Source organism: Bombus affinis, chromosome 3 (genome assembly GCF_024516045.1).
Source record: "Bombus affinis isolate iyBomAffi1 chromosome 3, iyBomAffi1.2, whole genome shotgun sequence".
NCBI lineage: Eukaryota > Metazoa > Arthropoda > Insecta > Hymenoptera > Apidae > Bombus > Bombus affinis.
The window spans coordinates 14,542,684-14,686,862 of NC_066346.1; the positions used below are offsets into that span (position 1 = coordinate 14,542,684).

The following is a 144,179-nucleotide window of genomic DNA, read 5'->3' on the forward strand; positions in this document are numbered from 1 at the left end:
CCTCTAAGCGGAGGAAGAAGGAGGAGGGGTTTTTAGTGGGTATGGCAACGACATCCGACCGACTCCCACATAACCCAGTGATGCGGGTCACTGGGCATGCGTAATAGCATTTTCCCCTCCCCACGCAAAAAAAAAGTCATACGAGTAGCATTGAATCGGTGGAAATATCGAATTTCGAAAGTTTGATTCGAGTCCAAGATACGAGATTCCAAAGAGAAAGTTCGCCCTCAGGTCGACGATATCGATTTAATATTACATGCGATTTATTTTCGTTCGCTGAATCAGTGAACTTCTACATTTCACGCGGTTCATCGGGTCGAATGATTTTTCTGCATACAAAGGGCCGGAAAATTTGAAACATACTGTAGCCTAAACCGGTCGCCGGATTAAACTCGACGAAGCTTCGAATCGAGAAAAACGTGCAATCGTAATCTGGCTTTTACGAAAATGGACACAACGACGTTACCGGACAAATAACGAAATTCTTGTCCATTATTGAAATTCTATTGAAATTCTATTAAATCGCCAACTACGTTCTTATTGAAATTTTCATTTATTTCTTTTTAAACGCACGATCGAATTTATCGCACGTGTACTCTTCTGATTATATTCTATCGTTGATATTATTACGACGAACATTGTACATAAAAATTTAGAAAGTTACTATGCACAATATTTGATTTTTCCTCAATTTTACTTTAACGAATTTCGAGTTTTAGTTTACGTTACTTAGAAAGTTCGAATTTTCTCCGTTTATGGCAATACGAAACTATTAGGTCGTCCGAAAAGTTTCTTTCGTTCTATAAGGAAATAATGGATGCACATTTTCCGTTTTATATTATTTTATCGAATTACCTATGATCCGTTTTGTTTTATCAAACTAAAGATCACAATGTTCGACAGATTAGGTTTTATGTTTGTATAAAGATGCGTCGTTGAAAAAGACGTCTCTTTGAAAGAAAGACACTTTCCGGACAACCCAACATACAGGGTGGTTGGTAACTGGTGGTACAAGCGGGAAGGGGGTGATTCTACGCGAAAAAAGAAGTCGAAAATATAGAATAAAAATTTTTCGTTCGAGGTTTTATTTTCGAGCAATTGAAAGAAAAGATTATTGTAGCCTTTCATACTTTAAAACAAACGAATGCGTTAGAAAGTGTTCATAGAAATTTAATTAGAAGAGCAGAAGTATGTGTTGGACAGAATGGGCAACACTTTCGGCAATTTTTGTAATAATAAACTTTATGATTACTTCATGTTATTTCATTATGTATTCCTAATTTTCCGTTACGGCAAAAACAAACTTAAACTGCGATAATATCCATCGAGACAACGATGTACAGTGAGGTCCGTTATAACGAGACGTGATAAAGTGCACGCGTACCGAGCGAAAATTCAAAGTCGATTTTCTCGAAAACGAAGCCTCAAACGAAAAATTTTTATTCTATATTTTCGACTTCTTTTTCGCGTAGAATCACCCCCTTTCCGTTTGTACCACCAGTTACCAACCAACCTGTATAATATTACTGGAAACATTGTACTCGGACACAAGGTTTAATACGATGCTTTAAATAATAGAAGTTTCAGATGGAACGATAATATTGGGTTGGCAACTAAGTGATTGCGGATTTTGTCAGTGCCACCTAATGATAAAATCCGCAACCACTTAGTTGCCAACCCAATATAAAATATTAGGAGGAAAAAGTCCGAAATAGTAAAAGTTCGTGGTCGACTAAGTGCAGACCAGCATTTTCATGGCGATAAATTAAGTTGAAGCACAATATCATTAATTCTCGATGCTGCAGCGCTCGCCAAGTTTTATACCCCAATTTCGTCCTCGTTTCGACAAATGAAAATACTCCTGATGCTTGAAGAAAATTTCGAACTTTTAACGTTCGAAGAAAGAAACTTGCATATAAAGTAACGGTTCTCTCATATTTTCCTCAAACTCGAGAAAGTTTGTTAACGAAAGGAAGATACGACCGAGTGGAAACTGTGGACAGAATGAAAAATATCTAAACACCCAGAATAACAATCAATTACGAAATTACGAAGAAAAAGTCACACAAATATAAGTCGTGTAATAAATAAATTTCGTAAAACATCGATAAACATTGCTTTGTTTGCTGTTAGTTTGTTATCAACTAAACTGTACATGTAAATGATACTATATCGCGTTAATTTGAATCCAAATTTTCAAAGTTTGAAGAGAAATCGTAAGAAATTTCTACGTGCAACATATTTTTCAGTTTTTACTTTTCCACCTTTTTATTTCTTTTTGCAATGCTTTGTTACGTTACGCGAGATTATAAAAGTTGAGAATCGCGCGGAATAAAACGAACAATAGTACATTTTACTTTCTCGTATAATCTCGATGAGAAAAACAAAATTGTAGCGTATATGGAAAACAAATTTTCGTTCTGCGTAAAATCTCGAGAAATTCTTCCTTTCTTCGTCCGTGTCAGATGATAGACGAATGACGCATCAGATGACTCGTGCGATTCCTTAGCATAGAAGAGTGAATTGAAATATTCACGAAGCGCGATGTACTGTTAACCAGTTAACCGTGGAATTTAGTTTTAGAAATCAACGTGAATAAAATGCAAATAAAAATAAACGACGACGAGTATACACGTCGAACACAAAGAAAATGTGTTACGTGTTCCTGTTATAAGTTTTACGACGACGTTAAACCAAAATGACGATGGCTTACATTTTTCTTCGAAAAAATGAATTATTTCCCACATAAAATGTTAAAATTGTAACAAAATAACAAAATTCGTAAACAAGAAAAATGTGAAAAGATAGAAGAAATTCAGTGGATCCTCCCAGTGTGGTATTTCTCGAAACAGAATATCGCACAAAGTGGCACTTGGCAAATCTAACACCAGCAACGTGAAGTGGATTCGATCAATGATATAACTGGTATAAAATTGGGGAAATGTTTTTTGATAGGAAGCGTAGGTTTTACGGTTGAACTCGTAGATGGTGGAGCAACTTTCGAAGCTCGTGTTCGTGGAATTGCATATTCGATAATTTATTCAACACACATTCGACCAAAAAACTGAATCGCATTATATTTTCTGTATTATATTTCGATCGTTATCGGGGAATACCGGACACACGCAGTAAAACATCCACTCAATTTGCAAGCATACAAAATTGCGCAAACAATTCGGGCATAGCCGATATATCGGTGAAAATAATCAACTGAGTTTATAAAAAGGAATACGTTGTACAGGGAATAACCGATATAACAAAGGAACAAATCAAATTTTTCAGTTTTACTGACAAAGCGAACGTATCACTAAATAACATTCTTAGCGCTTCTTACTAAAATTTGGAATTTTTATGGTAAATGGTAATGTTTTATATTATACGACAGATGAAACACACCGAGATTAACATTTTTCTCGACCTGTTTAATTCATGAAACGCGGTTAACTGTTTAAAAACGCTATCGACGATAGCTTTTCGAAAGATGTATAAATAAAACGAGGAGATAGAGCGAAATGAAATAACAACGAGTCGTTCGATTTCTCGTTATGTCGTGTTGTTAAGAAGCAACAGAAATGAAATTTCAATTTTCCATTAGAATCGACGGAAGGATCAAACGACGATACGGTAAGAGAAATCGCATGATTCCACTCAAGTGGCACCGTTTTGTCAACGCAGGCTAACGCGTGACCTTCGTTTCGATCAACATGGTTCAACATGGATCATACCGCCTGTGCTGTCAGATGTTCAGCCAAATGGTGTTTGCATTTGTCGTAGATAAAACGCTTGGAAAACTCGTCGCGCGCTAGTGCGCTTCTCCGTTTTCGCATGAAATCTCCGACTTTTTTCTACTTTCCTAGTTTCCTATTTTTTCTTTTTATCCGTTCTATACGATTCGCCTCTGAAAGGTTATTCTTGCTGTACCGCTACTATTAGGTTGTCCGAAAAGTTTCTCTCGTTTTATGAGGAAACAATAGACGCACGTTCTTTCTTTTATATTATTTTGTCGAATTACGTACGATCCGTTTTGTTCTGTTGAGATAAACACCGCGATATTTCACAGACTTACTTTCACGTTTGTACGAAGGTGCACTGTTGTAAAAAATTCTTTTTGCGAAAGAAAGACACTTTTCGGGCAACTTAATACGTTGTGTTCGTTTTATAAAGAAATAATAGACGCGCGATGTCCTTTCTTTTATATTAGTTTATCGAATTATGCACGAACATAATAATAGAGATATAAGGAAATGGATCGCACCTAATTCGATAAAATGATATAAAACAGAAATTGTTGCTCATCTATTATCATTTTATGAAACGAAAGAAACTTCTCGGACAACCTAGTACATCGAACGACTACCGTTGAATAAATTCTCTAAAAACGAAAATGTTTTTAATCGAATTAAACGATCGAGATGGCTGTAATACTTTTGTAGGATTTTACGAATACTTACCGAGCGTTGAAAGTTCGATGTGCTCAAATACTTATAAGCGATTTTTCTTTCTCGAGACGATTCCCTTTCGTTCGCGAACAACCTAAAAATGGAAAAAATATCGTTAACGGGTGTGTTCGTGGTAATCGTAACAACGTCGTTAACCGATTTATCGATGAATCGTTACGTGTGCTTTACGTTCTTTGCGAGATTCCACGACAAATATCGTTACGCGCGAGTTAATCGAGTAAACGACGTTTAAAACGGTTTAAAGTTATTCCCGATATCGCAACTATAAATAGGGAAATGATACAAAGAACAGTGTTTTAAACCTTTGAGTGCTGTGGGCGCATATAGGTGTCTGGCGAAAGCTATCGGTGTGGACTAAGGACATATATATGCGTTTTCTGTAAGTGCTCGGCATGGACTAAGGACGCATGTATGGGTTTTTCAATTTTTCCGAACACCTATGCAGAAGTAATACTATTACGTTTGCGTGAAATAAATATAAATGCATTCCTTACGGCAGTAAACAAATGCCAATAGTACCTCGTTATTGTTGAAGTGGTCACCACTTGTAAGAAAACTCTACATCTGGTTTTTTTAGTTTTCCCAAGCACTGAATTTTTCACACACAACTAAATTATTAACTCGTGTTATATTTATAAGGTTCAATAATGCGATAATTCAGGGATCGATTCTGAAGTCTGAAAATCGAGTTTTTTTTATTATGAAATGATTTGATAAAATGAAAAAATGAACAACAATTAATATGCGTCTATAACAATCAATAACGACGATTATCTAAACGGGAAATTATAAGTCTTTGGTGCAATGTTTACCTGAACGTCCTGAGCTACCGATCTTTCTTCTTCAGTCTTTAAATCTTAAATCTTCAGTCTTCACAATCTCAAACAACTATTCTATAACCTTGTCTGTCTCTCTAATGTAACTCTCTGTCCACCCGTCTGGGGAACACGTGCTTCTTCAACTGCTCGTCCATGCAATAAAGGAAGATCGGAAGATCTTGTATCTTTGAATCTATCAGATTTGTTTTTACATACAAAAGAAAATTAATAAAAATGTGACTTATTTTTATTCATTCTTTTGTACTGTTCGATCGTTCTCCACTATGATACGGTTTCAACGAAGAAACGTTTTATTTATGTTCAAGTGAGAGTTTTCTAAATCAAGATGAGAAGACAATGGTACAGCCCGAATGTGAATGTGGCAAACTATGGCGAGCCTCAAATCGTCATAGAGGAAAGCACATCGGGCGAAGAGGAAGGGCGAAGGAACGAGTCGCCTCCGCGTTGCATGGATCCCGATTCGACACCCTTAAATCCTCATCTATTGTCTCCCTGGCGAGAGGTCAGGAAACGCTCTCTACCGACTCCGCAATGTACTTCCGGGATAACCGCATCACAGGTACTGTCTGATGGTCATATGTAGAAGAACATACTTGCTTATGGGCCACATCCCCTTTCTTGATAATGTATTTTTAGTGTATCCTGTTAGCTTAACAAAACATAACGTTGTCCAACGTTTGCATAATATATTTAAATATATTCCTATTAGGTCATTTGTTGTCTGTATATTTTATACTCTCTATCTTCTCCCCTTTCGCGTTCTCGGTCATGACGACACGTAGGTTAACTCTCAGCGGCATGACGTGGCGAAAATCGATTTATAAGGTTCAATAATGGGATAATTCAGGGATCGATTCTGAAGTCTGAAAATCGAGTTTTTTTTATTATGAAATGATTTGATAAAATGAAAAAATGAACAACAATTAATATGCGTCTATAACAATCAATAACGATGATTATCTAAACGGGAAATTATAAGTCTTTGGTGCAATGTTTACCTGAACGTCCTGAGCTACCGATCTTTCTTCTTCAGTCTTTAAATCTTAAATCTTCAGTCTTTACAATCTTAAACAACTATTCTATAGCCTGGTCTGTCTCTCTAATGTAACTCTCTGTCCGTCCGTCTGGGGAACATGTACTTCTTCAACTGCTCGTCCGTATCGATCTCTCCGTTAAGCACAGCCTGTCGTGCTACCCGTAAAACAAAAAGAATCCCTATCCTACACGAACTCTAGGGATTTTACATATTTACTAAATTTAGTTTTCTAGTTTATTACCCAAATTCTAGTTAACTGTAAATTTCAATGTTTATAATAAATAATTAAAAATAACTAAAATATAACGCTCTTGAATCATTTAATCTCTTTCATTTTAATCATTTAAACTACTATAACTTATTACGATTTGCGCTTTGAATAGTTAATCAACAGAGTTCAGTCTAACGAAAAAGTATTCCATCCACAGCGATCGTCAGCGCTAGACACGCGCCGTCTTTACGGACGACATAGGCCGTGAGTATTCAGCACTCAAAGGGTTTATCGTCTGTGATAAAGCTTTTAGTTTCGAAAGCTCTGTTAAACTCGTTATGGTAAAATTAATATACACTATAATCTTAACGAATTATCTTTTGTATTCGTAAGAGGCCCGACGATTTCTTTATTATGGGAAAATAATTTCAGCGATATTTTTCGCTTTTAACGCGTTTGCAGCGCGTACGCGTATATCCTTGCCTGTTGCGCGTTATACGTTTTAACGTATGTGCATAATTTTCTATCTACCAAATACGCGCAGCTTTTAACGAAGCAGAGCGAAACGTTTGTAAAATTGAAATGTTAGAACGATGTTTCCGATAAAATTCTTTGTTCCCGGCAGGTTGAACTGCGAGACCGATGCGTTTAAAAGTGCAATTTTCGAGGAATTAAACGCACGAAATTCTGAATATTAGTTCCTTCGTTATGCCTTTGTCATATTCGTTTCTATCTTTATCATTATTCGACAGGTTATTCGCAACTCGTGCAACGAAATAGGAGGATATCCATACGTTGATCCAAATTTCTACTTTCAATCATATAATTGGCTTTCTTTTGCATAAAACGATATAATCGAAACGTTATCATAGATATAATCTGGTTCTGGAAAAAATCGAAGAACGTCGTGTGAAAATCGATTTTAATTTAAATTGTCTTAAATATCCTTTAACGAATACGTCGTATTCTTTCGTTCTATTACGTTTAAATTAACAGTTATCGTCCTTTATGTCGGCCATTTCCTTCGTTTACGTTCTTTTTCACTTTCTGCCGTAATAGATCAGCCACGGATAGTCCATTTCGACGAATAGTTTCTCTCGATCGACGTGGAAACCGTCGAAAAGAAAGATTCAGGATATTGTAGCCGTTCGCCGATAAGGAGCGCCATTTACGCCGAAGGAGATCCGTTCTCTTAGAACGTTCATAGAGCTCTGGGTCTTTTCGTTCTATAAGATTAATATAAATCTAGAAATTGTACAGCCCAACTTTAAGTCTATCGCAGCTTCGTTCGAACGACGTTACTTCGTCCTGTACAAATTTCGATTCCTCCGATGAAACGTGTATTCACAGCAAAGTACTTTTTTCTGTAATCTTATTATGGCTTGCGAAAGTGTTCGAATAATCTTGATCGTTCCGAGGTGACGCGTATCACACGAACAATAGAAAACTCGGAAAATACCGAAAGGTCGGATGATACCGGCGTTCGTACGGTAAAATCGTAAAATTGATTTCGATAACTTAACATCGTACTTGCGTTTCAGTTTAGTTGACTATTTGATCGATTAAAAGTTCAATTAATCTATTTACTTTGTTCGCGCGGTGCCGGCGTTAAAATTTCGAAAAAAAAAACGCGCAGTTAGGAGAAAGCTGGAAACACATCGTATAATACGAGACTCGGATAGCCGAAACTTCACCGAGCTGGCGGAAATTTTGCGTAGGATCGCGTATTATGCCAAACATTTTGAAATCCCGTTAACGCTGTAACGAGACACGACTATCATGATTATGTTCGTTACATCAGTTGCGACTCTGCAATTTTTGTACTTTCGAGTCTGTCCCTATTTTAACGATAATAAAACATATTTGTAACGTTGGGAGAAGATTTTTAATCAAGAAAATTGAAACGAAAATGTGCGATCTTTTTTCATTTTCTTCAAAACGAAGGTATCCTCTAACGTTGTAAGAACGTAATTGGGTCGACCCATACATAACTCGAGCTAAAATGATCGAAAGGGCGTAGCAGGCTTTTTTTTTATTTATTACAAGCGTACAGTTTTGTCAGGTTCAGCCAAATATTAGGTTGCCCCAAAAGTGTCTTTCCTCTACGAATATGTCTTTTACGACAATGCATCTTTATACAAACACGACAGCTAATCTGTCAAATGTCGTGGTCTTTACCTTAATAGAACAAAATGGAACGTACGTAGTTCGATAAAATAAAGGAAACAAGAAACGTCGTGCGTCTATTATTTTCTTATAAAACGAAAGACTCTTTTGTTGTACAACCTGATATTTGAACTGTCGATAATTTTCGAGAAAGGTCCTGTAACTTCCATATACATTTTCCGATCCATTTCAAATTTTTCCAATACAATTGTTGGGAATATGATACATTTACACTGTACATGTGAATGTGTGTGTAAGCATCAGAGGACGTCCGGGTCTTGGTTGAGACAAAAGACAAGAGCCAGTCGTTAGAAGTATCTGGAAGAGTCGGTTGACAGCAAGCGTGCGTGCGAGTAGGTTTTTGAGGTCTTAAGAGTATAAGATATATGTATAACAGTTGTGTGCTAAATAAAGGGAATTATTTGTATTTCCGAATCCATTTTATATCTTTTTAGCATAATATATTTAAAGAAAAAGATTGATCGTACCTTCTGATCTGAAAAAATAGCTCTGTTTATTATACATTGTACATTATACATATGTATGGGAATTAACTAGTGTCTATATAGTTTCACACTGACAAAATAGTTTCGAGTTACTTGAAAATAGTTGCTTGATTCAAGCAACTGTACGCGTTAACAAAATAGTTCCAACTTACTTGAAAATAGTTGCTTGATTCAAGCAACTGTACGCGTTAACAAAATAGCTTCGAGTTATTTGAAAATACTTGCTTCACTCAACTGCACACATTAATAAAATAGTTTCAAGTTACTTGAAAATAGTTGCTTGATTGAGGTAACTTGACCAATCTGAATCATCATAAAAACTTGGAAGGATATTTCAGACAAAATTACAGGTTCACATTGGCAAAATGATTTTAACTTACTTGAAAATAGTTGCTTGATTTAAGCAACTGTACACGTTAACAAAATAGTTTCAAGTAACTTGAAAATAGTTGTTTGATTCAGGTAACTTGACCAGTCTGAATCATCATAAAAACTTGGAAGGATATTTCAAGCAAAATTACAGATTCACATTGGTAAAATAATAGGTTCACATTGACAAAATGGTTTCGAATTACTTGAATTCAAATCGTTTTCATCTTTATCCAAGACTCGCATAGTCGTCAATCGAGCCATTAGGAAATCACATTGACCAACTCCAAAATTGAAAAGTAGAGAAAAGTAATTACAAGTATCGCAAGTGGTGAGACAATATGCGATAAAAGTGAAAAGATAAGCGTGGCGTCAAGCTCTAAGGAACTAGAGGTTTTGTGAGAATCAATCGTGTACTTGGACGATGAAATTGCGAAATTATGAGATTGTCCAAAGATGAAGTTGGTCAATTTGACTTTCGCCAGGCTCGATCGTCACTACGACAGTTCTCGCGTATCGAAACTATCTTGATGTTTGTGTGGATAGGTGAGACGAATGAGCGATCGTGGCGGAGAAGAATCAGGACTGTTACGCCGCGTAACACATCCGCAGTCCATCCCGCGCGGCGTGACAGCCAACGGTCTACGTGCCGTCCTTCGAACCTTCCATAGGCCTAAGGACCCACCATAAAGTGAAATCCTAACTGCATTGTTCGCACACATGGTTTGAGTCAATCTGTCTGCCAGAAAAGACTTTCTAATTCCAGAAGTGTTTTCAGCTGGTTCTTTAGAAGGGTCCTTGGGTTTATTACGTGCTCTTAAGAATTGCGGAGAAAGCAGGTAGTGGCCTAACGAAAAAGGCGGAGATCTCCCTAACGGAAAATCCGAGTCTCCCCATAAACAATGTCGCCTAGGACCCAAGTTAGTAGGAGGCTTTTTCCTCCTATCTTCCTTCCCAACATTGGTCATAACCAATCAGCATCGCGGATCATTGCCCTCACTTGCCTAACTGAATATGTAAGCAACGAATCCGCGTTCTTCGGTCAAAGGGCACACCCATACCGAGCTTTCCTCCGCATTCACATTAGAATAAAACTTTAGAGTTTGATCGTCTCTCACGGTGCCTAGAGTTCCTGCATTTCCTACAACTCTCACCGTTCCTACCTCTCTAAGTGTTTGATCGTCTCTCACGGTGTCTAGAGTTCCCATAATCCCTATAGCTCTCACCGTTCCTATATCTTTCAGAGTTCCTTCATCATTTCTCAAGGTGCCTACACGGCCTAGAGTCTCCTAAGGCTCTCACATTATCCAGAACTCCGACAGTTCCTATAACTCTCAAGGGCCTAGAGCGCCTAAACGGGAATTTACGACTCCCGTTGACGCGTATTCTAACGACCGCTTCTCCCCGCGATAGCTCAAAAATACAAGGACCATCGCCGAGGGAAGCTACTTTCCTGTCCACCCTCTCTCAAACATCGGCTCCTCAGCTAGGTGGCCGAAGACATTCGGTCGTTACGATTGAAAGAGTGTCACCGACTTTGTTTGGCCGTAATCGTCGCGAATCAATCGCCGGTTTTCCTCTTGGAGGCGTGACCAGAATATTGCCGAATCGTCGAGACCCAGAGTCTAGAATGTCCGCACCACCGAGCGGTAGAGGAAGTACGCACAATCTTCGGTTGGACATTATGGACGACATCGCAGACCTAAAAGCGAGGAAGATAAGATGAGTGTAGAGATGAAAAAATTAAGCAGAGATCAAACTTACGCGCTACACTTGATCTTCATTTTCTTTAAATTTTGATCCAGCTGATAAATCAGTAATTAAACCAAGGGAACTAAGTTTGAAATCAAGCGAATCTGAAATACTATCAGACTGTTGCTACGTGAGAACAATAGCCATCTTGTACTTCGTATTTGCTCGATTCCAAACTCTAATCGATATACCAGCAGAATTTACCAGCAAAATAATTATTCAGAGATTCTGTCGATAAAACAATTGAAGTTTAAAATCGAACGAATCCGAATTACTGCGAGATCGTTGGTGGCTATTGTTCTCGTAGCAACAAACTGATGATACTTCAGATTCGTTTGATTTCAAACTACAATTGATTTATCAATAGAGTTGTCGAAGAATTATTTTGTCGATATCGGTGTAGAACAATAGCCAACAACGATCTCGCTGTACTTCATATTTCCTCTATTACAAACGTCGATTCATTTACCAGCAGAGCATCTGAAGAATTATTTCACATGGATCATGTAGAAAAAAAAACGAACACGAAAATGGAACTGTAATAACATTTTTTATTCCTTGTTGAGAGCCGTTCTTAAACATTTTGCAGGAATTTTCCCTTCGCAAGAAGATCGAAAAATAACCACTTTTGACGCTCTGTTTTCATCCCATATGAATTTTATCTTTAATATTACCGATTGATAATAATGTCACTGCGATATTGTCCGCAATGATTGCAAATTATCTTCTCCGCGTTTCACCTATATCGATAATACAGAATATCAAACAACAATTATTTAATTTCACGTTGTTGTTGACTTTATTAATTTTTACGATAAAGTGCATTCTCTGGAAGAAATTTTACGATTTACGATTTTCTTTTTCATTCCTCCTTTCACCTACGATGGCTCTTAAACAAGAAACGATATCGTAACGAGAAATACAACTTACCTGAGCGTCCACTTTGGTTCCACTAGTGTTGTCCCATACGACTTTGTGTTTGACCTCGCTATTAGGGGACTTTTTACCCAACGTTTCCTTCACCGCCCTCACTACCTTCGATTTATCGAACTTGAGACTTAAACTGGCCGTTACTAAATCTTCCGGCTTCTTCGACATCGGTTGGTGTCTCTTCGTGAACCAATTCGACGGTACCATAAAGGTCGAAATAGCGGCTTTCGAGGATCCGCTAAGCTTACTTTTAGCTCCGTGCAATGTCGACACGTCGAAGCTATTGGAACGGAAGCTCTTCGATCGACTTCCTTTCTGTTCGGTCGTTTTTCCGGGCCAGTTTGATTTGCTATCATCCCGCGAACTCGGCGCTTCCTCGCCGCATCGGTTGATTTCCGTCGCAGAAGACGCTAACGAGCTTAGGATCGATATCAGATCCGCATTAGAGCAGACAATGCCCGCAGCACCGGAAACGGATGCACTCGCGGCTCTTGGCAGTTCCGAGACGCGCTTTCGGAGAGAAGACGTCGGCGAAACCGACGGAGTAGGCATTTCAGAGAATCGTTGTTTCGGCTGTTGAGTGTAACGTTGAGCGGAACTGTTACCCTCCAGCGGCTGTATTTCGTACACTTGCTCCGTCGACGTCCTGTACATCCTTAAGCGCACCTGGCAAACGGATTGCTTTTATTCGAAAGACAGTTTCTTTTTTATCATAATTCGTGCGTTATGATACACGTTTCGATGATTGAGCCGTTTAGCGTGACAAAGCGATGGAATTGTTTTGCACAGAAATTCTGGTTCTAAAATTATGTTAGGGATTCTAGGGCGTAATAACATCTTGGAACGCAAAGTTATCGATGTGTCGATGAAAGTTAAGCGAGCTTTATCGAAGCACACGTTCGAGTCTTTGGGCGATTGCTAGGAATACGCGTAATGTTCTTTTCTGTGAGCTGAAAAGTTGAACGACTATAAAAGGCGTTTGTAGAGGATTTCAAAGCGGAAGAAGAAGCGATACAAATGTTTAGAATCAGAAATTATCTGTTTATATAGAGATCTATTTGATGCAAGGTCTAAAATCAATCAAATCGGATTGTACGGACGTATATTTGTAAAGCAACGAATATTTGGTTCTTTCAAATCTTAACTTCGCACGATCGTATAGAAGTTCGTCAACTTTAAACTCGGTTTTTCTTAGTCTGCAAACTAGCGGAGATAGAACGGCTAAAATAAACGAAAGATCCTTACCTTCCTCGCTTTTACGTGCGTGCTTCCTCTACCGCTCGGTGGTGCGGACATTCTAGAGACTCTGGATCTCGACGACTCGGCAATATTCTGGTCACGCCTCCAAGAGGAAAACCGGCGATTGATTCGCGACGATTACGGCCAAACAAAGTCGGTGACACTCTTTCAATCGTAACGACCGAATGTCTTCGGCCACCTATCTGAGGAGCCGATGTTTGAGAGAGAGTGGACAGGAAAGTAGCTTCCCTCGGCGATGGTCCTGATCCTTCTCCGCCACGATCGCTCATTCGTCTCACCTGTCGACACAAACATCAAGATAGTTTCGATACGCGAGAACTGTCGTAGTGACGATCGAGCCTGGCGAAAGTCAAATTGACCAACTTCATCTTTGGACAATCTCATAATTTCGCAATTTCATCGTTCAAGTACACGATTGATTCTCACAAAACCTCTAGTTCCTTAGAGCTTGACGCCAAGCTCATCTTTTCACTTTTATCGCATATTGTCTCACCACTTGCGATACTTGTAATTACTTTTCTCTACTTTTCAATTTTGGAGTTGGTCAATGTGGTTTCCGAATGGCTCGATTGACTATGCGAGTCTTGGATAAAGATGACAATTAAACTATTCAGATTAGTCATGTTTATTATTTTCCTATCCTTATTTTTAATTTACACTATCCTTATTTTTTATAGACTTAAAACAAAAAACAAACAACAAAGAAATCTACAATATCAATCGGCTGATGAACTCCATAGTTAAGTTCGAGCCACCTCTTGTAAAGAAAGAAATAATACAATGCAAAAGGTGCCAAAGGTACGGCCACACGCAGAAATACTGCAATCATAACTTCCGGTGCGTAAAATGTGCAGGTAATGACCCCACTGACCAATGCACTAAATCCCCGGAAACCCCCGCCAAGTGTATCCACTGTCAAGGAGAGCATCCTGTGAACTACAAAGGATGCTCAGCCTACAAAACACTACATAATATAAAGTATCCAAAACTGAGACCCAAGGACATAACCATACAAGAACCTAAACACCAAAAACTCACCACACCAACAGTATCCTATGCGCAGACAACGCAAGGAAACGTAAACAACTCGAAAACACACAGTGTACACACAGAAAATAGAATTCCCACCCCACAAAACACAGACAACTTTACCAGACTCGAAAAACTTATCGAGAAGCAAACTGAGCAAATTAACAACTTGCTGTCACTACTCACACTCTTCATGGACAAATTCATATGCACAGAAGCAAAATAAAACCAATGCGAATAGCTCTGTGGAACGCCAACGGTCTAGCTCAGCACAAATTTGAACTAGAACTATTCTTAAAACAACAGCAAATCGATGTGATGCTCATATCCGAAACCCACTTCACCGACAAAAACTACGTCAAAGTACATGGCTACAACTTCTACCACACACAACACCCCAGCGGAAAGGCCCACGGCGGCACCGGAATCATAATCAAATCAAACATCAAGCACTACGAACTTCCACCATTCCAGAAAGACTACCTCCAAGCAACAAACGTAGCAATAGAAGACTGTCATGGTACAATCATCACTTCAGCTGTATACTGCCCTCCCAGACACTCCATCGCCAAAGAAGACTTCGACAACTTCCTGGACACCCTGGGCAATAGATTCATAGCCGGAGGAGACTACAACGCCAAACACACCCAATGGGGCAGCAGACTGGTTACAGTAAGAGGCAAAAACCTCCTCAACAGCATAATAACCAACAACCTCAACTACCTTACCACATACGAACCCACACACTGGCCCACCGACACAAACAAAATACCCGATCTCCTTGATTTCCTCATAACTATAAATATCTCGTCAAGAAACGTCCAAATCAATTCCTCGGCTGATCTCTCCTCCAACCATTCCCCCGTGATAGTAACAGTCATTTCAACAATCATCGAGAATACACCTAATGGCTCCATTCATAACCAACACACCAACTGGCAGCTCTTTAGAGAAGTCTTTACCCACACAACTTCAGCCTCAACCTCACTAAAAACCAATGAAGAAATCGAAGCAGTCACGGAATACCTAAACACGAGCATAATAAACGCTATCCGCTTCTCCACACCGGCAATAACGTCCATCAGCAATCACGAATACCCCCAGTACATATTAAAAAAAATAGCAGAAAAACGTAGACTAAGAAGGATATGGCAGACCCATAGAACACCGGAGGACAAACGCAAACTAAACAACGCAACTAGAAAACTATCCAAAACCATAAAAAACTACAATAATGACCGTTTTCACAAATATCTCGCCAGCCTGTCCCCCACAGCCGACTCTAACTACTCACTATGGAAAGCCTCCAGGAAACTCACGCGTCCCCCACAAATAATACCTCCAATCCGCCGTCCGCAGGGTGGATGGGCGCGTAGCCCTATAGAAAAAGCCAACCTATTTGCCAAACACTTGACTGAAGTATTTCAATCCCATTCCTCCATAGCTGCAGCGGACGTCACCGAATACCTGCACACTCCCTTCCAAATGTCCCCTCCTATTGAGCCCTTCACTTCTGCAGAGATTATACAAGCAATCAGTCGCCTAAACCCCAAGAAAGCAGCAGATCACGACCTAATAGGAAATAAAGCAATCAAGGAACTTCCCATAAAAGGGATTGCACTCGTCGCATCAATCTTTAACGCTATCCTCCGCCTTCAACACTTTCCCAAGGCTTGGAAAATCTCACTAATCACCCTCATCCCTAAACCCGGTAAACCAATATATGAAACCACCTCCTATCGCCCAATCAGTCTTTTACCTACCCTGTCTAAACTATTCGAGAGAATGCTCACGAATCGTCTCCTCCCACTCCTAGAAGAATTGAAAACACTCCCAGACCACCAATTCGGCTTCCGAAAACAACACTCAACAGTAGAGCAAATCCACCGCATAACCCACATGATCAGCCAAACCCTTGAAAAGAAAAAATACTGTTCAGCGGTATTCCTAGACATCCAACAGGCATTCGACAAAGTATGGCATGAAGGGCTACTCTACAAGATCAAAAAGATCCTACCCCATCCATACTACTCCATCTTAAAATCCTACCTAACCAACAGACAATTCATAGTTAAATGCCTAGGCGCCTCTTCCGCAACATTCCCAATAGAATCCGGCATACCGCAAGGTAGTGTCCTCGGACCCCTACTATTCTCCATCTACACTGCCGACTTACCCATATCAAACGAGGTAACAATAGCAACATTTGCCGACGACACAGCACTATTAGCTACCCACGCAGACCCGGCAATTGCCTCATCCACTCTCCAGCGAAGTCTCGACTCCATGGAAAAGTGGTTCCAAAAATGGGGTTTTAAAATAAACGAAAAAAGATCCTCCCGTGTAACATTCACGCTCCGAAAACAAACCTGCCCCCAGGTCACCATTAACAACGCAATAATCCCAAGCAAGGACTCCGTAAGATACCTGGGCATGACCCTGGACAGGAGGCTAACTTGGAAAAAACATATCTCAGAAAAAACAAAGCAACTAAAGGAAAAACTAAGAAAATTCTATTGGCTCACGGGCCGACGCTCCAAACTAAACATACAGAACAAAATAACCCTCTACAAGGCCGTAATAAAACCTGTCTGGACCTACGGAATCCAACTATGGGGAACAGCAAGTAACTCCAACATTGAAATACTCCAACGCTTCCAATCGAAAACGCTAAGATCCCTATTAAATGCACCCTGGTATGTTACCAACGAAACAATCCACCGTGACCTCAAGATACCTACAGTCAAAGATAAAATACACAAGTCCAGAAGCAGATATAACACAAGAGTCAACAACCATCACATCCCATTAGTGACCCAACTACTGGACACGACGGACCAGATCCGCAGACTAAAAAGAAAATACCCTCTAGATTAAATCCTTAGTTTCTACTAGAACCAACAATATAAAACTATTATAATCCATGTCATTGTATCACGCCAAACTAAGTTACTGAAAATTCTCAACGAGAATTGATTGTAAATATTCTAGTAAATAAAAAAAAACATCTTCTCAATTGCGCTACCAAATACCTACGGACAAAATTGTTCTTATAAATTTATGAATATTATGTGTTTACGTATTTGAATGAAAAGTGTTTTTCTTCACTTCACTTCAATGTAACGAGACGTGTCTATCATGATTACACCGGTAAAAATTGAGACTAATTTGGAAATATATATATGGAAGCTAGAAGATGCTTATTGCAGACGTACACATAGCAAAAAACTAATGTACAATGTAAAGAGTATTTTTAAACATATGATTGATTAGGGGTAAAAATGCTGCTACTAAAAATATTGTGACTTATTTATACAATACATAATTAACTGTCCAAATACCGATGGTAATCAATAAGCATCTTATAATTCCTATTTACATTTATTTCAAAAGTTTCTTTCGTTTCATAAGGAAATAATAGATGCACGACACTTTTTGTTTTATATTATTTTATCGATTTATGTATGATCTATTTTGTAGTAATAGAACAAAACGAAAGAAACTTTTGAGACAGCCTAATGCATCTTGAAATTCATGAAAAACTTCAACAAAATATTCATGGAAAGTTTCTGTAAGCGTCCGAGTACTTTCGTGAGCCGTTATATGTATAATAATTCGTTACAATGTTAGTGATAGCTTGGAAAGTGAACTATTTTTATTATACATCTTTTTACTTTCCATATTACGCTCATAGATACTCTAAAACGCCGCGATACTAACTCTTATCTATCATGTTTACGAATGCCTATAATTTGTGAAACCGCTTCTGATTTTACGGAAATTTTGCAGTTGCTTGATGAATGAAACAGATTTGTTAAGAGAATCACATGTTATAGATACCTGAACTGTGATTTATTTAATATATCTTTTCTGATTTGTTATCCTGCAACATTTCCATGTTTTACGAAGCTTTAAATTAAATTTCACAAGTTTATTTTCCTTAAGCTAAAGACGATGCTGGTGAAATATTTATTTCTGAAGTAAAAAGTAAAAATATAGCTTACATATTGCTTGTATTTAATCATGTATTACGATTAATCCTGTTGCGATACTCGTATATTTCAGTTAGGCTCTGGTTTTAGTAAACAAGAAAGATTTATAATATCTTAAGAGGATGTTTAGCATGAAATCATGCTAATAAGAAGTTTTTCATGTTTTTCTTCAGGCTTAAAATATTTTTTAATGTTGTGAAAAAATTGGGTTGAAAATGAATAAAAGGGTGCAACAGGGTATTTAAACAAACTAATATCTCTTATATGAATAAGTCGAGTGATATGCTGTAAATTATTTTCACAAAAAGACACCCATTTTTATTATTGTTTTCTAAACAAAATTCAATATGATTTGTTATACCTGTAATAGGAAGTTTCTTTAACTAACATTTAGTTATCGATCCTATTTTTATTGAAGTTTAACAATACTGTTCAATGTTAATAATTATTAATTTATAAGTGAAGGGTAATTCCAACGAAGAAAGATATCATTTGCAAACAAATAGTTTCAGATAAAATCAGCATTGGTACTGTAAATTTAAGATATTATAAATCTAATATGTATTGTATCGCAAAGCGGGATTCATGATGAAAAATTAAATATAAAAGTCCATGAAATTTCGCAAATTTAAACATCTCAGTTTGTACAGCTTTAATAAATGTGGACAAAAGTTTAGTCTATCTCTATATTTAAATAACGCATGATATTTAATTCTACAGTATAATTAAACAAAGATTCGAAGCTGAAAATTTCGAAATATAATTGAACAATATATCGTACAATAAATGTTATATGATGTTCTGTAAAGGAGAATTGCATTTTTACGAAGAGGATCAAAGATAAAAGAGATTTTTGTTGAACGATACGACCGTTTCGAAATTCCATTTTGATCTTGTGTATGTATAGTGTATCTCGTACAAAAGATATTACAACAAGCGTCCAGTCATAATGTGAAACATTAATCAAAATTTCTAATCTCGAGTGTTTCAAGCCCCAGAACTCATCTTAATAAATATAAGAAGGACAGATTAAATTCAATCTGATTTTTCTAATTTTCTCGTTAATAATTAAATATGAGCATCAATCAATCAATAGTTCATAATGCACGGTATAATGCGTGTATAACATTCATCTGATTTCAATTAACTTACGTTTAAGCAAAATAATTATTCGAACTAGTTTATCATTCACATTATTACACATTTTAATTGTATATATATCTAGTACAACATAGAAAGGATGTTTTAGGATTATGAGTATTCATTTAATTTTTAAGAAGAACAATAAGATTCAATACATGTACACAATAGTTAAAAATATGAAATCCAGTCGCTTTTGCATTAAGTACCATTTCCTCGTAAATGAACATACAAAAGATAAATGTCAATAACTATAAATGCCTGTTTAATGTTTCTTTTTTGTTACGATTATATATGTAAAATTAGTTCTTGTAATGAATACTGCTTATAGGAATAAGGATTATTTTTCACTTGAAATAAGTTTGCTTTGATATTTTAAATGACTGAATAAAATGCGGACAAAATATTTTAACCATACACGTAAAGATTCAAGTACGTTACATACAATAACTATAAGAATATATTTTTAAAAACGTAAGAATTTGTACTTTAGATAGCAATGCGTTTAAAAGTTATTTTATGAATTCACTTTATTAATTACTGATTTAAAATCTCCAGCATTTTCAGTAAAATGTCCAGAAAGTAGAAGAAAAGTACAACAAAAGTAGAAAACAGTTAATTTTGTAATATAAATTTATAGTCTACCGAATTAATACTCATATTTCTAAAACAGGGTCTATACACTTTCAAAATTTCAATCAAATCATATGCATAGTATTTCTTTTATCTCATATTCTAATTTCACCACATTGAATTTTCTAAAGAAAGATGATCTATTTATTTTATATAACGCAAATCCTTTATTTTAGATATGCAAAGTCAAATATATTTTTGTCAATAAAGACACAAAAAATCTTAGATGTCTAAATGTCAGCTTTAAGAACAGTAGACTTGCCTGCCTTCAAACTTAAATGTCCTTTCCAGTAGTAAAACTTAAATAACATTAACAACGGCAGTAATATTTACGCCTACAGATGGAGGATATTAGACTTCGATTAAAATACAAGTAGCTCAATAAATATGTGTCTAAGTACGATGGTTAAAGAATAACGATTCGTCATTCTTTATTCCAGCGCTTAATGCTATCCTTCTTTCAACAAATACAATCCTAGAACAATGCCGCTGAAGAGAAATGTTATACGTGAATTTATTTGCCTTTGCGGGACGAAGGTTTATTAAATTATTAAATGAAAATATTAAATGAAAATGAATATGTATAATTATGTGTATAAAAATTGATATATGTATGTATGTATAAAATATATATATGTATGTATATATATATATATATATGTCGGGTTGGCGTTAAGATTAGAGTTAGGTTTAAGGGTGTGAAACGAATCCCTATTGGCGCTAGACGTGATCGTTATGCAATAGAGGAGATATTTACTAGTGCAAATATGACTATGATGGAATTGGACAAGTAATCGCGATAATTAGATACTCGAGAAGCAAATGACAATGATCCTAGGCTCAATAACGAATCCGCGGTCAACGGGATGACGAACTTTACCCTTCGTTAGCGTCTAAGTTACACTGTATGTTAGAGCAAGGGGCAATTATTACGTATACGAAAGACAGGTCGATTGCCGATGAGATCGCACTAGAGAGAGTGGCTCTCCGTCGCGGTGACGCTGTCGAAGAAATCTATGATGGGTGTGCCTAAGGGCACGATCATGAGAGTGCCAAGAGATCATCGGATTCGCGGAGAAAAGTCTTCGTTCGAAGGGTGAGGGAAATTGAAGTTGCTGTTAATTGGTCAATTTCCATGTTGGTGGTTAGAGAAAGATATTAGCTGTCCTTGGGAAAAGTTGCTAGCGGGAAGCGTCGTTCGTGGAAGGATAGATTTCTCTTATCTTCCCGTAGTGGGGGCACAGGCTATTTGTCTACTTGAAAGACTTTGTATAATTGAAACTTAATATTCGTAGCCGGTCCTCGCCCAGCTAAACATATACTGTGAAGATGCGTTGGCATCTGGCAATCACCTTACCCGAAGGACAAAGTCTGCGTGTGGCGAGCCACGGGGCAGAAACCATTGAAACGTTTACCGTCGTGCCCTGTCCCAAGTATTTCTTTTAAGAAGAGCTATAGAATTACTTCATGCCTTTGTTAGACAAAACGTTCATCCCTTTGACCGCGGCTACGTTCGGCGACTGATTGTCGCCTCGAGCCCGAGCTCACTATCATAAATCTCAAATAAATACAGTCGGATCGAATGACAACAGTTTCTTAATACGGCTATGGTGAAATCTAAATTTCAATACTAGGGGTCTTCCCAAAGTTCCAAAGGGAAGGTTCCGGTGTTCTTTCATCTCCGACATATATATATTATTATAATGACTTATTTTAATAATGACTTAATTTGTATAGTAAAAACAGCTAAAATCTCATGTAAGATTGTTGGGATGTTACGTGATATTTCTGTTGCATCATTGATTATCGTTATACTTTGAAAAATAATTAAGGAAGCGAACAATGCGTGGACGATTATGGCAGTTTTATTAATAAACGAACGTTTAATAGAGAATATGGATTTACTGGATAAATAAATGTTTCATTAAATGTAACTGTTACGTGCAGAATAATATGTTGTTACATGTATGAACTAAAGTTGATGTAATACTCATATTATATTTATGGTTTCAAAGAATTAATAAAATCTGCTGAGATTCAAACGTATGCTCTCCCTTTTATTCTATGAGAATTAAACATTTGGAAGATTTTATGAAAATGCACTAAACAATCAGAAGCATCTGTTTCTCCTTTTCATTTTCTTTTTTTTTTTTTTTTTTAAATATGTTGATTGCCACGCGATTTTTATACTTATTTTGACTTGGATAGATAGATTAAAGCGTACCATACCAAGACATTTTATTCTTGCAAAATATTCTAGTCTATTTGCGTACCTAAACACCTAAACACTCAACGTGTTGAAGAATTTCTGTACAAAACAATTCCATCGCTTTGTCACGCTTAACGGCTCAATCATCGAAACATGTATCATAACGCACGAATTATGATAAAAAAGAAACTGTCTTTCGAATAAAAGCAATCCGTTTGCCAGGTGCGCTTAAGGATGTACAGGACGTCGACGGAGCAAGTGTACGAAATACAGCCGCTGGAGGGTAACAGTTCCGCTCAACGTTACACTCAACAGCCGAAACAACGATTCTCTGAAATGCCTACTCCGTCGGTTTCGCCGACGTCTTCTCTCCGAAAGCGCGTCTCGGAACTGCCAAGAGCCGCGAGTGCATCCGTTTCCGGTGCTGCGGGCATTGTCTGCTCTAATACGGATCTGATATCGATCGTAAGCTCGTTAGCGTCTTCCGCGATGGAAATCAACCGATGCGGCGAGGAAGCGCCGAGTTCCCGGGACGATAGCAAATCAAACTGGCCCGGAAAAACGACCGAACAGAAAGAAAGTCGATCGAAGAGCTTCCGTTCCAATAGCTTCGACGTGTCGACATTGCACGGAGCTAAAAGTAAGCTTAGCGGATCCTCGAAAGCCGCTATTTCGACCTTTATGGCACCGTCGAATTGGTTCACGAAGAGACACCAACCGATGTCGAAGAAGCCGAAAGATTTAGTAACGGCCAGTTTAAGTCTCAAGTTCGATAAATCGAAGGTAGTGAAGGCGATGAAGGAAACGTTGGGTAAAAAGTCCCCTAATAGCGAGGTCAAACACAAAGTCGTATGGGACAACACTAGTGGAACCAAAGTGGACGCTCAGCTAAGTTGTATTTCTCGTTACGATATCGTTTCTTGTTTAAGAGCCATCGTAGGTGAAAGGAGGAATGCAAGAACGCACATAATACGCAAAAATCTATGGCAGATTCAAAGTACAGTACTCGTTGTGATATTCGGTAAAGATAATAAGTTCTCCTATGGAGATTTCATTTTTCAAATTATTCTCGTAAAAGTACGTATTTGCATAAATAAATAGCACAGGGTCTCTGCGTAAATACCTAGGCCAGTTATAAATATTTCAGTTTGCCAACGATATCCCAACATGTGGGACACTCACATGTGTGCTACTTCGTGAGCGATGATAAAGGTGCTGGTCAAGCCTTCGTCTCGATTTAACGCGCACGATCTCGCGGGATAGCATACTCCTGACACAGGTGCGTAACCGGAAGGACCTCCTATATCTAATCGCGTCAACCATACAGCAACATCGTGATTTACGTCCTTCGAGGACAGCATCTTTCTGTTCCATTTGTTCACGTTCTCGAGAGATCGTCTGGCATCGCCACGGCGGACCTACGACAACGTTTAATATTTTCTTAATAAAAGCTAGCAAATATTACGAATATATTATATTTATTATTACATCATGCATTATATACTATATATAAATATTCGTCAATGATAATAAATATATGTGCAAGTAATCGTGTTGTTGATTGTAATCAAATGTAACTTGTAACGCTATTAGTATTTTAATCTTCCTGAAAAATGTTGAAATGTTGATTCAACAGCAGAGAAGAATAGCAGAAAAAGAAAAGTAAAAGGAATCGCAAGTGTCGTATATCAATGATATTATCATAGGTCTATAACATTAAATTAAGATTCTTAAGAGATGAAAAAGGTTTAATAGTCGATTATACAGATATTTCGGATACACGATAAATGCGAGGTTTGTCAATGATCCGTGAAAATTGTTTGTTTGGAAATTTGTTTTCAAGGGATCGTTCACGGTTGTCCAATTTAACAAAATGGAACTCGTTGCATTTTATCGATCTAGAACGTCATGCGCAGATATTTTGACCTATATAATTTATATACCATACACTGTACAGATAAGTAGAAAATAAAATAATTGACACTCGCATATGCGTATCTCAGATAGTTACTACTTTAGTTAAATGATTTAATTTAATGGAAATCGCTTACCATAACGTCTCGTTTTTCCGCGTATAAAATCATTCGTACGATCACTAGAATCATGTTGGATTCGAGCGATGGGTCCATGTAAATTGCACTGACCTAGGATTAAAATACGTACGAAAATGTAACAGGCGTTAAAACAGTATTACAGCCTTACAAATAAATTATTATTCAAAACTCTCGTAAATACATCGTATCTTATATAATTTTCCTAAAAAATTAATTTTATTCGTTATATTTATCTTAGGAAATGTACGTTATTAATCTCAACAGCATTGGAAAACCAATTACCGAATGGCTGAAATTAATCGATTACAAAATTCCATTACGGATAAATTATTCGCTGAACTTTTTAAAAGATACGTGTAAGCTTTGAACAGTGTAAACAGAAAATACAGAGCTTCCATCCGAATATACGATCGAGATGTTTGAAAGCAAGTAGCGTACCTTGAAAATACAGAGATACGCATAACTCTGCCCTATGTTTCCCGGTTGCTTGCGTACATATGTAGGAGGAGGTATTCTATATCTAAGTATAATAACAGAATTTCGTTTGGTATTACTTACGATGTTTAAAAGAGCCAACATATATTGCTGTACTCGAATTCCATGAAATTCTTCCACGGAGTAATCAGCAGCTATTCCAAGCTCTAGCCATCGTGGCGGCGAATCCTTAGCAGCTGGTCTTTTCTCTATGAAATGACTTATCTTAGAAATCGACTTATCTTCCACGAAATTAGAAAGTCTACTCGACTCGACTTGATAGCTTAAACGCATGATTATTAAAAGCATAAATTAATATCTACGAGCAAGTATTCGTGGAATAATTATTATGATATAAATAATTATTTCAAAAGTATAATTTCAAAAATATCAATTCGGTATCACCGTGAATTTCATCCTGCAAATTTCTTTAAAATTCTTGACAAATTTTGGTAAACGTATTCCTCCAGCAAATTTTTCTATTTTTCTATTTTTTTACATTAAATTAGGCAAGATAGATAAAGATTCGTGCAATGGACAATATACATATGTGTAATAGACAGGGAATAATAAAATAAATTAAAAACAGCGAAATATAGATGAACGTGTAGAAGATCAAGCGAGAGTGGAACGCAATAGGGAGAATACTTGTAAACCGAGTTTCTTTTAAGGCTGAAGATAAGCTATTCTTATATTACATGCTGTTATTATTACTTTTGTACACGATAGATTGGAATATCAGTACAATTTCTTTCTTTCAGTAATATTCGATGATTCGTTAATTTATTAACCGCTATATTGTACGTGGTAAGTAGAAAAGCAACGATTGTACAAGAATGGCATTTGGAAAAATATTTGACTTACTTGATAATCTGTTCCTTTGCCATTTAGGACCAGAGAAGTATCCAATTTCCTCGGGATTTGTTATTTTATATAGGTTGGGGTTGATAATCAATCTCGGATCCACTCGGATTGGTTATCACACCTTTTATTTTATCTCTTATACAAAACACCAAATCACACAGCAAACGTCTAAACTCTCCCAATGCGTCTTAGCAATTAAGGCGTGGTCGACTCCTATGACAAAAGAGCGTCGTTAGGAGTCGTACCAACATAACCCTAGTAACCTTTTAGTAACTAGCGGTCATACCAACTGAGCATTTCTCAACAGGATTTACGTCGATCGATAATTCTTCCACTATTGTATCGTTGTATTCTGTGGAGACATCGTCTTTTTCATCGTACAGAATCAATTTCTCAGCTTCTGGATATTCCACGTCGAAGACGTCACCGGAAAGATTATAAAATCCCTGAACATCGTGGCTTAAGGAATCGCGTTTGCTTCGTTTCGACTTTTTCTTAATTTCTTCAACTTCAAATTTATTCGATTTCCCTGTAACCGAATTTTCAACGTTTTACCACGTTTGCCTGTCTTATCTTCGCTATTCTCGTTACGGATAAAATGAAAAAATAGTTGCAAAATTTCTGAAATTGTAAATACGACCAGACTGGAACGTATCAACGACATATACGGTGTCACAAAATTGTGACAAGTCAATATTCCAGTTGTTAGTTTGTTGAATTTACGCCACCGCTGATTAAACGTATCACGCTTTAATAGAAAATTCAATTTCCCAGCGGGGAAAATGGAATTTTGCGCTAATTAAAGTATTGCGCTTTTGTACAAAATTCCATTGTTTTCTGTTGCCCGTGAAAATGCAATTTTACGACGGACATTTCAGACAAATTTCCATCAGACGGCTTTCCATCCGTAAAAAAGAATGCTATCTATAAAAGTATGATACAGTGCACTTACTTGATTGCAATGATATCTCAACGATTATTAACAGATACCAAGATGTCTCGACAGTTGCAAAAATCTTTTATAAATAAATTACACGTGGCTCGCGAATCTGTTTCAACGTTGCTGGAAACTTTTTGCGTATATGATATACGAAGCATTTCGAAATGATCATTGCAGCACTGTAGCGAGACACGCCTAACTTGATCGTATCGATGAAATTTCAAACGGATTTGGAAGTGTGCGTAGAAGTTATATTTATCAGGGACACGTACTTTCCAAAAATCATCAAACTATTCGAACAGTCAATTATTATTTAGTATGTTAATAAGCCACGATGTAATACTCTTAAAGAGTTAGAAAGAATAAATTTTCGGAAAATGGAACAATTTGACTTTCAAATGGCTCGTACGTGATGTAATCATCTGTTTGATGAACTTTTAATTGCTATCGTAGATAGGATCGTAAAATACTACGAACGTTACAGACATTGTCGTGATTTTCCTATAAAGTAACACACGACGCGTAGTCCGTTTGATGTTCGATTTGCTTGGCTCTTGTAATCCAATTTCAATAAAATTGTACAAAATGCACGTGATATGAAAGAAAATATAAAATATACAAAATACTCTTTACTTCTCTTTTTTTTTTCTTTTCAATCATATCCTCAAAAATATGAATTTGCATCAAAATCTACAGTCTAATTAGAATATTAGAAAGAATATTCAGACAGACGATGTATATAAAGGAGATACAAATTACGACGATGAGAGAACTCGCAAGATATTTGTATCTGTGAAATTGCAACTGTTGCGTCGATAAATATCTACGCCGATTAAATTTTTGATACACTTCGGATTCTCATCAGAAAACCAGTAATAACATATTTCTATTTCGTAATATATTTCTGATATACAGAGGATGCTCTCAAAAATATATACACCCACTTTAATTAAATGGTATCGTGAAATTGCTGCATCGTATTATTACAATTTTTATACAAATCTTCCTTTCCTTCAATTTTGTGTACATTTCGGATGTATTCCTTTCTTTTAATCCTATTAATGGATCGATAGATTTAATTTTATAAAATTGATTTTTTGAATATTTATACATTCCATATCTTTTTAAGCACCACGTCACATGATTCTTTCGGTAGAAATAACTGCGTAAAATTACATTTTCTCTGTACCTGGGAGCTTTTGCGCGGTGAATTTTATACGATCGAAGCCCCTTTTTCGAGTGGCGTGGGTGCTTCGGCATGGGAAAGTGCCTCTCCATTATCGTTTTAGCTGGCTGTTTCCATTTGTATAAAATCGTCGTTATTATCGTCTTTATCACAACGAAACCATCCCATTACATCAGTGTATTTAAGGTTTCCCCACAGTTACCCCATCATTCGAGCAATCCACGTGCTTTACATAATTCTCAATATCACGTTTCCATTTTCTAACATCTGTGACTGTAGCTTTTCCAACGTCACGTACTCTTGATGAATTCTATCGCCGATTCTTACACCACCTCCCACGTTTTTAATTAAATTGTATTTTCTTTCTGTACGACTGGAACGTTGTTAGTTTCATACCAAATTCTTATTTATCGGAATTCTATTCTATTCTATTCGAACAGAGAAAAGAATGTGTAGATTTTTTAAAAAGAAACTGTTTTTTCGAGCTATCGCGGGGAGACGCGGTCGTTAGAATACGCGTCAACGGGAGTCGTAAATTCCCGTTACGATTAGAATGATCGACACCACGAATAGTTCGATCCCCGTATTTCGATTAAGATAATAGGGGTGATTCAGGTATGATAACACTGTGGCTCACAGAGTTAAAATATATATTTCCAACACTTAGTATACACGATTGAATAGATATAAACACTTAATAACTTATCACGCTGCAATAATATAGATATGAAAGTAACACGGTATGAGACTTAATGTTAGAAGTTAGATCTTTGACTGTGGTAGGAAATTCTGAGAGATATAGAAACGGTGAGAGTTATAGGGAATGCAGGAACTCTAGTCACCGTGAGAGACGATGGAAAACTCTGAAGCTTATTCTAATGTAAATACGGAGGAAAGCTTGGTATGGGTGTGCCCTTTGAACGAAGAACGCGGATTCGTTGCTTACATTTTTAGTTAGTAAAGTGAGGGCAACAATCCGCGATGTCGATTGGTTGGGACCAATGTTAGGAAGGAAGAGAGGAGGAAGAAACCTCCTACCAACTTGGGTCCTAGGCGACATTGTTTACAGGGAAACTCAGATTTTTCGTTAGGTATATCTCCGCTTTCTTCGTAATTCTGAAGAGCACGTAATAAACCCAAGGACCTTTCTAAAAACCGGCCGAAAACTCTTCTGGAATTAGAAAGTCTTTTCTGGCAAACAGATGTGCTTAGACCATGTGTGCGAACAATGCAGCTAGAATTGCAACTTTATAGTGGGTCCTTGGGCCTCTGGAGTGTTAGAAGGACGGCAGATAGACCGTTGGTTGGCAAGCCGCGCGGGATGGCGTGCAGATGTGTTGCGCGACAGAACAGAAACTTATCCGTCACTGAGAAATGTTAGGTTCGACTGATAAAACGTACAGACACCAGAGTATTCGTGGGAGCAGTCGAACATCAACGATTCTACGATCTCGGCATATTCCACCTCAAACGCGATTCCGTAAAATTCAAACTAATCGTCCAGCGAGCTGTTCCATGTTTTCCAAACTGAACAGATCGTGAGCATCGGCCAGCGATATGGGAAATGAAGATAATTTCCAATTGTTCGTAACATCTGACGATCATTCGACTTAAAACATAGTTCTCGCGGTCGCGGCAAACAAGTTACGCAGGCAATTTGTCAGCTGTCGAACGAGAGAGCTGGCTGGTTGTACTGCGTTGAAGCAGAGCGATTCGAAGAACGGCAGAGACGCGAAAGGGAAGCGTTCACCGAGAATACGTCCGTTTCGTCTTTCTCGTTAGACGGTGGAAATGAATTGGCGATTTCACCATGAATACTACAAAGGAAGTTAACGCTGTAACTGGCGCGAGTTTCGCGTGAAACGTAGCCTTTGACGAGGTGAAAGCCGGTTTGTTTGCGCGTCTCGCCGAACAAATCCGATAACTAAAATTGTCTGACGAAATTGTTTTACACGAGCCGTGTTCTCGGTAACGCTAGCGGCTATTTAATCAAAATTGTCGGCCGCGTTTCTCGTTGGCCGTTCGATCAACCAACGTGTAATTAAAATGATGATCTTAATAGATCCTCATGGACATAGATAGCGAGGCTGGCAGTTGGCGAAGCGAGCTAAGCAAATAGCGAATTATATCGCGTGTTATAACTGGATCGTGGAAGTTTGCGCATATTTTTACACTGATAAATTAACCCTGCTGCTGATCCTCTAATATTTCTCGTTCGATCTCATCTATTACAAATAACAGATACGTAAGACAACATAGGAAAATATATAAGTAAATAGTATCGCGAATAATTACGAATAATTGCATTCATTTTCGTTAAAGGTAAATTATATTGTATTTACGTGCCAAGGATAGAACTGAAATTGCCGCTGATATTGATTTATTCTTGTTAAATTTCAATGTCAGAATAAAAAAGTTTAGCAGTTAGCGGTTGCGACCTCTTTGAAAAGCGTGTACCTAAAAGTGTGTCGCGAACAGTAAGCGATGGCGAGTATACTCGTCGAACACGGAGTACGGGTGGCTGTTATAATATAGAATTAAGTTGTTACGAAACGACTGTTTTATTTTTCAATTTAGTACTGACGGGGCTCGTCGTAACGTAAAATACTGCCATCTCTTCGTGACGAGTATACTCGTGGAAAACAGCCAATTGGTTAAACCAGGACCAGATCACGATACTGTTTAAAGATGAAATTTGTAGAATGGTTAGAGTTAGAGAATATCGGAACTTTGTATTATTATAACGTTTACCATCGCTGCGCTCTCGATATTAACCCTTAACTGCTGCTCTGGGACTCCCAGACGATATAAACATCCGCGTAACTTCGCTCTCGAGCAACGCGTGATGTCAAGTGTCTTGGTAATTTTCAATTAAGTCGCCCCTTATGACTATAACTTATAACTTCTGATCTTTGTTCCGTATAGGAGTAATTGAGAACGTACAACTTTCCTTTCGCTTTGTTTCGTCTTGTCCATTATGGATGAAAATGCGATTATAGTTACGAAACGAATCATTCTTCGTTGATCGCGATACAATGGAAATGTTTACAGCGAACGTTCCCGAGTGCTTCGAATAAAGAAAGAACGATGCAATACGATACTCTTTGACTTATAAATAACTTTCCTTTGAGACCAATCGGTGGATCAATTTTCTGGCTCCGCAGACGCAATGTTACACGTAATCCTAGGAATCGTGAAGTTTTCAGTCTTTTCTAATATTATTTTTCAACTTGAAATTCAATCTATTGGACGTAGGAATATTTTTACTGTAAACTATTAGAAAAATGTCCATCGTATAATCGACGAGCATCGCGAGAGTAATATCCAGGCTTTAAATTCTAAAGGCTCGTTACCGTACAACTGTAGTAGGCAACGTCGTTGCTCTAAACACGTACGTAATTTTGTTCACATTGTATAACCGATAACTATTTTCTTTTTATTATTTCTTTTTATTCGAATGTCCTTCAGCTTTCGCTTTACCACCGTACATCATCCCTACGTCATGCACCGATACTATTTTTCTTTTACACTGTGACACTTACTTGTCTGCTTGACCATGCGATCCTGATCATCATGCAAATGGTCCAAGACTGTTGTCGTAATACTCTACGGAATAACTAAAATTGTTGTATCGTTCTAACACGTTATAGATTTTATTAAAGAGGAACGTTTACTCGATAGAAGACTCAGATTCATGAAATAAGACACCGGTTTTCCCTGACGCCACTTTACGATATAAATAATTAAACTTTTTCTCCCTCGTATATGGAAAGCTTAAAATACTTTTCCTGTATTATCTATGCCAAATCTCCTGTCAATTTCGTTACTAAAATAAATGTTACAGTTATCAGCAATAATCGCCTGCACTCGACTATACGTTTCTTTAATTAAAAATTTATCAAAGCGAAGTCTTCGATTCTTTAAATTCTGCAAAATTTGATAAAAACGCGCAATGACTCGAAACTTCCGACGAGTAATGTACGCGAAAGACTCTGTATACTCGTTAGGTCGTTCCTCAAACGAGAAACAGATCGAACTGTTCGCGTTCGAGTCAAACGTAAAGGGAAAAGATTAAATTTCCTAACTTTCCGTCGATAGGATCTTCATCGACGTTTATGACGGTTGACTTCTCTTAATTAGCGAAGCTTCAAGCTTTCGATATTTCCAAGTTTCAATAATTCTCATTCTCCGTTCGCCTTTCAATGACCGTTATTAGCGTGAGCGTGTGTCAATAATCAAAGCGAACGATGCTCTTTTGAACCTTCCTTTCCTCTTCCATTCGTCTTCCTTTTCAGAACGGAATAATGGCTAGATCTACTTTACTCGTTGCGCTGATTTAACGAGTGCGTGTTTATTCTCTCTTTATTCTTCGTCTGCTTCTGCCCTCGCGTCTGTTGAACATCGATTCGATTGCTGAACTCGACTGTGTGATTCTCCTATCAGGAACGACATTTGCGTCGGAATATACATGTTACGGTCGTTCTTTAAAATTCTTCTAAATTAAAAGTTCCTTAAAACTCTCCTAGCTGCAAAGTTCTTCTCCTGAAAGAGTCGCGGTAAACGTGGATATCTGACGTTACGCGTTCGTTAACGAGCATCTCTTATGTCAAATATTACAAAGCAACGATTTACCCAAAATATAGAAATATCTTCCGAAATAGCGGACTCATCGTTAGATTATTAGATCGCGGATGTTCGTGCATTTGTGGGAATTTTAAAAATGCAAAAGTCCATGAAACGTTTAGGAAACGTAGAGGATGAAATAAATCTCTATCCGTTTCGGTTTATTCAGTCGTATTCGTGAAAGTAGCAAACTGCACGAACATACGTATATTATTATTATTATATCTTGTTTTTGCGAAAAGCATTTCTCTTGCAAGCATTTGCCTTTTATATTTCTTACTTTTGGCGTTCCGCGTACTTATAGGAAATTGCAGCTTAATCGTTGCAATAAAACTTATCGCTTTCTATTTTCCGTTTCTGCACATCTTCGTAAATTTATCGTATTAGCGACGTGAAGTATAACGGACGATTGATCGTAAATTGAAATCACAAATTCCCCATCGACCATTTCACAACAGACTGCCGCAGTTGCATGTTTTATAGGGGTGAATAGCCGCAGAGAAATCGATTCCAGTTCTACAAGGGACAAGTGTTATTGCTTTCATTTGAGCGCTCTGCCTAAGTATATTGTTCGTGGATTTACTGCAACAATGTTTGGGATTCTAAATTGCAACCTCCCAAGAGAAAACTTCGAAATGCTCTAAATATCGTATCGGCTACTTTCACGTAATGATATATTTGTTTTTTGACAAATAAATAAAGAAAAGAAAAGAAGAGTAAAATACACATCGAGAGTATTTTACCTGGAATACGTATTCAAGGATTATTTGCAGATTTTTCAGACCAAAGATACTTTTGTAAAGTGTATAATCATTTATCTGGAAAGTATTAAAAGTATTTCGTTTCTAGTAGGATTATATAATATCAATATCGTATTTAGGAAGTTGTGAAATTGCGAACTTATTAATAGGAAACACCATATAGATACAGAGAATGAAATTACTGATCGATACGGAGGATATTAATTCATTTAATATCTTGGCGATAGCAGATGATCGCTTTGCAATTAATCAGTACTCTGCAATTTATAATTGGATATAATGCAGTTAATTATTTAAATCAATTGTTACGTGTGTAAAGATTGATAGCAGGTATTTATAACTTTTCTGCGATTTTCACATTAAGCATGATGAAGCAGTTGAATGATTAATTGATTCTCTTTAACATAGCCATGAGGGAGACGAATTTTTTTAAAAAGAAATATTCTCTTACCAACTACCGTCGGCAAAATACCGAGCGTAGGATTAAACTGTTAGTTGTGAAAACTATTAATATTAAATTAACGTTCGTTGGGACGATATTCGTTGGAATTATATTTTCAAAGTCTCATCTTTATGTATACTACCTGAAGTATAATATATCTGCAAATAGTGAAATATAAAATAGTGAAATGACGATGTTACAGTAAAAATTGTTTTATCGTACAAAATTGAATATCTTTGTGTATTTGCTACGATATAATTATTAAAAAGAAGAAGAAACTTTCGATCATGAGAAAGATGGAATATAATGAAATATATTCAGACATTGAATAAAAATTTTTATTTTCATTTCGGAGGATGGAACGAACACGAAATATGCAGCAAATTTTGCGAATATTTCAAAATGAAGGAACTGCGCAAATATAAATATTTGCAAGTTAATTGCACTTAATATGGAACACCTGACTTTAAAAGCTTCCCAAAAACAGAAACATGCTTTTCTTTTCAATTGCTTTCGAGAAATTAATAAGTCCTTTCTGTGTCGCTTTATAAATTCTTTTAACATCGATATTACGTTTTTTCCTAATATTAAATTCTAACAATTTCTTACAATTTTTCAGCTGAAAGTTGTATTAAAATAATTTTGGCAACTGCTGAAAATTGTTGAAATTGTTGCACCAAGAGCGTAATTTCTGGGAAGAAAGGGTCGATGAGAACTCAAATCCTTCCGGGACTGCTTTGCTCGCTCTATTAAACAAACATGTTTAATGATAAATCATGCAAAAAGTAATATTTTTTACGTTCATTATTTAACACAACTCTCAGAAAAATTTTATAGGCTGTCAAACGTAACAATCAACTGCATTCGATCAACGCATGCTTTCATTTTTAAGGAAATATTTCATTTATTATTTGCGTTATTACTTTAATAAACGTTTGCTATACCGTTAACGTTCATATCTATAAACCAACGTTTACTTACAGCTTTACCCTTACATAACGTCAATCTTCGAAAGAATTACGGATTTTTATTATACAATATATTAATCTTAGTTATTATAACGTTAAGTTATTAGCAAAATTACAAGATTGAAGTTACCAGAAGAAAAAAAGCGAGGTGTTCGTTTCCTCTTTTACAAATATAGAAGAGGAAGGTTGCTTAAGAATGATTAAAACGTAAAATGAAATTCTAATTAAATAAACGCCGTATTACCATTTTTCTACTATAGTTTCGAGTAAATTCCGCGCACTAATCGTATTTCTCTACGGCACAATAATAACATTCTGTTAATCAGTCTTTGAAATGTCACCGCAAATGTTCCATGTGCAACGTGACGTGTATTCCGTGATAATTTTCTTAAACTATATGAAGTTAATGTAAATTCGAGCTATCGCGGGGAGACGCGGTCGTTAGAATACGCGTCAACGAGAGTCGTAAATTCCCGTTACGATTAGAATAATCGACACCACGAATAGTTCGATCCCCGTATTTCGGTTAGGATAATCGGGGTGGTTGATGCGGTATAACACTGAGAGTCACAGAATTATAATAATATATATTTCCAACAATTAGTCTACACGATTGAAAAGATATAAACAATTAACAACTTTATCGCACGCAGATAATATAGATGTATACAATATAGAGCAAGGCTCTTACAATTGAGCTTAGTCTCTTGGTGGACGTAGCACGATATTATACTTAATAAAATAAGCGAATGTTTGGCTATGTCGCGGATCGACTTGAATTGGCGTTCAGAATTTGACTCAAAGTGTAACGTTCGACGTTACAAGTGTAACGTCACAAGGAACTGATCGACTTTTGATGATTTCTTTGTCTCATCTTTAAGACGACCCCCACTATACTTAGGTCACGCCACCGTTCGCGCCTATGATCACGTATGTCTGTTCTTGCGTGGAAAACGTAACGGACCAAATTCGACGTTTCGAGAACTCGCTGCTTGGCGACAGCTATGCGCTCGTCGATACATTGTATTTGATCCGGCGGTCAGATAAGACGATCTGACTGAGACATTATAGGGCCGCGAGTGACGGTTAGAAAATACAGCCTGTGTTAAGCCTCGTGGCGTAACATCCTCCCCCCGTTGAGAGGGTACCGATCAAATGATATGGTGTGGAGTCAGGTGCGTCGCTGGCGAATCTCCTTCGCTCCGTGTGGGTGGTCGGACTCGTCTGGATCTGGGTGAATGGGTAAGGGGACCAGTCTTTTGACGCCACGATCCAGGGTAGTTGTTGCCGTCTGCACGGTAGCGGTCCGTATGATTCCGTCGACTCCTGGATGGACCTTGATCACGCGGCCCAAAGGCCATTGCATGGATGGTACGTTATCCTCCCTGAGGACTACTACGGTGCCTACTCGGATGTCGTGACTGCCCTTGCTCCATTTATTTCGGATGTTCAGCTCGTTCAGGTATTCTCGATGCCAGCGGCGCCAGACATGTTGTTTGACCCTTTGAATGTGTTGCCAGCTGGAGAGACGATTGGATGGAGTGTCCCGGAAATCTCGTTCTCGAAAGCTTGTTAGTGCATCTCCGATGAGGAAGTGACCGGGAGTAAGGACAAGAAGATCGTTTGGGTCAGATGATATTGGAGTCAGAGGACGGGAGTTGAGGATAGACTCGATTTCAATGATCAGTGTGTTCAAATTTTCGTATGTTAAGAGCTCGTTACCTGCGACACGTCTGAGATGTCGTTTGAAGGACTTCACCGCAGCCTCCCACAGCCCGCCAATGTGAGGTGAGTTGGGAGGAATGAAGTGCCATTCGATTCGTCGATCGGCTAAAAAGGACTGAATCTTTACCTTATGATCGTCGGACTGCAGGAGGTTTCGGAGCTCTCGTAATTCATTGTTGGCGCCAACGAAGTTGGTGCCGTTGTCAGAATAAATTGTTACACAGAATCCTCGGCGAGCGATGAATCTTCGCAGAGCAGCAATGAAGGCCTCGCTAGTGAGATCGGTGACCAGCTCGAGGTGGACTGCTTTAACTGCAAGGCATACGAAGATTGCTACATATACCTTGATTTTTCGTCGGTTGCGATCCTTTCGTTCCTTGATGTAGAACGGTCCGCAATAATCGATTCCGACGTTAGTAAATGGACGAGATTCCGTTATCCGTGCAGCTGGAAGGTCGCCCATTACGTACTCTACTGGAGGTGGATTGGCTCGGCAGCAACGTACGCACTTCTTCAGCGTGCTCCAAACTTGACTACGGCCGTCGATAGGCCAGTAAGATCTCCTTAAGGCATATAAGGTAGCTTGAGTTCCGGAGTGGAGATTTAGGAGGTGTTCATGCTCGATTATGAGTGCTGTAACTGAGGATTTGGGTAGAATGATTGGGTGTTTTTGAGTGAAGGGCATTGGTGAATGACTGAGTCGGCCTCCGACTCGCAATATCTCGTCCTTGTCCAGAAATGGATTGAGTCGTTGCAGCTTCCCCTTCACTGCAGCATTTCGATCTGTGCGGAGAGTACGTATTTCATCTGGAAAATAACAGAGTTGTAACAATTTGACCAATTTGTTATGCGCATCGGTTAAATCATGTGTGGTTAGAGGTCCCCCCCGATCCTGTTTTTGCCTCCATCTGAGGCAACGAGCGGCAATTCTTATCAGCTTGGGCCAAGAAGAATATCTCTCCAGTAGACTGTGGTCAGGCGGAGTCACGGACAGACATGTTGCCTTCTTTTGCTCTGGTATTTCAACTAATGGTATTGGGTTCCACGACGGCCAGTATTTTTCAGGTTGTTGGAGCCATTCTGGTCCATGTTGCCAAATGGTAGATCGCAGGAAGTCTCGGGGTGATTGGCCTCGAGATATGAGATCGGCAGGGTTATCGGTAGTGGGAATGTGGCGCCAATCTGAGGTGTGAGTCTTTTGTTGAATCTCTGTCACACGATTGGCGACGAAGGTTTTCAGCGTGTGAGGTGATGTATTAATCCAGTGTAGAACGATTGTAGAATCAGTCCAGTAAACGGTCCGAGAAATGTTGCTTGGTAACGCTTGAAGAACTGTAGTGGCCAATGATGCGAGAAGAAGTGCTCCACTTAGTTCCAGCCTTGGAATGGTTTGTGATTTGAGTGGAGCCACCTTTGACCTTGCAGTGAGGAGTCGTGTCCAAACATGACCATCCGGAGCGATGGTGCGAAGGTAGACGCATGCCCCATACGCCCTTTCGCTGGCGTCGCAGAATCCGTGTAATTCGATTTCCGCTGCAGTCTTGATTATAGTTTTACGTGGAAACTTCACGTTATTTAGCAAAGGTAGCTGTGAATAATATTTGCTCCATTCTGTGTGTACGTCAGCCGGAAGAGATTCGTCCCAGTCAAGTTTTAAAGTCCAAAGTCGTTGGAGCAACATCTTAGCGCGAACGATCACTGGTGCCAGTAATCCAAGAGGGTCGTAGATCTTGGCAATTTCGGAGCTGATTGTTCTCTTCGTAATTCGAGAGGCGGTAGGATTGATTTTGACGGAATATAGGATCGAATCGTCAAAGGAATTCCAAACAACACCCAGAGTTTTGAAAGTTTGCGATTCGCCTAGTAGCAGCTTATCGTTTATGTCCTGCTCGGAAAGTCCTCGTAGCAGTGCCCGGTCGTTCGCTGCCCATTTTCGGATGTTTAAGCCGGCTAGTTTAAGCAATTCTATGAGCTCCGTTCTCAGTAGTTGTGCCTCGTTCTTTGTATCGGCTCCTGTGAGAACATCGTCGACGTAGAAGTCTCGCTGTAAGACCATCGCTGCTCGTGGGTATCGATGTCCCTCGTCGTCTGCCAGTTGTTTGAGGCACCGAATGGCTAGATAGGGGGCCGCTGACAGCCCGAATGTCACTGTGTTAAGTTGATAGGTGTCAACTTCTCCGTCAGAGTTGCGCCACAAGATTTGTTGGAATTTCCGATCCTCTGGACGCACAAGAAATTGTCGATACATCTTTTCGACATCGCCTGTGTTACGCCACTAGGCTTAACACAGGCTGTATTTTCTAACCGTCACTCGCGGCCCTACAATGTCTCAGTCAGATCGTCTTATCTGACCGCCGGATCATATACAATGTATCGACGAGCGCATAGCTGTCGCCAAGCAGCGAGTTCTCGAAACGTCGAATTTGGTCCGTTACGTTTTCCACGCAAGAACAGACATACGTGATCATAGGCGCGAACGGTGGCGTGACCTAAGTATAGTGGGGGTCGTCTTAAAGATGAAACAAAGAAATCATCTAAAGTCGATCAGTTCCTTGTGACGCGTCGAACGTTACACATTGAGTCAAAGATCTAACGCCGAATTTCTAACATTAAGTCTCATACCGTGCTACTCTATTATTGCAGCGTGATAAGTTATTAAGTGTTTATATCTATTCATTCGTGTATATTAAGTGTTGGAAATATAAATTTTAACTCTGTGAGCCACAGTGTTATCATACCTGAATCACCCCTATTATCTTAATCGAAATACGGGGATCGAACTATTCGTGGTGTCGATCATTCTGATCGTAACGGGAATTTACGACTCCCGTTGGCGCATATTCTAACGACCGCGTCTCCCCGCGATAGCTCGAAAATACATGGTCCTTCGAGCCGGATCACGTGCCATCAAAGAAGTGCACTAACCAGTGACTATACAGTGTCACGTGAAATCCACATTCCAACACCTTAGTCAACTGACCAAAGGAGCCGCCACCGGAGAGGAACACCTCCTTCGTTCAGCATCTACACGAGCCCACGCCACACTGTAGCGAGTAAAAACCGACTCTCTGACCAACGCCCATTTGATCCAGGTAAGATCGTTCCTACCATTAAAATCAAATATGGCCCAACCTGACTCGATCAACACATTGAGGCGGAGACGAAGCGGCCTCGCCAACCGCTTTACAATCACGAAACGCCAACTCGATGAATACGAAGAGTCTGGTCAAGTAGACAACGGCTACTTAGTATCTTGCCGTCAAGCGTTCGACGACGTCTGGAAGAAGTTACTCGCGGTTCAAGACGAGTTAGAAGGGTTAGATGAAGGGGAAGTCGATCGGGCCGCCGCGTTGTATCAAGAGAGGCTGGAGATTGACGTACGGTTCACAGGTCTCCTTGATAAAATACCCGCACCAAACCCCTCTCCGACTAAAACGCGCGATTCAGGCGTGAAGCCCGAGCCGACATCACTTACCTTACCAGAGGTCCGCGCTCCTCCGTTCGACGGTGCCCTCGAGAACTGGACCTATTTTTATGACACGTTCTCATCCACTGTAGATCGTAATGAAAATTTAACGAATGTCCAGAAATTTCAATATCTACGCGCAGCTATCACTGGACGGGCCGCACGGAGCATCCAATCATTGGAACCCACAGATGCCAACTACCCCATCGCGCTTAACACATTGAAGGAGAAATTTAATTGCCCCCTCCGGATCTGTATGCGTCATTGGGAATTGATGCGCAGTTATCCCGAAATAGAAAAGGAAACTCCTGAAGCCATTGAGGATTTGATGGAAACCATCAGCGTAAATCTCAAAGCGCTCGAAAGATTAGGACAGTCTGTAACTTCAGATGTAGTACTTATCGAGTTGATCGCGTCAAAATTGCCTTCGTCTAGTATGCGTAAATGGCAACGTACGTTGCCAAATCAGGAAGTACCTTCCTACCATCAGCTGATGGAATTCCTAAAAACACGAGCCAACGGGAATCAGCTCCTCTCTAAAGTAACGAAAACAAAGGAGCCACCCCCCAAACCTCATCGTCGCCGATATAACCTACCACATGGACGAACCTATGCTACAACCAGCAGGGCGCTGGTGTGTCCGACCTGCGACGGACCCCACAACCTCAGAGACTGTAAAGTTTTCAAAGCCAAATCAACCATAGAACGCCTTCAACTCGTAAAAATGGCATCGCTGTGTACAAACTGTCTAGGCAACGGACATTCGATAACACAGTGCACCGCGCGTTCGTGTCATATCTGCGGACGACGACATCATACGTACCTACACCGAGAACAAATACAAGAAAATTCGCGGTCGTCGAGCAGTCGTTCATCGAGCGGTCGGTCGTCGTCAGACAGTCGTTCATCAAGCGGTCGATCGTCGGGATGTCGTTCATCGTACGAACGATCCTCTCATGGACAATCGCCATCCGGATCATCGAAGTCGCGTTCGGTCCACCATTCGAGACGACCCGCCAAACATTCAAATAACCCTACACCTTCGGCTCCAAGCGATACAAAAGTTCACACTTCGTATGAGTCACGCGCATCACGGACCAAGGGTAATGTTCCAGAATCCTCGTCCAAAACCCAACCAGGTCAAAACTGACTAGACAAACGGGCCGCAAAGGAAGGGACCGAAACGACACATATATCTCTAGACGTTACGCCGCATCATGATCTGCTGGTCACAGCACAGATCGATGTGCTAGACAAGAGGGCATCTCCAATTCGAGCCAGAGCACTGCTAGATACTGGCTCTAGTATGAATTTCATGACTGAGAAATTCGCAAACTCCCTCGGTATAAAACGAAAGAGATGTTCGGTCCCAATCGGAGCCCTCGACGACTTGACCACTATCGCAAGGAGCCAACTAACGACAACCATTGTTTCTATGGATGGCAAATATGAACGCACAGCAACGTTTTTAGTAATCCCAACAATATCATCGGCAGTCCCAGACCACCCAATCGATCGGTCCGCTCTCCAGATACCCAAAAATCTAAAATTAGCCGATCCAACATTTCACATACCAAGCCCTATCGAAATATTATTGAGCTCGGGACCAACGTTAGCCTCATTATGTGTCGGGCAGATTAAAATATCACAATCCATCGATACTGAGTTATGTTTGCAGAAAACTCGCTTCGGTTGGGTTATCGGGGGGAGCCCATCCACGCAATCGGGCACACATTCGTTTCACATTACCACAGCCGATCTACAAACGGATCTCTCGCGATTTTGGGAAATCGACGAGGGACCATCCACCACACATTTATCGGAAGCGGAATTACAGTGCGAAGAACATTTCCGTAACCATGTCCGACGCAACAAGGAAGGGCGATATATCGTCGCCCTGCCCTTCAACGAGAAGCTTCCCACACTTGGGACATCAAAGTCCGTTGCAATGAGTAGACTCGCCGCTCTTTCTCGCCGGTTCCAACGCGATAAGCAATTCGAAGCCGCGTACAACACGGTGATCCAAGAATATTTAGACTTAGGTCATATGACCAAGATTCCGCACACTCATCCCTCAAATAATGGTTACTATTTGCCGCATCACGGCGTGATAAAGGAATCGAGCAACACCACTAAACTCCGGGTAGTGTTCGATGGATCAGCAATCAGCACCACCGGAGTTTCTCTCAACGACACTCTGCATACCGGACCCAAACTCCAAGAAGATCTGGTTGAGATTCTGCTGAGATTCCGATCACATCAGTATGTCCTAACGGGTGACATCGAGAAGATGTATCGACAAATTCTCGTACGCCCAGACGATCGTAAATATCAACTGATTCTATGGCGCAATTCCAACGGGGAAATCGATACTTATCAGCTCAACACCGTGACCTTCGGACTATCAGCTGCCCCATATTTAGCACTCCGCTGCCTGAAACAATTGGCAGAAGACGAAGGAAATCGATTTCCGCGAGCGTCATCGGTTGTACAGCGTGATTTCTATGTCGACGACGCCCTCACCGGGGCCGATACAAAGGAAGAGTTAATAGCGGTACGACACGAACTCACGGACCTTCTCAGATCGGGCGGCTTAAACATCCGTGAATGGGCATCTAACGATAAGGACATACTGCGTGGACTATCCGAGAGAGAGACAAATCGAACACTACAATTGGGTGAGTCACAGACATTGAAAACTCTAGGTATCTATTGGGATTCCCAGGATGACACAATACTGTACTCAATTGAACCCACAGCGACCATCACCCGTGTCACAAAGCGATCAATGAGTTCGGTGATAGCCCGAATCTATGATCCATTAGGATTGCTCGCGCCAGTGATTGTCAGAGCCAAAATATTGCTTCAACGCGTCTGGGCATTAAAACTAGACTGGGATGAATCATTGCCATCCGAATTGCATACAGAATGGGACCGATACTATACCCAACTACCCTTGCTTAGTGATATTCGATTTCCTCGCAAAACGGTGGTCAAGGCAGCCACTCAGATAGAACTACACGGTTTTTGCGACGCCAGTGAAAAGGCATACGGGGCATGTATATATCTGCGCAGTCTCAGCTCGGATGGACATATCGAAACCCAATTACTCACCGTGCGATCAAAGGTCGCGCCGCTAAAATCCTTGACAATCCCAAGACTCGAATTAAGCGGAGCATTGCTCCTCACCTCGCTAATGTCCATGGTAAAGAATTCCCTCACTATAGACGTTTCTCGGATCGTTTATTGGACAGATTCGACCATCGTGCTCCAGTGGATCAAGTCCTCGCCACATACGTTAAAAACATTCGTAGCGAACCGCGTGGCCGAGATCCAAACGAAAACCAACATCGCCGATTGGCGGCATGTGCCTACGGATGACAACCCAGCGGATCTGATCTCCCGAGGGCAGGCTCCCAAGGAATTCCTGCGTCCAAACATCTGGAAACACGGACCCGAATGGCTCAAGCAGCAGCAGGAGAACTGGCCGATCTGGATTCCTACACCGTCGGGGGACATCCCGGAACAGAAAAAAACGATCTGTCTAACGACGAATAACAACGATAACCCCCTCCTTCACCGATACTCGTCCTGGACCAGACTAATCAGAGTCGTCGCTTGGTGTCTTCGATGGAAACATAAACAACACCTAGCTGCCCATCTAACAACAGACGAATTAACCAGGGCTCACAACAGGGTGATCAAAATCATACAATCCGGTCATTTTGCGACGGAAATTCGGACACTACAGAAAGATCGAAGCAGGGACGTTGGAGGAAAACTACAACCATTAAATCCCTTCCTCGACGAAGATGGGATATTACGAGTCGGAGGACGACTAACCAACTCTTCTATACCCTTCAATCAAAAATACCCCATTATATTACCCAAAGCATCTGTTACAGAGCTCATCATAAACCAGGAGCATCGGAAAAACCACCACACCGGGACACAAGCCACCCTGTACGCGGTAAGATTGCGCTACTGGCCGATCGACAGTCGTAGCCAAGTGTGGCGTACCATTAAAAGGTGCGTCCGCTGCTGCAGAGCCAACCCGCCACCAGTGGAATATTTGATGGGTGATTTGCCAGAGGCGCGTATTACCGAATCGCGTCCGTTTACGAACGTCGGAATCGACTACTGCGGCCCATTCTACATCAAGGAGAGGAGGGATCGCAACCGACGTAAAATAAAAATATACGCTGCCATATTCGTTTGTCTAGCAACCAAGGCTGTCCATATAGAACTAGTCAGCGATCTAACCACCGACGCTTTCCTAGCCGCTCTACGTCGATTCATTTCGCGGCGAGGACATTGCGCAACCATCCTTACCGACAATGGCACCAATTTCGTCGGGGCCAACCGGGAGCTGCAAGAACTCCGGACCCTATTGCAGTCTGACGATCACAAGGAGAGGGTACAGAATTTTCTCGCCGACCGACAGATACAATGGCGTTTCAACCCTCCAAACTCACCACACTTTGGCGGTTTATGGGAAGCCGCGGTGAAATCCTTCAAGCGCCATCTCATCCGCGTCGTCGGCACGGAGCTATTGACCTTTGAGCACCTTCATACTCTTGTGGTTGAGATTGAAGCCATCCCCAATTCACGCCCACTGACTCCCATATCACCCGATCCGAAAGATCCCCCTGTCCTCACTCCCGGTCATTTTCTAATCGGTGACACACTCACGAGTTTACGGGAGCGTGATTTCAGGACAGTTTCATCAGGACGGTTATCAAGTTGGCAGCGCATCCACCAGATCAAACAGCAGTTCTGGAGCAGATGGCATCGAGAGTACCTCAACGAGCTAACCCGCCGCAATAAATGGGACAAGGGCAAACATGATATCCGAGAAGGCACCGTAGTAGTTCTCAGGGAGGATAACGTACCACCCATGCAATGGCCTTTGGGCCGCGTGATCAAGGTCCATCCAGGAGTCGACGGAATCATACGGACCGCTACCGTGCAGACGGCAACAACTACCCTGGATCGTGGCGTCAAAAGATTGGACCCCTTACCCATTCACCCAGATCCAGACCCTTCCGACCACCCCCACGGAGCGAAGGAGATTCGCCAGCGACGCACCTGACTCCACACCATATCATTTGATCGGTACCCTCTCAACGGGGGGAGGATGTTACGCCACTAGGCTTAACACAGGCTGTATTTTCTAACCGTCACTCGCGGCCCTACAATGTCTCAGTCAGATCGTCTTATCTGACCGCCGGATCATATACAATGTATCGACGAGCGCATAGCTGTCGCCAAGCAGCGAGTTCTCGAAACGTCGAATTTGGTCCGTTACGTTTTCCACGCAAGAACAGACATACGTGATCATAGGCGCGAACGGTGGCGTGACCTAAGTATAGTGGGGGTCGTCTTAAAGATGAAACAAAGAAATCATCTAAAGTCGATCAGTTCCTTGTGACGCGTCGAACGTTACACATTGAGTCAAAGATCTAACGCCGAATTTCTAACATTAAGTCTCATACCGTGCTGCTCTATTATTGCAGCGTGATAAGTTATTAAGTGTTTATATCTATTCATTCGTGTATATTAAGTGTTGGAAATATAAATTTTAACTCTGTGAGCCACAGTGTTATCATACCTGAATCACCCCTATTATCTTAATCGAAATACGGGGATCGAACTATTCGTGGTGTCGATCATTCTGATCGTAACGGGAATTTACGACTCCCGTTGGCGCATATTCTAACGACCGCGTCTCCCCGCGATAGCTCGAAAATACAGCCTGTAATGACATACTGATGAAAACGAAATCTTAACAGGATAAGAAATATGTCGTCTTGTAGTTTCGGTCCCGTATGAAGTACGTCGTTTAATGAAACTCCGGTGGTGGTTGGTGCAGATCCGTCAAACACAACTCGGAGTTTTGTAGTCCGGCTGGATTCTTTGATCACGCCGTGATGTGGCAGAAAATATCCGTCGTCCGTGCAGTGGTCCGTGGTGATCTTCGTCATATGTCCTAATTCCAAGTATTCTTGTATTACGGCGTGATAGTCGGCTTCGAATTGTTTGTCTCGTTGGAATCGACGGCAGAGGGAAGTGAGTCGCTTCATTGCCATGGCTTTCGAAGATCCAAGCGGAGGAGTTGTTTCGTTGAATGGGAGAGCGACAACGTATCGCCCTTCGTTGTTGCGTTGAACGTGATTTCGAAAGTGCTCCTCGCACTGTCGTTCCGCTTCCGAAATTCGTGCGGTGGACGGACCCTCGTCGATTTCCCAAAAACGGGCGAGGTCCGCCTGTAAAGCCGTCGTGGAGGTGTGAAATGCGTATGCTAATGATTGTGAGGTTGGGCTCCCCCCGATGACCCATCCGAATCTCGTCTTTTGCAGACGCAAGTCGGGCCCGTTTGCTTGACTGATATCAAGTTGGCCGACACAGAGTGATGCTAGTGTTGGTCCGGCGCTCAACAATATTTCGATCGGAGCAGGTCTATGGAATCTTGGATCGGCTAATTGGAGATTCCTAGGTATCTGTATTGTTGAGCGATCTACGGGTTGGTTTGGGACCCAAGACGCGATAGTCGGTATGATCAGAAACGTCAAGTTGCGTTCGTATGTGCCGTCAATAGAGGTGATCGTGGCCGTGATGTAGCGTTTCGAGGTCGTCGATAACGTGTTGAGTGCTCCGATTGGGACCGAACATTTCTGTTGATTGAGTTTTAATGAGTTAGCGAGCCTTTCGGCGATAAAGTTCATGCTAGAGCCGGTATCTAGCAGAGCTCTACAACGAACTGGTTGAATTTCATTATTCAAGATGTTGACCTGCGCTGTGACTAACAAGTCGTGTTGCAATGGTTCAAAAGGGAGCGGGGTCGATGAGTCCGTTTTCTGTGGTTCGGTCCCTAACAGGCTCGTCTGATGACGTCATTGTTTTCCGTGTCGTTTAGGACTGGACGATATGGTCGATCCCGATGCCGCCGATCGCGGTAACCGAGATTCGCGTGTCGGGGATGTTCGCGGAGACGTTCGGGGAGACTCTCGGCGAGAATCTCGACGAGACGCTCGGGGAGACGTTCGGGGAGACGCTCGGGGAGACTCTCGGGGAGACTCTCGGCGAGAATACCGGCGAGACGATCGGGGAGACGAAGATGAGCGTCTCGAACGATGTGACGAACGCGGGGACGGTGAACTGGGCGAAGATCGACCGCTGGATGATCGGTCGCTTGACGATCGACCGCTCGATGTTCGGCCGACACGTGTTCGTGTTTTGCTATGCCCCTGGCCTTGATGCAGATACGTGTGATGTCGCTGTCTACAGATGCGACATGATCCCGCGGAGCATTGAGTGAGAGCGTGTCCCTTGCCTAAACAATTGGTACAGAGCGACGCCCTTTTGGCGATTTCCAGGCGTTCTTTGGGCGTCTTCGTTTTGAAGACATGGCAATTCCATAATTCGTGTTGTCCGTGGCAGTTCGGACACAACAACGTATTATGTGTAGTTACGAATGTATAGCTTCGCGGCGTGTCCTGTCGCCGACGGTCGTGTTGATCGGACGCCCCCTTTTTGACGGTTAATGATGAACACGCTCTGTCGCTATTCGTCCGTGTTTTCAGAAAATCTACTAAATGCGTATATGGCGGCAATTTCTTGTCCGGTAGGGTATGTTGCCATTCGCGAACAACGGCTGAGGGTAACTTCGACGTGACAAGCTTTATGAGAATGGCGTTTGACGTGACTGGGTCCCCGAGTCTTTCTAACGCTTGGAGATGTACTTTAACTGTCTCGATAAGATCGTCTATAGCTTCTGGTGTTTCTTTAGTTATTTTGGGATAGTCGAAAAGCAAATCCCAGTGACGCATGCAGATCTGACGGTGGCAGTCGAATTTTTCCCTAAGAGCGTCCATGGCGATTGCGTAATTTGCGTCGGTGATGGGTAATGACTGTATGCTTCGCGCGGCCCAGCCAGTCAGGGCTGTTCGGAGATGATGAAATTTCTGAACCGGTGCTAAATTTTTATTTCTATCTATCGCTGATGAGAAGGCATCGTGAAACGACTGCCAATCTTCGAGGGCGCCATCAAATGTAGGTATGCGAACCTCCGGTAGTTTGAGCGACGCGGACTCGCGGCCGACGGCTGATTCGCCGCTTGTCGACTGTGACGGCGTACTTCGTCGTGTATTGATTAATTGTTTGGCTACTCGGCATTGCAGCCTTTCGTATTCTTCCGCTAGCTCACTGCCGCGCGCGATCTCTCCCTCGTCTAAAGTTACGATCTGGTGTTGTAATGCACGGATTTCCTTCTCGAAGGTTTCTAGACGTTCTTTAATTTGAAGCAAGTCGATCTCGTCCGGACAGCCTGATTGTTCGATGTCTTCCAGTTTTTTTGCGAGGCGTGTAAACTGGGCGCTACAGTAGCCCCGGCGACGACGCAAGTTGGCGAGCTCGTCTCCGGTTGACATTATTTTTTATGTAATTGATAGTGAAATCGTTTGGACTTACTTCTGTTGGCGATTATCCACCTTGCGGTAGGAGGATGTGTGGTTGCGTTTCAACCACCGAATTATACCTCTTCAAATGTGTCGACCCTTAACGTTACTGACCTCGCTGGGGTGGTAACGCTTCCGCTGCTGGTTGTGTTGGATTCACGTGGCACTGTATTGTAGTGGGTGTCACTGGCGTGCACTCTTCACTTGACACTGAATCCGGCTCGAAGGACCATGTAATTTCGAGCTATCGCGGGGAGACGCGGTCGTTAGAATACGCGTCAACGAGAGTCGTAAATTCCCGTTACGATTAGAATAATCGACACCACGAATAGTTCGATCCCCGTATTTCGGTTAGGATAATCGGGGTGGTTGATGCGGTATAACACTGAGAGTCACAGAATTATAATAATATATATTTCCAACAATTAGTCTACACGATTGAAAAGATATAAACAATTAACAACTTTATCGCACGCAGATAATATAGATGTATACAATATAGAGCAAGGCTCTTACAATTGAGCTTAGTCTCTTGGTGGACGTAGCACGATATTATACTTAATAAAATAAGCGAATGTTTGGCTATGTCGCGGATCGACTTGAATTGGCGTTCAGAATTTGACTCAAAGTGTAACGTTCGACGCGTCACAAGGAACTGATCGACTTTTGATGATTTCTTTGTCTCATCTTTAAGACGACCCCCACTATACTTAGGTCACGCCACCGTTCGCGCCTATGATCACGTATGTCTGTTCTTGCGTGGAAAACGTAACGGACCAAATTCGACGTTTCGAGAACTCGCTGCTTGGCGACAGCTATGCGCTCGTCGATACATTGTATATGATCCGGCGGTCAGATAAGACGATCTGACTGAGACATTGTAGGGCCGCGAGTGACGGTTAGAAAATACAGCCTGTGTTAAGCCTCGTGGCGTAACATTAACGTTTATAACATTCTATAAAGTAATAAGCAAACTAAATGAATAGCCTTCATCACGCTGTATATCCTGTTTGCATATTTAATATTAATATCAAAGCTTCCATGCAAAAAGATGTTGTATTTTGCAAGCGTATTTTATTACCGAGTGCATAATAATTCATTAACAATCCCCACGATTTATCGTCACAGTACGAAAGTACGTTCAATAATTTACATTCTGTTTTTAAACAGCCTGTTGTAGCTATACTTTGTTTTCACGTATTTCAAGTAAACATATCATCGATAAATACACCAGTACAAACGCTATTATATCGATGCAAACGTTGAAACATTTTCGTCATGGTGAAATGTATTTGGTACATCAATTTTAGCGAATTCAATTAATGTATGACGAATGTTAAGCATTTACTTTGATTCGTTGAGTTTTAAGAATGAAATTAATTAAAATTTCCTTCAATCAAGGTAGATGTAATTTTAACAGAAAATTCCATTAAATTTCTATAAGTATTTCTGTAGTATCGGAAAAAGGATAGGATTAGGATGATTTAGATTTGTAAAATTCTCCTAATACTATTTATTAAGATAAATAAAAATAACAGAGATTAAATGGACAGAGAACGATAAATGTTCAAATTGAACTAAAACACAAAAGTCTTATTCCGTTCAAATCATTCTCGCAACTCTATAACTAACAACTCGATCTCTCTACAACGCTAGCAACTCTACAACTCTCGTCTTCGGCATCTGCACTCGCACGCTCTCGCTTCTCAACTCATACTGCACGCCTTTTGAATTCGTTCTCGCTGGCGTCTCAACTAACACTACCCTTAGCGTCTCTTTGTTTTTTCTCGTCCCATCGAACACGTGTCCCGAAACCCCGTGGCCAGAGTCACGCAGGCTCTTTCCACAAAACTGTCCACTTGAAAGGACCGACGACACATTGATGTACTCAACGGCGCCACGGCTCTCGCCACTTTGTATACGGTTCGGCCGATATCTTGGGCCTTTTGCCCACGATACTACATTTCTAATGGTTACTCTTATCCCTATAGATAAAAATTAAAAAGCAAACTATCCTATAAAAATTAACAGATAAGATTATTTTTTCCTGTTAATTTCTATGCCATAATTGCCTCTTCGATTCCCTATTTCTCTACGATTTATTCGTCTCGTACACAATTTTAACGTAATATTTGTAACAACAGACAGAGATACTTAGTTAGATTTAACACGATTCTTTTTTTTCGCTTTTGTTAACAAATTATTCGCAGACCGCAGCTCCTCCTTCGATAAATTTTAATTCTCATTACGTGTACGTACATAAAACGTAGCGAGTACGAAACAATCACAGAATAACGTGATCTTCGATGAGATGCGATGTTTTAATAAGTTCTGATAATAGATGCATCATTAAATATGTAATTGGAAATGGTTGTTAATCGCGAGCATTAAATAATAATGTAATTTGAAAATAAATTAAATTCGATATATTTATACCGAATATATTAAAGACGTTTTAACATCGACATATTCAACATTTACTACTATTTTCCAGGCACAATATCTTCTTGTCGTTACGTATTTGAAACCTCCATAATATCTGAATTTATTTTAGCGGACACAGCAGTATGTAAAAGTTACATTAATAAAAAAAAAAAAAAAAAACAACAAATCGCGATTATCTTCGTTAACTTACAAGATACGTATTATTAAATATCCAAAGAACAATTCTAAACAATTTTGCAGAAATAACATTCCAAACAAATATAATACTTATTAATTGATATATTAAATTCGTCGGATGCAATTTTTTAATCGCACATGAAACAAACGTATATTTCTCATTTCGTTGAATTGTTTTCTACATTTAAATTATTCCTGGATAGATGAGAATTATACGAAACTCACGAAATAAGGAAATAAGCAAAATAAAAAGAAAAAAAGAAGAAAAAAGAGAAGAAACTGGTAGATTTCACTTATCGTTAAACTTATATTCTTAAACCAAGTTAAACTTAGTTCGCCATCTTCGTGATATCACGCAATTCAACAAACTGTCAGATGCAAATACAACGTTAACATAGAATTGTAACGATAAAAGTTATATTCGAAGTTATGGTAATCTCATCTGCTATGACTCATCATTGTGCAACTGTAACTTATACCATTAACAAATCTGTATTTTCAGCCACGTTTCTAACTATAATCGTACATTCCATGTACATAAGTAATGTCCACATTGAGGAACGTATAACGCTTAGTTAATAAATTCGAAACCACATCGTTCGCGTGTAGTCCACGTGAACTATATTTGAATTGTGTTAAAATGGCAATTTGTAAATTTTATACGTCATATCGAAGGGATTAAGGATATTGAAGGAGAATACATAAATATTCGAGTCGCGTACATAAGTCTTAATATTACGAGCATAAATCTCCAAAATCTTCCGAATCTCCGTCGTATCTCAGCCACGTGAAATTATTTTTCATAATCTTAGTACGTTATTGATCTACGATATAGTAAAAGTTCTACACAATAAGTAATAAGCTTTATACAATAGCTCGTGGTTGATAACTCCGCTAAAGACGTTAAATACAATTTATGGCAACAAAATTTTATCCTATTTTAACAGTTCGTGGAAATAAAAATCGACGGACTTATGCAACCTCCAGTTGGCGAACAAATTAACGCAAGTTCCCAACGAATGAAACGCGAATAATGAAATTACACGAATACCGAGGAACGAACTTTAAAATTCCTCGTATCGATCGAATCGACTGTTATTCATTGAATTTCCCAGGATCGCTAAAATAGGCTAAATCTCACGGGCCAAGGAATTTCCGACGATATGAAGGAATTAGGTAACGTTGTCGGAGAAGAGTGCGCGAATGTAATACAATACCTTGGAAAAGTAAAACGTTTCTTTTAATAATGTAAATGGGCTGAAAAATATTGCGGCAGAAGCGAGCAATTACTGATTCTACGTGAAAAACCGAGTGGAAAATGTGGAATAAAATTTGTAAAAATTTCAGTACACCGGTTAAATCCTCAATTTCGATCCTCGGATGAAAAAAAATTAATTGTAATAAATCATACCAGGTGTTTTTCCTATCTTTCTTATCTTTCACGTAGAATCACACTCTGTGTTTCTATTCGATCTATTGGCCAAAATCTATAAAATTCACGTGGCGATCAACGTATCGATGCATTCTGTCAATTAAAAAAAGAAGATATAGCTTAACGTAGAATAATCTTTTTTATTGCGATAGTGATGGAAATTTCATTATCGAGATTAATCGTGACCTTGTTGAAAGTCTGATCGGCGCTATAACGAAAGAGTAGTTAGGCGAGCGGAATCACGGCGTGGAATGGAAAAGCGTGAGAAAGTAGTCTCATAATGTAATTAATGATCGAGGAATCGAAATTCTGTCGTATTTTACAGCGAGGATAAGAACTACTCAAGCGACAATCGAATGTCACTTAAGCGCTCTGGAGATGGAATCAATTAGTACTTGAGTGGCGTTAATTCTTGCGCGAAGATAAATTCTCGCAAACTATTCGAAAAATAAGGATTAAAAGGTTTTTACATAGGGAAGCGTAGGATTGAAGCTTAGGATTTAATTTTGACGCGAATAAATGAAAGTTTAAGAATCGAGATTTAATTGAAATAAAAGTAGGATCGTTAAATTAAAAAACGTGAATAATTCTCAATTTTTGTCGCATATGAAGTATAGACACAAGTCTTTCAAATAATAAAATATTTAACCAACGTTAAATATTTAACTATAACGTGAAAGTAATATAAATGTAAATGAATATCGAACATTCTGAATTATAACACCAATTAATCGCATGCTAATTAATATTTACGAATCATAAGCGAAACACGATGGAAAATCGAAATTCGATATATATATTTCGAACCGTAAAAATAAGATCAGTAGAATGAACATGAGTTGGTGTACACTAGTTTTTTATTAAATGAAAAATAATTGATACGAATAGTAATAATAATAGAATATTTCTTAATTAACTTTTTCATTAATAGATATTATGTTTACATATATACAAATAAATATAATTTTCTACAAATAATATATATGTTATCAATTTAGGATATGAGTATAAAATTTCTCACCATGTCACAAATTTTCCCGAACGTTATTTTTCGCATTTGAACTTGCAGTTGGATACTACGACTATATTTCTTATATTTGTTTACAAGTTTAATAAAACTATTTTACGCTATGGCTTCGCTTGTTACTTACGGCTTCTTCAAACCAAGCGATTAAGAGATGGAATAAAGCTGAAATTACGTGATATAATATGCGCGTATACTTCGTGTGCCTGACATTACGAGCATCACACTACTTACAAAGGAGATTTTACCTTGTATAAATCATACTTTTACTTTAGCAGCATGATAAATTTTATCCGATTACTTGAAAGCTGTTTGTATTCCGAGTTATTAAGCATCGTTATAACAACGAATGGTGTTGATAATTCTCTAATTTATTTAAATTTCCAAATTAACATAAAGTGTTACGTAATTATTTTATAAATGTCTTAAAACGTTATGAATATTAGTTTATATGAAATCTTCCCTTAGAGAACGTGGGCGGATGAATATTAAACTTTGATGGAACGCATCTAACGATGAAATATTACATATCTATGAAATTCATCTAAATGATTAAATATCAGATATCTATGGTATTCATCAAACGATTAAATATCAAATAATATAAAAAAAATATAAAATAACAGTTAGCAACATTTCGATATTATGGATTAATTGAATTAACTTTTAAATCGAAACACAAACGTGTTAACTACAACCTGCGGATTAAAGCGATTACAACTTTTTCCTTTTTTTTTACTTTTTTTTTTTTGATAGGAAAACTTCAACCAATACTTTTGTGTAAGCCTGTGAGGTAAGCCTCGACTTCTAAACTAACTTCGTAAGCTATAGAACTAAAAGAGCATAATCGTAATGTGATACGAATAGTCGGAAGAAATTTAACATTTATTTAAAAACTATATATATTTATTTAAAAACCGCTATATTACAAAGTCTTTAACTATATTTTTATGAATCTGTATAATTTTTTAGAATTTTAAAAGGATACATATATATATGCAAGATCCCTAGATTTCATGTAGGATAGGGATTCTTTTTGTTTCGCGGGTAGCACGACAGGCTGTGTTTCACGGACAGACCGATCTTCCCTTGTTTTACGGACGACCATTTTAAGAAGCACGTTTTTCCCGAGCGGACGGATAGAGAGTTACATTAGAGACAAACAAGGTTACGGAATAGTTATTTAAGATTTTAAAGACTGAAGAAGAAAGATCGGTAGCTCAGGACGTTGAAAATCGATTCTCAATTTTCAGGTAAACATTGTACTAAAGACTTGTTATTTCCCGTTTATATAATTATTGTTATTTATTGTTATAAACGCATATTAATTGTCGTTTATTTTTGTATTTTATTATTTACTTCATAATAAAAACTCGATTTTCAGACTACAGAATCGATCCCTGAATTATCACCAAATTACCATCTTACAAATCGATTTTCACTACGCCATGCCGTTAGAAGTGAAGCTACGTATCGCCGTGAACGAGAACGCAAGAGGGAGAAAATAGAATTCATAAGAATCCATAAGAAAACCAGAAGATGAAGTATGTGATGTCTTTCCTCCAGAATATCAAGCAAGAGATCATCGTCCGCGGTTATTCAGTTTATCGATAGTGAAGAAAGCCGCAAACAACTTAACCAAGGTAAGCCATTACAGAAACATTGCACTCACGATGGATGACGCAACGGCAGCGTCATACATCGGTACAAGTTTAAACTTCGTGTTTCGAGATATTTACTTAGAAGAATCGGAGATCATCCCCACAAGGAAAATAAAGACCGAAATCGAAAAGCCCAATCTTCAAACAGAAACATTATTAGAAATCTTCCAGAAACAAAACATGCATGAGAGAGAAGGAACAGACTTTGTCATAAAACAATTTGATGGAACGCAAAAAGCCACAGATTGGAGTATGAAATATTCATATTTCACATACGCATCCCTTCCATACTCTAATATGAGTATGAAACCGAATACGAAAAATACGAAATCCAAACTGATGAAAAAAGGATCAAGAATTTGAAGAAATATCTGGGAAAAACAGCATCAGAATGGTACCAGACAAATCTGCCGAAGGATGAAGAATACAACTGGGAAAATTGGAAGGTGGCAGTTCAAAAAGCTTCTGGCAATAAAGGTTGGTCTGCAGTACGATACGCTTATAACTTTAAATACATTTCAGGTTCATTCACTGAATATGCCATAAAAAAGGAATGATTAATATTGGAAGTAAGGAGGAAGACTTCTGAAGAGACAGGGATAAATCTAATTGTTATTGGATTACCCATACACATTCAAGATAAAATCGATAAAGAAACAGTACAATCAACAAATGGCTTAATCGGATTCTTGGGGCAATATCAGACGAAGGGAAGAAAAACACAAGGGAGTAACGCAAGATTGGACAGAAAGCCAGAACCACTGCCCAAGAAACAACCTTGTATGATTTATGAAGCACTGAATTTCCCAGGTCGATTTCACCCAATAACAACTCACCAAAGAAATACATGCACATACTCATCGATCATTTTTCAAGGGCTGTTTTTATGTCCACATCGAAAACACAACACACAGAAGATATCATAAAACTTATAGACTCGACAGGAGAAACTGATTGCATAAAAATTATCCTTGCAGACCGATACCCAGTAATGACATCCAAAGAAATTCAAGAGTATACGAGGAAAAGGAACATTAAATTAATTTTCACCTCGACAGACTGCCCATCCTCCAATGGACTGAACAAAAGGGTAAATCAAACATTAGTAAACAGGATCAGATGTAATTCAGACAAAAATAAGAGAAACTGGACAAAAATCACAGAAGAAAGCGTAGAAGAAAACAATAACACCAGACACAGTGTAACGGGGTTTGCCCCAAATCATTTACTGAATGGAAAAATGATTGAAATCGTCCCTAAGGAAATAATGGAGAATAAGATAAACCTAAAAAGAGACAGAGAAGAAGCATTCAAAAACTCAACAAGAAATTTCGAAATTAACAAACAAAAATACGATAAAAAAAGAAGAGAACACGAATTTAAAATCGGTGATATGGTCTTCACCCATAACGGAAAAAAAATGAATAGAAATAAGCTGGAAGAAATTAGGAAAGGACCTTTCATAATTCTAAGAAGGATTTCAAACTCCATATATGAAGTGGATAACGGTAATCGGGGATCTGAAGGGAATCTGTTCCACTCCCCATTCGAGGGGCGGTATAAACTCCCTAGAGTTCATGTAGGATAGGGATTCTTTTTGTTTGACGGGTAGCACGACAGGCTGTGTTTCACGGACAGACCTTCTTTTGTTTTATGGACGACCATTTTAAGAAGCAAATTTTTCGCGAACGGACGGACAGAGAGTTACATTAGAGACAGACAAGGTTACAGAATAGTTATTTAAAATTTTAAAGACTGAAGAAGAAAGATCGGTAGCTCAGGACGTTGAAAATCGATTCTCGATTTTCAGGTAAACATTGTACTAAAGACTTTTTATTTCCCGTTTATATAATTATTATTTATTGTTATAGACGCATATTAATTGTTGTTTATTTTTGTATTTTATCATTTACTCCATAATAAAAACTCGATTTTCAGACTACAGAATAGATCCCTGAATTATCCCCGGATTACGATCTTATATATATGTACATATTTGTATATTTATATATATATACAAATATATATATATATATATATATATATATAGAGAGAGAGAGAGAGAGAGAGAGAGAATGTTACAAGGAAGTAATCTAAAACTTCGTAAATTTGTAGTACATGTTTAATGAGAGAAGTATAAAATATCTGATAAGCGTAGATCCAAAAATTAATCCTATTTATTTGATATACCGTACTTTTTATTTAACATTTAAATCGAACGTTTAAATCGAACCCTCGATAGAATAGATAGAATAAACGTGTCCAATAAAATAATCTCCTCCATCATCTGATTTGAATTCAACGAATTTTTTTTATGAATACACATAGAGAGAAATCTACCTATTGTGGACACACGTACAAATCAATAAATAATGCATGTCGTGCAATATCGGCTACAGAAGGAAAAAATAGAGAATTATGTGTTATCCATAGATGGCAGTTATACAGTGACTACGAAAGGTATTTAAATAATATGAATATAAATACATGATACATGTATTAAACTTGGTATTATTTAATGGTACTTTCATACGATTATAAGGATTTGATTTGAAATATAAAAGCTGATAGGAAAACGGTTCATTGGAAAATATGGACACGCGCAAATATTTTCTCGTGCCCGCAGTATATTAAAACAGAAAGTCAAATGAAATATTTCTTATCAATGGCGGAGGATATTTTTCTCTTCTTCTTGACCCAGCAATTGGATTTCATCAATATTATATAACGTTGATTAAAATTTCCTTTTCTCTCGAGTGAGTACTATAAGATCACAAAATGACATAGATCTTTTCTTTGCAACTTGCTGAATATAAAACTGCGTCCTTTTACAGGCAACCATGTATATTCCAAGCGTGATGAAGGGATTAGATCATCGTATCGTAAATTATGCTTACTTCCAACCCCAAAGGCAGACTTTCTATGTGCTTGTCTCTTTGCTTCGAGGGCCAGCGAACTCTTCACTCTATATGACAGAAACAGCCTAGAATCCAGGGGGAAATTTGAAAGTCAATCAAGGAAAGAACTGCAAGGTGGACAGAGCAAGGTCTCGTAGAAATGTATGTGAGATTCGTTTCTCGCAAATTACGAGATACGGAAACGTTTAAAGTCATCTACAGGCGGAAATCTGTTCAAGACAGTCGCGGTAATATTTCGACGTTATATTTCATACGTTAAGCCAGCTATTATTTAAATATGTTCTTTGAAATTAAGTAAAATCAAAGTAGCTGAAAAAGTACAGCTGATAAAATTACGTTCAAAACGTGAATGAACAATAATTTTTACTTTCGTTACGCTATTGTTATCGATTATCCATTATTTCTTATGGCAAGAAATGGGAACGTGCTTAATTTACGATAAAAACGAGAAACAATACGTAAAATATTTTTCACGATAAATTATTTTCATATTGTTTGAAATAATTTTACGCTTCCGCGATATAAGTGGCGAATGTAATTGAACAAGAATCATTTTTGATAAATGTAACAGATATATACCGTATATATATGCAAAATATATTATAACGTTTTAATTCATAAAGTTACGTAAAATTATTGGAAATCTATGTACGTAGGTATGTTTAAATATTTCATTCATGTTTTTATTCCATTGAATTGCAAGTTATATAAAATCATTTCATTAATAGTATAGTTCAATGATATAAGAATTGCGAATTAAGAATATTGTTTATTAGTGATATAAATAATTAAATTAGTAATAATGTATACTTAACACGTTCTTGTATTTTGTTATTAAGGTAGAGTTAAATGGTTAAAGAATTAAAATTATTTCGCTCTTCTTTCAAAATTATTTCAATCTCAATCTCATGTTTTAGAAGGGAAAACTATAATTTTTGTTCTTAAAACATATCATCCCCTAATAGTCTGCGTTCGAATCATGATTATTCTAAAAACCACTATGATTGTGTTATTGAAACAACGTCATCAACTAGTTTCTTAAAGTACGTAGATGCTATTGAAACAAACTACGTACATGCATAGTAAGTTTATATGAATATTAAACATAAGAAACTTCGTTTGACTTGATTTGGCTGAAATCAGCTTGTCGAAGTGCATCATAGAAATAAGTCACGTCGATAAAAGTTGTAGCGCAATATCTATTAGACTGTCATTAAAGTCATCGTTGGTACATTAATAGATGGTATCATACAGTTAAACGACATGTCATAATATTCTTTCATCTAAACCATAGTAGCAACAGACTGTTTCCTACAGACTAGAGGTATTTCATGGGACGATCATATAAATTCTTAAATACAATAATGTATAATACACATACGTACATACATGAACCAAGTCTGTAAGCATAATCTATAGACTATAATAAATACGTGAAACATTTTGAATTCTGTATTAGATTTGAAGAAATCTCGAATAAATCAAAAGATATTAAATACTACAAAACTGTGAGCATTATTAAGGATTAGGATGTGATTTTTTGAAAGATATAAATATAATTTATGAATAGTTTCAAAGATGAAGGTGAAAGAAATCTGTAACAAGAATTAGTCCCTTAAGGAAACGTTAATTACTTTGTTACTGTAGAAACACTTGTGGATTCTTCGTTATAAAACTAACAATTATCTTTTATCTAAAGGATATGTTATAATACAAAGATCCTTAAAATTATTCGATGGAATATCCTATTGATATTAATGCTGATTACCTACTTTTTAACCTATCATTTACAAAGAACAGTTTATTTATCGAAGCTATAAACTTTTTTGCCCGCTTCAGAGCTTTCATCGACGATTTATGACGTACATGGTGCAATAATGCCTAATGCGATTCTCTTTAATATCCCATATTGCATACATTCTCGTACCGATTACACAAATTGTTTGAATTCAAGAAACATGCGATCACTATACCGGTATAAATTTGTTATTTACTTGATCTGAAATATCCTTTCAAGTTTGAAGTGAAATTGAAATTCTTTCAAATAATCTTTGACTTAAAGATGTTATTTATAGTTTCGCGTTTATCGATATTGATTCCCTAAATTTAACTGATTTTAGATGTATATTTATTTTACGATTTAAGCATTACATGTTAGTTTAAGTATCATTTACATACCAGCTACTTGAAATCCATTTAATTTCATGTAACTTAACTAATTACAGAACAAGGTTTAACTTTTACGTTAACTAAGCTCAAAATGTCCATGAAGCATGATTTGTTTCTGGAAAGTCATTTAACTATTTTAACTAACGAAATGTATAACGAAAATTATCGATTTTCAGAACTTTATAATATAATGGAATCGTTTTACATATTTGCGGACAAACAACACAACACAGTTTTCGTTTATGAATACGAAATAAAAAATTTAAATAAAAATTATATTAATCCTTTCGGTGCGAGTTGTTTTTTAACATCGATGGTACGTATAAAGCAGTAAAGCATGTGCGTGACCTGAATACATTTCCGGTCTTTTTATAACGATTGTGAACAAATAATGTAAAACTATAACTTCAAAACTATAACGTATGTTTCCAGATAAAGAAAATAATCACAGACTTCGCTGGATGCATAAGCATTCATAGACAACATCAATGGAATTTTTTCTGATGAATATGTACTTCTCCTGTAGGAAAGTATGAGATGACTCGTTTGTTTGTAAGAAATGTTCAAGAGCAGTCATGAAATCATTTACGGATTTCACTACGTTTTACATATTCGAAACCTTCCATCCTTGCATTTCTTTTCTGTCTCCCCTTTCTCGTGAATACTTAAATACATGATTTTTTCAAAACTTCACAAAAATAATCGTAAGAATCTGTTCTATTTTTTCTCGTATATTTCCTTGTTTGGAAAAAGGAATAATTTATGACTTGTAATTTGTAAAATTACGCTAATAATATCAGTTTACTTGTACAAGATGGCCACCATACACATATTTGTCACATTAGAAAATATAGACCTAACCAAACAGGAATATTACACATTACAAGTTAACGTACATATATGTGTAGTATCTATTTACAAGTATCGCAGATTACCTCTTGAAAAGTAAGAAAACATAAAGACTAAAGTAAAGTTGTAAATCTAAACTACAGTTCAAGTTATACAAGGCATGCAAAGCTTCTCTTGAAACGCTAGGTGCGTACTTCGATATACAATATAAAGAAACATAGCCCGCGAGAAAAGCTATATAGTACATACCATACAGATCCCTCGCCATAACTTTGTCAATATGCGCAACGAAATCGGTAATTTTCGCGCCACCACTCAAACGCCGTTTCTCTCGCTTTGGATAATTGAATTAAATCCAGATCGTCCATGTTTACAGCGAAGCAACACGTGATACCGCCAAAAGTGCTTTCCACCCCCTCACATAACTGACATCGGCCGTCCGTGGATCCAACGGAAGGATTTTGAACGTTGGAGAATGCGTAACGCTGATTGGCTATTGAGCTCGGGGGTCGATCGTAGAAGGGGACGCCGGGTCGCAACGAGCCTCACAGTACCACTTCGACTGTGAACGCGATAGGAATTGGATCGTCTATTTTACAAAGCTCCTTTATCTTTTGCAACAATTACATTCGAATGTCTTTTCAAGCGCTAACGACATAATCGACGTTTGGTAAGCGATTAGTAACTGCGAATTCGTAGAATTCGTGGATAATTCTCGAGCTGTTTCGTGCGTACGCGATATTAAGTGGCACGCAAACAGGTGCACCTATTCGCGTAGCGCAAGAAATGTATCACGGAGGTCGTTCGAATTCGGGTGCACGATCTATGCCTATGACTGTGCAGTAGGGCATACTCTTCTCGACCACTTGTCTGGCGCCAACCACCACTATTGTCTCGCGAAGGCCAAGCTGTAAATCTTCGTTGCTTATACCGTTTTCTTGGTGAGTGTTAATTTTTTACTTATTCGATGGTATAATAATACCGTTATTACGAGGTAAAAGTTTTTGTATGTGTGATTTCTTGATTGAAGAGACGCTATCATTATTAAAAGTTTGAATATCCCGCCACTAGCGAGGGAAACATAATACAGAATGATTCTTTCATTTGCTTACATTCGATTTGTTAATTTTACTCCTATTCTCCTTTTTAATTCGTAATTTAATTGTGAGGACATATGCTATGGAGCAATTTTTGTTACTTTTAGCATCGTTGCTTTATTTGTTAAGACTGTTGAGCAATACGATCGTTTACTTTATTTACTGCCTTGTTTGCTATTATTCTACTTTTAAAGACAGGTATTTTGGAAATATAAACTTCTACATATTGGTATAATATTGATATACTTGAGATAAGCTCGTTTATGCTGTTACTGTTTAGGATCGTTTATTCATTAAAGTTATTGTAATCATATGACAACGAGAACTAGTGTAAAATATATAAAATGTATAGTTCTATTTTAATAATCAATTTTTAGTGCCTTTAGCGAAACGAATTGATTCGTATTAAAAATGTCGTTTAGTGAATAGGAAAATAGGACACTGAAGGTTTAACTAATTTAAAAGGATTTAGTTATTGAAGATAGTACTTGCTGAGCAAATGGATCGCGAAGTTGTCATAATGCTACAAATGATACACGCTTGTTAAATGAAAATCCATCGACTTTTCATTTTTCCATTTGTTTAAGAAATATGTTGTCCTATTAGTTTATTCCATTAATATTTATAATGATATATGCAAACAAAAGTGTATAAATAATAATATGCAAATAATTTTTTAACTTAAATGTCACTTATTTAATGTTTTATAGAATGCTATAAGTATACTACTGATAAGATTAATTAATCGAGAACGGAATTAATGCTGTTTACTGTAATCAGAAAGAAAATGGATTAAGGAGCGAGAAGATTTCGAACGTAGCGAAACTATTTGTTGATTGAATATCTCCTCCAACCCGACAAGCAATGCGGGTTATTACAAGTAGTTTTTACTTAATTTCCAATTAGTTATCGTATCTATAAGGTGTGGTCAAAGTTTTGGTACATAAATTTAGCTTGCATCGTATTGTACCGATTTATTTATATATCCTTTTTTATATGATTTATGTTATTGAGTTAGGATTATATTAAATTATTAATAAAATGAAAGAAAAATGGAAATTAAAATTAAATAAAATAGAATTGCATTAAATAAGAAATAGAAATAAAGTTGAACTAAAGCAAATTCAATTAAATTATTTCTTTTTACTTGCCTATGGGATTCTGGGATTATTAAAGTTCCTATTACGTACTCGTATTCTCGCTAATTCTTAAAATGAATTGACTATGAAATGAATGAGACTATTTCTCCGATTATATTAAATAGGCAATATCAATTACGTGTAATTGAATACATTATTCGAACGTTTTCTACAGAACTCTTGTTATTAATACATTATGGAAAATTTGAAACCAATTCGATATATATATATAGAGGTTGCAATGCATTTATTGCAAACATATGCTTAACGAAAAATTAGTATACAACATTAGTAGTAGTCTCAAACATACAATTAATTGCAGTAAATGTCCTGCGACTCTTACATACATTGTCATACTCGTTTGAAATTGTAATAATACGTTAATCTTGTCACAGTATCGATAGGATATCAAGATATTCTTAATAATATGTCCACAAGGAGTTTGCAGGGATATTCAAATATTTTCGCGAACCACTGTAATTCAGCACAAGAGCAGAAAATTCCAGATTTTTTAGTTCTCGATCAGAGTGAATGTTTATACAAGTAACATTCGCTATCTGTGTCCATATTTACCGAACATTTCTATTAAACCTGCGCCAAGCTCGTAGAATGCCTCAGGTCGTATATGAGATGTCAGTTTTATCAAACGAAACGGGACCAGCTCCGTCTTACGTTTTCGATTAATTTTTTTCAAGATTTTGCTCTTGCATAATTAAATAATTTGAAAATTTATAATAATATGTATATATAGAAATTTAATAGAAACAAATAGCAGGTGGACTTGTTAGATCGTCAGAAAATTATAGATTGTTATGTTTATGTATCGTTCGTATGACACGCTGTAAAAGTAAGAAACGATAATTATAAATTTATCGAAATATATTTATTATAAAGAGAAAAGAGAAAATGGCAGGGAAATATAGAGGAAAATTTGTTCGTAGGACGCTTCGTATTCAAGAGATTCCAAGATTGAAAATTTGCCTACCAAGTATACTTGAACTTGGCTCATTACGTGATAAATTAAAAAAATGTATTTTTCTTGAAAACAATGCGTCTTGCGAATAAATTTTGTTCCACATTCTCAGTTTATTTTCACACGTAGAATAGCGTCCTGTCGATTGTTTACTCCTCTTCGGTCCAGAATTAGCCATGTTCTAGTACGCTTGGTAAATTTTCAAACGCGATCTTCTCGAAAATAAAGAATCCTGTATATTCGAATTTAAGTTGTCGAACGAAACCGATTTATACAAATCAAATGTATATCATCGAATACATTTTTTTAATTTATCACGTAATGAGCCAAGTTCAAGTATACTTGGTAGGCAAATTTTCAATCTTGGAATCTCTTGAATACGAAGCGTCCTACGAACAAATTTTCCTCTATATTTCCCTGCCATTTTCTCTTTTCTCTTTATAATAAATATATTTCGATAAATTTATAATTATCGTTTCTTACTTTTACAGCGTGTCATACGAACGATACATAAACATAACAATCTATAATTTTCTGACGATCTAACAAGTCCACCTGCTATTTGTTTCTATTAAATTTCTATATATACATATTATTATAAATTTTCAAATTATTTAATTATGCAAGAGCAAAATCTTGAAAAAAATTAATCGAAAACGTAAGACGGAGCTGGTCCCGTTTCGTTTGATAAAACTGACATCTCATATACGACCTGAGGCATTCTACGAGCTTGGCGCAGGTTTAATAGAAATGTTCGGTAAATATGGACACAGATAGCGAATGTTACTTGTATAAACATTCACTCTGATCGAGAACTAAAAAATCTGGAATTTTCTGCTCTTGTGCTGAATTACAGTGGTTCGCGAAAATATTTGAATATCCCTGCAAACTCCTTGTGGACATATTATTAAGAATATCTTGATATCCTATCGATACTGTGACAAGATTAACGTATTATTACAATTTCAAACGAGTATGACAATGTATGTAAGAGTCGCAGGACATTTACTGCAATTAATTGTATGTTTGAGACTACTACTAATGTTGTATACTAATTTTTCGTTAAGCATATGTTTGCAATAAATGCATTGCAACCTCTATATATATATATCGAATTGGTTTCAAATTTTCCATAATGTATTAATAACAAGAGTTCTGTAGAAAACGTTCGAATAATGTATTCAATTACACGTAATTGATATTGCCTATTTAATATAATCGGAGAAATAGTCTCATTCATTTCATAGTCAATTCATTTTAAGAATTAGCGAGAATACGAGTACGTAATAGGAACTTTAATAATCCCAGAATCCCATAGGCAAGTAAAAAGAAATAATTTAATTGAATTTGCTTTAGTTCAACTTTATTTCTATTTCTTATTTAATGCAATTCTATTTTATTTAATTTTAATTTCCATTTTTCTTTCATTTTATTAATAATTTAATATAATCCTAACTCAATAACATAAATCATATAAAAAAGGATATATAAATAAATCGGTACAATACGATGCAAGCTAAATTTATGTACCAAAACTTTGACCACACCTTATAGATACGATAACTAATTGGAAATTAAGTAAAAACTACTTGTAATAACCCGCATTGCTTGTCGGGTTGGAGGAGATATTCAATCAACAAATAATTTCGCTACGTTCGAAATCTTCTCGCTCCTTAATCCATTTTCTTTCTGATTACAGTAAACAGCATTAATTCCGTTCTCGATTAATTAATCTTATCAGTAGTATACTTATAGCATTCTATAAAACATTAAATAAGTGACATTTAAGTTAAAAAATTATTTGCATATTATTATTTATACACTTTTGTTTGCATATATCATTATAAATATTAATGGAATAAACTAATAGGACAACATATTTCTTAAACAAATGGAAAAATGAAAAGTCGATGGATTTTCATTTAACAAGCGTGTATCATTTGTAGCATTATGACAACTTCGCGATCCATTTGCTCAGCAAGTACTATCTTCAATAACTAAATCCTTTTAAATTAGTTAAACCTTCAGTGTCCTATTTTCCTATTCACTAAACGACATTTTTAATACGAATCAATTCGTTTCGCTAAAGGCACTAAAAATTGATTATTAAAATAGAACTATACATTTTATATATTTTACACTAGTTCTCGTTGTCATATGATTACAATAACTTTAATGAATAAACGATCCTAAACAGTAACAGCATAAACGAGCTTATCTCAAGTATATCAATATTATACCAATATGTAGAAGTTTATATTTCCAAAATACCTGTCTTTAAAAGTAGAATAATAGCAAACAAGGCAGTAAATAAAGTAAACGATCGTATTGCTCAACAGTCTTAACAAATAAAGCAACGATGCTAAAAGTAACAAAAATTGCTCCATAGCATATGTCCTCACAATTAAATTACGAATTAAAAAGGAGAATAGGAGTAAAATTAACAAATCGAATGTAAGCAAATGAAAGAATCATTCTGTATTATGTTTCCCTCGCTAGTGGCGGGATATTCAAACTTTTAATAATGATAGCGTCTCTTCAATCAAGAAATCACACATACAAAAACTTTTACCTCGTAATAACGGTATTATTATACCATCGAATAAGTAAAAAATTAACACTCACCAAGAAAACGGTATAAGCAACGAAGATTTACAGCTTGGCCTTCGCGAGACAATAGTGGTGGTTGGCGCCAGACAAGTGGTCGAGAAGAGTATGCCCTACTGCACAGTTATAGGCATAGATCGTGCACCCGAATTCGAACGACCTCCGTGATACATTTCTTGCGCTACGCGAATAGGTGCACCTGTTTGCGTGCCACTTAATATCGCGTACGCACGAAACAGCTCGAGAATTATCCACGAATTCTACGAATTCGCAGTTACTAATCGCTTACCAAACGTCGATTATGTCGTTAGCGCTTGAAAAGACATTCGAATGTAATTGTTGCAAAAGATAAAGGAGCTTTGTAAAATAGACGATCCAATTCCTATCGCGTTCACAGTCGAAGTGGTACTGTGAGGCTCGTTGCGACCCGGCGTCCGCTTCTACGATCGACCCCCGAGCTCAATAGCCAATCAGCGTTACGCATTCTCCAACGTTCAAGATCCTTCCGTTGGATCCACGGACGGCCGATGTCAGTTATGTGAGGGGATGGAAAGCACTTTTGGCGGTATCACGTGTTGCTTCGCTGTAAACATGGACGATCTGGATTTAATTCAATTATCCAAAGCGAGAGAAACGGCGTTTGAGTGGTGGCGCCGAAATTACCGATTTCGTTGAGCATATTGACAAAGTTATGGCGAGGGATCTGTATGGTATGTATTATATAGCTTTTCTCGCGGGCTATGTTTCTTTATATTGTATATCGAAGTACGCACCTAACGTTTCAAGAGAAGCTTTGCATGCCTCGTATAACTTGAACTGTAGTTTAGATTTACAACTTTACTTTAGTCTTTATGTTTTCTTACTTTTCAAGAGGTAATCTGCGATACTTGTAAATAGATACTACATATATATGTCGCGTCGGCGTTAAGATTAGAGTTAGGGTTAAAGGCGTGAAACGAATCCCTATTGGCGCTAGACGTGATCATTGTGCAATAGAGGAGATATTTACTAGTGCAAATATGACAATGATGGAATTGGACAAGTAATCGCGATAATTAAATACTCGAGAAGCTAATGACAATGATCCTAGGCTCAATAACGAATCCGCGGTCAACGGGATGACGAACTTTACCCTTCGTTAGCGTCTAAGTTACACTGTACGTTAGAGAAAGGGGCAATTATTACGTATACGAAAGACAGGTCGATTACTGATGAGATCGCACTAGAGAGTGACTCTCCGTCGCGGTGACGCTGTCGAAGAATACTATGATGGGTGTGCCTAAGGGCACGAGATCATCGGATTCGCGGAGAAAAGTCTTCGTTCGAAGGGTGAGGGAAATTGACGTTGCTGTTAATTGGTCAATTTCCATGTTGGTGGTTAGAGAAAGATATTAGCTGTCCTTGGGGAAAGTTGCTAGCGAGAAGCGTCGTTCGTGGAAGGATAGATTTCTCTTATCTTCCCGTAGTTGGGGCACAGGCCATTTGTCTATTTGAGAGACTTTGTGTAATTGAAATTTAATATTCGTAGCGGGTCCTCGCCCAGCTAAACATATACTGTGAAGATGCGTTGGCATCTGGCAATCGTCTTACCCGAAGGACAAAGTCTGCGTGTGGCGAGCCACGGGACAGAAATCGTTGAAATGTTTACCGTCTTGCCCTGTCCCAAGTATTTCTTTTAAGGAGAGCTATAGAATTACTTCATGCCTTTGTTAGACAAAACGTTCATCCCTTTGACCGCGGCTACGTTCGGCGACTGATTGTCGCCTCGAGCCCGAGCTCACTATCATAAATCTCAAATAAATACAGTCGGATCGAATGACAACAGTTTCTTAATACGGCTATGGTGAAATCTAAATTACAATACTAGGGGTCTTCCCAAAGTTCCAAAGGGAATGTTCCGGTGTTCTTTCATCTCCGACACGGCCATTCTGACTATCACACGTCCTCGGGTGGATCTAAAATATTGGGTTCTCCCAACATTAGACTTGATATGACTAATATTTTACTCCTTTATAGTTTAGCTAAATTATATTACACTAGTTTATTTATGGTTTAACTAACTGTCCAAATAGGTCAAGGGCCCAGGTTAACAACAAAAATTTCGATCGGACGTTCAATGATAAAGTAGGGAAGAAAAAAAAAACACAAAAGTCAGTAGCATTATGATTGGTATTCAAAGCGCCAGTTGCATTTTGTGAGTTACCAGTCAGACCGTAATGACATGACAGATCATTTTCGATTTCGTACACGGACGAGTCTCAGTTTGTTGGATCATATTACCGCACTGGGCGTGTGTGGAGGCACTGAGTGCGGGTGCATTGACGTAATAGGTGTGTATGGAGACACTGAATGCGAGTGCAGTGTATGGGGACACTGGACACGGGTGCATTGATGTAATAGGCGTGTATGGAGACACTGAATGCGAGTGCAGTGTATGGAGACACTGAACACGAGTGCATTTATGTAATAGGCGTGTATGGAGACACTGAATGCGAGTGCAGTGTATGGAGACACTGAACACGAGTGCATTGATGTAATAGGCGTGTATGGAGACACTGAACACGAGTGCATTGATGTAATAGGCGTGTATGGAGACACTGAATGCGAGTGCAGTGTATGGAGACACTGAACACGAGTGCATTGGTGTAATAGGCGTGTATGGAGACACTGAATGCGAGTGCAGTGTATGGAGACACTGAACACGAGTGCATTGATGTAATAGGCGTGTATGGAGACACTGAATGCTAGTGTGTGGTCACACTAGGCTTATGTGGGAATATCGAATGCTAGTGTGTGGTCGCACTAGGCTTGTGTGGAAATATCGAATGCTAGTGTGTGGTCGCACTAGGCTTGTGTGCTAGTGTATGGTAACACTAGGCTTGTGTGTGGAAACACTGTGTTACATGTCATGGTCATAGTGTTAATGATCCTCTGAGATCGGTGTAGTGATATCGTCATTGTCACTGCCATTGTCATCACTACAGACGTCCAACTCAGCAGGAACGCAACTATTCGGCATTTTTCTTAATCTGTCATGACTGTATTTATACGATCGTTTGCCGTCTAATATCTTTAAAGTATATCTAACCCCTTCCAAAATCTCTGCTATTACGAATGGGCCCCTAAATTTTGGATCTAACTTGATTTGGTTTCTTTCCTCGATTTTGCGCAATACGAAATCACCGACATTAAACCTAACCACTTTAGCTTTGGTGTTATCGAATCTTTCTTTGTCGTGTTTGGCGCTACTTGCTATATTTTTTTGTCGCCTGTTGTCTTACATCGGAGATGTCTATTCCTCTTTCTTCAACGCTATCAGGTAGCAACAAGTCGTACGGTCTTGCTGTCCTACCGATTAGTAGTTCCAGTGGGCTCGCCTTAGTCACGCGGTTGGTGGTGCAATTCAGGGCCAATTGTATCTCCCCAATCGCGTCTTGCCATGACCGCCCGGTCGTCTCTACTACCGTGAACATATTTTCAATGTACGCATAACACGCTCTACCTGTCTATTGGCTCTACTAGCACCGGTCGCTATCAAGCGAACTTTAATTCGTTTGCTTTCGCAGAATTCTCGAAATTCTTTACCCTTAGAACATCTTTCCTGATCTGCTATTATCGGCAGGGACTTCCGAATAAAAATATAGCGGATTTAAGCGCTTTAATGGTGTTACGGGAATCTATCTTACGATTATGATGCAGGTATACGAATTTAGTGAGCACGTTGATCAAAACAATGACGTACTCCTTTGAATCGCTTTTACCACTCAACTTGCCTGTTATGTCCATGTGGACCGTATGCCAGGGTATGCTGGTCTTAGGTATAGGATGTAGTTCGGCTTGTATCTTACCTGAACTAGCTTTCGAAACTTGACAAGCATGACAGTTCTCAATGAATCGGCGAACGTACTTCGCCATCCCTTCGAACCAGTAATACTCGTATAGTTTCTCGAGCGTTTTCTCCCAACCTAAGTGCATAATTGACTGGTGCACATGGTTAATAACAGACTATCTAAAACCTCTTAGGACTATAGGTAAACAGAGAGTCCTGTCTTTTCTTTGTATCCTACGGTAAAGAGTACCGGACCGTAATTCGTATATATTCGCGGTGTCTTCCGCGAGCTCATCGTTTTGCAATTCCTTGACGACTTCCAAGGTTTGAGAATCACGACGTTGTTCGGCTAGTAGCCAGTCTTCCGATATTTCGGCCAGATTGATTTCTTTCTCCCCAATTTTATCAATTTTACGGTGGTCTAAGTCTACGGGGTTTCGCAAGAAGAAATCTACGTAGGCCGTCCGTTTACTTTCCAGGTACAAAATGTCATAAAAACAAAAGTCTGCAAGTAGGCCCATCACCTATGGTCCCTGTCATTTAAATGTACTCTATTACTCGACGCTTTCGACGAGTTGCAATCCGCGACGACAAGAAATTCCCCTCCATGTAGATAGTGACGGAAATGCTCGACTGCGTTTACGACTGCTATCGTCTCTAGTTCGTAGGAATTATACCTAGATTCCGCGAGGGTAGTTCTTTTGCTGTAATACTCTATTACTTTGCCTTTACCTTCAACTTGATGCGTCGAAATCGCCCCGTAACTCTCCGAGCTAGCGTCAGTATGTAGTTCTATCGGATAATTGGGGTCGAATATCATTAACACCGGCGCGTCGATCAGGGCGGAAACTCCCTGTTTTATTTTCTCGTGCCTATCTGTCCAAGTTATATTTCTGTTATCTGAGATGAGCGCATACAGGGGTTTCATCACCTGTGAGAATTTAGGGATGAACTTTCGGAAGTACGAAGCTAACCCTATGAACTGCCTGAACTGTGTGACGGCCGTTGGCACAGGTAAAGAACTTAAGGTGTGTATTTTACCCGGGTTGGGACGAACTTCTTCGTTATGAATTACATATCTCAAATAGAGCACCGATGTTTTTAGAAAAGAACATTTCGCAAAGTTAACAGAGAATCCTGCTTTTACGAGGATATCTAATACTGTGTTCAATCTTCCTAAAGCTTGATCTATCGAGTCGGCAATAATTAGAACGTTATCGAAATAAATAACAACGTACGAATGAGCGAGGTCGCCTAGGGCCTTGCGAATGGCCCTCCGAAAAACGGACGGTGCAATTTTTTTCAGTTCAAACGGCATCGTCATCTACTCATATTGTCTGTCGTAACGAACGCTGTATACTCCGCTGAATTAGGATAAATAGGAATTTGGTGAAACCCGCTGGCCATATCCAGGCTAATAAAATATCTCGCCTCTTGCAATCTCGCGACTTGATCCGCAATAAGGAGTAAAGGGTACCGATCCGTGACGATACTTTGATTTAGATCTCGGGGATCCATTCGTAATCTATCTGAGCCGTTTTTTTTTTCTTCACGAGTTACGGCTCGCTAATGGCGAATTACTAGGCCTTATAATCTTTGCTTTAATTAGAACGCTTATTTTCTCACGTACCGCTCTCCGCTCCTCCTCGCTAAGTCTATAAGGACTTCCTCCTACGGTGGTGTTAGGATCAGTTAATCGTATTTCTAACCGGCCTGCATTTACGCGAATACGTAGGAAACCCGTAACGAATGAATCTTTGAATTTGTCGAGAAGCGAAATTGATCGACTTTTATTATTACCATGTACATCAGCGTCAACTTCATTAACGACGATCTCGTTTGCAGTGGTTTCATTACAGACATTAATTATTTTCGTTTTACACATAGCGAGGCTATTTTGTGTACATGTTACGTCAAAACCCAGACTTAGAGTTCCGCAACTAATCGCGATATCATATTTTAGATAACTATCAGCAAGGACATGAGAAATTATCTTCGATGTAAAAATCATTAATACACACGATGAACAAATGGGAGGCGTATGTTTAATACAGGTATTTCCTACTCCTCGCATTACCAATATGTCAGTCATTCTTTTGCCAGAAATCTCGAGGCCACGGACTCTTTAATTAGTGAACGCTCGGCTCCCGAATCGGAGTAAAATGGAAACGACTCACCCAGATGACTTGATCTACCCAATGATGCTTCCAGTACGTAGAAGTCGACTCGCCACTCGTTATTGAAATTATGGTTTCCTTTCATAATCAGGTTGACAGCTGCGCCCCATGCAGCGGGGTCGGAACGTGCGATTTTAAGGGTTAAAACGTGGTAGCGAAAACTTGTTAGGTTTCACACTCGATTTTGCACTAGCGACTGAATTACTCGCGCACTATGGTCGTAAGTTCTAACACTGTTATAATCGGCACTGATCCCACTTCTGATGTCGGGTCGGCGTTAAGATTAGAGTTAGGGTTAAAGGCGTGAAACGAATCCCTATTGGCACTAGACGTGATCATTGTGCAATAGAGGAGATATTTACTAGTGCAAATATGACTATGATGGAATTGGACAAGTAATCGCGATAATTAAATACTCGAGAAGCTGATGACAATGATCCTAGGCTCAATAACGAATCCGCGGTCAACGGGATGACGAACTTTACCCTTCGTTAGCGTCTAAGTTACACTGTACGTTAGAGAAAGGGGCAATTATTACGTATACGAAAGACAGGTCGATTACTGATGAGATCGCACTAGAGAGTGACTCTCCGTCGCGGTGACGCTGTCGAAGAAAACTATGATGGGTGTGCCTAAGGGCACGAGATCATCGGATTCGCGGAGAAAAATCTTCGTTCGAAGGGTGAGGGAAATTGACGTTGCTGTTAATTGGTCAATTTCCATGTTGGTGGTTAGAGAAAGATATTAGCTGTCCTTGGGGAAAGTTGCTAGCGAGAAGCGTCGTTCGTGGAAGGATAGATTTCTCTTACCTTCCCGTAGTTGGGGCACAGGCCATTTGTCTATTTGAGAGACTTTGTGTAATTGAAATTTAATATTCGTAGCGGGTCCTCGCCCAGCTAAACATATACTGTGAAGATGCGTTGGCATCTGACAATCGTCTTACTCGAAGGACAAAGTCTGCGTGTGGCGAGCCACGGGACAGAAATCGTTGAAATGTTTACCGTCGTGCCCTGTCCCAAGTATTTCTTTTAAGGAGAGCTATAGAGTTACTTCATGCCTTTGTTAGACAAAACGTTCATCCCTTTGACCGCGGCTACGTTCGGCGACTGATTGTCGCCTCGAGCCCGAGCTCACTATCATAAATCTCAAATAAATACAGTCGGATCGAATGACAACAGTTTCTTAATACGGCTATGGTGAAATCTAAATTACAATACTAGGGGTCTTCCCAAAGTTCCAAAGGGAAGGTTCCGGTGTTCTTTCATCTCCGACATATATGTACGTTAACTTGTAATGTGTAATATTCCTGTTTGGTTAGGTCTATATTTTCTAATGTGACAAATATGTGTATGGTGGCCATCTTGTACAAATAAACTGATATTATTAGCGTAATTTTACAAATTACAAGTCATAAATTATTCCTTTTTCCAAACAAGGAAATATACGAGAAAAAATAGAACAGATTCTTACGATTATTTTTGTGAAGTTTTGTAATATACGAATTAGCATTTTTTTTTATTTTTTTTTTTTTATTGCATTTGAAAAAATCATGTATTCAAGTATTCGTGAGAAAGGGGAGACAGAAAAGAAATGCAAAGATGGAAAGTTTCGAATATGTAATCGCTAGTAATCGCCTCAACAATCAATCAATGCAGGTAAGACGATCTAATACACTATCTAGATCGCCTAAAGCACTAGTAGCTCAGAAACCTACCACATTTGACCGAGTAGAGAATAGGCCACCCGCTGAACGCGCGCAAATGAAGTGTTTCAAATGCGGAAAGCTGGGACACATGGCCAACAAATGCCAAAATTTTCTACAACCGAGCCAGTACGACCGACCACCCGCAAGAATTCAAGCAGTCCAAGAAAGGGACGAAACACGAGAAGTAACATCGAACCAGAGTATAGACGAGCCGCGCGAAACGACGCGAGTCAACCTCACCACGGGAAGATTACTCACAATACCTTTGTCAACCCGAACCACAGAGCGAGTATTTCTGGTCGACACAGGAGCAGGGATAAACCTAGTGAAACGTAACAAAACTGTCAACGCGATACAAATAGGGCCTAGACAAAAATTTTCTATGGGACGTGACAAATACGAAACGAACGAATACGTAACGAAACGAATTTTTGGACAAGACCACATCTTTCACATAGTACCGGACAACTTCCCAATCATCGAAGACGGAATCAGTGGGCTACCATGTTTAGGGAAGTATAACTATCCAATATCCAATGACAGAATCCGACTAAATGACAAAACCATTTTATTTCAGAAACCAATACAATTAACTCCTGGAGAAAACAGAGTTCAAACAATCTATCTGGAAGGCAAACCAACTAAAGTATGTTTTATCAACACTGGTGAGCAAAACATTGAAATTTCTAGTAATATTCAAAATTTTCATGATGTTTCCAACGTATCAAAACTAAAAAGCCTAGTGAGAACAGATCACATTGAAAAGCCAATCCGCGAATCCATAGAAAAGATTATTCTCCACTACGTTGACATCTTTAATTTAGAAACCGACCTTTTGCCCTGTACTAATTTAACCCAGCACACAATTTCATTAACCAAAGATAAAATCATTAACACACGATCGTATAGACCACCGGAATGTCATCGAGGCGAAATTTCGCGACAAATAGAAGACATGTTAAAGAAAAATATCATAGAAGAATCCGATTCCCCTTATAACTCTCCGGTATGGGTAGTTCCGAAAAAATTAGACGCCTCAGGAAAACAGAAATGGAGGATAGTCATTGATTTTAGGAAACTAAATGAACTCACGGAACAAGACGCTTATCCTTTACCTGACATAGACGTCATTTTGACACAACTAGGAAACGCGAAATTCTTTTCGGCGCTTGATTTATCCTCAGGATTTCATCAAATTCCAATGAACGAGAATCCAAACAATATACCGCTTTTTCGACACCGCAAGGCCACTTTCATTTCAATCGAATGCCATTCGGTCTTAAAAACGCACCCGCTACTTTTCAAAGATTAATGGACAGAGCCTTAACTGGACTTGTAGGAAAATATTGCCTTGTTTATTTGGACGACATAGTGATATTCGGAAAAACGATTCACGAACATAATGAAAACCTCGCGATAGTATTTCAGAGACTCAGAGAATTAGGACTTAAATTGCAACCGGATAAGTGCGAATTCGTAAAACCGGAACTAGAATACTTAGCCCACGTAGTTTCAGCCGAAGGAGTTAAACCAGACTCCAAGAAATTAGACGCTGTAAAAAACTTTCGATTACCCCGCAATGCCACGGACGTTAAATCATTCATAGGTTTAGCAGGTTATTACCGCAAATTTATTCGGAATTTTTCTAAAATCGCGAAAAGCCTTACAGACTTAACAAAAAAGGACACACCATTCCATTGGACTGACAAACACCAGACTAGCTTTGATACTTTAAAGGACAAACTCTGTAATTCCCCAATACTAGCTTATCCGGACTTTAACAAAACCTTTACCCTAACCACCGACGCAAGTAACGAAGGACTAGGAGCAATACTGTCACAAGACGGTCATCCTTGCTGTTACATTTCAAGGACACTAAACCCACCCGAACGAAACTATACCACGACAGAAAAGGAACTCTTGGCCATCGTATGGGCCGTGAAAAGACTTAGGCAATACTTGTTAGGACGACGCTTCATTATTCGAACCGACCACCAAGCCCTTAAGTGGCTACACAATTGCAAAGACCTCTCTAGTCAACTGATTCGTTGGAGACTTAGACTCGAAGAATATAACTATGAAATCGAATACACAAAGGGTAAAGATAATACAGCTGCAGACACCTTATCTAGGGTTCACGCGGTAACTCGCAACGAAATAGTTAATCTCGACCTATTAATTGATCACACTAATTCATTCAACGAATGGAAAAACAACAACGAAAACCCGAAACTCATAGAAATTAAACCGAATGATCAAACATTTTACCAATTAACTCGAAACGATTTAGGAGAATACGACGAGACACTTTGGATCAGAAAACTTTACAAAATTCTTAAAAATACAACAAAAATCGGCATAGGAAATAACGATTTCACTGAATTAGAGAAAACACAGATTAAACTCATGCTAATATATTTTAACGACACATACAAGGAAATTACTTATGCGCCCAACCCCATCTTAAAACTAGACGAAAGCGAAATACTACAAGCAATAAAGGAAAACCATAACGACACTGTAGGACATTTAGGGATACAGAAAACGTATCAACGGATTAAGGATAAGTTCAAAATCCCCGGCCTTTTTGAAAGAGTAGAAAACTTCGTGAAGACATGCGACACATGTCAAAAGGAGAAACTAACACGTATCAGACCCAAAGAGTCCCCACAGATCTCAGACACACCACTTCACCCTAACGACAAAATCGCTATGGACATCATAGGACCGATGACGAAAACCAAACGCGGAAATCAATATATACTTTCAATTCACGACGAACTTACGAAATATCTAATCCTTGTTCCCCTTAAAACGCAACGAACTGAATCTATAATTAACGCGCTCATTGAGCACTATATTTACATATTTTCGGCACAAAAGACGATTCTGACAGATCAAGGACAAAATTTTGTTAGCGATTTAATGACGAAATTTGAAGAGGCCTTTAAAATTAAACACGTCAAAACAACTTCATTTCACCCACAGAGTAACGGATTCCTCGAAAGAACACATGCCTCGGTTAAAGATTTAATTCGTACTGCGTTACACGACAATGACAAAGAATGGGGCGAAGTACTTAATTTCATTTGTTTAGGATACAACACTGCAAAACATGGAGGAACAGGATTCTCCCCCTTCGAATTGACTTTTGGGCGAAAAGCGAACTTACCTTCCGCAATATCCAAATTCCCCACATTTACCTATGACGATATGTACTCACTTTGGCAAAAACAGTTAAATAAATATTGGGAAACAGCTCACAAAACACTTATTCAAAATAAGCAACGCTACAAGCGAGACCAAGAAAGAAAGATTGTTAAAACTCAGACCGTGTTTAGGAAAGGAGACTTTGTTTTAATTCACAATGACCATAAAAGAGATAAGTTGGACATTGAATGGTTAGGACCCTATAGAATCAATGATGTGAAAACTCCTTACTACATTATATCTATCGACAATATTAAGAAAAAGATACATGGTAACCGATTGAAAACGTACTTTTTCCAGGATAATGCTGACCCTAGCACTAGTAACAATACCCTTGGTTAGTTGTCTTAAATTCACAGGATAGGAATTACGATTTATAAACAAATCCAACCAATTCTACTACGATCTTAGAGGACCAAGATCAATCTAAACTGGGGGGTATGTCACGACCGGCATACTTCAAATCCGATGGACCGATAATGGAGATAGAGATGTGGCGGCCTTGGCGACAATGTATATCGCCGAAGTGCCTAATGAGTCATCTGTATCCTAACGGTCCTTCCACCGAATGTCCTAGAAGTGTGACAACGGTCACGTACGCCTACAGGGTAGTGGGGATATTGAGGGATGACAAACAAAGAAGAAACAGATGTTACCGAAAGTCAAATTGTAAGAGTTTCAGTCTTGGAAAGTCACGGCTGGAGCTCAGAACAAAATCGCAGTCAGTGTAAATTCAGAAATAAATTCTCTTGTTTTTTTGTTATCTTAATTTTTTCTTTTCGTTCGAGCCTCCTGCTTTTTATTTTACGTGACAATATCAACGAAACAACGCCATTAGGACACGTATGGTCTCGCCCTTGTAACGCCACTGTGGCTGAGAAACTATATTACTATATTACGAAACTATATTACGCGTGATATAAAACGTATTATAGCTGTTGAAGTGGTCACCACTTCTAGGAAAACTCCACATCTGGTCTTTTTAGCTTTCTCAAGCGCTGAAGCCATCGACAGCACATAGACAAAAGAATAGCAGGGAGGCAGACCATAAACTGTAGACAGGCGACGTTGGCTTCGGGGTTTTTCAGTCATAAAGTAACACTGCTAGCGTGCGGATCTGGACCAGCTCAAATTGTATTCCTGTATTTCATTATCAAGTCAAATATATACTTTGTATCTTACACTTTATCCACGCGTTTTTCTCTCTTTATATACCGAATAACCTCAACAATAGCAACGTGATATAAAGCGATAAAAATTATGTGGTTTATATAGTTTGTATCTTCTACTTCTTTTAAGACAGGGAAATTTATAGCGGCGAGGATTTGTAGAGCGACAAGTAGGTACATACGTTGATTTTTAAAGGCTTGTACAAGATTTTTAAGCGGAAATTCAATTTCGTTGGATTCTGTTTAATTGGATTTGAATTTTTAAAAGGTAATGAATTTTCCCGATCGAACTGTTAGTTTAAGCGCGGCCTTTAATTGTATCACGAACATTATTTTACGTTACTCTGCAACGTTTCCTCTATGTAATATATTCAATGTTTGTATACGCGATCTTCGCCTTAAGAATTACTCAAATATTTGGTTTTAATACGAAGGATTGTTTTAAAGATTATTTTCACCTCTATAAATATTTATTGTGTAAACCGTGTGTATAATTTGCGTAAAGCTTAAAAGATTTCCAATTTAACATTCGCACGTGAATTAAGACTGTTACTTGGAAAAATCATCGAACTCAAGAACCACACTCTTCCTCGCGTTCAAACTTATCCGCCTGTGCAGTTCATAAATTCACTTCTTAGGTTTCTAATGAATTTTCAAAATAAACCTTCAACCTATCTATGTATGTATCTATACGATTAAACAAACCGTGGATTTTTATGCATTTCTAAATAATTTGTAGATATTATTCTAAATATCCATGGAACTATCGATTAAAGAATTATTATTCACGAGAATATAAGAAACAAAGATTATTAAGTTAAAGTTATTTTATCTGGTATTACATGCGTGTAATTCGCGACTCAATAACTTTATTTAATTATTTTGCTAAATTGATTCCTCGTCTCCTATATTTGCAGAAAGATATTTCTGTTGCGTCAAATACGTTTCCATTTTATATTATCTTCCACAGAGATACTACATACGTATTATCTTTCTGTCTATCTTAACTTCAATTTTATTAACTCGTCGCTTGTTGACTTTGTCAAATGTCCTTTGTTTACTTTGAAGTTGCGAAGCACGGAAAGCTTCCTAGGTACGTGTCCCACTCAGTCTAATAAAAAACGTTCAGGTGCACGAAAAAGAAAAACGCAAAGTTCAAACGCACGCTAATAGATGGCTATATTTAAAAAATTACTCATATTAAATATATTAAGGGCTAAGTGACTTCAATTTTATTAGCTCGTTTCCTGTTGTCTTTAATGTTGCGAAACACGAAAAACCTTCCTATCGCTCTCATCTAATAATAAGCATTTGGGTGCACGAAAAAGAAGAAGATTCAAGCCAGGATCAACGGAAAGTTCTACTTAAAAAATCAAATATGAAGAATCGAAAAACTTTTATTCATCTCCGATAATATCGACCCCGAGATGTATCTTGTTAAGATTATCCTCCTTCGAAGATTAAACGCTTCATGGCTATATAAAATGGTAACGAGTAGCGCCCTCTCCTAAAGTATTTAAAAAAACAGGAGTAGGTCAGTGTGAAATTAAATGGCTGGAATTTTCAGCGATTTCCATAGACAGTGTCTTTGAAATACTTAAATTCTCGCTGTTTCACGTTTAAGCGAAATAGCGCTCAGCTTTCCAGCAAAAAGCAAATAGCTATATTCTGTAGTATTTGAAGTATCAACTGGCGAACAAATCCGAGAGGAAAAGTTTCGTGAAATTTACATCTTGAATTTCGTTATTTCATTTAACGCAGAGGGATTGGCGTCCGCTACGATCGATACGTTGGCAGATTTGCCTGCGGTTTCTAGCGATTGTCGCGACGATTCTAATTGAGTTTTGCGAAAAAAATGAAATTAAACGTTGGCTGTTAATCGATGGCTGCAAAAAATAAAATGGATTGCCATGATTCGTCATATCCCCCGCCTTTTGATTCTTTCTCATTTTTCGCGTTTCACGGTCTTCACCAATTACTATATAGAGTCGTACTTTTCTGCTGGCAACTTCAGTTTACGAGATTAAACATTAGCTGGTCCCGTTTCGTTTGATAAAACTGACATCTCATATACGACCTGAGGCATTCTACGAGCTTGGCGCAGGTTTAATAGAAATGTTCGGTAAATATGGACACAGATAGCGAATGTTACTTGTATAAACATTCACTCTGATCGAGAACTAAAAAATCTGGAATTTTCTGCTCTTGTGCTAAATTACAGTGGTTCGCGAAAATATTTGAATATCCCTGCAAACTCCTTGTGGACATATTATTAAGAATATCTTGATATCCTATCGATACTGTGACAAGATTAACGTATTATTACAATTTCAAACGAGTATGACAATGTATGTAAGAGTCGCAGGACATTTACTGCGATTAATTGTATGTTTGAGACTACTACTAATGTTGTATACTAATTTTTCGTTAAGCATATGTTTGCAATAAATGCCTTGCAACCTCTATATATATATATATATATATATATATATATATATATATATATATATGTCGGAGATGAAAGAACATCGGAACTCCTCCTTGGATTCGCGGGAATACCGCAACTCTGTAACTTAGATTAAACAAATGCCGCTCCGATTATTCGAGATTTATGATCATGAGCTTGGGCTCGAGGCGACAATCAGTCGCCGAACGTAGCCGCGGTCAAAGGGATGAACGTTTTATCTAACAAAGGCACAGAGTAACTCTATACCTCTCCTTAAAAGAAATAGTCGTAGCGATACGTGGCAGTAAATACTTCAATAGTTTCTATCCCGCGGCCCGCCACACGCAGATTTTGTCCTCCGGGTAAGATGATCGCCGGGTGTCGGCATGCCTTTGTGGCGTATGTTTAGCTAACGTGAGGACCCGCTATAGATCTTAAGATTTAGTCAAGCGAAGTCCGTCAAATAGACTTTGTTGCAACTACGGGAAGATAGGAGAAACCTATCTTCCACGAGCGTTGCCCCCCGTCAACAACCTCCCCTCAAGGGCGGCCAGCATCTCTTTCAAAACGCCGATATGGAGATCGACCAATTAGCAACAGCGCTAATTTCCCTCGCCTTTGGAACGAAAGCTTTCGTTGACGAATCCGAGGATCTCATGTCCTTAGACACACCCATTATAGTTCTCCTCGACGGCATCGTCGAGACGGAGATTCAGTCTTTCGTACGATCTCATAGACGAATGACAGTGCCACCTTACAACCAGTGAATACCTCACATCTAGTTAACAAAGAGTTAGACTTGAACTGTGCGAGAACATACGTTTACCATCCCGTGACCGCGGATTCGTTTCGAACCTAAGGTCATTATCACTAGTGCTACGAGTGCTTAATCTTGTTAATAAGCCCGTGCTAATAAACTCTCCATTGTATCACGACAATGGCTAATTCTAATGAAAATTCATTAAACGCCCATCTCCATAATCCTGACTTCAATCCGACATATATATATGTCGGGTTGGCGTTAAGATTAGAGTTAGGGTTAAAGGCGTGAAACGAATCCCTATTGGCGCTAGACGTGATCATTATGCAATAGAGGAGATATTTACTAGTGCAAATATGACTGTGATGGAATTGGACAAGTAATCGCGATAATTAGATACTCGAGAAGCAAATGACAATGATCCTAGGCTCAATAACGAATCCGCGGTCAACGGGATGACGAACTTTACCCTTCGTTAGCGTCTAAGTTACACTGTACGTTAGAGAAAGGGGCAATTATTACGTATACGAAAGACAGGTCGATTACTGATGAGATCGCACTAGAGAGTGACTCTCCGTCGCGGTGACGCTGTCGAAGAAAACTATGATGGGTGTGCCTAAGGGCACGAGATCATCGGATTCGCGGAGAAAAGTCTTCGTTCGAAGGGTGAGGGAAATTGACGTTGCTGTTAATTGGTCCATTTCCATGTTGGTGGTTAGAGAAAGATATTAGCTGTCCTTGGGAAAAGTTGCTAGCGGGAAGCGTCGTTCGTGGAAGGATAGATTTCTCTTATCTTCCCGTAGTTGGAGCACAGGCTATTTGTCTATTTGAAAGACTTTGTATAATTGAAACTTAATATTCGTAGCGGGTCCTCGCCCAGCTAAACATATACTGTGAAGATGCGTTGGCATCTGGCAATCATCTTACCCGAAGGACAAAGTCTGCGTGTGGCGAGCCACGGGGCAGAAACCATTGAAACGTTTACCGTCGTGCCCTGTCCCAAGTATTTCTTTTAAGAAGAGCTATAGAATTAATTCATGCCTTTGTTAGACAAAACGATCATCCCTTTGACCGCGGCTACGTTCGGCGACTGATTGTCGTCTCGAGCTCGAGCTCACTATCATAAATCTCAAATAAATACAGTCGGATCGAATGACAACAGTTTCTTAATACGGCTATGGTGAAATCTAAATTTCAATACTAGGGGTCTTCCCAAAGTTCCAAAGGGAAGGTTCCGGTGTTCTGTCATCTCCGACATATATATATTATTATAATGACTTATTTTAATAATGACTTAATTTGTTTAGTAAAAACAGCTAAAATCTCATGTAAGATTGTTGGGATGTTACGTGATATTTCTGTTGCATCATTGATTATCGTTATACTTTGAAAAATAATTAAGGAAGCGAACAATGCGTGGACGATTATGGCAGTTTTATTAATAAACGAACGTTTAATAGAGAATATGGATTTACTGGATAAATAAATGTTTCATTAAATGTAACTGTTACGTGCAGAATAATATGTTGTTACATGTATGAACTAAAGTTGATGTAATACTCAAACGTATGCTCTCCCTTTTATTCTATGAGATTTAAACATTTAGAAGATTTTATGAAAATGCACTAAACAATCAGAAGCATCTGTTTCTCCTTTTCTTTTTCTTTTTTTTTTTTTTTTTTTAACATGTTGATTGCCACGCGATTTTTATACTTATTTTGACTTGGATAGATAGATTAAAGCGTACCATACCAAGACATTTCATTCTTGCAAAATATTCTAGTCTATTTGCGTACCTAAACACCTAAACACCTAAACACCTAAACACCTAAACACTCAACGTGTTGAAGAATTAAATTTGAGATTTAAAGTGCCACAATCTCAATGACTATATCTACTTTCATGCGAGTACCGATATAGTTTACCAGAAAATTACAAATATGTATCATTTTAATATGAATATAAATAGAAGCATCTGTTTCTCCTTTTTTTTTTTTTTTTTAATATGTTGATTGCCACGCGATTTTTATACTTATTTTGACTTGGATGGATAGATTAAAGCGTACCATACCAAGACATTTCATACTTGCAAAATATTATAGTCTGTTTGCGTACGTGCTCATAATCTTGGCTGATAACCGCCATTCGCTATATACATCGTTGGTATCGACGTCAAAGGATTAACACAGACAAATACACAATCCATACAATCCGATTTGATTGATTTTAGATCTTGCATCAAACAGATCTCTATATAAACAGATAATTTCTGATTCTAAACATTTGTATTACGTTCATCTAATTATTAGGATATTAGATATATTATAAAGGAAGATATTATGTATTAAATAATCTGCCTCTTCTTCCGCTTTCAAATCCTCTACAAACGCCTTTTATAGTCGTTCAACTTTTCAGCTCACAGAAAAGAACATTACGCGTATTCCTAGCAATCGCCCAAAGACTCGAACGTGTGCTTCGATAAAGCTCGCTTAACTTTCATCGACACATCGATAACTTTGCGTTCCAAGATGTTATTACGCCCTAGAATCCCTAACATAATTTTAGAACAAGAATTTCTGTACAAAACAATTCCATCGCTTTGTCACGCTTAACGGCTCAATCATCGAAACATGTATCATAACGCACGAATTATGATAAAAAAGAAACTGTCTTTCGAATAAAAGCAATCCGTTTGCCAGGTGCGCTTAAGGATGTACAGGACGTCGACGGAGCAAGTGTACGAAATACAGCCGCTGGAGGGTAACAGTTCCGCTCAACGTTACACTCAACAGCCGAAACAACGATTCTCTGAAATGCCTACTCCGTCGGTTTCGCCGACGTCTTCTCTCCGAAAGCGCGTCTCGGAACTGCCAAGAGCCGCGAGTGCATCCGTTTCCGGTGCTGCGGGCATTGTCTGCTCTAATACGGATCTGATATCGATCGTAAGCTCGTTAGCGTCTTCCGCGATGGAAATCAACGGATGCGGCGAGGAAGCGCCGAGTTCCCGGGACGATAGCAAATCAAACTGGCCCGGAAAAACGACCGAACAGAAAGGAAGTCGATCGAAGAGCTTCCGTTCCAATAGCTTCGACGTGTCGAGATTGCACGGAGCTAAAAGTAAGCTTAGCGGATCCTCGAAAGCCGCTATTTCGACCTTTATGGCATCGTCGAATTGGTTCACGAAGAGACACCAACCGATGTCGAAGAAGCCGAAAGATTTAGTAACGGCCAGTTTAAGTCTCAAGTTCGATAAATCGAAGGTAGTGAAGGCGATGAAGGAAACGTTGGGTAAAAAGTCCCCTAATAGCGAGGTCAAACACAAAGTCGTATGGGACAACACTAGTGGAACCAAAGTGGACGCTCAGCTAAGTTGTATTTCTCGTTACGATATCGTTTCTTGTTTAAGAGCCATCGTAGGTGAAAGGAGGAATGCAAGAACGCACATAATACGCAAAAATCTATGGCAGATTCAAAGTACAGTACTCGTTGTGATATTCGGTAAAGATAATAAGTTCTCCTATGGAGATTTCATTTTTCAAATTATTCTCGTAAAAGTACGTATTTGCATAAATAAATAGCACACGGTCTCTGCGTAAATACCCAGGCCAGTTATAAATATTTCAGTTTGCCAACGATATCCCAACATGTGGGACACTCACATGTGTGCTACTTCGTGAGCGATGATAAAGGTGCTGGTCAAGCCTTCGTCTCGATTTAACGCGCACGATCTCGCGGGATAGCATACTCCTGACACAGGTGCGTAACCGGAAGGACCTCCTATATCTAATCGCGTCAACCATACAGCAACATCGTGATTTACGTCCTTCGAGGACAGCATCATTCTGTTCCATTTGTTCACGTTCTCGAGAGATCGTCTGGCATCGCCACGGCGGACCTACGACAACGTTTAATATTTTCTTAATAAAAGCTAGCAAATATTACGAATATATTATATTTATTATTACATCATGCATTATATACTATATATAAATATTCGTCAATGATAATAAATATATGTGCAAGTAATCGTGTTGTTGATTGTAATCAAATGTAACTTGTAACGCTATTAGTATTTTAATCTTCCTGAAAAATGTTGAAATGTTGATTCAACAGCAGAGAAGAATAGCAGAAAAAGAAAAGTAAAAGGAATCGCAAGTGTCGTATATCAATGATATTATCATAGGTCTATAACATTAAATTAAGATTCTTAAGAGATGAAAAAGGTTTAATAGTCGATTATACAGATATTTCGGATACACGATAAATGCGAGGTTTGTCAATGATCCGTGAAAATTGTTTGTTTGGAAATTTGTTTTCAAGGGATCGTTCACGGTTGTCCAATTTAACAAAATGGAACTCGTTGCATTTTATCGATCTAGAACGTCATGCGCAGATATTTTGACCTATATAATTTATATACCATACACTGTACAGATAAGTAGAAAATAAAATAATTGACACTCGCATATGCGTATCTCAGATAGTTACTACTTTAGTTAAATGATTTAATTTAATGGAAATCGCTTACCATAACGTCTCGTTTTTCCGCGTATAAAATCATTCGTACGATCACTAGAATCATGTTGGATTCGAGCGATGGGTCCATGTAAATTGCACTGACCTAGGATTAAAATACGTACGAAAATGTAACAGGCGTTAAAACAGTATTACAGCCTTACAAATAAATTATTATTCAAAACTCTCGTAAATACATCGTATCTTATATAATTTTCCTAAAAAATTAATTTTATTCGTTATATTTATCTTAGGAAATGTACGTTATTAATCTCAACAGCATTGGAAAACCAATTACCGAATGGCTGAAATTAATCGATTACAAAATTCCATTACGGATAAATTATTCGCTGAACTTTTTAAAAGATACGTGCAAGCTTTGAACAGTGTAAACAGAAAATACAGAGCTTCCATCCGAATATACGATCGAGATGTTTGAAAGCAAGTAGCGTATCTTGAAAATACAGAGATACGCATAACTCTGCCCTATGTTTCCCGGTTGCTTGCGTACATATGTAGGAGGAGGTATTCTATATCTAAGTATAATAACAGAATTTCGTTTGGTATTACTTACGATGTTTAAAAGAGCCAAGATATATTGCTGTACTCGAATTCCATGAAAATCTACCACGGAGTAATCAGCAGCTATTCCAAGCTCTAGCCATCGTGGCGGCGAATCCTTAGCAGCTGGTCTTTTCTCTATGAAATGACTTATCTTAGAAATCGACTTATCTTCCACGAAATTAGAAAGTCTACTCGACTCGACTTGATAGCTTAAACGCATGATTATTAAAAGCATAAATTAATATCTACGAGCAAGTATTCGTGGAATAATTATTATGATATAAATAATTATTTCAAAAGTATAATTTCAAAAATATCAATTCGGTATCACCGTGAATTTCATCCTGCAAATTTCTTTAAAATTCTTGACAAATTTTGGTAAACGTATTCCTCCAGCAAATATTTCTATTTTTCTATTTTTTTACATTAAATTAGGCAAGATAGATAAAGATTCGTGCAATGGACAATATACATATGTGTAATAGACAGGGAATAATAAAATAAATTAAAAACAGCGAAATATAGATGAACGTGTAGAAGATCAAGCGAGAGTGGAACGCAATAGGGAGAATAATTGTAAACCGAGTTCCTTTTAAGGCTGAAGATAAGCTATTCTTATATTACATGCTGTTATTATTACTTTTGTACACGATAGATTGGAATATCAGTACAATTTCTTTCTTTCAGTAATATTCGATGATTCGTTAATTTATTAACCGCTATATTGTACGTGGTAAGTAGAAAAGCAACGATTGTACAAGAATGGCATTTGGAAAAATATTTGACTTACTTGATAATCTGTTCCTTTGCCATTTAGGACCAGAGAAGTATCCAATTTCCTCGGGATTTGTTATTTTATATAGGTTGGGGTTGATAATCAATCTCGGATCCACTCGGATTGGTTATCACACCTTTTATTTTCTCTCTTATACAAAACACCAAATCACACAGCAAACGTCTAAACTCTCCCAATGCGTCTTAGCAATTAAGGCGTGGTCGACTCCTATGGCAAAAGAGCGTCGTTAGGAGTCGTACCAACATAACCCTAGTAACCTTTTAGTAACTAGCGGTCATACCAACTGAGCATTTCTCAACAGGATTTACGTCGATCGATAATTCTTCCACTATTGTATCGTTGTATTCTGTGGAGACATCGTCTTTTTCATCGTACAGAATCAATTTCTCAGCTTCTGGGTATTCCACGTCGAAGACGTCACCGGAAAGATTATAAAATCCCTGAACATCGTGGCTTAAGGAATCGCGTTTGCTTCGTTTCGACTTTCTCTTACTTTCTTCAACTTCAAATTTATTCGATTTCCCTGTAACCGAATTATCAACGTTTTACCACGTTTGCCTGTCTTATCTTCGCTATTCTCGTTACGGATAAAATGAAAAAATAGTTGCAAAATTTCTGAAATTGTAAATACGACCAGACTGGAACGTATCAACGACATATACGGTGTCACAAAATTGTGACAAGTCAATATTCCAGTTGTTAGTTTGTTGAAATTACGCCACCGCTGATTAAACGTATCACGCTTTAATAGAAAATTCAATTTCCCAGCGGGGAAAATGGAATTTTGCGCTAATTAAAGTATTGCGCTTTTGTACAAAATTCCATTGTTTTCTGTTGCCCGCGAAAATGCAATTTTACGACGGACATTTCAGACAAATTTCCATCAGACGGCTTTCCATCCGTAAAAAAGAATGCTATCTATAAAAGTGTCAATGGAAATTGATCAAAGTAACGTCAAACAAACCCGTTTAAACAGCGAGGTAAGTAGACCAATTGCTTTTAACAAAACCTGTATCGTTGCTCTTAACCGTTTCACTTTTAAATATCAATCGGCGCTGTTCCTCATTAAAATTTCGATTTAAATCGAACGAGAAATACAGCGTAACACTTGGAATTTTCTATCGTTTCTCAACCATACTTCGAACATTTACGTCGCATTCTTCGATTCATAGGATCGCGATGTTGGATTCTTCGATTTCGATACAAAAACGTTTCACAGCTTTCGACGCGGGCAATTTAATTAAGAGAACAAATAATTTGTTTATAAACTGCCAATTACGTGCCTTGAATTTCCGATATATGCAATAAATTTCATTGCTACTTGACCTAAGTGGGTCATAAAGTTGCAACCGTGTAAACCGTGCCACGTAATTTTATTGCATTCAATTTTCCACGTTTCCAACAATTTATCAAATTAGAATTTATCCGCGCATCGTACGAAATTTTTCATAAAAATTGATTAATAATAGTAGATATATAGCTCCTCGTATTCGTAAAACAGATTTTTAATCTGTAAACAACGAGTCGTGGTAATTACGATACGATCGATTTTCAACTTAGCAAAATTTGTTTCCATTTAACATTCACATCCAGATTGTATTTCCTTTGTAATAAATTAATTATATAATTAAATAAATTTATTATTCGAACCGATATTCAGATAGAGTTCGAGTATACTTGATAAATTTTCAGACTCGATTCTCCAAGTCGAAAATGAGAACGTTTTATCCTATACTTTTTCTTCATTTTTCCACAAGGATTCGCGTTGTTCTCGCTTTCAGACGTTGTTCCGTTGCATCCTGTATATACGGGGTGTGCCAAATTTAAACCGTCAAATTGTAAGGAGTTGATTTACAGACAAGAAGAAGAAGAAGAAGGAAGAACTTTATATAATGTTCGTCAACGGACGTTTCTTTACAGAATTACAAACGAGTATCGTTCGTACGAAACAGGTGACGACGCGTTTTCCATCGCAGCGTGCAAAAGTTCGCTGTATTATCGTGTCAGCGCAGTTGCATGCTTTTTATCATGCGACAACAAGCCCGTGTCGTTAATAGCTACAATAATGATACAATGAATAATTATTATCTGGTATGTTTGATTGTTCGTTGGAGAACGTTGTCCGTGTGGTCGGATAGAAGCCTGACATCGATCAACGATGGGAGTAATACGATCTCGTACACACAGTTGCTAACAATTCGATCGAGTTGCAAAAACCGCGTGTTTTTACTCGTTGCGCTAGTTGTTCACGCGAACTCGCATCTCCAGAATAAACCTTCCGTTTTACAGTTGCGAAACCATAAATACAGAAAAGAAAACGCAGTTCTTGAAACTCTGACGAAACGCTGATAATACGGTCAATTGTCGCGTGCTGTGAAATGGAAAATTCGTCGTTACTTATTTCATACGTACGATACTTGTTTGTAACTGTGGAAAAACGCGTTTATTGCCCAGCTTCGTACGACATGTTTTTCGGTAAATATTTACAAAGCGGACAATCTCGCCATATTCAACGGCTTTGAAATATGTTTGCCAAGGCTAATATTCCGAACAACTTTTTCCTGTAATACTCTTTACCGTCGCTCTGCTTTCCGCGATATTCGCAGCAATTTCTGTCTCGACGACAGCGATGATTTCGTAGTTTCGCTTTTCTCGATATCACTGCTAAAGCTTTTCCTACCTCGAATAACGACGCAAAGCTTCGTATGAATCGTATCTATCCTGTTACTTGATACGCGAATTTAATTCACGGTAGCCTCAGTGATGTTTCTTTCCTGTGCGAGTTGAAAATGATTATCAGAAATGCATATATATGTCGGGTTGGCGTTAAGATTAGAGTTAGGGTTAAAGGCGTGAAACGAATCCCTATTGGCGCTAGACGTGATCATTATGCAATAGAGGAGATATTTACTAGTGCAAATATGACTATGATGGAATTGGACAAGTAATCGCGATAATTAGATACTCGAGAAGCAAATGACAATGATCCTAGGCTCAATAACGAATCCGCGGTCAACGGGATGACGAACTTTACCCTTCGTTAGCGTCTAAGTTACACTGTACGTTAGAGAAAGGGGCAATTATTACGTATACGAAAGACAGGTCGATTACTGATGAGATCGCACTAGAGAGTGACTCTCCGTCGCGGTGACGCTGTCGAAGAAAACTATGATGGGTGTGCCTAAGGGCACGAGATCATCGGATTCGCGGAGAAAAGTCTTCGTTCGAAGGGTGAGGGAAATTGACGTTGCTGTCAATTGGTCAATTTCCATGTTGGTGGTTAGAGAAAGATATTAGCTGTCCTTGGGAAAAGTTGCTAGCGGGAAGCGTCGTTCGTGGAAGGATAGATTTCTCTTATCTTCCCGTAGTTGGAGCACAGGCTATTTGTCTATTTGAAAGACTTTGTATAATTGAAACTTAATATTCGTAGCGGGTCCTCGCCCAGCTAAACATATACTGTGAAGATGCGTTGGCATCTGGCAATCATCTTACCCGAAGGACAAAGTCTGCGTGTGGCGAGCCACGGGACAGAAATCGTTGAAATGTTTACCCTCGTGCCCTGTCCCAAGTATTTCTTTTAAGGAGAGCTATAGAATTACTTCATGCCTTTGTTAGACAAAACGTTCATTCCTTTGACCGCGGCTACGTTCGGCGACTGATTGTCGCCTCGAGTCCGAGCTCACCATCATAAATCTCAAATAAATACAGTCGGATCGAATGACAACAGTTTCTTAATACGGCTATGGTGAAATCTAAATTACAATACTAGGGGTCTTCCCAAAGTTCCAAAGGGAAGGTTCCAGTATTCTTTCATCTCCGACACGGCCATTCTGACTATCACACGTCCTCGTGTGTAACTAAAATATTGAGTTTCCTAACATTAGACTCGATACAATTGACATTATTCACAACTAGATGTTCGAATAAGGCAAGGGTCCAGTGTAGCAACAAATCCTGTTCGGGGGTTTGGCAGCAAAGAAATATAAGATAATGAAAATTAGTAGCGTTATAGTTAGTATTCAAGGTGATAGTTGCATCCTGCAGGTTATTAGTCGGATCGTAACGGCATGATGGACCATTTTCGATTTCGCACTCCAAAGGATCTCGGTCTTCTAGATCGTGTGAGCACATAGAGCCTTGTTCCACGGTTTCACCGAGTTTTACCATATTGTTGCCCCGAGATGCATACGAACCACACCGCATGTTCTCACTGAGCCTTATCATACTGTCGCCCCGAGATGCATGCGAACCACACCGCATGTTCTCACTGAGCCTTATCATACTGTCACCCCGAGATGCATGCGAATCACATCGCATGTTCTCACTGAGCCTTATCATACTGTCGCCCCGAGATGCATGCGAGTCACATCGCATGTTCTCACTGAGCCTCATCACACTATTACCACAAAAAGCGTGTGAACTACATCACACGTTCTCTCTGAACTTTATCACATTATTTCCCCGAAACACGTGCGAACTCGCTCTGCCGGGTGTTACTGGCATAGTGCTACTGATCTTCCGAGGTCGAAGTGCTCATATCGTCATGGTCACTGTTATTGCCTTCACTACAGACATCCAACTCAGTAGGGATGCGACCATCTGGCATTTTCCTCAACCTGTCGTGACTGTATTTGTACGATCGCTTACCGTCTAATGTCTTTAGGATATTCCTGTCCCCTTCCAAGACTTCTGCTATTACAAGTGGACCTCTAAATTTTGGATCTAGTTTGGTTTGATTTCTTTCCTCATTCTTGCGTAATACGAAATCACCGAGGTTAAACCTGACCGCTTAAGCTTTAGCTTTGTCAAATCCATCCTCATCATACCTAGCACTAGTTTCCATCCACTTTATTGCCTGTCGTCTTATATTGGAGATATCGATACTTTTGATGTTATCGGGTAACAACAGATCGTGAAGTCTTGCTGTTCTATCTATTAGTAGTTCTAATGAGCTCGAGTTTGTCACGCGGTTGGTGGTGCAATTCAAAGCCAACTGTATTTCCCCAATCGCGTCTTGCCGCGGCCGCCCGGTCGTCTCTACTACCGTGAACATATTTTCCAATGTACCCATAACACGCTCTACCTGCCCATTGGCTCTACTAGCACCGATCGCTATCAAGTGAACTTTAATTCGTTTGCTTTCGCAGAATTCTCGAAATTCTTTTACCCTTAAAACATCTTCCCCGATCTGGTATTATCCGGCAGGGACTCCCGAATAAAAATATAGCGGATTTAAGCGCTTTAATGGTGTTAAGGGAATCTATCTTACGAGTATGATGCAGGTATACGAATTTAGTGAAGACGTCGATCAAAACAATGACGTACTCCTTTGAATTGCTTTTACCACTCAACTTGCCTGTTATGTCCATGTGGACCGTATGCCAGGGTATGCTGGTCTTAGGTATAGGATGCAGTTCGGCTTGTATCTTACCTAAACTAGCTTTCGAAACTTGACAAGCATGACAGTTCTCAATGAATCGGCGAACGTACTTCGCCATCCCTTCGAACCAGTAATACTCGTATAGTTTCTCCAGCGTTTTCTCCCAACCTAAGTGCATAATTGACTGGTGCACATGGTTAATAACAGACTATCTAAAACATCTTGGGACTATAGGTACACAGAGAATCCTGCCTTTTCTTTGTATCCTACGGTGCAGAGTACCGAACCGTAATTCGTATGTATTCGCGATGTCTTCCGCGAGTCCATCGTTTTGCAATCCCTTGACGATTTCCAAGGTTTGAGAATCACAACGTTGTCCCGCTAATAGCCAATCTTCCGAAATTTCGGCCAGTCAACTATTTTCTCTTTGATTTTGTCGAATTTAATAGGGTCAACGCCTGTGGGGTTTCGCGACAAGAAATTTGTGAGCCGTCCATTTACTTTCCCGATACATAATGTCAAAAATAAAAGTCTGCAAGTAAGCCCATCACCTATGGTCCCTGTCATTTAAATGTACTTTATTACTCGATGCTTTCAACGAGTTTCAATCCGTGACGACAAGAAATTCCCGTCCCTATAGATAGTGACAGAAATGTTTTACGGCGTTTACGATAGCTAATGTATTGTGATCATAGGAGTGATATCTGGATTCCGCGGGGCTGGTTCTTTTACTGTAATACCCTATTACCTTGTTCTTACCTTCGGCTTGATGCGTCAAAATCACCCCGTAACTCTCCGAGCTAGCGTCAGTATGTAGTTCTATCGGGTAATTGGGGTTGAATATCGTTAGCACCGGCGCGTCGGTCAGGGCGGAAACTACCTGTTGTCTTATTTTCTCGTGTCTATCTGTCCAAGTTATATTTCTGTTATCTGAGATGAGCGCATACAGGGATTTCATCATCTGTGAGAATTTAGGGATGAATTTTCGGAAGTACGGAGCTAACCCTATGAACTGCCTGAACTGTGTAACGGTCGTTGGCACAGGTGAAGAACTTAAGGTGTGTATTTTACCCGGGTTAGGACGAACTTCTCCGTTATGAATTACATATCGCAAATAGAGCACCGATGTCTTTAGAAAAGAACGTTTCGCAAAATTAAAAGAGAATTCGGCTTTTACGAGGGTATCTAATATGGTGTTCAATCTTTCTAAAGCTTGATCTATCGAGTTGGCAATAATTAGGGCGTCATTGAAATAAATAACAACATACGAATGAGCGAGGTCACCTAAGGCTTTGCGAATGACCCTTCGAAAGACGGACGGTGCAATTTTTCAGTCCAAACGGCATCGTTATCTACTCACATTGTCTGTCGGGGTAACGAACGCTGTAAACTCCGTTGGATTAGGATAAATAGAAATTTGGTGAAACCCGCTGGCCATATCCAGGCTAATAAAATATCTCGCCTCTTGCAATCTCGCGACTTGATCCGCAATAAGGAGTAAAGGGTACCGATCCGTGACGATACTTTGATTTGGATCTCGGGGATCCATTCGTAATCTATCTGAGCCGTTTTTTTTTCTTCACGAGTTACGGCTCGCTAATGGCGAATTACTAGGCCTTATAATCTTTGCTTTAATTAGAACGCTTATTTTCTCACGTACCGCTCTCCGCTCCTCCTCGCTAAGTCTATAAGGACTTCCTCCTACGGTGGTGTTAGGATCAGTTAATCGTATTTCTAACCGGCCTGCATTTACGCGAATACGTAGGAAACCCGTAACGAATGAATCTTTGAATTTGTCGAGAAGCGAAATTGATCGACTTTTATTATTACCATGTACATCAGCGTCAACTTCATTAACGACGATCTCGTTTGCAGTGGTTTCATTACAGACACCAATCATTTTTGTTTTACACATAGCGAGGCTATTTTGTGTAATGTTACGTCAAAACCCAGACTTAGAGTTCCGCAACTAATCGCGACATCATATTTCAAATAACTATCAGCAAGGACATGAGAAATTATCTTCGATGTAAAAATCATTAATACACACAATGAACAAATGGGAGGCGTATGTTTAATACAGGTATTCCCTACTCCTCGCATTACTAATATGTCAGTCATCCCTTTGCCAGAAAATCTCGAGGCCGCGGACACTTTAATTAGTGAACGCTCGGCTCCCGAATCGGAGTAAAATGGAAACGACTCACCCAGATGACTTGATCTATCCGTTGGTGCTTCCAGTACGTAGAAGTCGACTCGCCACTCGTTATTGAAATTATAGTTTCCTTCCATAATCAGGTTGGCAGCTGCGCCCCATGCAGCGGAGTCGGAGCACGCGATTTTAAGGGTTAAAACGTGGTAGCGATAATTGTTAGGTTTCACACTCGATTTGCACTAGCGACTGAATTGCGCACGACTTGCGACTTGAGCACGATGATCGTAAGTTCTAGCACTGTTATAATCGGCACGGATCCCACTTCTGATGTCGGGTCGTCGTTAAGATTTGAGTTAGGGTCGAGGGCGTGAAACGAATCCCTATTGGCGCTAGACGTGATCATTATGCAATAGAGGAGATATTTACTAGTGCAAATATGACTATGATGGAATTGGACAAGTAATCGGATAATTAGGTACTCGAGAAGCTAATGACAATGATCCTAGGCTCACTAACGAATCCGCGGTCAAGGGGATGACGGACTCTACTTTTCCTCAGCGTCTAAGTTGTACTCAATGTTAATGCACGAGGCAATCACTACGTATCTGAGAGTTACTTGAATCGTCTTTGAGATCGTACCGGAGAGTGGTTCTCCATCACGGTAACGCTGTCGAGGAAAACTATGATGGGTGTGCCCAAGGGCACGAAATCATCGGATTCGTGGAGAAAAGCCTTCATTCGGAAAGTGAGGGAAATTGGCGTTACTGTTAATTGGTCAATTTCCATGTTGGTGGTTAGGGAAGGGTGCTAGCCGCCCTTAAGAGAAAGTTCGAGAAGAGGAAGCGTCGTTCGTGAGAAAAATAGATTTCTCCTATTTTCTCGTAGTTGGAACGAGGACTGTTTGTCGGTTTGAAGGACCTTAGTTAAACAGATCTTAAGATTTATAGCAGGTCCTCGGGCTAGCCGAACATGTACTGTGGAGACGCATCAACATCTGGTAATCGTCTTACTCGAAGCATAGTCTGCGTGTGGCGAGCCACGGGACAGAAACCATTGAGACATTTACCATCGCACCCTGTCCCAAGCATTTCTTTTAAGGAGAGTTATAGAGTTACTTCCTGCCTTGGTTAAACAAAACGTTCATCCCCTTGACCGCGACTACGTTCGGCGACTGGTTGTCGCCTCGAGCCCGAGCTCACTATCATAAATCTCGAATAAGTACAGTCGGATCGAATGACAACGGTTTTCTTAATACGGCTATGGTGAAATCTAAATTACAGTACTAGGTGTCTTCCCAATGTTCCGAGGAGAAGGCTCCGGTGCTCTTTCATCTCCGACATATATATATGTCCGACATCTCCGACATATATATATAAGGCTCCGACACCGGAGCCTTCCGTTGAAACCGGGGAAAAACCCCTAATATTGTAGTTTGGATTTCACCATAGCCGTAGTTAAACAATCACCGTCCTTCAGCCCGATTGTAATTGCCTGCAATCTATGAGAATGAGTTTGGGTTCGAGGTGACAACCAGTCACCGAACGTAGCCGCGGTCAAGGGACGAACGTTTTTCTAACAAAGTCATGAAAAAGTCTATAGCCCTCCATAAAAAGAAATAGTTGTAACGGCACTTGACAGTAAGCATACTAACGGTTTCTGTCTCATGGCTCGTCATAAGCAGACCCTATTCTATGGGTAGGTCGATTGCCGGTTGTCGAGACATATTCGCAAAACATCGACCCGTCATAAACCTTAAACCTTGATTAACGAAAATAGGCAAACAGTCTTTTCCGTGAAGGACACTTCCAAAGACTGACTAATTAACAACAACGGCAATTTCCCTCACTCTCTGAACGAAGACTTGTCTCCACGAATATAAAAGACCTGGTGTCGCTAGAGAGTGGGGCAGTTTTTCCTAGACAGTGTCATCGTGAGAGCTTCGAGTACGATTTCATCGACTAAGATATCATTTCGATAGAGTGCTTACTTCGCGGGCTAACTGAGAGTACCACCTAGGCGTTGCCTACGAGTAAAGAATAAAAGAGTCCCGTGGACTGCGGATTCGTTTCGAACCTAAGGTCATTATCACTAGTGCTACGAGTGCCTAATCTTGTTAATAAGTCTGTGCTAATAAACTCTCCATCGTATCACGGCAATGGCCAACCCTAATGAAAATTCATTAAACGCCCATCTCCTTAATCCTGACTTCTATCCGACATATATATAAATGTACGGACATCAACGTCCGAGACGTTCGTCCATGCCAAACGGTAACGCGTACAGGAAACATTTGTTCAAAATGACTTTGACTTTAGCTATATTTTCAAATTGGAATTAGCTAATGGTCGTTCGCTTTGTAAATGATTATTTCTTTTTCTTCTTTTTGCCTGCAGATTAAGCCCTTCCTGTTTGACGGTTTAAATTTATTAAATTAAATTTATTAAACCGAATATATATATATTCGTTTGTACTACGATTACTCTCATACTCTATGTATGGTATTATCATATCGACGCTATCAGTTCTTACAGTATCACGATCAGAGTCAATTTTAGAATAGAAGAAGCAATTAACGGCGGATCGCAAAGTAAGAAGCTTATAACATAATTGGCAAGCAAGTCGGTAAATCGATCAACCAATCACCTACATCCAACCGTCTAACGAAAGATGAAAAGCCATCGCGATAACGATCCTTCTCACCTGCAGGATTTTCCGGATTCACAGACACGAAGCTCGAATTATTCCTGATCGACCACCACTTTTCGTTTTTCGGCTGAAACATCACATGCTGGCCATTCGTCAGCGGCTGAACGAAGAACGATCTCTGCCCGATCAACATCAAGGCCTACACTTCTTCTTCGCATATCGTCACGACGACGAAGGAACTCGCGTCTCCTTCCAAGCTGCCTTGTCGAAGATCGCAGTTCGCCTTGGCGTTACGTCGCTCGTACTTGGTTTTACCCTGGCGCACCCAATTCACGGTGAAATTCGACGACAGTATCAATGGATCGTTGGCCATGGTCCTTAAGGTCCAGTTGCTGATCTCGAGGAACACCGGCTCTTGGTGGAGATACTCGCGCCAAGTTTCTCGGTATTCGTGGGTCGATTTTCTGTTCCGCGCGCTCTCATTCGGGATCACTCGAGGGTAAACGATCTCGTACTCCTGCAAGCTTTGCAGAAAGTCGCTCATTCGCGACTTAGTAGCGATCGTGCCGAGCAGCCACGTGGCGAGGAGAAAACTGGGAAGTTTCGATCGCGTCATGTCTCGCGCGCTTTGATCGAAATTTCAATAGGATTTTCTGGCTACCCAAAACTCGCCAGGCATGCTCGTTCACTCGCAGACGTAGTTATCGCGATGAAAGCAGCTAATTCGCAGACCCGATATTCTCATTTCATTTCGCCGGTTCGTAACGCTTTCGAAACGCCGTGTCATATAGACGCGGATGCGACGATACTCTCGCGTTCTAACATTTTCAATGTCTCGCGCTTCATCACGTAGCTCGCGCGGAAGTAATACGAAGGTGAATCGTTGGTTTTAATACACAGGGTGTTGTTTAATCGATCGAAATAATGGAAAAGGGAACGATTCTACGGTACACCAGAGATGAAATGAAATCATAGAATGCAGTGGTTTTGTAGGTAGTGTTTTATCGAAAAGATTAACCGTGAATATTTGCTCGACCTATTTATACCAAATTGATACAGAATCTTAAATTACAGACGAATCTTTCTCAATTTCCTTCGATCATCCTCTCTAGGCGTACGAAACTGCCTCGTTGAATTCGAACGTTTCTCGATTTCCTTCGACGTCTTTCAATTTCTTCTTTTTTCAATCGCCGTTCGCCTTCTCAAAGCTGTCTTCGAACAGAATTCTTAGAACGACTTCCAATTCCTTTCGATTCGTCCAATCGTTTAGCTTTACGAAACTGTTTCGCTAAACTCCTTTTTCCACTGTACTTGCGTATCGTAACAAACTCGTCGGCGGTAACTCGCGTCGATTAACGATTCACCACCAGTAAAGTAACCGGGAATGCAGCAAACTAGTAGTCGGTAGAACGAAGCGGAACGTAAGTGGAGCGAGCGATAAGAGCGATCGCGACAATCGCACGCCTCGCCGTGCGATTCCCACGCGAACGAATCATCAAATTCGAGCCAAAGATTCTCACTAACTCGAAGATTCGCGCCAGTATTTTCCACGCGCGCGTCACAGAAATTCGAACGACTTTCGCGAAAAGGACAGAAGGATAAGACGATCGATCGGATCTCGGGTCGATCGCCATACCCCCGGACAGAAGGTTTCGACGAAAAAGTGGAGTAAACGCGATGAACGAGCTTCGTGCTACGACTGGCAGCCACATGGACGGATGAACGCGGCTGCAAACGCACGCGAGTGCAGCGGCGAACTGTGCGTAAGAGTAAGCGCGAACGCGAGACTGGAAAAAGCACCAGCGCTTACCGCCCACTGAAGTTCTAGTAATGGCAGCTTTATGTGCAATCACCGAGAAACGAGGATGCTGGCGAACGCATTGTTCGACCCCGACTGAGACGATTTAACAAGGGCCGAGGATTTCATCTTGAACGACCTTGCTCTTGTCACGACCGGCATACTTCAAATCCGATGGACCGATGATGGAGATAGAGATGTGGCGGCCTTGGCGACAATGTATATCGCCGAAGTGCCTAATGAGTCATCTGTATCCTAACGGTCCTTCCACCGAATGTCCTAGAAGTGTGACAACGGTCACGTACGCCTACAGGGTAGTGGGGATATTGAGGGATGACAAACAAAGAAGAAACAGATGTTACCGAAAGTCAAATTGTAAGAGCTTCAGTCTTGGAAAGTCACGGCTGGAGCTCAGAACAAAATCGCAGTCAGTGTAAATTCAGAAATAAATTCTCTTGTTTTTTTGTTATCTTAATTTTTTCTTTTCGTTCGAGCCTCCTGCTTTTTATTTTACGTGACATTTTTGGCGATTACTGCCAGGATAGTGAAAAGTGTTTGTTCGGAAACCAAAAGACATTCATCATCTACGGAAGATAGAATTATTTGGGACTACGGTCATCCGCAACAACGAAGTAACTATCACGAACCGAGTGAAGTGACAAAGGAAGGTAAACTGGATTCCTTCGTACGTTACCGTGAAAGAAAATCTAGCTTCAGTAGCCAAGACTCATCTTCGCCCGAAAGCAGGAAGATGTCTAAGACAAACGAATCTCAAACTTCTACCTCAACGGATCCAACGTTGCGAACAATATTGGATAGCATTCAAAAACAGCAAGAGAGTATTGCCCGTTTACAAGAGGATATGTTACGTTTGTCTATGCAAAGTGACGAAACAAATAGATGCTGGGTAGCAGAAATCGGAAATATTAGGAGAACCGTCGCAGAGCTACGGACTGGGTTCGGATCCCTTGCGACCGATGATTCTGGTTCCATCATTACTGAAAGCAACGAAAGTGAATCGACAGCGATTAATCGCACCGGGAGTACGGTTAGGGCACGCGAACCGACCGGGTTAACGATTCCAGTCATTCCACCTGCGCACATCGACACCGAACAACCCGAGGTTGAAGAAAGAGGCTATTTTCCACCCGCTCTTTCCACTCTGTGAGTTAAGGATGCAATACGTTGTATTCCAATGCTCAACGGAGACGATGATGTAGGTATGGAAGAATTTATCAAAGAAGTGAGCAGTATGAAGGACCGTTGCATGGAGCAAGATTTATTGCTAAAAGCAATAAAGGCAGAAAAAATCGTAGGAAAAGCAGCTCAAAGTATCCGCAACATCCCCATTGAGTGCTACAGTGATCTGTACAACGCACTGAGGAACAATGTGGCAGCTCAAGTGACTTCGGAAGAATATCGGGAACAATTAAAAGAGTTGAGACAGGGACGGGAAGAATCAGTGCAGAGTTTTAATATTCGGTTCAGAAGAATACTCAACCGTTTACTGTACGCAGTAACCAACGAGTACCCACAACCACTTCTACGCAAGCTAATGATCGAAGAAACTACAAAGAAGATTGTCCGTGTGTACCTAAAGGGATTCAGGCGCGAAATAGGCCGAACATTATTAATCATTGAACCCTTGAATCTTGAAGAAGCTGAAAAGAAAGCAGCCGACTTAGAACGCTACTCACGAAAAGAACGGCAAGCCAATTGGTCAAGTAGTCGCTTGCCTTCCGCTAGTAATCGCCGCAACAATCAATCAATGCAGGTTTTTTTTTCTTTTTTTTTTTTTATTTATTAGAATATTTACAATCAATTCTCGTTGAGAATTTTCAGTAACATAATTTGGCGTGGTACAATGACATGGATTATAATAGCTTTATATTGTTGATTCTAGTAGAACTAAGGATTTAATCTAGTGGGTATTTTCTTTTTAGTCCGCGGATCTGGTCCGTCGTGTCCAGTAGTTGGGTGACTAGTGGGTTGTGGTGGTTGTTGACTCTTGTGTTATATCTGCTTCTGGACTTGTGTATTTCATCTTTGACTGTAGGTATCTTGAGGTCACGGTGGATTGTTTCGTTGGTAACATACCAGGGTGCATTTAATAGGGATCTTAGCGTTTTCGATTGGAAGCGTTGGAGTATTTCAATGTTGGAGTTACTTGCTGTTCCCCATAGTTGGATTCCGTAGGTCCAGACAGGTTTTAGTACGGCCTTGTAGAGGGTTATTTTGTTTTGTATGTTTAGTTTGGAGCGTCAGCCCGTGAGCCAACAGAATTTTCTTAGTTTTTCCTTTAGTTGCTTTGTTTTTTCTGAGATATGTTTTTTCCAAGTTAGCCTCCTGTCCAGGGTCATGCCCAGGTATCTTACGGAGTCCTTGCTTGGGATTATTGCGTTGTTAATGGTGACCTGGGGGCAGGTTTGTTTTCGGAGCGTGAAGGTTACACGGGAGGATTTTTTTTCGTTTATTTTAAAACCCCATTTTTGGAACCACTTTTCCATGGAGTCGAGACTTCGCTGGAGAGTGGATGAGGCAATTGCCGGGTCTGCGTGGGTAGCTAATAGTGCTGTGTCGTCGGCAAATGTTGCTATTGTTACCTCGATTGATATGGGTAAGTCGGCAGTGTAGATGGATAACAGTAGGGGTCCGAGGAAACTACCTTTTGGTATGCCAGATTCTATTGGGAATGTTGCGGAAGTGGCGTCTAGACATTTAACTATGAGTTGTCTGTTGGTTAGGTAGGATTTTAAGATGGAGTAGTATGGGTGGAGTAGGATTTTTTTAAGCTTGTAGAGTAGCCCTTCATGCCATACTTTATCGAATGCCTGTTGGATGTCTAGGAATGCGGCTGAGCAGTATTTTTTCTTTTCAAGGGTTTGGCTGATCATGTGGCTTATGCGGTGGATTTGCTCTACTGTTGAGTGTTGTTTTCGGAAGCCGAATTGGTGGTCTGGGAGTGTTTTCAATTCTTCTACGAGTGGAAGGAGACGATTCGTGAGCATTCTCTCGAATAGTTTAGACAGGGCAGGTAAAAGACTGATTGGGCGATAGGAGCTGGTTTCATATATTGGTTTACCGGGTTTGGGGATGAGGGTGATTAGTGAGATTTTCCACGCCTTAGGAAAGTGTTCAAGGCGGAGGATGGCGTTAAAGATTGATGCGATGAGTGCAATCCCTTTTATGGGAAGTTCCTTGATTGCTTTATTTCCTATTAGGTCGTGAGTTTGGGGTTTAGGCGACTGATTGCTTCTATGATCTCTGCAGAAGTGAAGGGTTCAATAGGAGGGGACATTTGGAAGGGAGTGTGCAGGTATTCGGTGACGTCCGCTGCAGCTATGGAGGAATGGGGTTGGAATACTTCAGTCAAGTGTTTGGCAAATAGGTTGGCTTTTTCTATAGGGCTATGCGCCCATCCACCCTGCGGACGGCGGATTGGAGGTATTATTTGTGGGGGGCGCGTGAGTTTCCTGGAGGCTTTCCATAGTGAGTAGTTTGAGTCGGCTGTTGGGGGGATCAAATGATGGCGGCAAGCAGAACGGACACGTGCACGTCGCTCTGTAGGCATAACCGAAATATCTGGGTAAATTAAAGAATTCGGGCCGAAACGTGCACGAAAGTGAAGTTTCTAGTGCTCCGGAATGAGTGGGAATACAAGAAATAGGGGAGCTCGCTGGTATAGAGGCGAGAGAAACGATTGAAAGTGCTGTGTGTGAAAAGTGAGGTTAGCGGCAGAGCGGAGGCCATCTTGGGCCGCGCGACCGAAGCGCCACCGTGCGGGCTACCTGGGTAACCAAGGAGTGGTGGAGAGCGCCCCCGTGGAGGGCCAGTCAAAACTCCCCGCGTCGCACAGTGATAGTGACATTGCTAGTTTTAGAAATATCCGGTCATCAGTCATACGACTGGCGACTTTACGACGACATCGGCAAGTTTATTTAGGACACGAATCGCATACACGCGGAAGGATACAGTGGGATTATACGACGACCGGCTACGTTGAAGGACATCCATTTCAAACATACATACATATATATATATGTATATTAAAGATACAAATACAATATGGACAAGTACTATAAGGTAAGTAAACTTACGGCTCAGGGGGTTTCGGAGCTTCCAGGCCCCGTCGGGGATTGGAGTAGCGTCCCAGGCTCGACCTGACGGTCACCCAGCGACTGGACGAACGGCGAGGGGAAGGTCGATCCCAGGGCCTCCCCTCGTTCGGTAAACACGACTGGGGACCAAGAAACACCTGCAGTTGTCACAGAGGAAAAGATGTGCAAGAAAAGCACAAGAAGATACCTCGAATTTTGATGAAGACATCGCGGGAATCATCGAGGATGTCGAGATGCCAATGGAGGCACACAAGGAAAAGACACCACCCACCGAAAAGGCGACCCGAATCGCCAAGGAAAAAATCTTGAAAGGTGACAAGATCACCAGAAATATGAGAAAGTCCCCAGTGGAGGGGAGCGCGTGCAAGACAACGAGAAGCCTGGCCAGGAGCCAGCCGATGGCAACGAGGGACGAAGCGGCCAGCACCTCGGAGCTAGACACACCGGCGGAAATGTCGGACAGCGGCAGCGAAGCGGCGGCACCAAGGGAATGTCTCAGGAGGAAGGCCATGGCGAACAGAGCAACGGCCGAGACCAAATGCAATGACGAGGACAGTATCGTCATCAAAATGAGAGAATGCAAGGCGATGACGGAAATCATCACAGAAGTCCTCCGCGAAATCCAATGCATAGGTAGCAGACACCACCTCATGAGCAAAAAGGATACCGACATCAAGAAAAGGAGGGACGCTATCAGTAAAAAAGCGATCAAGCTCCACACGATGTTGGACGAGATGAGGCTCAAGAGGAACGCTAGACAGTCACGGCCACCAGGATGACCACCCCTCCGGGGAGGAGTGAGGAGAAGGAAGGAAAAAGGTAGGAGATATCGCCCGTCGAGGGGAAGGGCGACACCAAGAGAAAGAGACCAACGACCGTGGAGGCCTCCTACGCAGGAGCCTGTACCGGCAACAGCTCGGCAAAAGCGACTACGGACTGCACGGACAGGCGATGTAAAGGAAGACTGGATCCCTGTCCGCGGAAGGAGAGGAAAAAGAACGGACACCCCGACGGTGGTCAGGAAGGCGAACGAAGGAAGGGCGGCATTGGACAAGCCAAAGAGGCCGGAGGGACCGATGAGGATACGTAACAGACCCGAAGCCATCCTCGTCAAAGTAGGGCAAGACAAGGAGTGGATCCAGGTCTACAAAGACTTGATGGGGGTAAGGGAGACCCTAAAAGAGAGCTGTGGAATTAGGAGGACCAGAACAGGTGACATTCTGATCGAGCTGAAAGCAGGTAGCAACGCCAAAAAGACCGCGGCGGATATGAACACGGCGCTAAGAGGCAAGGTGAGAGCGCTACCAATGCGCGACAAGACATCCGTAGAGATCAGGGATATAGACCCGCTCGTAGGCAAGGAAGAACTAGCCAGGGAGATAGTAATGCAACTGGGCATAAGCGACATCACCGAGGTTGAAGTAAAGACCCTAAAAATGGCGCCGTGGGGCACCCAATCGGCAATAGTGACGATGCCGAAAGCCTATCTGGCCAAAGAGGGGGCGAGCCGGAAGATCAGAACCGGCTTGACGATAGCCTCGATAAAGGCACTACCCAATGTGGTAAAGTGCTTCAGATGTCACATGTTCGGGCATATCGCGAACAAATGCACGGCGATAAGCGCTGGAAAGGAGATTTGCAGGAAGTGCGGAGCCAAAGACCACACGATAGCTGCCTGCGTCAACGCACCCTGCTGCTCCATCTGCAGCAAGGGGAAAGGAGTGAAATTTGACCACGTAACCGGATCCCTGGCTTGTCCAGAATATAGAACGCGGTTGAAAGCGTATAAATGAGGATACTGCAGATAAACCTCAACAGATGCAAGCTGGCGCAGGATATGATGCACCAATGCGCGATCGAACTTAGGCCGGATATAATAATAATTTCCGAGCCGAACAGGCAGCTACCGCATTGGTTTAATGACACCAAAGGAGACGCCTCGATATGGGTCACACTCCTCGATGGCAAACTGCCTGATGAAACAACAGAGGTCAAGAGCGACGGGATAGTGGGCGTCCGCGTCGGCGACGACTTCTGCTTCAGCGGATACTGTTCGCCCAACACAAATAAGCTAGCATAATCCAAATACATAGACACGCTGTCGACTATGACGAAGAGCGTTGCTAGAAGACACGACAAGGTCTTCGTGGCCGGAGACTTCAACGCAAAGTCAACCTGTTGGGGAGGATCGACCACAGACATGAGAGGGAGAGTCTTAATGGAGGCACTAAGCGGCCACCGGGTGTTTCCAGTGAGGCTCAAGGAAAAGTACACCTTCTTCATGAACGGGAAGACGAGCTTCCCCGACATAATAAGCGTATCCAACAAGGTCAGCGAGATACACGCCGGAAGCGCGCTCTTGGACAAATACTCGGCCTCGGAACATCTGTACGTGCTCCACAGGTTTAAGGCTAGGAAGACCCGGACCGTATCGAAGTTCTACAGGTACGTGACCAAGGACATGTCGCCGGAGGAGTTCCTGAGCAGATTCGACGACACACTAAAGAAGGAGGACCTCAACGCGGCTATCGGAGCGGATGGGGCCGAGTCCTTGCAAAAGAGCATCGAAGGTACGTGCGAAGGGATGCTAAGGAAATCGAACTGTGCGGCGAGCCGCAAGTACGCGAACTACTGGTGGAACCCGATGATCGCGGAACTGAGAGCGCTGGCGCACAAAGCGCTCAGGAAGGTGACGAGAGAAAGGAAGAAGAATGCCGGCAACACCGAGCCCCTCGTCAACGCCTACAAGGAGATCCGAAGGCAGTTAAAAAAGGAGATCGCCCGCAGAAAAAAAAACAGCTTGGGCAGAATACTGCAAGATACTGGAGAGCGACCCTTGGGGCAAACCCTATCGCACGGTCATGAAGAAATGTAAAAGCAAGGGACCAACCAACGACATGCCGATCGGCATGGTGAAGGCAGTCCTACAGAGGCTATTCACCTTGGGACACGGACCACCCCATTATGAGGGCCGCGAAGAGGCAGAGACCGAAGAAGAAGGAGATATTAGCCTCAGCGTCGCCATCGGCGAAGGCGATGTCGTCGATGCCGCCGGAAGAATGAACACCAAGAAGGCTGCAGGAGTCGATGGCGTGCCGGGCGAGATCGCGAAGCTGATAGCGAGTCGCAGGAGCGAGATCGTGACAAGGGCGTTCAACGGCATCACCGAATCAGGAAGGATCCCAGACTGCTGGAAGACGGCCAGAGTAATACTGCTAAGGAAACCGGGAAAGGATCCCAGTCTCCCTAACGCGTACCGGCCGATAAGCATACTCTCAACCATGAGCAGGATCTGGGAAAAATGCTTTAAGAAGATCATCGAGAGATTCATCGGAATGGACCCGTTCCATCGGAGGCAATATGGCTTCAGAAAGAAGAAGAGTACGGTAGATGCCATCACGCAGGTGATGAAGTTTGCCAACATCTGCAAACAGAAGAAGGTAATTTGCGTGATAATCACCCTGGATATTAGCAATGCCTTCATTTCGTTCAGCTGGAAGAGCATATACGAGGAATTTGACAAGAGGAAGCTGCCATGGAAGGTCAAAAGGCTAATCGGCAGTTACCTATCCGGAAGGAGGATCATCGTGAGCAACCAGCACGGCACGGTGGAGCACGAGGTGGCGGAGGGAGTTCCGCAGGGATCCATCCTCGGACCATTCCTGTGGATCTTGGTATACGACCGGTTGCTCGAGAGACTCGACAACATGCCAATGGTCAGAGCAACCTCCTTCGCGGATGAGCTGGCCATCACATGTTCCGTCGGGAGGAACGAAGAGGCCACCGCCAAGGTCAACACGATGCTAAGGATCGCCAACGATTGGTGCACGAGTGTCGGGCTCACCCTGGCGAGAGAAAAGACGGAGGTCATGCTCATCACAAGCTTGCGAGTGCCGAGACTGGTGAAACTCAGGTTGGGCTCCTCGGACATCGAAACGGTCGATCGCATCAGGTATCTCGGAGTCGTCATCGACTCCAGTCGGAGGTTCGGTGCGCATATCGAGATGGTGTGTAATAGAGCCGACAAGTTAATAGGAGCCTTTAGGGGAATTCTACCCAACATCAACGGGCCGACCAGCTTGGCTCGTAGGCTCTACTACAATGTGTGGGAGTCCATCGTAACTTACGGAGCACCGGTGTGGGCTAGAGCAGCGAATACCGATAAGAACAGGAAAAAGCTGAAACGAGCACAACGAACGGCCCTGTGCATAACAACGACGGCATACCGTACCGTCTCCCACGCGGCACTTTGCATATTGACCGGGAATCTCCCGATTTACATAAAGATAAAGTTGCTCGGAGAGACCTACGAGAGGAACAAGATCCATGGGTCCAGGATTGGCACGGATGACGGCAGCAAGCTGAAGGAGGAACTGGAGGCGATTCGCAAGAAGGCCCAAGAGGACTGTCAGAAGGAGTGGAACAACTACAAAAAGGAAAATATCACAAAGAAATTAATACCGAGTGCGCTGCTATTTACCAAAAAGAAGATGGACATCGATCACCACACCATGCAGCTGCTAACCGGGCATGGGAGCTTCGGTGTCTATAGGAAAAGGATTGGCAGGGACAGCGACAGCAACTGTCTCGACTGTGGAGATTCGAACGACGATGCAGAGCACGCCCTCTTCGCGTGCCCGAAGTGGACGGACAGAAGGATCGAGCTGGAGAACGCTCTGGGCGGGAAGATAGATGTGGGCAATCTGATCGCCACGGTGACCGCCAAGGACGAGAGCTGGAATAAATTCAGGCAATTCTGCAAGACCGTCATGTGCCACAGGAGGGTGACAGCGAGGGCCTGGGAAGAGGCAAGGAGGAGAACGAGCGAAACAACAACTACGCGGAGCAATGAGGGCAAGAACATGAAACAACGAAAAACCGCAGAAGGAGACCAGCCCAGTATTCTGAACTGGCTGAGAGGACGACATGAGCAGTAACTGCCCGAAGAAGTAGATACAACGGGGCACGAAAGGACAACCCTGATGACTGCCGACAGGTTTTACCGGGGTTGTCTGCCCTCTAAGCGGAGGAAGAAGGAGGAGGGGTTTTTAGTGGGTATGGCAACGACATGACCGACTCCCACATAACCCAGTGATGCGGGTCACTGGGCATGCGTAATAGCATTTTGCCCTCCCCACGCAAAAAAAAAAGAGTCGGCTGTGGGGGACTGGCTGGCGAGATATTTGTGAAAACGGTCATTATTGTAGTTCTTTATGGTTTTGGATAGTTTTCTAGTTGCGTTGTTTAGTTTGCGTTTGTCCTCCGGTGTTCTATGGGTCTGCCATATCCTTCTTAGTCTATGTTTTTCTGCTATTTTTTTTAGTATGTACTGGGGGTATTCGTGGTTGCTGGTGGACGTTTTTGCCGGTGTGGAGACGCGGATAGCGTTTATTATGCTCGCATTTAGGTATTCCGTGGCTGCTTCGATTTCATCATTGGTTTTTAGTGAGGTTGAGGCTGAAGTTGAGTGGGTAAAGACTTCTCTAAAGAGCTGCCAGTTGGTGTGTTGGTTATGAATGGAGCCATTAGGTGTATTCTCGATGATAGTTGAACTGACTGTTACTATCACGGGGGAATGATCAGAGGAGAGATCAGCCGAGGAATTGATTTGGACGTGTCTTGACGAGATATTTTTAGTTATGAGGAAATCAAGGAGATCGGGTATTTTGTTTGTGTCGGTGGGCCGGTGTGTGGGTTCGTATGTGGTAAGGTAGTTGAGGTTGTTGGTTATTATGCTGTTGAGGAGGTTTTTGCCTCTTACTGTAACCAGTCTGCTACCCCATTGGGTGTGTTTAGCGTTGTAGTCTCCTCCGGCTATGAATCTGTTGCCCAGGGTGTCCAGGAAGTAGTCGAAGTCTTCTTTGGCGATGGAGTGTCTGGGAGGGCAGTATACAGCTGAAGTGGTGATTGTACCATGACAGTCTTCTATTGCTACGTTTGTTGCTTGGAGGTAGTCTTTCTGGAATGGTGGAAGTTCGTAGTGCTTAATGTTTGATTTGATTATGATTCCGGTGCCGCCGTGGGCCTTTCCGCTGGGGTGTTGGCTATGGTAGAACTTGTATCCGTTTATGTTCAGGTAGTTTTTGTCGCTGAAGTGGGTTTCAGATATGAGCATTATGTCGATTAGCTGGTGTTTTAGGAAGAGTTATAGCTCAAGTTTGCGTTGCGCTAGACCGTTGGCATTCCACAGAGCTATGCGTCTTGGTTTTATTTTGTGTCGGGGCGTATTAATTTATCCATGATGAGTGTTAATAGCGATAGCAAATTGTTTATTTGCTCGGATTGTTTCTCTATTAGCTTTTTAAGTCTAGAGACGTTGTCTGTATTAGGTGGGGTGGGGGCACTATTTTGGGGAGGATCCCTGTGGCTATTTGGTGTATTTCGAGTGCTTTGTACCGCTTGGGCATAGGAGTTTGAGGGAGTGGTGAGTTTGATAGGGCTGGGTGTTTGATTGGTTGGGGGGATTGGGGTAAGGATGATTTTCGGTGAGCTGGGTGTTTGGTGATTTACCTCTTTTGGTCTAAGTTTGGGGTATTTGTTTGAGTACAGAGTTTTGTAGGCTGCGCAGCCTTTGTGGTTGGCAGGATGGTGACCTTGACAGTGGATGCACTTCGCTGGGGTTTCCGGTGATTTCCTGCACTGGTCGGTGGGGTGTGTACCTGCACATTTGACGCAGCGGAAGGTATGGTTGCAGTATTTCTGCGTGTGCCCGTATCTTTGGCACCTTGTGCATTGCACTATCTCCTTTTTGATTTGCGGTGGTTCGAATTTTACGATGGCGTTCATTAGGCGACTGATGTTGTAGATTTCCTTGTTGTTGGGTTTCTGTTTTAAATCGATGAAAAATAGGGATAGCGGGTCTTTCGTGACTCTATGCCTTATGTTGCTGACATTTATGACTTCATGGCCGAGTTTAGATAATTCGGATATTAGTTCGTCGATGTCTGCGGAGTGGTGGATGTTTCGTAGCACCACCCGAAAAGGTCTTTCTTCTTTGAGTTGGTAGGTGTGGAAATTGGCGTTCAGGGCCCTAAGTGTCTTGGTGAGCTTCCTGTAGGCTTCTGGATTCGTCGGCAGGATTTTTACCTAGTTGTTGGTTATCTTCAGGTTGTAGTCCTCCTTGGAGATATCTCTCTCTAAGGACTTGGTCATTGTCTGGATGTTGATGACATCATTAATAAATATTGGTGGGGGAGGGGGGCTTCTCTGTGCGTGGTGGTTAGGTGGCGAGCCTGCGGTTTCCATGGCGTCGTTTGTGGATTCCAAAATTGCGAACCTGTTGTGGGTGTTAATTTGCGTTGATGGCTGTTCGTTCGAGTTTGTGTCTGATGGTTCGGTTTTGCGTTTTTTCGCCTTATTGGCGTCGTTGGCACGGGGGGATCTGCTGAACTTCTGCCACGGGGGGAGTAGCGCGGGGTAGTGATGGGTTTGCACAGGCGAGCCTGGTCGTGATTGTTGGGCCATCATCGAGCTAGCTATTTCAATATGAATAACTAGTCGTGAGGCTATGCGGCAGGGATCGGGTTGGGGTTAGGTGCGTAGGCTTTTCTTCTCTCTGGCGGATAGGAAACACTTGGGAAGATAGGAGCACGTTGTGTTCACTTTCGACGGTTGGGTGACACGTGTTACTTTCGAACTTCACTGGGCACTAGAGACACGTCTGCACGCTTCGGCACTCGACAGCGAACTGAATCAATGCAGGTAAGACGATCTAATACACTATCTAGATCGCCTAACGCACCAGTAGCTCAGAAACCTACCACATTCGACCGAGTAGAGAATGGGCCACCCGCTAAACGCGCGCAACTGAAGTGTTTCAAATGCGGAAAGCTGGGACACATGGCTAGCAAATGCCAAAATTTTCTACAACCGAGCCAGTACGACCGACCACCCGCAAGAATTCAAGCAGTCCAGGAAAGGGACGAAACACGAGAAGTAACATCGAACCAGAGTATAGACGAACCGCGCGAAACATACGAGTCAACATCACCACAGGAAGATTACTCACAATACCTTTGTCAACCCGAACCACAGAGCGAGTATTTCTGGTCGACACAGGAGCAGGGATAAACCTAGTGAAACGTAACAAAACTGTCAACGCGATACAAATAGGGCCTAGACAAAAATTTTCTATGGGACGAGACAAATACGAAACGAACGAATACGTAACGAAACGAATTTTTGGACAAGACCACATCTTTCACATAGTACCGGACAACTTCCCAATCATCGAAGACGGAATCATTGGGCTACCATGTTTAGAGAAGTATAACTATTCAATATCCAATGACAGAATCCGACTAAATGACAAAACCATTTTATTTCAGAAACCAATACAATTAACTCCTGGAGAAAACAGAGTTCAAACAATCTATCTGGAAGGCAAACCAACTAAAGTATGTTTTATCAACACTGGTGAGCAAAACATTGAAATTTCTAGTAATATTCAAAATTTCCATGACGTTTCCAACGTATCAAAACTAAAAAGCCTAGTGAGAACAGATCACATTGAAAAGCCAATCCGCGAATCCATAGAAAAGATTATTCTCCACTACGTTGACATCTTTAATTTAGAAACTGACCTTTTGCCCTGTACTAATTTAACCCAGCACACAATTTCATTAACCAAAGATAAAATCATTAACACACGATCGTATAGACCACCGGAATGTCATCGAGGCGAAATTTCGCGACAAATAGAAGACATGTTAAAGAAAAATATCATAGAAGAATCCGATTCCCCTTATAACTCTCCGGTATGGGTAGTTCCGAAAAAATTAGACGCCTCAGGAAAACAGAAATGGAGGATAGTCATTGATTTTAGGAAACTAAATGAACTCACGGAACAAGACGCTTATCCTTTACCTGACATAGACGTCATTTTGACACAACTAGGAAACGCGAAATTCTTTTCGGCGCTTGATTTATCCTCGGGATTTCATCAAATTCCAATGAACGAGAAATCCAAAAAATATACCGCTTTTTCGACACCGCAAGGCCACTTTCAGTTCAATCGAATGCCATTCGGTCTTAAAAACGCACCCGCTACTTTTCAAAGATTAATGGACAGAGCCTTAACTGGACTTGTAGGAAAATATTGCCTTGTTTATTTGGACGACATAGTGATATTGGGAAAAACGATTCAAGAACATAATGAAAACCTCGCGATAGTATTTCAGAGACTCAGAGAATTAGGACTTAAATTGCAACCGGATAAGTGCGAATTCGTAAAACCGGAACTAGAATACTTAGGCCACGTAGTTTCAGCCGAAGGAGTTAAACCAGACTCCAAGAAATTAGACGCTGTAAAAAACTTTCGATTACCCCGCAATGCCACGGACGTTAAATCATTCATAGGTTTAGCAGGTTATTACCGCAAATTTATTCGGAATTTTTCTAAAATCGCGAAAAGCCTTACAGACTTAACAAAAAAGGACACACCATTCCATTGGACTGACAAACACCAGACTAGCTTTGATACTTTAAAGGACAAACTCTGTAATTCCCCAATACTAGCTTATCCGGACTTTAACAAAACCTTTACCCTAACCACCGACGCAAGTAACGAAGGACTAGGAGCAATACTGTCACAAGACGGTCATCCTTGCTGTTACATTTCAAGGACACTAAACCCACCCGAACGAAACTATACCACGACAGAAAAGGAACTCTTGGCCATCGTATGGGCCGTGAAAAGACTTAGGCAATACTTGTTAGGACGACGCTTCATTATTCGAACCGACCACCAAGCCCTTAAGTGGCTACACAATTGCAAAGACCTCTCTAGTCAACTGATTCGTTGGAGACTTAGACTCGAAGAATATAACTATGAAATCGAATACACAAAGGGTAAAGATAATACAGCTGCAGACGCCTTATCTAGGGTTCACGCGGTAACTCGCAACGAAATAGTTAATCTCGACCTATTAATTGACCACACTAATTCATTCAACGAATGGAAAAACAACAACGAAAACCCGAAACTCATAGAAATTAAACCGAATGATCAAACATTTTACCAATTAACTCGAAACGATTTAGGAGAATACGACGAGACACTTTGGATCAGAAAACTTTACAAAATTCTTAAAAATACAACAAAAATCGGCATAGGAAATAACGATTTCACTGAATTAGAGAACAGTTCGCTGTTGACGTGTTGACGATAACTAATATCGCTTTTAGCTAGCTGTTTGCTATATTCTGTTTGCTTTAAAAGCACGCGATCAAAGCAAAATATCAAACATCTGCTGAAACACGTGCGTGACCTGTGTATAATCAACAAGCGTTTGAATCGCTGTTATCATTTGTCATTACCATACAGGTCCTTTTGTCACCAGTGCACTTGTGCCCGAAAGTGGTGAAGTTTCCGGTCAGATTGGCGCATCTCTCTCCATCTTCCATTGTATCACACTGATGACACCATAAATTGTTTGCTCGTTCCGACGCTGCGTGAGTTCGATGTTCCGTAGTTAACAGTTGGCCTGATCATCGGACACAATCAACCGACAAATACGTATTAATTAATAGATATCGTGATTTATCCTAGATTTCTAAAGATTATTAAAATCGACGTAGGAATCGGACGTAAGACGTTGGGCAAATCGTTGTCTACTTTTTAATGCTTCGCATCTTTCTCTCATTTATTTCTTAGAAATTACTTCCTTCTACTTCTTCCTTTCTTTCATTTTTCAAACAGATGTGTTGTGCTTTCATTAACGTCAGATTTTTGTACATTTTTGTAAAAATAAATAGATATTAGTCTTGACATTTAATAGACATATCGGCGATATGCGTAGGATGAAATTTCGTCGCGTTCGTTGACAAGATTGCTAGGAAGATTGCGGAAAGGGATATCATCGAGGAAATCGTCTAATAAGGTGAAACATCGGTTTAGGTTTCTTATTTACAACGGAATTCTTCGGATGTTTAGCTTTTCCGTCGAATAGCGTCTCTAACGATATTTCGCCAAATTTTCCTGCTGTTCTTGCGATACGTCCGACGGTAAGACTTGGCAAGCAAAATATCGTAAACGTATCTGGAAATTACGAAAAATTTATTTCGATTTATTTCAATTAAACGTATTCCGAGAGCAGCAAACGTATTCCTTATCCATTGGCAGGTAATCAACGAAATCATACACGGGTACTTAAAAATACCTACAGTTGTGAAAGATATTTCCAAGTTCGGAAAAACGCTTCCACGCAAGTTTGACCAATCGTACCAATCCTCTAGAGTTTCAGCTTCTTAACAGATTGGATCATCTCCGAAGACTAAACAGACGGTATACGACTACGTTTGCATCTATACGACAATTGGATCTACGCAAGACTGCAGATTCGATATCCACGAAATATTCTATGTATATTTCATGAAGTTAAAAATTATACTGTTTTATTTCACATCTGGTTCCAATAGAATAAGATGGATTAAACGTAATTCAATAAAATAATTTAAAACAAAAAATGTTGTGCGTCTATTATTTCCTTATAAGATAAAAGACACTTTTGGGACGATCTAATGTTAAAAATTCTCTGTGAAAGTTGACTGTAATATTCTTCTTATCTAAAGAAAAAGAGAAAATAGAAATAGATGTATTCAGTATGAATTATTTATTTTATACATAGGAAACATAGGCAAGACGGTAAATGAAAAAGGTAGCCTCGAAATGAGAATTCATCGCGAAGCTTATCACGGAAGAAAAGTCAATTAAATGCACCGTGTACGATGATCGTTGTTTACACGATTCGTAACACAAATGGCTAACACCTACGAGTGAAGGCTTCAACAGGTGCACTTTCCTCTATATGCAGTTTATATGTAGAGGAAGATCTTCGCTATAAATAGACGAAACATCGTTCCTTCAGACATCTAGTGAAAACTCCCTCAACGAAACACGCTCCTAAAACGCAACTTGCTCGTAAAACAAATAGGGCCATGTAATTGAAAGGAACCTCGAGAAAGAAAGAGAAAAATGGGAAGAAACAGAAACTTCCATTTTCCATTACAGAAACGCTCTTTGTTGAAAGAAAAATTCCTCAAATTAAAAATTCTCAAAGACGAAATACCGCCATTGTCTATCCTGGCAAATTATCTTCCGTCTTAACCAGTTACCTACTCTTGACGAGTATACTCGTCACGTGTAAAAAGCAGTTTTTGCTGTTTAAACTGCAATTTCAGCGAAAACTAAAATATATTCGTAAATTTGAAGACGTTTCGACCATTCGGAAGCCAGGACCAGGTAAAACGAACAAATGAAGAGATATAAATAATTATCATGAAAAAACTATAATACAGCGTGAACAAAGTAGTTGTTCTGTCCTTTCTAACGCATTTTAGTCGCATTAGTCGCAACGGTTAACTGGTCAATTCATTGTCGAGTCGATCAACTTTGGTATTCCGATCGTATCGACGTGAAAATCGGCGTGACGAATAAGGCGCAAGAATCGTTTTCTTCTCTCGCAAATACCGAAGATGGACAACGCGTATCGGCGAATTTTTAATTTCAGAAAAATGTAATTTGATTCGTGGCGAAAGTTTAAGCAGCCCGACAAAGCGAGTGGAATGCGAGGCTTACTATTGATGCTTACGACCATGGAGATAGACGCGACGATCAGGAAGTACGTGACAGGGTACATGTATCGGCCATGTTGATAACGTCTAGCGCGTCACATTCGAAAATAAATTCGGCTGTTTAAATTGCTATCGGCTGATGTCCTTGGCGCATTGATCGTATGCTGGTGTATGGCGGCGAGCGCGTTGCAACGCAAAACGAGCGGATTTGGGTACAATAGACAGCCATATTGAGAATAGCCGGAGTCTGCGCTGGATGGGTACAGCTGCTCCAGAAACCTTGAAGCCCAAGGAAAATCAATATCCATGGCAGCCGGAAGGTCCTGTTCGTTCAGCGGGAACGTTTGACGTCAAAGTTTCTGCGCATTCGCATCACACCCAGAAAAAAGAAAATTCACTGTCACTGAATCAATGATTTGTCGACACCGCAACTAAAATTCAACTTACAATGCCTCGAAAGCTAAAATAGTCCGACACTCGCCGTAAAAATATCTTTCGTTTCGTACGTTCATTCGAACGAAATAACTCGTCTGCAACTGTGGACCGAACCATTTGAATTTTGCTCGACGAGTTAGAGGAAATCTTCGAAATGTGTTATTTAAATCTTCGTTACAGGTCCAGCTAGAAAAGTTGTAAAAATCTACCTTTACTTTCTTCTTCGCTATTCCGACTAATTGTACTTCTTTCAACATTTCCTTACACGTCACCAATTGTTAATCTTTCCAATTCTTCTAACTCGTAAAAAAAAAAAAAGAAAAAAGGAAAGAAACAAATTGTTTGACTCAATTTTTGAAAAGTTATTCTGTTTTAAAGAACGCACCAACGCCTCCTATAGCCCGTTACACGAGACTTTTCGGGATTTCGTTCGTTTTGTAACGATACACGACTATCCCGATCACATTGGTAAAATTTGAAATCATCCTGAAAGTGCAAATGTAAAAGGCAGAAAATAATTGTGGCGAATATTTGGGGGGGGGGGGAATAGTACATAGTATAGATAGGTATTTTGAGCGTACAATAAATATCAAAAATTATTCCATTGAATATCAAGACGTATCGGTACAACAGATAATTGACTGTTTAATTAATTTCGTGAAATTAATTTCCTCCACGAGATACACCATAAAGAGCTATCTTCAACATGTTATAGACGCTAAATACTGTCCCATTGAACATTGAGATGCATCGATGTGATGGATAATTGACTGTTTAATCACTTTTGGAATCTCTGCGAAATATACACTCGCACTAAATATCTTGTTACTTAAAATACAATATAATATGTAATATGCGATATGTAATATAATATGTAACATACACGTACACACGCGATATATTTATAAAGAAGCACGTATCAGAGTTGGAATAATTTCGTGAGCAACAGTAGACGGTAAATGTAATTTGCAAACGACCTCTTTATCAAATATCGATGAACGCGATCGATATGGAAGGGATCAGTGCTTATGCTGGACAAATATTCCGTCATCATTCAAACATCCATCGAAACTAATCCCAGTACATACCATTCGAATAATCGAGTAACTTCGTTATCGCGTATGATACAGTGCACTTACTTGATTGCAATGATATCTCAACGATTATTAACAGATACCAAGATGTCTCGACAGTTGCAAAAATCTTTTATAAATAAATTACACGTGGCTCGCGAAGCTGTTTCAACGTTGCTGGAAACTTTTTGCGTATATGATATACGAAGCATTTCGAAATGATCATTGCAGCACTGTAGCGAGACACGCCTAACTTGATCGTATCGATGAAATTTCAAACGGATTTGGAAGTGTGCATAAAAGTTATATTTATCAGGGACACGTACTTTCCAAAAATCATCAAACTATTCGAACAGTCAAGTATTATTTAGTATGTTAATAAGTAATACTCTTAAAGAGTTAGAAAGAATAAATTTTCGGAAAATGGAACAATTTGACTTTCAAATGGCTTGTACGTGATGTAATCATCTGTTTGATGAACTTTTAATTGCTATCGTAGATAGGATCGTAAAATACTCCGAATGTTACAGACATCGTCGTGATTTTCCTATAAAGTAACACACGACGCGTAGTCCGTTTGATGTTCGATTTGCTTGGCTCTTGTAATCCAATTTCAATAAAATTGTACAAAATGCACGTGATACGAAAGAAAATATAAAATATACAAAATACTCTTTACTTCTCTTTTTTTTTTCTTTTCAATCATATCCTCAAAAATATGAATTTGCATCAAAATCTACAGTCTAATTAGAATATTAGAAAGAATATTCAGACAGACGATGTATATAAAGGAGATACAAATTACGACGATGAGAGAACTCGCAAGATATTTGTATCTGTGAAATTGCAACTGTTGCATTGATAAATATCTACGCCGATTAAATTTTTGATACACTTCGGATTCTCATCGGAAAACCAGTAATAACATACTTCTATTTCGTAATATATTTCTGATATACAGAGGATGCTCTCAAAAATATATACACCCACTTTAATTAAATGGTATCGTGAAATTGCTGCATCGTATTATTACAATTTTTATACAAATCTTCCTTTCCTTCAATTTTGTGTACATTTCGGATGTATTCCTTTCTTTTAATCCTATTAATGGATCGATAGATTTAATTTTATAAAATTGATTTTTTGAATATTTATACATTCCATATCTTTTTAAGCACCACGTCACATGATTCTTTCGGTAGAAATAACTGCGTAAAATTACATTTTCTCTGTACCTGGGAGCTTTTGCGCGGTGAATTTTATACGATCGAAGCCCCTTTTTCGAGTGGCAAGGGTGCTTCGACATGGGAAAGTGCCACTCCATTATCGTTTTAGCTGGCTGTTTCCATTTCTATAAAGTCGTCGTTATTATCGTCTTTATCACAACGAAACCATCCCATTACATCAGTGTATTTAAGGTTTCCCCACAGTTACCCCATCATTCGAGCAATCCACGTGCTTTACATAATTCTCAATATCACGTTTCCATTTTCTAACATCCGTGACTGTAGCTTTTCCAACGTCACGTACTCTTGATGAATCCTATCGCCGATTCTTACACCACCTCCCACGTTTTTAATTAAATTGTATTTTCTTTCTGTACGACTGGAGCGTTGTTAGTTTCATACCAAATTCTTATTTATCGGAATTCTATTCTATCGAACAGAGAAAAGAATGTGTAGATTTTTTAAAAAGAAACTTATCCGTCACTGAGAAATGTTAGGTTCGACTGATAAAACGTACAGACACCAGAGTATTCGTGGGAGCAGTCGAACATCAACGATTCTACGATCTCGGCATATTCCACCTCAAACGCGATTCCGTAAAATTCAAACTAATCGTCCAGCGAGCTGTTCCATGTTTTCCAAACTGAACAGATCGTGAGCATCGGCCAGCGATATGGGAAATGAAGATAATTTCCAATTGTTCGTAACATCTGACGATCATTCGACTTAAAACATAGTTCTCGCGGTCGCGGCAAACAAGTTACGCAGGCAATTTGTCAGCTGTCGAACGAGAGAGCTGGCTGGTTGTACTGCGTTGAAGCAGAGCGATGCGAAGAACGGGAGAGACGCGAAAGGGAAGCGTTCACCGAGAATACGTCCGTTTCGTCTTTCTCGTTAGACGGTGGAAATGAATTGGCGATTTCACCATGAATACTACAAAGGAAGTTAACGCTGTAACTGGCGCGAGTTTCGCGTGAAACGTAGCCTTTGACGAGGTGAAAGCAGGTTTGTTTGCGCGTCTCGCCGAACAAATCCGATAACTAAAATTGTCTAACGAAATTCTTTTACACGAGCCGTGTTCTCGGTAACGCTAGCGGCTATTTAATCAAAATTGTCGGCCGCGTTTCTCGTTGGCCGTTCGATCAACCAACGTGTAATTAAAATGATAATCTTAATAGATCCTCATGGACATAGATAGCGAGGCTGGCAGTTGGCGAAGCGAGCTAAGCAAATAGCGAATTATATCGCGTGTTATAACTGGATCGTGGAAGTTTGCGCATATTTTTACACTGATAAATTAACCCTGCTGCTGATCCTCTAATATTTCTCGTTCGATCTCATCTATTACAAATAACAGATACGTAAGATGACATAGAAAAATATATAAGTAAATTGTATCGCGAATAATTACGAATAATTGCATTCATTTTCGTTAAAGGTAAATTATATTGTATTTACGTGCCAAGGATAGAACTGAAATTGCCGCTGATATTGATTTATTCTTGTTAAATTTCAATGTCAGAATAAAAAAATTTAGCAGTTAGCCGTTGCGACCTCTTTGAAAAGCGTGTACCTAAAAGTGTGTCGCGAACAGTAAGCGATGGCGAGTATACTCGTCGAACACGGAGTACGGGTGGCTGTTATAATATAGAATTGAGTTGTTACGAAACGACTGTTTTATTTTTCAATTTATTACTGACGGGCTCGTCATAAAAATTGGAGGAAAACAGCCGTGGAGGAAAACACTCGTGGAAAACAGCCAATTGGTTAAACCAGGACCAGATCACGATACCGTTTAAAGATGAAATTTGTAGAATGGTTAGAGTTAGAGAATATCGGAACTTTGTATTATTATAACGTTTACCATCGCTGCGCTCTCGATATTAACCTTTAACTGCTGCTCTGGGACTCCCAGAAGATATAAACATCCGCCTAACTTCGCTCTCGAGCAACGCGTGATGTCAAGTGTCTTGGTAATTTTCAATTAAGTCGTATATATAATATTATAACGTATAACGTTATATAGTATTACCATATAACGTATAACGATATATAATATTACGTAATAATGTATAACGTTATACAGTATTAGCATATAAAGTATAACATTATATACTATTACGTAATAACGTATAGCGTTGTACATTCTTACGTTATAACGCATAACGATATATAGTATTACCATATAACGTATAACGTGTTACGTTATAACGTATAATGTTACATAGTATTACCATATAACGTATAACGATATATACTATTACGTAATAACGTATAACGTTATATAGTATTACCATATAACGTATAACGATATATAGTGTTACGTAATAACGTACAACGTTATATATTTTTTCGTTATAACGAATAGCGTTATATAGTATTACCAAATAACGTATAACGATATATACTATTACGTAATAACGTAAAACGTTATATGGTGTTACCGTGTAACGTATTGCGTTGTATACTACTACGTTATAACGTTATAACGTATAACGTTGTATAGTATTACCATATAAAGTATGACATTAGATACTGTTACGAAATAACCTATAACGTTGTATATTGTTACGTTATAACGTATAATGTTATATAGTATTACCATGTAACGTATAACATCATATACTATTACGTAATAACGTAAAACGTTATATGGTGTTACCGTGTAACGTATTGCGTTGTATACTACTACGTTATAACGTTATAACGTATAACGTTGTATATTGTTACGTTATAACGTATAACGATATATAGTAGTACCATATAACGTATATCGTTACATAGTGATACGTTATAACGTATAATTACCATACAATAAACGTGTATTCTTCTTTACAAAAATTCTGGTTTCATACTTACATACCTTTTACTATTACGTAAGAACGTATAACGAAATATAGCATTACGTAATAACGTATAACGTTGTATATTATTGCGTTATAACGTATTACGGTATATAGTATTACCATATAACGTATAACGATATATACTATTACGTAATAACGTATAACGTTGTATATTATTGCGTTATAACGTATAACGATATATAGTATTACCATATAACGTATATCGTTATTTAGTATCACCATGTAACGTATAACGGTATATACTGTGACGTAATAACATATAACGTTGTATATTGTTACGTTATAACGAATAACGTTATATAGTATTACCATATAACGTATAACGTTGTATATTGTTACGTTATAACGTATAACGATATGTAGTAGTACCATATAACGTATATCGTTATATAGTGATACGTTATAACGTATAATTACCATACAATAAACGTGTATTCTTCTTTACAAAAATTCCGGTTTCATACTTACATACCTTTTACTATTACGTAAGAACGTATAACGACGTATATTGTTACGTTATAACGTATAGCGATATATAGCATTACCATATTACGTATAACGATATATACTATTACGTAATAACGTATAACGTTATATAGTATTATCATATATCGTATAACGTTGTATATTCTTGCGTTATAACGTATAACGTTATATAGTATTACCATATATCGTATAACGATATATACTACTACGTAATAAAGTCTAACGTTATATAGTAATATCATATATCGTTTAACGTTGTATATTGTTACGTTATAACGTATAACGTTATATAGTATTACCATATAACGTATTACGATATATAATACTACGTAATAACGTATAACGTTATATAGTAATATCATATGTCGTATAACGTTGTATATTGTTACGTTATAACGTATAACGTTATATGGTATTACCATATAACGTATAGCGTTGCATATTCTTACGTTATAACGTATAACGATATACAGTTTTACCATATAACGTATAACATTATACAGTATTACCATGTAACGTATAACGTTATATACTATTACGTAATAACGTGTAGCGTTGTATATTCTTACGTTATAACGTATATCGTTATACAGTGTTACGTTATAACGTATAACGTTATATAGTATTACCATGTAACGTATAACGTTATATACTATTACGTAATAACGTGTAGCGTTGTATATTCTTGCGTTATAACGTATAACGTTATATTGTCACGTCCCGCGTTCCGCACGTGACGCCACGAACCAATAACTTATGAATAATTAAACACGACCAATAATAATAAATTAACTAATAACTAACCAATCAAAATAAAAAGAATTATACGACAGACAATCAAAATGAAATAAATGAATCAATAAGAAGAAACACTACAACCAATCAGCAATGACATATAAAATAAAAATAAAATGAAATAATTAAATGAACCAATAAATAAGACAAGCCGCGATTCAAATGTATGAGATTTCTCTGCGAAAACACATGTATATACACACACGTGTATGCATATCTGTGTGTGTGACCTACTTCGTGAATCTGAATAATTGGTAACCTAATAAAATAAATAAAAGAAATGAAATATACTACACTACGTCAGCATTCTAATAAAAGTGAAAATTGTATAGAAGATTGCTCTGCGACACACACATATATAGATATACACATGCGTACGCGTATCTTTGGGAAAAATTCATAATATATATATGTATGTATACGTTATTAAACCATTAAAACGCAAAGAAATAAATATATAGAATTACATTTCTACGAACCTAGAGAATTATATACGAAATCCACATTATGGAATATTCAACCAATTAACGATCCGAGAAACAATGAGAATAACAATACACGCACATATACATATGCATATATATATTTTACATAATGGAAAATTACATTGTGAAATGTATATATATATATATATATACACACATATTATTATATCGAACAACTACTCATCTAATATACAAAACCACCCTGTGAAAATTACATTACTGAACATTCAACTAAACCAACTGAAGACTTAATATAATAATATATAATAATATAATAATATATATACATAGATATGTGAAATAGCGTTGTATATAACCAGAAACAATACAAATGTCACACGACTTCTTCAACAACTTCGACTCTTCGTTCCTGCCGACAACACCTCACACGATGACTGCGTCTTCTAGGGCCACTTACGGATTCTTTACAATTCTTCTTCTTCTTGCACTGAAATATCATATGCAGTGAATAAAACACGAAAGAAGCAGGATGAACTAAATAAAAGAAATCATAACAAGATACACACCGAGACACTCCGCATGGGAACCTCTTTACAAAGATACCTCCGTATCTATCATTAAACGCATAATAATCAAGATGCACAAACCTCATTTGGAAGTCGACACCACTCACAGCGTGCCAATGCAAGGGAGGAAAACGAATGAAATTGTATTTCGTGAAGACGTTTCACCACTTTCCATAGATCAGAAACTGGAGTTACACAACTAATAACCTAATAACAAGAAAGTAATATAAAATATACACGATTTAATATATAGCAAATATGGACATATAAATCTACAAGGAGCAAAATATATCTCATATTGTCAAATAAAACCAAATTGTCAAAAGATCATCAGGACACGACGTCAACGAAGGTGCCACTGTGCCTACTTGGGTGGAAAACCGCCCCTTCAGCATCATCCTTCGCACATATTCACACACGCACGTCGATCACGTCATCTCGTACCATTCACATATCTTCCTCCTCTTGCGCTAAAACAAATTCACAAGTTTAAGGAAACAAACAACATGCGAAACGAGATAGAATACTAAGAATACATACTCACACAGTTCGCACAGGCGCGGACGCTTTTGTGTCCATGACTCAACATAACCTGTAATCACAAAAAGAAGATAAAAACCCCAATAAACTAAAATACCGAAATAGCGATCGCATACTAAAAATCACTGATCGAGATTCATATAACCAAAATTCATAGCACGCCATTATGAATACAAGATAACCTCAAAATATAAAACTATACAACTTTATAATTAAATCAAACCCTCACGATCACACTACAACGACTTCAAAATGATATATTAAAACTTACCATTATGTAAAAATACTTTATTGGAAGAAACAAGAAATAACGCGTGCTACACATACAAAAGCCACGGCGGAACTGCGAGATGACCACCGCTATGAAGGGTTACAAGAGCATCGCAGATGCAACTTCGGCAAAGACACGTTGCTACACGCGTATGGAAAGTCCTTGCAATTTTGACAAAACGGATTGCACGTGCCTTGATCGTTCCCATTGGCATCAGCAGGAAAGGATTCGGAAGGATTGCAGACGCAATCTCGGCGAAAGACAAACCACTGCAATATCCACATTCAATCACGTATTTTGAATGTTTCCATCAGCATCGAAAAGGTATACGAGAAATCAAGACACGGCGTGGGATGAAGCAAACAAGACATCAGCAATCATCAAAATCCACGTTCTCTCATGGAAACTCTAAAAACCTGCAGCATTGCGATTCCCACCGGAACGAACTGCCACGTGACTGCCATCCCATTGGGGATGTCATTATAAAAAGCGTAGCGACACATTTCAAATCAGATTAATTGTTAGCGTTCGGGAGAATTTAGCGAAAATAAGGAGATTAATTGTTAGCGTTCGGGAGAATTTAGCGAAAATAAGGAGAGTAATTGTTAGTGGTTCAGTAGAATAAAGAAGAGTAATTGTGAAAAGAGAGTAACTGTCATTAGTTGGTTCAGTTAGATTAGAGTAAGAGTAATTGTTAGCGTTAGGGAGTATTTAGCGAAAATAGAGTAAGAGTAATTGTTAGCTGTTCGGGAGATTTTGGCGAAATTACAGAAGAGTAATCGTTATCAGTTAGAATAAAGAAATTGTTAGCGGTTCAGTTGAATAAGAGAATAATCGGAATAATTGATATTAGTTGAATCGGTCCGTTTCGGTAGAATAAGCAGATAATTGGTATTAGTCGTTCAATCGAATTTGAGTGAGTCTGATATCAGTTCGTTCAGTTGATTTAATTAGAATTTAAGTTAGGATTAGAGAATAATTGTTCGTTCCAGTTCGAGTTTAAGAGTTGCGAGATATAAATGTTATTAGTCAGTTCGAATTATAAAATAATTGTTTTTAGTCAGTTAGAATTAAAACAATAGTTGGCTCAAGTTTTGCGTTAGAATTTCGAATTGTTAAACACGTCCGGACACACTGTTGTTTACACTGTTCAAATTAAATAAAGATTAAAACAAAAAAAATTATAGAAGTGTAAATCTTTGTAAAACCGGAATCACCCCAGCGGCCTGCCCGTTCATCAGCGGAGGCCAACGTCAGGTGAGTCAACTTTAATTATTATTAATAATTAATAATTAATAATTAATTATTACAATACACATAATTATTATTAATAATTAATAATTAATATATTAATTTATTAATATATTATATAATTATATATATTATATAATATATTATATTAATATATTATATATTAATAATTAATAATTAAAATAATAAATAATATCAATAATTAGTAAAATTCGTCATTAAATCCGCCAGGAATAATTATTTATAATATAATTGTTTATTCCAAACAATCCTCTCCCGTGCTAGTATTCCTGGGCATAGCAGGTTAGCCGAAACGTGGAGATTGTTGACCAGTGGCCTAAACTCCAATCAACGCTACTTAATCTAACAAGAAATATCTAATTGAAGCAGTCCTTAGACTGTTTCCGGTGGCAGCGACTACTACATTGATTAAAATTTGAAAATTTGGATAGCCAAACGTAACAATATGGTGTTACCGTGTAACGTGTAGCGTTGTATATTGTTACGTTATAACGTATAACATTATATGGTGTTACCATATAACGTATAATTATCATACAATAAACGTGTATTTTTTTATACAAAAATTCCGGTTTCATATTTACATACCTTTTACTATTACTTAATAACGTATAACGTTGTATATGGTTACGTTATAACGTATAACGTTATATAGTATTACCATATATCGTATGACGTTGTATACTATTACGTAACAACGTGTAGCGTTGTATGTTCTTACGTTATAACGTTCAACGTTATGTAGTACTACCATATAACGTATAACGTTATATACTATTACGTTATAACGTATAACGATATATAGTATTACCATATAACGTATAACGCTATATACTATTACGTATACTATATGTATACTATTACTTTTACGTTATAACGTATAACGTTATATAGTATTACCATGTATCGTATAACGTTATATAGTGTTACGTTGTAACGTATAACGTTGTATACTGTTACGTTATAACGCATAACGTTATATAGTAGTACCATGTAACGTATGTCGTTATACAGTGTTACGTTATAACGTATAACGTTATATGGTGTTACCATATAACGTATAATTATCATACAATAAACGTGCATTTTTCTATACAAAATTTCCGGTCTCATATTTACATACCTTTTACTATTAGGTAATAACTTATAACGTTATATAGTAATATCATATGTCGTATAACGTTGTATATTGTTACCATATAACGTATAACGTTATATAATATTACGTAAAAACGTGTAACGTTATATAGTATTATCATATAACGTATAATGTTATATCCTATTGCGATATAACGTACAACGTTGTATGTTGTTACGTTATAACGTTTGGCGATATATAGTATTAGCATATATCGTATTACGGTATATACTATTACGTAATAACGTATAATGTCATGCAGTGTTACCATATAACGTATAACGTTATATAGTATTACCATGTAACGTATAACTATATATACCATTACGTAATAACGTATAACGTTATCTAGCATTATCGTATATCGTATAACGATATATACTATTACGTAATAACGTATAAAGATGTATATTGTTACGTTATAACGTTTAACGATATATAGTATTACCATATAACGTACAACGGTATATAGTGTTTCGTAATAACATATAATGTTATATATGTCGGATGTACGTCAGGATTGGGGGTGGTGGTGTTCGGTGAATCTTCGTTGAAATTAGCCATAGGTGCGGTGTAACAATAGTTGAGTTTATTGACACAAATTAGGGATATTACAGCGTCGATAGATAGTCGCAAGGTTTCGATATTCGCGGCACTAGGACAATGGTCTCGGCTCCGGCAACGTTTCCGCGGTCAATGGATGCTGAACTTTACCCTTCGTTTGCGTCTAAGTTACACTGTATATTAGAGCAAGGAGCAATTATTACATATACGAAAGACAGGTCGATTACTGATGAGATCGCACTGGAGAGTGACTCTCCGTCGCGGAGACGCTGTCGAAGAAAACTATGATGGGTGTGCCTATGGGCACGAGATCATCGGATTCGCGGAGAAAAGTCTTCGTTCGAAGGGTGAGGGAAATTGTCGTTGCTGTTAATTGGTCAATTTCCATGTTGGTGGTTAGAGAAAGATATTAGCTGTCCTTGGGGAACGTTGCTAGCGGGAAGCGTCGTTCGTGGAAGGATAGATTTCTCTTATCTTCCCGTAGTTGGGGCACAGGCCATTTGTCTATTTGAGTGACTTTGTGTAATTGAAATTTAATATTCGTAGCGGGTCCTCGCCCAGCTAAACATATACTGCGAAGATGCGTTGGCATCTGGCAATCGTCTTACCCGAAGGACAAAGTCTGCGTGTGGCGAGCAACGGGACAGAAATCGTTGAAATGTTTACCGTCGTGCCCCGTCCCAAGTATTTCTTTTAAGGAAAGCTATAGAGTTACTTCATGGCTTTGTTAGATAAAACGTTCATCCCTTGACCGCGACTACGTTCGGCGACCGGTTGACGCCTCGAGCCCGAGCTCACTATCATAAATTTCGAATAAGTACAGTCGGACCGAATTACAACAGTTTCTTAGTGCGGCTATGATGAAATCTGGATTACAGCACTAAGGGGGTATCGCTTCAAAGGAGAGGCTCCGGTGTTCTTTCATCTCCGACACGGCCATTCTGATTATCACACGTCCTCGGGTGGATCTAAAATATTGGGTTCTCCCAACATTAGACTTGATATGACTAATATTTTACTCCTTTATAGTTTAGCTAAATTATATTACACTAGTTTATTTATGGTTTAACTAACTGTCCAAATAGGTCAAGGGCCCAGGTTAACAACAAAAATTTCGATCGGACGTTCAATGATAAAGTAGGGAGGAAAAAAAGACACAAAAGTCAGTATCATTACGGTTAGTATTCAAAGCGCCAGTTGCATTTTGTGAGTTACCGGTCAGACCGTAATGACATGACAGATCATTTTCGATTTCATACACGGATGAGTCTCAGTTTGTTGGATCATATTACCGCACTGGGCGTGTGTGGAGACACTGAATGCGAGTACAGTGTATGGTGACACTGAACACGAGTGCATTGATGTAATAGGCGGGTATGGAGACACTGAATGCGAGTACAGTGTATGGAGACACTGAACACGAGTGCATTGATGTAATAGGCGTGTATGGTGAGGTTGCCAGTGTCACGTCGGAGACGCAAGAAATCACGAAACCGATAGATCGCCGGTGATCTTGTGACAACGACCATACCCAAATAAAATAAATAAATAAAAAAATCCTACAATGTTAATATTTATAATCTAATATTAAGATTATTATATTATATCGTATTAATTGTTATATTACAATAGGAAAATTAGAAATCAATCTGGGAATCTACGTGGAAGTACAAGCGAAGCTCCAAAATAACAACTACGTTAAATATTTTTTGGCAGGAAAATCATTGGGTAGAAACTAGTTTTTATTTAAACGAAAGCCAGTTTTCAATTTCTCCAAAAGCGATACGATTCAAGAATTTTAATCGTTAATAATTCTGATTATGAATAATCATTACGAACGATTCGATTTGTTCCTCGGTCGCTCGATAATAATTTTAGATCATGGGAATTTAATTTGAAAAGGTAATCAATGGAAGTGACCTGAATTTTTGTTCGGTTATCGAACAGTGACCATTATCAAGGAAAACCGAATTTTGCTTTGGTTACCGATAACCATTATCGATGGCGAAATTGATTTTCGATTATCGCCAAGCAATATCGATGAAAAAAATATTTTCTAGTCACATTCGACTATCGTCGATATTTATTGACATTGCTGATAATCGGTTTTCACTGGCAACGTAAAGAAGCCTAATTATAAAACTGATATGTTTCATTATGCAAAGAAAAAGATACGAAAATGTACGAAACAAAGCATAAGATAAAAGATATCACGGTGCAACTGTTAATAAAAATATTCTACTGCGATATCTTTCATCCTATTCGTTTCCTATATTTTCATATGTTTTGTTTGCTCGATAAAACACACAAGTTTTATGAATAACTGCGAACACACGTACTTTTGGCTTGTTAACTAGGTGATTGAGGGTTTTGTCATTAGATGATATTGACAAAATTCGCAATCACCTAGTTTCCAACCCAATAATTATCAGTGACGTTAATAACGATTGATAATATAGCCAGTGATAATTGACAATGTAGAGCAAATTTTTGCCATCGATAATGGTCATCGATAACCAAAATAAAATTTTCTCGCCACGGATAACAGTTACTCGTAACAGAAAAAAAAAAAAAATATTTAAAAATCCGGTTATTTATGTTGGTTACTGGTAACCAAAATGAAATTTCTCTCGTCGATAACGATTACCGACAATCAAAAAAACTTTAATCCGTTTTAACGGTTATTCGCGATCAAAAATTTTTTAATTAAAAACATCAACCTTCATATCGCAACTTTGCAAACTTCTCTTGTAACAGTTATGATGTCTTGTAATTGTAACATTTATGGCAAATATACATTTAGCGAAAAATTAGTATATAGCATGAATAGAAGTAGTCTTAAACATTACAACTGGTGATAAAGATCGTTTCGCTAAATATCGTGGCTTAATACAGCGAATAATTGACTGCTCAAATATTTTCATCGTCTTTGCGCGACGAATATTTTATGTAACTTCTGGATACGGTTTTGCAGAGAAATTAGAAATTTTAGAAATTTCACAATCACGTATAATCGTGGCTCGTCGTGCTGTTAATGAAGTTTCTAAATATTTCGTGTAATATAGAAAAAGTGAAAAGTTTCTAAGAGTCTTCGAGTATCTTCGTGCGTCTCTGTGTGCGTATAATCGAGCGTCTTTAGATCGCGAACGTAGATCGAGGAAGAAATTGCGCGTCTTTGACCGGTTAGGCGGAGCAAAATTGTACGTTAAGAGATTAAAGACTGACACTTGCCAGGGTTACGAGTCATCTAGAAAAATAAGCTCCCGTAGAATATCACCTGAACGCCAATTTTGTCTCCGACTACGAGCACACGTAGTCCTATTACGCTGTTCTCTAGGGGGAAACGAGTGGAGAGCGAAAGAGAAGGCAGAGAAGAGCTCTCCGAGGAGCATCATATTAGTTTGAGAATTTTCTCATAAAAACAGGCTGAAATTTAAAGTTGATTTGAAAGTAGAGATCGGTTTTAGAAAGGCTACCGGTTCGATTGGATCTCAGGCTGAAAGTTTCATCTACAATTATATCTCAAATATTTGTGCAATTTTATATCTTCTTGCGTGTATTGCGTATGCTAAAAATCCGCAATTTTAATTATCACGTTTCGCACGAGACCAGCATTCGCGCAAATACTTACGAGCGAGAATTTATTCAAACAGTATAAATCTAATCATAAATCTAATCTAATTGAATACCGAAACAAACCAATACACTATAGCAAACCAGAAACACTATGCAATAAAACCACCAAATGGCAAACTTTCAGAGAAATAATAGAAAGCAAAATAAACTGCAACATCCCGTTAAAAACTCCTGAACACATAGAACAGGCAGTAGCAACATTGACAGCAACTATTCAAGAAGCAGCAAGGACAACCACTACACCCGAACCAACCAGCAGACAAACAATAACAATCCCGCAAGAAATACTCGACAAAATCAAAGAAAAAAGAAAAGCAAAAGCAAAATGGCAAAAATACAGAACCCGAGAAAACAAAAAACACTTAAACAAACTTGCAAAGGAAATAAAAAACAAAATAAAGGAGCACAACGATAATGAATTCGCAAAGTTCATAGGGACACTGTCCACACACGAGATCACCAACTATTCACTATGGAAAGCCACGAAAAAAATAAGGAAGCCAATAATACCCGTCCCGGCAATCAGAAAAGCAGATAACACATGGGCAAGAAGCAACGAAGAACAAGCTGAAGAATTCTCCAACCACCTCTGCAACACATTCACACCACACATTATCAACAACAGCAACCTCAAAAGTCATACGGAGGAGGATCCACAAACCACTACTACCACAGCCGACAAGGAATACAACATAGCTAAAACATCGGCACAAGAAATTAGAAACATAATTGATAAAACAAAAAACAACAAAGCGCCAGGAATCGACCTAATCAATGGTAAAATCTTGAAAAACCTTCCGCCAAAAGCAATAAGACTAATGACAATAACATTCAATGCAATTCTAAGAATTCAATACTTCCCCAAACCATGGAAATTAGCACAGATCAAAATTGTACATAAACCAGGCAAAGACCCGCACCAAACTGCATCTTACAGACCAATATCACTGCTTCCAGTATTTTCCAAAATACTGGAAAAAATAATATATTGCCGGATAAAAACAATAATAGAGACAAAAAAACTAATACCGGATCACCAATTAGGTTTCAGAAACAAACACTCCACGATAGAGCAAATGCACAGGCTTATAAACGAAATAATAGTAGCACTAGAAAACAAGGAATACTGCACAGCCCTCTTTATAGACATAGAGAAAGCATTCGATAAAATTAACCATGAAAGTCTACTACAAACAATTAGGAAACAATTCCCGGAGCAAATACACCACTTAATAAAATCCTACCTAAGCAGCAGAACCTTCGTAATAAAAATCAAGGACACACATTCTCAAGTTAAAGACATCAAGGCCGGGGTACCACAAGGAAGCGTCCTAGGCCCAATACTATACACATTATACACGGCGAACATACCAACAACTACCAACAGCACAGTATTGACATTCGCGGACGACACAGCTATACTAGTCAGGCATACTAACCCAGAAACGGCAGTCAAAATACTACAAGAACATATCATAAAAATAGAAAATTGGCTACAAGAAAAACAAATAAAAGCAAACCCCAATAAATGCAACCATATTACATTCACGCTACGAAAAAGGATACCACCAAACATCCTATTGAACGGCACGCATATAACGCAAACAAAGCATGTCAAATACCTAGGACTCCACTTAGATCAAAAACTCACCTGGAAACTACACATCAAATCGATAGTAGAAAAAATACAGAAAACAAGGAGACAAATGCATTGGCTAACAAGCCAAAAATCCAAACTAAGCACAGAAAATAAATTAAAAATATATAAAACGATCATAAAACCAATCTGGACGTACGGAATACCACTATGGAGGACGGCAGCAATGAGCCATATAAACAAAATAGAGGTAATACAGGCTAAAATCCTCAGAACAATAGTAAACGGATCTTGGTACGTCAGAAACGAAGATATACGAAGGGACCTGGGAATGCCAACGGTCAAGGAAGAAATTAGCAGATACTCCGAGAAATACAAATCAAGAATAGCAACACACACAAACCGGCTAGCTGCGGAAACATACAAAACCATAAATATAGACAGAAGACTAAAAAGGAAGCACCCAGCAGACCTTATAAAGGACATAACCTAACAAACACGAGGATGGTACCCCGCTGGGGGTAGGCACCAACATGCTAATTTAACCGTTAAAAAATTCCACCAAATGTCCAAATTGGACAAATTGTGAATTTTAATAAATAAATAAAAAAAAAAAAAAACGTTGTACACGTCAAACGTTCCTTGATTCGATGAAATGCAGCCTCTACTTTGCTCGATTTGTCACGGATTAGTTGCACCGTGCAAGCAAGGTTTATACTTAGACTTCAAAGTACGGAACATCGATAAAACACAACGCAGGTACGTGTTCTAAACGATGACACGAGCTTCCAAGTTTTCCAAGGAAAAATTGTTTCCCGCGGTTTGCGCGGTGGCTCGCGCTGCTATTCCAACGTTCGCAACGGAAAATTTTTTCCAAATGCGCATTACGCGACACTTTCCGAAAGTTTGTTAACGCTGTAACGAGACAGGAACCGCTGCGAGAATTATAACAGTGAAATTTGAAACGAAACCGACGATGCAGATGGAAATTACGTTATTCTGGACATTTACTCGCGAACGTAGTTTATTTAGTATTAGTGAAAAATTAGCACAAGGTATGAACAATAGTTTTAAACGCACTATTAGTCTCAAAAACGATCTCGCTATTTACCGTGGCTTATCGACGTAGCGAACAAAATTGGTTTTCCCAATAATTCGATGATCTTTTTTCCGATACTTGTGTGATACATTTTCAAATCTGTTCCACATTTTGCACGTATAATAATAATAATCACCATAGTTTTGTCTCGTTACAGCGCCAGTGAAATTTCGAAATTATTTGGTGCGATATACCCAATGGCTTGAGAAAGCGTTCCAACGTTTATCACGGAATGTTTTCACGAATGTGCGATGCGTGTCATGCGAGATATTTGGAAATTTCGCTGGTGCTGTAACGAGACGCGAGTATTGTATTGGAAAAATTTGAAATGGATCGGAAAATGTATATGGAAGTTACAGGACCTTTCTCGAAAATTATCGACAGTTCAAATATCAGGTTGTACAACAAAAGAGTCTTTCGTTTTATAAGAAAATAATAGACGCACGACGTTTCTTGTTTCCTTTATTTTATCGAACTACGTACGTTCCATTTTGTTCTATTAAGGTAAAGACCACGACATTTGACAGATTAGCTGTCGTGTTTGTATAAAGATGCATTGTCGTAAAAGACATATTCGTAGAGGAAAGACACTTTTGGGGCAACCTAATATTTGGCTGAACCTGACAAAACTGTACGCTTGTAATAAATAAAAAAAAAGCCTGCTACGCCCTTTCGATCATTTTAGCTCGAGTTATGTATGGGTCGACCCAATTACGTTCTTACAACGTTAGAGGATACCTTCGTTTTGAAGAAAATGAAAAAAGATCGCACATTTTCGTTTCAATTTTCTTGATTAAAAATCTTCTCCCAACGTTACAAATATGTTTTATTATCGTTAAAATAGGGACAGACTCGAAAGTACAAAAATTGCAGAGTCGCAACTGATGTAACGAACATAATCATGATAGTCGTGTCTCGTTACAGCGTTAACGGGATTTCAAAATGTTTGGCATAATACGCGATCCTACGCAAAATTTCCGCCAGCTCGGTGAAGTTTCGGCTATCCGAGTCTCGTATTATACGATGTGTTTCCAGCTTTCTCCTAACTGCGCGTTTTTTTTTTCGAAATTTTAACGCCGGCACCGCGCGAACAAAGTAAATAGATTAATTGAACTTTTAATCGATCAAATAGTCAACTAAACTGAAACGCAAGTACGATGTTAAGTTATCGAAATCAATTTTACGATTTTACCGTACGAACGCCGGTATCATCCGACCTTTCGGTATTTTCCGAGTTTTCTATTGTTCGTGTGATACGCGTCACCTCGGAACGATCAAGATTATTCGAACACTTTCGCAAGCCATAATAAGATTACAGAAAAAAGTACTTTGCTGTGAATACACGTTTCATCGGAGGAATCGAAATTTGTACAGGACGATGTAGCGTCGTTCGAACGAAGCTGCGATAGACTTAAAGTTGGGCTGTACAATTTCTAGATTTATATTAATCCTATAGAACGAAAAGACCCAGAGCTCTATGAACGTTCTAAGAGAACGGATCTCCTTCGGCGTAAATGGCGCTCCTTATCGGCGAACGGCTACAATATCCTGAATCTTTCTTTTCGACGGTTTCCACGTCGATCGAGAGAAACTATTCGTCGAACTGGACTATCCGTGGCTGATCTATTACGGCAGAAAGTGAAAAAGAACGTAAACGAAGGAAATGGCCGACATAAAGGACGATAACTGTTAATTTAAACGTAATAGAACGAAAGAATACGACGTATTCGTTAAAGGATATTTAAGTCAATTTAAATTAAAATCGATTTTCACACGACGTTCTTCGATTTTTTCCAGAACCAGATTATATCTATGATAACGTTTCGATTATATCGTTTTATGCAAAAGAAAGCCAATTATATGATTGAAAGTAGAAATTTGGATCAACGTATGGATATCCTCCTATTTCGTTGCACGAGTTGCGAATAACCTGTCGAATAATGATAAAGATAGAAACGAATATGACAAAGGCATAACGAAGGAACTAATATTCAGAATTTCGTGCGTTTAATTCCTCGAAAATTGCACTTTTAAACGCATCGGTCTCGCAGTTCAACCTGCCGGGAACAAAGAATTTTATCGGAAACATCGTTCTAACATTTCAATTTTACAAACGTTTCGCTCTGCTTCGTTAAAAGCTGCGCGTATTTGGTAGATAGAAAATTATGCACATACGTTAAAACGTATAACGCGCAACAGGCAAGGATATACGCGTACGCGCTGCAAACGCGTTAAAAGCGAAAAATATCGCTGAAATTATTTTCCCATAATAAAGAAATCGTCGGGCCTCTTACGAATACAAAAGATAATTCGTTAAGATTATAGTGTCTATTAATTTTACCATAACGAGTTTAACAGAGCTTTCGAAACTAAAAGCTTTATCACAGACGATAAACCCTTTGAGTGCTGAATACTCACGGCCTATGTCGTCCGTAAAGACGGCGCGTGTCTAGCGCTGACGATCGCTGTGGATGGAATACTTTTTCGTTAGACTGAACTCTGTTGATTAACTATTCAAAGCGCAAATCGTAATAAGTTATAGTAGTTTAAATGATTAAAATGAAAGAGATTAAATGATTCAAGAGCGTTATATTTTAGTTATTTTTAATTATTTATTATAAACATTGAAATTTACAGTTAACTAGAATTTGCGTAATAAACTAGAAAACTAAATTTAGTAAATATGTGAAATCCCTAGAGTTCATGTAGGATAGGGATTCTTTTTGTTTTACGGGTTGTAAATTCGAGCTATCGCGGGGAGACGCGGTCGTTAGAATACGCGTCAACGGGAGTCGTAAATTCCCGTTACGATTAGAATAATCGACACCACGAATAGTTCGATCCCCGTATTTCGGTTAGGATAATCGGGGTGGTTAATGCGGTATAACACTGGGAGTCAGAGTTATAATAATGTATATTTCCAACACTTTATACAATCACACAAAGTAGTAACGCCGTTGAAAAGATATAAACAATTAACAACTTTATCGCACGCAGATAATATAGATGTATACAATATAGAGCAATGCTCTTACAATTGAACTTAGTCTCTTGGTGGACGTAGCACGATATGATACTTAATAGAATAAGCGAATGTTTGGCAATGTCGCGGATCGACTTGAATTGGCGTTCTGTTCAGAGTTAGACGTTAGGCGTTAGAATTTTGACTAGCTGGTCGCTCTTGCGTTGAGATGGAAGAAAGTTCAGTGTGGGTGTGCCCTTTTGCATGACGAACGCGGATTCGTTGTTCACACTTTTCGTTAAGAAAAGTGAGGGTAACGATCCGCGATGTCGATTGGTTATGCCCTACGCTGATGCTTGAAGGGATGGGTAGAAGGCCTCCTACCATCGTGGTTGATAGGTGACCTTGTTCATGGAAAAACCTGATTGTTTTATTAGCTAGCTATTCGATTCTTCCCGATGGGTGCGTGTTCGCTTTCTCCGTATTTTTTCAGCGCGCCTAATAAATCCAAGGACCTCTCTAAAAACCAGATGTGGTTCGAAAATATGTTTGGCTTAAGAAATTCTTCAGGACAAAGGGGTTGAATGAAGACGCCTGTTGATACAATACAGTGACAGCGAAAGAATATATTGGGTCCTTAGGTTTATTGAGGGTCGGAGTGACGTTACGCAGGCCGCTGGCTGTCCGGTCGCGAGGGCTGGCATGCAGATGTTTAGGCGACGTAACACGGGTAGCACGACAGGCTGTGTTTAACGGAGAGATCGATACGGACGAGCAGTTGAAGAAGTACGTGTTCCCCAGACGGACAGACAGAGAGTTACATTAGAGAGACAGACAAGGTTATAGAATAGTTGTTTAAGATTGTAAAGACTGAAGATTTAAGATTTAAAGATTGAAGAAGAAAGATCGGTAGCTCAGGACGTTCAGGTAAACATTGCACCAAAGACTTATAATTTCCCGTTTAGATAATCATCGTTATTGATTGTTATAGACGCATATTAATTGTTGTTCATTTTTGTATTTTATCAAATCATTTCATAATAAAAAAAACTCGATTTTCAGACTTCAGAATCGAAATATTAAACTCCCAATAGACGATGAGACAGCAGCACTGATACCGATACGGATTCAAACTTCGTATTCCGAGACATTGTCTTAGAGGAAGCATAAATAACATCCACAAGAAAAACAAAGACGGAAATGGAGAAACTCAACGTGGACATGGAAAAACTTCTAGAGACCCTTTAAAGACGAGATAAGAGGGAAATAGTTGAAACAAACAACAATATAGAACGATTAGAAGGAACTCAGAAAGCCACAAACTGGATATCAGAGTATGAAGAGGAATGCAAAAAATACAAAATAAAAAGCGATGAGGAAAAGTCAAAGGTTTGAGAAAGTACCTAGGAAAAACAGCAAAAAGGCGGTACCAAACAAATCTACTGAAAGCTGGAGGACACAACTGGGAAGATTGGAAAGAAACATTTATCAAAGCCTTTAAGAATAAAGGTTGGCCGGCAACTGTGCATGCTTACAACTGTAAATACCTTTCAGGTTCGTTCGTAGAATATGCAATAGAGAAAGAACGACTAATATTGGAAGTAAAAAGGGAAATGGATGAAGAGGTGAGGATACACCTGATTGTCATTGGATTACCTATCGAAGTCCAAGACAAAATCGAAAGGGAAAATATACAGACAACAAATGACCTAATAGGAATATATTTAAATATATTATGCAAACGTTGGACAACGTTATGTTTTGTTAAGCTAACAGGATACACTAAAAGTCCATTATCAAGAAAGGGGATGTGGCCCGTAAGCAAGTATGTTCTTCTCGATATGACCATCAGACAGTACCTGTGATGCGGTTATCCCGGAAGTACATTGCGGAGTCGGTAGAGAGCGTTTCCTGACCTCTCGCCAGGGAGACAATAGATGAGGATTTAAGGGTGTCGAATCGGGATCCATGCAACGCGGAGGCGACTCGTTCCTTCGCCCTTCCTCTTCCTCTTCGCCCGATGTGCTTTCCTTTATGACGATTTGAGGCTCGCCATAGTTTGCCACATTCACATTCGGGCTGCACAATTGTCTTCTCATCTTGATTTAGAAAACTCTCACTTGAACATAAATAAAACGTTTCTTCGTTGAAACCGTATCATAGTGGAGAACGATCGAACAGTACAAAAGAATGAATAAAATTAAGTCACATTTTTATTAATTTTCTTTTGTATCTAAAAACAAATCTGATAGATTCAAAGATACAAGATCTTTGAAAATATCGTATGGAATTTAATACTAATTTAGTGTGCAATTAAAAAATTACTATACTATTTTATTTCTCCTATATACATGTTGGAGATAAAAGGACATCGGGGCCTTTCTTTTGGAATTTTTGGGAAGACCCCCAATACTTTAGTCTAGACTTTTTATTATAGCTGCACTTAAATAATAAAACTCAGAAGTAGTTGTTTATGATTTAATCCGACTATGTTTACCCGAGATTTATGACAGTAGGCTTGGGCTCGAAGTGACACAACTGGTCGCTAAACGTAGCCACGGTCATGGCATGGACGTTTTTACCTAACAAAGCTATGGAGTAATTGTATAGATCTCCTTAAAAATATAGTTGACCCGAGGGGTACAGAGACGAGTATATAAGTGCAGTTCCATTTGGACTGAGGGAGTTCTACTTATACTGTAGACAAGTAAGTTGAGTTCTACTTATATCGTAGACAAGTAAGTTGAGTTACACTTGAATTGTGGACAAGTAAGCTCAGTACGACTTAGACTTTGGAAGAAGACGTATTTGTTATCCCTTTGACCATGGATTCGTTATTGAACCTAAGATCATTGTCATTGGCATCTCGAGTATCTAATTGCCACAGTTACTTGCCAACTCTGTACCATATCGGTACTGTAATCATGTCGGTACCAGTAAATACTATCCATATCGTATAACAACAATGGTTAATCCAAATGAAGATTCGTTACACGCCCCTAATCCCAATGAGAACTCGAGATATGTGTATTTTTCTTTTCTTTTTGCTTAAAAGATTTCCTGTTTATTGTCACATTAGAATGTCAGATTCTTTTGGCACACGAAGGCTTCGTAAATATCAGAAGGAATATAGCGTGGAAAAATGTTGTTTTATTTTTAAAGTTCTACGCTTCGCTACTTTTTTCCTAGTACGTTCGCTTTAGCAATAACACTGACTTTTTCGCCCGTTAAAAACGGATTACGCAGACGCGCTCACGCAGCACGTGCCCAGAACGAATGTTGCGAGTCGATATTTTCTTTTGCGAATCGCTCTCGTTATTTCGTTGGAAATGTTACCGTGCGGATATCAAACAGCCATTGGAAGTTATTAGACGTTAAAATTTGGCGACAGCTTCGCGTATTCCACCAGTTTCTCGATATTCCCCTTCGAACCTACAAATTGCTTCCGTATCTCGCCAACAGCTAGTCCTCGTATCTTACGCAGACGTCGATTAGAAGTAGAATTTTCGATAAAATTTAAATTTCCCTTTTCAGTTCGTACTTCGATTTATGGGCTCGTACATACGTTTCTCTCTTATATATTACGTGCATTTGCATATATATCTGTTTCTCTATCTCATGCGTCGTAGTTTTTGGATGAAACCAACAGCTTGTACACACGTGCAAGATTTTATTTTTCGTGATAAATCGAACAAGAATATATTCTTTCGTGCTTAGGGCGAGGTTTAAGGCGAGGAAGGCCCGAACCGTATCGAAGTTCTAAAGGTACGTGACCAAGGACATGTCGCCGGAGGAGTTCCTGAGCAGATTCGACGACACACTGAAGAAGGAGGACCTCAACGCGGCTATCGGAGATGATGGGGCCGAGCCCTTGCAAAAGAGCATCGAAGGTACGTGCGAAGGGATGCTAAGGAAGTCGAACTGTGCGGCGAGCCGCAAGTACGCGAACTACTGGTGGAACCCGATGATCGCGGAACTGAGAACGCAGGCGCACAAAGCGCTCAGGAAGGTGACGAGAGAAAGGAAGAAGAATGCCGGCAACACCGAGCCCCTCGTCAACGCCTACAAGGAGATCCGAAAGCAGTTAAAAAAGGAGATCGCCCACAGCAAAAAAACAGCTTGGGCAGAATACTGCAAGATACTGAAGAGCGACCCTTGGGGCAAACCCTATCGCACGGTCATGAAGAAATGTAAAAGCAAGGGACCAACCAACGACATGCCGATCGACATGGTGAAGGCAGTCCTACAGAGGCTATTCACCTTGGGACACGGACCCCCCCCCATTATGAGGGCCGCGAAGAGGCAGAGACCGAAGAAGAAGGAGATATTAGCCTCAGCGTCGCCATCGGCGAAGGCGATGTCGTCGATGCCGCCGGAAGAATGAACACCAAGAAGGCTGCAGGAGTCGATGGCGTGCCGGGCGAGATCGCGAAGCTGATAGCGAGTCGCAGGAGCGAGCTCGTGACAAGGCCGTTCAACGGCATCACCGAATCAGGAAGGATCCCAGACTGCTGGAAGACGGCCAGAGTAATACTGCTAAGGAAACCGGGAAAGGATCCCAGTCTCCCTAACGCGTACCGGCCGATAAGCATACTCCCAACCATGAGCAAGATCTGGGGAAAATGCTTTAAGAAGATCATCGAGAGATGCATCGGAATGGACCCGTTCCATCGGAGGCAATATGGCTTCAGAAAGAAGAGGAGTACGGTAGATGCCATCACGCAGGTGATAAAAGTTTGCCAACATCTGCAAACAGAAGAAGGTAATTTGCGTGATGATCACCCTGGATATTAGCAATGCCTTCAATTCGCTCAGCTGGAAGAGCATATACGAGGAATTTGACAAGAGGAAGCTGCCATGGAAGGTCAAAAGGCTAATCGGCAGTTACCTATCCGGAAAGAGGATCATCGTGAGCAACCAGCACGGCACGGTGGAGCACGAGGTGGCGGCGGGAGTTCCGCAGGGATCCATCCTCGGACCATTCCTGTGGATCTTGGTATACGACCGGTTGCTCGAGAGACTCGACAACATGCCAATGGTCAGAGCAACCTCCTTCGCGGATGAGCTGGCCATCACATGTTCCGTCGGGAGGAACGAAGAGGCCACCGCCAAGGTCAACACGATGCTAAGGATCGCCAACGATTGGTGCACGAGTGTCGGGCTCACCCTGGCGAGAGAAAAGACGGAGGTCATGCTCATCACAAGCTTGCGAGTGCCGAGAGTGGTGAAACTCAGGTTGGGCTCCTCGGACATCGAAACGGTCGATCGCATCAGGTATCTCGGAGTCGTCATCGACTCCAGTCGGAGGTTCGGTGCGCATATCGAGATGGTGTGTAATAGAGCCGACAAGTTAATAGGAGCCTTTAGGGGAATTCTACCCAACATCAACGGGCCGACCAGCTTGGCTCGTAGGCTCTACTACAATGTGTGGGAGTCCATCGTAACTTACGGAGCACCGGTGTGGGCTAGAGCAGCGAATACCGATAAGAACAGGAAAAAGTTGAAACGAGCACAACGAACGGCCCTGTGCATAACAACGACGGCATACCGTACCGTCTCCCACGCGGCACAAAATATCACAAAGAAGCCAATACCGAGTGCGCTGCTATTTACCAAAAAGAAGATGGACATCGATCACCACATCATGCAGCTGCTAACCGGGCATGGGAGCTTCGGTGTCTATAGGAAAAGGATTGGCAGGGACAGCGACAGCAACTGTCTCGACTGTGGAGACCCGAACGACGGTGCAGAGCACGCCCTCTTCGCGTGCCCGAAGTGGACGGACAGAAGGATCGAGCTGGAGAACGCTCTGGGCGGGAAGATAGACGTGGGCAATCTGATCGCCACGTTGACCGCCAAGAACGAGAGCTGGAATAAATTCAGGCAATTCTGCAAGACCGTCATGTGCCACAGGAGGGTGACAGCGAGGGCCTGGGAAGAGGCAAGGAGGAGAACGAGCGAAACAACAACTACGCGGAGCAATGAGAGCAAGAACATGAAACAACGAAAAACCGCAGAAGGAGACCAGCCCAGTATTCTGAACTGGCTGAGAGGACGACATGAGCAGTAACTGCCCGAAGATGTAGATACAACGGGGCACGAAAGGACAACCCTGATGACTGCCGACAGGTTTTACCGGGGTTGTCTGCCCTCTAAGCGGAGGAAGAAGGAGGAGGGGTTTTTAGTGGGTATGGCAACGACATCCGACCGACTCCCACATAACCCAGTGATGCGGGTCACTGGGCATGCGTAATAGCATTTTCCCCTCCCCACGCAAAAAAAAAGTCATACGAGTAGCATTGAATCGGTGGAAATATCGAATTTCGAAAGTTTGATTCGAGTCCAAGATACGAGATTCCAAAGAGAAAGTTCGCCCTCAGGTC

General features: G+C 39.5%; 3 protein-coding genes and 6 long non-coding RNA genes across 12 annotated transcripts; 3 read left to right on the forward strand and 6 right to left on the reverse strand.

The window, feature by feature from the left end:
• Positions 1 to 5,497: 5,497 nt before the first annotated feature.
• Positions 5,498 to 11,554, forward strand: LOC126914254 (uncharacterized). The gene is made up of 3 exons (XM_050717901.1): positions 5,498 to 5,858; positions 10,134 to 10,271; positions 10,951 to 11,554. The coding sequence occupies exons 1-3, from the start codon at positions 5,625 to 5,627 to the stop codon at positions 11,311 to 11,313; spliced, it is 735 nt and encodes a 244-aa protein (XP_050573858.1). The 5' UTR covers positions 5,498 to 5,624; the 3' UTR covers positions 11,314 to 11,554.
• Positions 5,897 to 6,586, reverse strand: LOC126914867 (uncharacterized). The gene is made up of 2 exons (XR_007709887.1): positions 6,298 to 6,586; positions 5,897 to 6,162 (listed from the first exon to the last, which is right to left on the reverse strand). It is a non-coding gene; the product is annotated as an uncharacterized LOC126914867 (long non-coding RNA).
• Positions 11,555 to 11,870: 316 nt separating the features above from the next.
• LOC126914796 (A disintegrin and metalloproteinase with thrombospondin motifs 3-like) lies at positions 11,871 to 88,344 on the reverse strand. 4 transcript variants are annotated; one of them, XM_050719218.1, is made up of 5 exons: positions 88,148 to 88,344; positions 87,368 to 87,492; positions 86,807 to 86,899; positions 85,938 to 86,173; positions 11,871 to 12,079 (listed from the first exon to the last, which is right to left on the reverse strand). In XM_050719218.1, the coding sequence occupies exons 3-5, from the start codon at positions 86,882 to 86,884 to the stop codon at positions 12,076 to 12,078; spliced, it is 318 nt and encodes a 105-aa protein (XP_050575175.1). In that variant the 5' UTR covers positions 86,885 to 86,899; positions 87,368 to 87,492; positions 88,148 to 88,344; the 3' UTR covers positions 11,871 to 12,075. The 4 variants fall into 4 exon arrangements, with proteins under 4 accessions (XP_050575175.1, XP_050575173.1, XP_050575174.1 ...); XM_050719219.1 differs by lacking the exon at positions 11,871 to 12,079 and adding an exon at positions 13,789 to 13,807; XM_050719216.1 differs by lacking the exons at positions 85,938 to 86,173; positions 86,807 to 86,899; positions 87,368 to 87,492; positions 88,148 to 88,344 and adding exons at positions 23,715 to 23,950; positions 24,584 to 24,676; positions 25,145 to 25,180.
• On the reverse strand, positions 27,746 to 30,058 carry LOC126914933 (uncharacterized). Its single transcript, XR_007709953.1, has 2 exons — positions 29,452 to 30,058; positions 27,746 to 28,473 (listed from the first exon to the last, which is right to left on the reverse strand). It is a non-coding gene; the product is annotated as an uncharacterized LOC126914933 (long non-coding RNA).
• LOC126914831 (uncharacterized) lies at positions 56,841 to 58,219 on the forward strand. The gene is made up of 3 exons (XR_007709841.1): positions 56,841 to 57,040; positions 57,664 to 57,986; positions 58,065 to 58,219. It is a non-coding gene; the product is annotated as an uncharacterized LOC126914831 (long non-coding RNA).
• LOC126914928 (uncharacterized) lies at positions 58,295 to 60,606 on the forward strand. The gene is made up of 2 exons (XR_007709948.1): positions 58,295 to 58,375; positions 60,494 to 60,606. It is a non-coding gene; the product is annotated as an uncharacterized LOC126914928 (long non-coding RNA).
• LOC126914773 (uncharacterized) lies at positions 88,148 to 98,547 on the reverse strand. Its single transcript, XM_050719181.1, has 3 exons — positions 98,389 to 98,547; positions 88,434 to 88,676; positions 88,148 to 88,360 (listed from the first exon to the last, which is right to left on the reverse strand). The coding sequence occupies exons 1-3, from the start codon at positions 98,525 to 98,527 to the stop codon at positions 88,284 to 88,286; spliced, it is 459 nt and encodes a 152-aa protein (XP_050575138.1). The 5' UTR covers positions 98,528 to 98,547; the 3' UTR covers positions 88,148 to 88,283.
• Positions 98,548 to 114,937: 16,390 nt separating this feature from the next.
• LOC126914872 (uncharacterized) lies at positions 114,938 to 119,624 on the reverse strand. The gene is made up of 3 exons (XR_007709892.1): positions 119,567 to 119,624; positions 116,828 to 117,444; positions 114,938 to 115,288 (listed from the first exon to the last, which is right to left on the reverse strand). It is a non-coding gene; the product is annotated as an uncharacterized LOC126914872 (long non-coding RNA).
• Positions 119,625 to 124,272: 4,648 nt separating this feature from the next.
• On the reverse strand, positions 124,273 to 126,054 carry LOC126914817 (uncharacterized). The gene is made up of 5 exons (XR_007709822.1): positions 125,529 to 126,054; positions 125,262 to 125,309; positions 125,086 to 125,187; positions 124,799 to 124,924; positions 124,273 to 124,638 (listed from the first exon to the last, which is right to left on the reverse strand). It is a non-coding gene; the product is annotated as an uncharacterized LOC126914817 (long non-coding RNA).
• Positions 126,055 to 144,179: the final 18,125 nt, after the last annotated feature.

What these genes read in the sequence shown, in the direction of transcription:
- LOC126914254 (XM_050717901.1), top strand. Translation starts at nt 5,625, where the DNA reads ATGAGAAGACAATGGTACAGCCCGAATGTGAATGTGGCAAACTATGGC. An exon ending in CCGGGATAACCGCATCACAG is followed by an intron (nt 5,859 to 10,133) that starts GTACTGTCTGAT and finishes TTGTGTGGATAG; the next exon opens with GTGAGACGAATGAGCGATCG. An exon ending in TCCATAGGCCTAAGGACCCA is followed by an intron (nt 10,272 to 10,950) that starts CCATAAAGTGAA and finishes CTAAACGGGAAT; the next exon opens with TTACGACTCCCGTTGACGCG.
- LOC126914796 (XM_050719216.1), bottom strand. Translation starts at nt 25,165, where the DNA reads ATGTTGGCTCTTTTAAACATC. An exon ending in TGTTGGCTCTTTTAAACATC is followed by an intron (nt 24,677 to 25,144) that starts GTAAGTAATACC and finishes TTTTAATCCTAG; the next exon opens with GTCAGTGCAATTTACATGGA. An exon ending in CGGAAAAACGAGACGTTATG is followed by an intron (nt 23,951 to 24,583) that starts GTAAGCGATTTC and finishes ACGTTGTCGTAG; the next exon opens with GTCCGCCGTGGCGATGCCAG.
- LOC126914773 (XM_050719181.1), bottom strand. Translation starts at nt 98,527, where the DNA reads ATGTTGATCGGGCAGAGATCGTTCTTCGTTCAGCCGCTGACGAATGGC. An exon ending in GAATCCGGAAAATCCTGCAG is followed by an intron (nt 88,677 to 98,388) that starts GTGAGAAGGATC and finishes ATTCGGTTACAG; the next exon opens with GGAAATCGAATAAATTTGAA. An exon ending in TGTTGAGAAATGCTCAGTTG is followed by an intron (nt 88,361 to 88,433) that starts GTATGACCGCTA and finishes CTTTTGCCATAG; the next exon opens with GAGTCGACCACGCCTTAATT.